Consider the following 110,046-nt stretch of genomic DNA (forward strand, 5'->3'; position numbering starts at 1 on the left):
ATGTGATTGCAAAGGGCAATAACTCTGTTAGTTATGAAATATCTACATGTATGATGTATCACCTCGTCTGATTAGCTACGAATCACAGGGATCTGGGAATGAGTTACAGATTATATAATTATGGACCCACCGGAGTGCCCTAAGAATATTTTTATACGTTTTAGTGGTCTACATAAAAAACCGGTAAAAATCATACTCTACATACACAAATGTATATAGTACTATATCATACATATTCATTTGTAGTACATGTACTATGTACATTATGATTTTTACCGGGTTTTTTTATCTTTTTATAATCATAATTTATAAATACATGTTCTATTTTCGTTGAGGTTGGACATGCAAGTTACATTTTAAGAACATTAAGTGGTTACATTTTAAGAATGTTAAGCAATACATTTTGTCTTTTGATTTTTTTCTGTATGTTTATTTTGCGACGTTAAAACATCTGGACAATGTTAATGTCAGTCAATCGATATCTAGATAAATATGTAATGTTTAGTTTGAACATTTCTCCACATTTTTGCTTCATACTATCGTAACAAAATCGATGAAAATGTACAAAATGAATATTGGCCATTGAAAATAATGATCTTGAATTTTGACATTCATTTTTTTTTCTCTATGTTAGATCGAGTCATTGGGAAAGTGTTTGTCGAGATCTTGTTTGTAGCGTTGGGTTACGTAATGATAAACGAGTTCGTATGTGTGAAACGTGCACTTAAAGTTAGTTTTCAATGGCATTTGGAGTTATTTTTCAATGTTGAAAAATGATCCGAGATCAGTTTTCAACGGGGTCCATTTTCAACTTTACACCTGTACCATTCGTGGTATTCTTTAATGGTCTACAGGTTTCTGTATAGTAGCCGTAGTCTTGGTAGTATTCTTATATCCGTGGCAAATATTGGAAAATTTGACTACGGTTCAAACAATCGTAGTATGTCCAAACTAAACCGTTTTAGAATGTATTAAGCCGTGTTACTACCTATCACAACCACAGGGATCTGAGAATTACTCATAGATTATATAATCATAGACCCACCAGAGTGCCCTAAGACCATTTTTAAACGTTTTAAAGTATATGGTACCATGTAAGTATATAGTAACATGTAGAGTATGATTTTGATCGTTTTTTATCTAGACCTCCAAAACGTTTAAAAATGGTCTTAGGGCAATCTGGTGGGTCCATTATTATATAATCTGTAACTTATTCTCAGATCCCTGTGACGGTGAATACAGTTTGGTGCAAAATAGTTGCGGCGCAACACGATGTAGTTGCGTTACTTTACGGATAGGTCAGAATCAACCAGGATTGTCAAGGATGATAACGGTAAACTACGTAAAATCACACAAAAATACGGGATATTAAGATCTTCCACGTTATGAATACTGTCTAAGATTGACAAGTACAAAACTAACATGATACATAATTAAAAGACCTCGTATTTGTAGGGCCCATCGTATTATGTGTCATGGCGAAGAGATGGTCAATATGGTGCTTGCCATTAAACATGTCTAATAGATGCAGCCAAAATGTTTGAGACTTGAAAGTGACTGGAAGCTGAAAATAGGGACTAACTAATGACTTATCTGAATACACTTCCACGACATTTGTGCTGAGATTAAAAAGTACAAGGTCTTGTGCCGAGTCTGCCGACAGTTTTCCTATCCGAAATAGCATTACATGGCTGCAGGAGATGGCTACCATGTAATGATGCATAATTTCCTGTTTGTATATAGTGATATTCATACTTTACTGAACCCGAACAGTTGCAATATGTACTTTGTAGTTAAATAACAAGTCTCGTTTTCGTTTGGTGCTCGAAATGGCAAACCTGTAGTCATAAGGTGCTCCAAGAACGGATACATAATATACCAACATTACAAAAGTGATCAAATCAACTTTACAAGAATACTATATCAAAATTCACTTTCAGTTCTAATCACATATGGAATTAATTTAGTCCTTGCTTCATTATTGGACATTTTAATGTTCTTTCCCTCGTTCAGATTTCAGTATTGTGATTACTAATAGAAACGATTTTACTTGACCAAAAGTTAGACGAGTCTTTGACTCATTTTTTTCATCAAGTATAATTAAAGACATATACAATCATTAGATTTTTAAATAGTCTTACATTAAACCCTCGCTTAGAACCATGTGCCCCTGTGACCCAGTCTTGCAATGTAACAAGCCCCTGTGGTCTCGGTCATGTACTATCATATAGCTATGCACGGACTCGCGCACGTGCTCCAAACTGGTTAGTATTCTGGTTACTAACCCATGCGCGTGCGTTGAAATGGGTAATACATTTAGTATTAATTCCAATCAAACAAAGATGTTACATGTAGCCTGATTTCGTACAAACGTTTACGAGTGGGGTTGTCCAGTTCAGGAGTTGGTGTACATACAGGTATGTGGTTTTTTGAGATGTTATTCTTTATTTAACATAATTATGTACAACCGATATGAATCACTGGTTCGATATCCGTTAATGCACAATGTTACACATACTTATTCTGAGTTATATGGAATATATATACATATTCTGTATGAGTTTCCTAAACGATATATGGTGACGTAAGCAATATATAATCATAAAATCTATACTGTATCAGTATTAATTCTAAATGGATGTGGATTACACGGCAGTACCGCAGTCTATGGTAGCTACATAACGATAGGATGTGTACACGGCAGTACCGGATCTATGGTCCAACATAATCAGTATTAATTCTAATGTATACACGGCAGTAAGCTACATCATAATCAGTATTAATTCTAAAATGATGTGGATACACGGCAGTACCGGCAGTCTATGGTAGCTACATAATCAGTATTAATTCTAAAATGATGTGGATACACGGCAGTACCGCAGTCTATGGTAGCTACATAATCAGTATTAATTCTAAAATGATGTGGATACACGGCAGTACCGGAGTCTATGGTAGCTACATAATCAGTATTAATTCTAAAATGATGTGGATTACACGGCAGTACCGGAGTCTATGGTAGCTACATAATCAGTATTAATTCTAAAATGATGTGATACACGGCAGTACCGGAGTCTATGGTAGCTACATAATCAGTATTAATTCAAAAATGATGTGATACACGGCAGTACCGAGTCTATGGTAGCTACATAATCAGTATTAATTCTAAAATGATGTGGATACACACGAGCAGCTACATATCAGTATTAATTCTAAAATGATGTGGATACACGGAGTACCGGAGTCTATGGTAGCTACATAATCAGTATTAATTCTAAAATGATGTGGATACACGGCAGTACCGGAGTCTATGGTATGGCTACATAATCAGTATTAATTCTAAAATGATGTGGATACACGGCAGTACCGGAGTCTATGGTAGCTACATAATCAGTATTAATTAAAAATGATGTGGAACACGGCATGATGTAGCTACATAATCAGATATGTGATACACGGCAGTACCGGAGTCTATGGTAGCTACATAATCAGTATATTAATTCTAAAATGATGTGGATACACGGCAGTACCGGAGTCTATGGTAGCTACATAATCAGTATTAATTACTAAAATGATGTGGATACACGGCAGTACCGGAGTCTATGGTAGCTACATAATCAGTATATAATACTAAAATGATGTGGATACACGGCAGTACCGGAGTCTATGGTGGCTACATAATCAGTATTAATTCTAAAATGATGTGGATACACGGCAGTACCGGAGTCTATGGTAGCTACATAATCAGTATTAATTCTAAAATGATGTGGATACACGGCAGTACCGGAGTCTATGGTAGCTACATAATCAGTATTAATACTAAAATGATGTGGATACACGGCAGTACCGGAGTCTATGGTGGCTACATAATCAGTATTAATTCTAAAATGATGTGGATACACGGCAGTACCGGAGTCTATGGTAGCTACATAATCAGTATTAATTCTAAAATGATGTGGATACACGGCAGTACCGGAGTCTATGGTGGCTACATAATCAGTATTAATTCTAAAATGATGTGGATACACGGCAGTACCGGAGTCTATGGTAGGCTACATAATCAGTATTAATTCTAAAATGATGTGGATACACGGGCAGTACCGGAGTCTATGGTGGCTACATAATCAGTATTAATTACTAAAATGATGTGGATACACGGCAGTACCGGAGTCTATGGTAGCTACATAATCAGTATTAATTCTAAAATGATGTGGATACACGGCAGTACCGGAGTCTATGTAGCTACATAATCAGTATTAATTCTAAAATGATGTGGATACATGCAGTACCGGAGTCTATGGTAGCTACATAATCAGTATTAATTCTAAAATGATGTGGATACACGGCAGTACCGGAGTCTATGGTAGCTATACATAATCAGTATTAATTCTAAAATGATGTGGATACACACGGCAGTACCGGAGTCTATGGGCTACATAATCAGTATTAATCTAAAAAGATGTGGATACACGGCATAAGTCTAGCTACATAATCAGTAATAATTCTAAAATGATGTGGATACACGGCAGTACCGAGAGTCTATGGTGGCTACATAATCAGTATTAATTCTAAAATGATGTGGATACACGGCAGTACCGGAGTCTATGGTAGCTACATAATCAGTATTAATTCTAAAATGATGTGGATACACGGCAGTACCGGAGTCTATGGTAGCTACATAATCAGTATTAATTCTAAAATGATGTGGATACACGGCAGTACCGGAGTCTATGGTAGCTACATAATCAGTATTAATTCTAAAATGATGTGGATACACGGCAGTACCGGAGTCTATGGTAGCTACATAATCAGTATTAATTCTAAAATGATGTGGATACACGGCAGTACCGGAGTCTATGGTAGCTACATAATCAGTATTAATTCTAAAATGATGTGGATACACGGCAGTACCGGAGTCTATGGTAGCTACATAATCAGTATTAATTCTAAAATGATGTGGATACACGGCAGTACCGGAGTCTATGGGTAGCTACATAATCAGTATTAATTCTAAAATGATGTGGATACACGGCAGTACCGAGTCTATGGTAGCTACATAATCAGTATTAATTCTAAAATGATGTGGATACACGGCAGTACCGGAGTCTATGGTAGCTACATAATCAGTATTAATTCTAAAATGATGTGGATATCACGGCAGTATCGGAGTCTATGGTAGCTACATAATCAGTATTAATTCTAAAATGATGTGGATACACGGCAGTACCGGAGTCTATTGGTAGCTACATAATCAGTATTAATACTAAAATGATGTGGATACACGGCAGTACCGGAGTCTATGTAGCTACATATATCAGTATTAATTCTAAAATGATGTGGTACACGGCAGTACCGGAGTCTATGGTAGCTACATAATCAGTATTAATTCTAAAATGATGTGGATACACGGCAGTACCGGAGTCTATGGTAGCTACATAATCAGTATTAATTCTAAAATGATGTGATACACGGCAGTACCGGAGTCTATGGTAGCTACATAATCAGTATTAATTCTAAAATGATGTGGATACACGGCAGTACCGGAGTCTATGGTAGCTACATAATCAGTATTAATTCTAAAATGATGTGGATACACGGCAGTACCGGAGTCTATGGTAGCTACATAATCAGTATTAATTCTAAAATGATGTGGATTACACGGCAGTACCGGAGTCTATGGTAGCTACATAATCAGTATTAATTCTAAAATGATGTGGATACACGGCAGTACGGAGTCTATGGTAGCTACATAATCAGTATTTAATTCTGAGAACAGTCTATGGTCAGCTACATAATCAGTATTAATTCTAAAATGATGTGGATACACGGCAGTACCGGAGTCTATGGTAGCTACATAATCAGTATTAATTCTAAAATGATGTGGATACACGGCAGTACCGGAGTCTATGGTAGCTACATAATCAGTATTAATTCTAAAATGATGTGGATACACGGCAGTAACGGAGTCTATGGTGGCTACATAATCAGTATTAATTCTAAAATGATGTGGATACACGGCAGTACCGGAGTCTATGGTGGCTACATAATCAGTATTAATTCTAAAATGATGTGGATACACGGCAGTACCGGAGTCTATGGTGGCTACATAATCAGTATTAATTCTAAAATGATGTGGATACACGGCAGTACCGGAGTCTATGGTGGCTACATAATCAGTATTAATTCTAAAATGATGTGGATACACGGCAGTACCGGAGTCTATGGTGGCTACATAATCAGTATTAATTCTAAAATGATGTGGATACACGGCAGTACCGGAGTCTATGGTAGCTACATAATCAGTATTAATTCTAAAATGATGTGGATACACGGCAGTACCGGAGTCTATGGTAGCTACATAATCAGTATTAATTCTAAAATGATGTGGATACACGGCAGTACCGGAGTCTATGGTAGCTACATAATCAGTATTAATTCTAAAATGATGTGGATACACGGCAGTACCGGAGTCTATGGTAGCTACATAATCAGTATTAATTCTAAAATGATGTGGATACACGGCAGTACCGGAGTCTATGGTAGCTACATAATCAGTATTAATTCTAAAATGATGTGGATACACGGCAGTACCGGAGTCTATGGTAGCTACATAATCAGTATTAATTCTAAAATGATGTGGATACACGGCAGTACCGGAGTCTATGGTAGCTACATAATCAGTATTAATTCTAAAATGATGTGGATACACGGCAGTACCGGAGTCTATGGTAGCTACATAATCAGTATTAATTCTAAAATGATGTGGATACACGGCAGTACCGGAGTCTATGGTAGCTACATAATCAGTATTAATTCTAAAATGATGTGGATACACGGCAGTACCGGAGTCTATGGTAGCTACATAATCAGTATTAATTCTAAAATGATGTGGATACACGGCAGTACCGGAGTCTATGGTGGCTACATAATCAGTATTAATTCTAAAATGATGTGGATACACGGCAGTACCGGAGTCTATGGTGGCTACATAATCAGTATTAATTCTAAAATGATGTGGATACACGGCAGTACCGGAGTCTATGGTGGCTACATAATCAGTATTAATTCTAAAATGATGTGGATACACGGCAGTAGTACCGGAGTCTATGGTGGCTACATAATCAGTATTAATTCTAAAATGATGTGGATACACGGCAGTACCGGAGTCTATGGTGGCTACATAATCAGTATTAATTCTAAAATGATGTGGATACACGGCAGTACCGGAGTCTATGGTGGCTACATAATCAGTATTAATTCTAAAATGATGTGGATACACGGCAGTACCGGAGTCTATGGTGGCTACATAATCAGTATTAATTCTAAAATGATGTGGATACACGGCAGTACCGGAGTCTATGGTGGCTACATAATCAGTATTAATTCTAAAATGATGTGGATACACGGCAGTACCGGAGTCTATGGTGGCTACATAATCAGTATTAATTCTAAAATGATGTGGATACACGGCAGTACCGGAGTCTATGGTGGCTACATAAACAGTATTAATTCTAAAATGATGTGGATACACGGCAGTACCGGAGTCTATGGTGGCTACATAATCAGTATTAATTCTAAAATGATGTGGATACACGGCAGTACCGGAGTCTATGGTGGCTACATAATCAGTATTAATTCTAAAATGATGTGGATACACGGCAGTACCGGAGTCTATGGTGGCTACATAATCAGTATTAATTCTAAAATGATGTGGATACACGGCAGTACCGGAGTCTATGGTGGCTACATAATCAGTATTAATTCTAAAATGATGTGGATACACGGCAGTACCGGAGTCTATGGTGGCTACATAATCAGTATTAATTCTAAAATGATGTGGATACACGGCAGTACCGGAGTCTATGGTGGCTACATAATCAGTATTAATTCTAAAATGATGTGGATACACGGCAGTACCGGAGTCTATGGTGGCTACATAATCAGTATTAATTCTAAAATGATGTGGATACACGGCAGTACCGGAGTCTATGGTGGCTACATAATCAGTATTAATTCTAAAATGATGTGGATACACGGCAGTACCGGAGTCTATGGTAGCTACATAATCAGTATTAATTCTAAAATGATGTGGATACACGGCAGTACCGGAGTCTATGGTGGCTACATAATCAGTATTAATTCTAAAATGATGTGGATACACGGCAGTACCGGAGTCTATGGTAGCTACATAATCAGTATTAATTCTAAAATGATGTGGATACACGGCAGTACCGGAGTCTATGGTGGCTACATAATCAGTATTAATTCTAAAATGATGTGGATACACGGCAGTACCGGAGTCTATGGTAGCTACAGAATCAGTATTAATTCTAAAATGAGCATGAAAATGATGTGGATGCACGAGATTACCGGAGTTTATGATAGCTACATCATAATGTTGTATGAATTATGATTAACTTGACATAAATTGTCCCTGACACATTATATCTTAACATAGACACAAATGTTTGAAGTTTTATGTTTGAATCTTTTAATACTAAAGCCGTTCTCGGTGTTTATATCTTGAAATATTTGACCAAACTGTCAGTAAGCGGCATGGTAGTCACTTTCAGAGATATACATAGTAATAATATCTAAATTTCTGCTTTAATAAATAAACATTGTTTAAAGATGCTCCACCGCCGACAGAGCATAAATGATATACATCATTTGAACAATAATTGGTGTTTAATCGTGCATATATATGTCTAATTAACACAAAAAATAATTTTAAGATAATTTATTTAGCCTTTGGTGCATGCGCAATCAGTACTTATTCCATATAGGATATAGTGACACGGAATTTTTTCGGGATGCAATTAATTATTTTTCAAATTTTTAACTTGAAGTAAAATTAGAAGTTGAAACTTTTCAATGTTGGTAATGGTGTAAAGTAAGTAACTTTTGTAACTGAAGAGAAATACTAAATCGTCTTCTCCTGTTTTGATAGTGAAAATTTACTGCTTTAATAAATAAACATTGTTTAAGCAAGGTTCGATCAGAAATTATAATATAAACCTTCCTATCAAGGAGAACTTTCCGTTGCAATCAATAATCAATTCTTTCATTCCTCAAAGATGATATTTACACAACAAAATTGATTAAAGTTCTGTTTGAAAAGGTTTTATTTTTTGTTCTTCTACATTATATTCGTTGAACGTTGTAAATATGTTTCTCTATACAATGTTCTTTGTAAAGAGATAGAATTAATTTTGAAGTTTTAAGGCAATTGCATGATACATGAAATTTTATTTTTACGCTTTAGTGCTATTTCTGCGACATACAGTTGTAAAATTAATAAAAAAAAAAGAGGCAAGTAAACAAGACAGTGAAAGGAAGTATATAAGCAACAATACATATATCACAGACGCATACATAATTAATTGAGTTAGACTTAGCTCAAGTTATATTAGTTATAACATGAGCAAAATATTAGAAACCACAACGTACCCTCCATGAGCCCCATATTTGATGATAATCTAAATAATCGTTTGTTTGACGGATAGTTACCGACAGTTTATGTATACATTTGTATTTGGATATATCCTAGTGACCTCCATCCTCAATACTTCAGGGGTTACTATATATAGCTAGCTTTCATTGGTGTGAATATATATTATAACGACTGTGATAGTAACCCCTGGAATATCGAGGATGTATGTATATAAATGTAAGTAGGTTTATTAGTGGTGTAGTGCGGAGTTGATTACTTTTCACCTAGTTGGAAGTTGCCCCTATTGGCTGACACGACTATGCTGGTCACATGACAGAAACGAAGACTATTATTGGTTCAGAAAATTTTCTTCAGCTCTCGGCCCAGATCTCAGAAACCTTCTCAGCCATACGCACGCTTTTGCATCGATCCAAGAATGGAATCCTTTCTCCGTTTTGTCATTGCCATGGAACTTGTGTTTCATTGCTTAAGCGAGGCTATTGCTCGCGGACAGGTATGTAACCTAAAGTTTGTTCCTAGTCCAGAGTAATTAACTCAGTTAATTTAAGTTACTATTGACTTTAAACATAATTTATTATCTTTGAAAAAATCACTGGATTAGCCACAAGTTATTACAACTGATGAGGTTTTCCCCAATCAATATGTTAATTAATAATAACTGGGATTGAGAAAAATATCTTTCTGGGGTGAAATTCCCAGAATTTGAGGTTTAATACTCTTTGAATCAGTCGGAACAATACTTAGTAAACGAGGCCGCGATGCCATGGACAGACGATTAAATAAGATTAATTGGTAGCATGTTTGTATGAAGGACTCCCTCAAACTATCAAATGAATGACCTTAATATTCACTGAAGGTCACAAGGGTAAAATAGAAAACCCTTTAGCATAGTCCGCTAAACCTGCCTATATTATTAGGCTTTTTTTTTTAATTTTTTTTTTGCCTAATATATATTAGGCAAAAAAAAAATTAAAAAAAAAAAAAAAAGCCTAATAATATGGGCAGGTTTAGCGGACTACCTTTAGCATACCTCTATAGACGCCACATTTTCCGAAAATGGCGGGAAAACTAGGACGTCACTCATAAAATGTAGAAAATTTATTAATGCACAGTGACTAGATCTCTAAAAGTCTATCGATAAAGTTCCAATTTCATTACTCTAAAAGTCTATCGATAAAGTTCCAATTTTGATTTATAGTAATTTGTTTTTTATTTGAATAAGCATGTAACCTACACATTTCTACATTTCTATAATGAAAAATATGTGTTTTCCAATCTCTAATTGTTGGGATTTTCTTTTTCAATTTATACATGGTGATATTTTGTTCTTAAAAGGTATAAAAAAAAACAGATGATAAAAATGATTGTACATGACAGCATTCCCAAAACAGGTGAAGTTTCTCTTCCCTCTTCGCAAAACGTGCACCTTTTCGTCTCTCTCATTTTAATTTGCATTAATTTGGTATTTGTATATACTATTCTATGAAGAAGTTTAAATTGAAAATTTTGCAACATTGTGTCATCTGTAATATATCTTGGAATGAAGTAAAACTTAGACCAAGACTCTTTGGGAATATTGACATGTAACATGTCCTGCCAGGAATCTTGACTCTTAGTTGGTACTCCTGTAACTTTAGTCAGTAAACATTTACTGTATTAAAAAAATTGTACCCTTTTCATGACAGTATTGATTATGTTTACATGGTTTCATGTCCAGTGGTGTATTATTTTGGTTCAAAATAATTGTTTCCAAGATCTAGGTATTGCATTCAAAATTCCATAAAATTCATACAAAAGTTATCGTATGAAACAAATTCATTATTTTCAACAAGGTCTCCAATAAAATATACACCTTTTTCACACCATTGTTTATATAATATTATATTGTTTTTGGTTTTTATGTAATTACTATACTAGATTGGCTGAGATACAACTTTGCAAGGGATTTTTTGGATTTCATCACCAGACAGATCTGCCCAAATGTTTATAAGCTCTTTCCAGAAAATATTTAGGGAATTTGAAATTCTTGAAAGACCTTCTCTCTTCATTTTGAAAATTTTATATCCACCATAAGTTTCAATTTTATCCAAAAACAGCGTTTTCCAAGCAAGGGGAGGAATTCAACAGATTTATTTGATCCAACACGTTTTTAAAGCATGACAAAAAGAAACAATATGTGGTACTCAAAGACCTCCTTCATCATAACCGCCATACATAACAGTAGGTTAGTTTGAATTGACTATCACTGCGCCAGATGACAAAACAGCGAAATGAATCGTCACTGTTAACAAAGATTACAGAGGGAATCATTTACATTTTGTATCAGCTCACCGGCCGGCCGCTAAGCTTATGTCATGGGTGCGTCTGTCAACATTTTCCTTTAAATCGCTACTAGTCATAGAGTTCTGCATGGAATGTAACAAAATTTAGTCAGAAACATTCTTGGGGTAAGGGGAACAGAGTTTGTATAAATTTTGGCTCTGACCATAAATTTTGGCTCTGACTCCCCAGAGGCAGAAGGGGCGGGGCCCAATTTGGGAAATAGAGGCAAATCCTTTATATCGCTACTAGCCATAGAGTTCTACATGTAATGTAATCAAATTTGGCCAGAAACATCCTTTGGGGAAGGGGAACAGAGTTTGTATAAATCTTAGCTCTGAACCCCAGGGGTCAGGAGGGATGGGGCCCAATATGGGGATGGGGCCCAATATGGGGAAATAGAGGTAAATCTTTAAATCGCTACTTGTCCTAGAGTTCTGCATAGAATGTAACCAAATTTGGCCAGAAACATCCTTGGGGGAAGGGGAACAGAGTTTGTATAAATTTTGGTTCTGACACCCCCCACATCCCCTGGGGGCAGGAGGGGCGGGGCCAAATAGGGGGAAAAGAGGTAAATCGCTACTTGTCATAGAGTTCTGCATTGAATGTAACCAAATTTGGCCAGAAACATCCTTGGAAAAAGGGGAACAGAGTTTGTATAAATTTTGGCTCTGATCCCCGGGGACAGGAGGGGCGGGGCCCAATAGGAGAAATAGAGATAAATTCTTTAAATCATTACTAGTCATAGAGTTCTGCATAGAATGTAACCAAATTTCGCCAGAAACATCCTTAAAGTGAACAGTCGGGCAAGGATGGCTAAAGTCGGTAAAAATGGTGTGAATGTATCCAGTATAATTTCTTATGGAATAGAAAAATAAACTTTCTCGTCAAAATCTGTCTGCGGAAGTAGAAATTAATTTAAAGTATAGGAATCCTAAAACGTCCTCCCGGCTGACTATGTCCGTGGTTACATTTCCACGCAGCCTCGCTTTCAATGCATTCAACTTTTCTTTATTTCAATGGTCAGAACTGGGAAAGCAGAACTTGACCGTCGTATTAGTATGTGAGAACTTTTGGGAGGCCAATGAACGCATTAGACTGGTTTTCTTTGCCCGACTATTCACTTTAAGGGAAGAGAACATAGTTTGTATAAATTTTGGCTCTGACCCCCTTGGAGCAGAAAGAATGGGTCCCAATAGGGAAATTAGAGGTAAATCTTTATATTCCTTCAGAAAAGAAACAATGATCTTGTAATCAGAACATTACTTAGCATTAAAATAACCAGGTGAGCGATACAGGCCCTCTGGGCCTCTTGTTTATCACTTTGCCAAAAATTGTGTCATATTAATCATCTTTAGCGGTCATTAGTATCAGACCGCAAGCGTTCGGTTTAATGGCTCAATAGATATGTTAAGGTCATCTGACCCAACGGATATATAGTCATCATGCTTCATTGCCTGCCATCAGTAAACTTTTCACATTTTGAACATAAGTTCTGTCAGTGCGATTTGGCTGAAACTTGCCTGAAAAGATACTGACATGGTTCTGACAAAATGTTGTTATTTTTTGTGTTGATCTGAAATCCAAGATGGCTGCCACAGCCACCATGTTGAAGACACATTTTGAACTTCTCAAGTTCTATCAGTGTATGTGGTTTGGCTGATATGTATTGTTACTAATCGACCATGGACACCATATCTAATAATTTCCTTTATGACTATTGCCAAGGTAGTCAGATGACCTTTAAGGTCCTTGGGCCTCTTGTTTTCTCTCTATCTTTCTATATCTATATATATGTAATATTTTATTACATATATATATACATAGTTATATAAAATTGGAAGAAAATAAAAATAATTATAGCATGTCAGTGTCTGTACTGTTTATCGAGGTACAGAATAAGAGAAAACTACTATTTTATCATCCCCGATAGTCCAGGGGTTACAATCACTTACGATCTCAACACCCGTGGACTATCTTATAGTGAAACTGAATAACCACTGAGAGGAAAAAATCTGAACAAATCACAGGCTAACACATATTTCCTTTGAGGACTACAGAGAGACTACCAGGAGTGTAGAGATCATAAGTGATTGGAACCCCTGGAGTATCAAGGGTGCTATATAATATAGGGAGAGGAAGAATTATAGGATACTATCACCGTGTATATGAATGATAGAGACATTCTACCCTCTGGGTCACAAACACAATGTATTATTATATACACATTTAAAATATGATCCTAAGGTAGATTATCCCCGACTTCTCTATCACCTTAAAAAAGAGTCTTATTTTACTGATATCAACTAATTTTATTCAAGTAAACATACCAGATCAGTTCGTTTGACAAGATTTTTACTTGAATATCTGCAGAATATTGTGTATTATGTAACTTTATTTGTCTATTGAAATTTTGTCACTCTTGATCTTGTAGGCTGTGTCCTTCCGTGGCCTTAGCCTGGTTAGCCGGGTGGCAACCTCGATTGCTGTTGCGGCTAGCCAGCGTCTGTCTCTGTCGGAGGCCGTGGTAAGATGTTACATTTTAACGCTAAGTGTAGAATACATTATATTCTCCTGTGAAAAATTGTGTCTTTAAGCTGTAATATTGTAGCTAGAAAGATTTCTAGACAGATAATGTTGTCTTTAAAGCATAGTCAGGCTGGGTACGTACATGTACATATACATAACAGTTTTCACACTATAATTGAACTCTCCTTATTACCGTATTCAACCCAATAAGGGCCCATGTCCCTATAAGCGCCCTCCCTCTTTTTAAAGCCTCCATTTCAATTGCCCAGGCATAAAAAAGACCAGAACTATACAAAACTGTTTAGATTTTCAATAATATTGTCTTATTATTAGTACCTTTTATTTTTTTTTTTTAAAATTTTTGAACGCCTTATTGGGTTGAATACTGTACATGTATCACTCTGTTTGATAAAGGATCTGGCAACAATCCATTAGGGGTGACCTTCTGGTGACCATCAGAATTGTCCAAATGTCCAGCTTCTAGAAACTGACAAGTGACTTTTCAGTTTTCATTTATGTAACAGAGTGATTTTAAGAATCTGTGTTTTAATTAGATTGACTTGGCACCAATGTAATTTGATATTATTGTAAAGTAGGCGAAGAGTTGGACTCTTGTTTAAAACATATTATAAAAAATAGTTCATTAGACTGTCAGAGACATATAGGTAGTATATACACTATCTAAATCTCTGGCACTGTACTGTATCAGGAAGAATTATGGATATTCTGCACTCTAGATCACAAAATATATATATAACAGTAATACAATGCGATATACAAATAAGTAAATAATATTTTTGGCCGTCGGGTAGATTATTCCTATCCTTCATATCCACTAAATAATCATAAATAAATATATAAGGGATATCTCTGATCATTGGTTAGGCCAGATTCTAACTTGAATATCTACCAAATACTGTGCATTATGCACTTTTATTTGTTTACTGAAATGTAGCTTGTGTTTTTGCAGGTTGTGTACTTTGCTGCTACGCTCGACTGCCGAGGGGAGGATAGCCTTAGCCTTGCAGATGTCGATGATGAGCCAGCCACACTACCCGCTCCGGCCCCTGTGTCTGTCCGTAGGTCTGGCCGTGTGAGGAGGGCACCAGCCTGGCACAAGGATTACATCATGTGATGTACTGTAATATCCTTGTAAAGTCCATGGACTGATGTTGCTTGAGGAAGTGGTAACCCCTCAACAATCGTCCCAATCCCAATCCCTCACCCAAAAATCTATACACTGTTAATTAAATCACACGCACTGACACAAGTGTGGGGTTGTTTGAGGTACATAAGGGTTTTGAGAAACTTGACGGACATACTCGTGGGAGTGTGCATAAAGGGTTTTTCGGGATAGAAATTCCAAGATGGCTTCCAGGGTCCACTTTCTGTTCTTAGATTTGGGTCTCCGATTTTGGTCTACATTGGTAAATGGGGGTTTAAAGGGATGCGGAACAGCATTCCTATGTTTTTGGATACTGTGATAAACGAAGGCCTCTGACTGGTCAAAATTTATGAGTTGCTAGAAAAAGATAAAAATTGGTACTTAAAGGTTTTGAGGGACAATGAATACATGCAGTGATAAGACTGTGTAGTTGTTTGAGGTAGATGTGTAATGGTTCCCATTACAATCAGTACTTGTGTACAATGTTGGATTTGACTCAACTGAAGTGTACAGAAAGTAGTTAATAGGTTTTTTTTTGTCCCTGGCCCTAACAATACTCACTTTACCCAACCCACCTACCCCAGCACAAACACAGCACACATTTAGTATTTAACATTCTAACCACTACTTTCTACATGTACACTCTCAGTTGACCTGTTCAAAAAATTGTAAATAATTGATTTGATTTGTTTTATGTCTTATTAACAGCCAAGGTCATTTATGTACATGCCAGGGTCAAAGGTGGATTGAGAGAAAACCCTAGCCAGCGGCTAGTACCTGGCAATCACCCCACATGGGATTTGAATTTTTTTGCCAAAAAAAAAAAAAAAAATGAATGTCCCTAATTAATGGTCATCGGACAATCTTGGCACCAGAGAACTAGGAAAAGATTTGAATAAAAGACTTTCAAGATGATGACTTTTGTGCCCATCCTTGAAGTTTAAAATGTGTTTATAAAAAACATTTGGTTAGGACCATTTCAGGATCATTAGCTTAATTGCATTGATAGAACTTGAAAAGAAGTTCAAAGTTTGCTTATAAGATGGGGGTCAAAGCAGGCATCTTTGGTTTTTTGGTTTAATTCCCAAAATAACAACATATGTTCCAAACCATGTCAGGATCATTTCATGCAAGTTTCAGCTAAATTGCACCAGTGTAACTTGAGAAGTAGTTTAAAATATTTTAGATATGGATGCTGTAGTGGCCATCTTGGATTTCTGATTGACCCGCAAAATAACAATACTTGGTCGGGACCATTTAGGGATCCTTTCACACAATTTTCAGCTAAATTGCTCTTGTAGAACTTGAGAAGTTCAAAATCCGTTTTCAACATGACGGAATTGGTGGCCATTTTGGGTCTCGGATAAAATTGAAGAATAATAACTCTTGATAAGGACCATGTCAGATGATATCAGACACGTTTTTAGCTAATTACATTGGTAGAAGTTCAAAATGTGTTCAAAATTTAGTTTACGAACAGGTTATGACAAACAACGGATAAAGCATGATCTTTATCCTGACCATTGGGGTCAACCTAATAAATCATTATGTTAAATTATAGTAAATATTTTCCATTTGCCCTCCTACCCCCTCTCCCCCCTCCCCCCTCCCAACCTCCCAACCTCCCAACCTTCCCCCTCCCCTCCCATGACAAACAACAGATAAAGCATGATCTTTATCCTGACCATTGGGGTCAACCTAATAAATTATCATGTTAAATTATAGTAAATATTTTCCATTTGCCCTCCTACCCCCTCTCCCCCCTCCCCCCTCCCAACCTCCCAACCTCCCAACCTCCCCCCTCCCCTCCCATGACAAATAACGGATAAAGCATGATCTTTATCCTGACCATTGGGGTCAACCTAATAAATTATCATGTTAAATTATAGTAAATATTTTCCATTTGCCCTCCAACCCCATCCCCCCCTGTTCCCCCCTCCATCCCTCCATCCTCCCCCCCCCAATATCGCCACTGGTAATCCCACTCTCACCCATAGCCATCTAAATCTTGGACGACAGGAAGAGACATAGTAATAAATTGTATGTAAAACAAAGGAATGAAAGGGAGTATAAAAGTGCCACATGTATTTAAATACATGAAGAAAGAAAGAAAGAAGGAGAGAGAGAGAGAAAGCGAGAGAGAGTGAAAGAAAGAGAAAGAAAGAGAAAGAAAGAGAGAGAAAGAGAGAGAGAGAAAGAGGGAAAAGAAGAGAGAGAGAGAGAGAGAGAGAGTGAAAGAAAGACAGAGAAAGAAAGCATTGTGCGTTGAATGAAAGCCCCCCTGCGAGGGGACACCTGTTTATATTTAAAAGGCTGACCCCAAGGCCCCAACCTTGGCAGCCTTCAAATGTTCTGGGGTATTAAAATATGTTTTTATGAAAAAAGAAAAAAAAAAAAAAAAAAAAAAACAAAAAAACCAACAAAAAAAAAAAAAAAAAAAAAAAAAAAAAAAAAAAAAAAAAAAAAAAAAAGTTTGTAAATAAAAAAAATAGTTTGTAAATAAAAAAACCAGTTTGTAAATAAAAAAACCTAGTTTGTAAATAAAAAAAAAAAGACCATGTGTCAAGATGTCATAGTTATTTCAAATATTGCATATTTTCAGGATACCATGAAGATAGTGACAACCATAAGGACAGTGACACCCGAGAGCAGACATTCCTGGATAGTGTGATTAGCAGAGCTTCATCAAAAATTAATGATGGGTGACCAGACTTGAAAACTCCATTTAACCTGGACAGTGGCAAACGTTAACATTGTCGTCTATGGGAAATCATTTGGTTCTGCGGTCTCTATAGGATGAAAATTTTCTTCATTCAGGGTCACTGGACACCGTTTGCCTGAACCCAATCTGCAAATTTTTGACTTGAAATCAAATCTTGAAGGTATTTTGCATGTACTTATACATATTTGGTAGTTGTTTTTCTTTAATACAGAGGCCATCCTGTCTTGGTAACGACAATGTAAATTTGGGGGATTTTGGTCAAATGGGTAGTGTTGTTTGGTATTGTAAGACATCCAGTACAGTCTTCTTTTTCAATCTTTAGTGTTTAAGACCGATCATGAATAGATTATAGGTTCAAGCTGTAGGTCGGTGGTTTTTATTGGGTACTCTGGGTTCCCACAAGTAATTGATACATCCTTTAATGACCATGAAAACCTAATCAATCTCTATAAAACACTTTCTGTTTTTTTGTGATCATTAATCAGCTACTTTCACAAATTCATTTTAGTCATTTAATCATTCATTTCTTCTTTTTCAGCTGTGCTTTGAAAATAGTATCTTTTGGGCTGACAAGTTTTAACAGCCTATTCCCAACTTGGAGACACTGCCAAGGGAAGTTATCTCATTTCATGAAAATACTAGACAGAGTTGCCTTTCCATAAATGACCTGAGCATTAATTTGTGAGTATAATTTGTCTTTTATATATATATACCATATTACTCCTATATACTTCTTTGGTTTAATTATCAGTGGTATTAATTTTTTCAAGTGAATAGTTGAGTGAAATTGGAGTTATCTCCCTTCACTGTCTGTAGGTCTTGGGTGAAGGGGCTGATTTAGAAGTCAGATGGTGTAAATTTAGAGGTGATTATTGTTATATGTTTTTATGAAAAAAAATTAAAAAAAAAAAAAAAAAAAAAAAAAAAAATAAAAAAAACAAAAAACAAACCCCCCCCCCCCAAAAAAAAAAAAAAAAGAAAAAAAAAAAGTTTGTAAATAAAAAAACCAGTTTGTAAATAAAAAAAAGACCATGTGTCAAGATGTCATAGTTATTTCAAATATTGCATATTTTCAGGATACCATGAAGATAGTGACAACCATAAGGACAGTGACACCCGAGAGCAGACATTCCTGGAAAGTGTGATTAGCAGAGCTTCATCAAAAATTAATGATGGGTGACCAGACTTGAAAACTCCATTTAACCTGGACAGTGGCAAACGTTAACATTGTCGTCTATGGGAAATCATTTGGTTCTGCGGTCTCTATAGGATGAAAACCGGATATGATGTTTTCTTCATTCAGGGTCACTGGACACCATTTGCCTGAACCCAATCTGCAAATTTTTGACTCGAAATTGAATGTTGAAGGTATTTTGCATGTACTTATACATATTTGAAGTTATTTTTTTTAATACAGAGGCCTTCCTGTCTTGGTAACAACAATGTAAATTTAGGAGATTTTGGTCAAATTGGTAGTGTTGTTTGGTATTGTAAGACATCCAGTACAGTCTTCTTTTTCAATCTTTAGTGTTTAAGACCGGTCATGAATAGATTATAGGTTCAAGCTGTAGGTCGGTGGTTTTTATTGGGGTACTCTGGGTTCCCACAAGTAATTGATACATCCTTTAATGACCATGAAAACCTAATCAATCTCTATAAAACACTTTCTGTTTTTTGTGATCATTAATCAGCTACTTTCACAAATTCATTTTAGTCATTTAATCATTCATTTCTTCTTTTTCAGCTGTGCTTTGAAAATAGTATCTTTTGGGCTGACAAGTTTTAACAGCCTATTCCCAACTTGGAGACACCGCCAAGGGAAGTTATCTCATTTCATGAAAACACTAGACAGAGTTGCCTTTCCATAAATGACCTGAGCATTAATTTGTGAGTATAATTTGTCTTTTATATATATATATTATATTACTCTTATATAATTCTTTGGTTTAATTATCAGTTGTATTAATTTTTTCAAGTGAATAGTTGAGTGAAATTGGAGTTATCTCCCTTCACTGTCTGTAGGTCTTGGGTGAAGGGGCTGATTTAGAAGTCAGATGGTGTAAATTTAGAGGTGATTATTGTAATGCTTTCACTGTTAGATCATGTAATTGACTACTTTACATCAATATGTGGGTGTAAGATAAGTTTTATTTTATTTTTCTCTGTGTTATATCAGATATACATGACATAATATGTTATAATCATTTCTTTATGATTTTGTTTTGTTACTAAGTTATATATCCATGGTATTGAGCCAGATCTGGAACATTGCTTTGCTTAAATATTCAGTTCTAGATGGTTTTTGATAGAAATTCCAAAAATGTTGTGTGGGGATCGAGAATATGAGTTATCTTCTCCTGATCTTAAAGTTTATTTCAGTTGTTCACATTTCCGTGTAGTACACTACCTATAATGAAGTTTAAGTATTTAAACTTAGTTTATATCAGTAATATCTATATCTAGGTAATTTCTATATCTACTACTCTTGTCGCCCCTAGGTCAAGGCTCTCATGTATATCGTGTACCCGGTATATCATGTGTGAAGATCAGCTCCGTTTATTTATAGCTCAGTAATCTGGTTGGTCAATTTTCCTTGACCAGTCACGTGACCTTAGGTTCCAGGCACAGTAGCAACTACGTCAAGACGGTCAACACATCGACCACCGCCATCCCCTCCTGAACCTCACTTTTGATATTTTGTAATTACCATTTATTGTTAATTTGTGATGATTGCCATGGTAATGCCGAAGATTATCTCAGTTTGGGCATCTCATTATTATGATTTTTCCCCAATCAATATAAATTTATAGTTTTTTCTATTCCTATTGTTTCAGAGAGTTCCACGGCCCTCGTCGTGGCAGTATGTGGCTACATATTGAGTAACTTTTACCCTCGTAGATGTTACAACTCTTTGAATCATGATTTATCATTTTGTTAAGTTTATAGTATATTATAGACGCATCCGCTCAGAGAGCTCCACAGCCCTCATTGTGGCAATATGTCTTTCGCATATTGAGTAACTTTTACTCTCGTAGATGTTACAACTCTTTGAGATGGATATAATTGATGGTTTCTAAGATTCACTGAATTTCACAGCCTTCGTTGTGACAGCACTTACCTGTACTTATTGTCAGACAGTACTGAGATGTTTACCTTCGTAGACTTTCAAATCATTAAGAGTTCTTAGATAACTCTATATATATATGGCTACTATATCATAGCCTCTTGACTCAATCACTAGTCACTTTTGAGCAGCTGAGATAATCTTCAAGCCAAATAGTTTTAGGTATGTGTAGTATTATTTTAAGTTTTTATGTATAATGCATGTGAATTACTTTTTGTGCTTATCATGTATGCTGTTTGTTTTTTGATTAATACAATGTATGACTTTATGAATTCTTGTCTGTTTTTTACTGGTATAAACTATAGTTATAAGTAAAAGTCAAAAGTCTAGGTTTAAATTTTATTTGGATACTTAAATTTTCATTTCAAAATTGTTACAATTCTCTACTGTGACAACTGGAAGAGTTGTGGTAAAATCGAGAATTCCTTTTACAAGAAAAATATTCATTCATTCAGGTCTGGAATTTTGGAAGAGGAAAGATAGGTTTAAGTGAAGTATTTGAGGGAATAAAAAGATATGCATTTTAACATTTTAATAGAACATTAACTATAAAAATAGACAATGCATTGGCTGATTATATAAGCTCACTTCACTTAACTTCTTCTTCATAACAGCTGGTCGGAACTTCTCAAAATTTTACTGGTAGCATCCTCATCGTTAAATAATTCATATTCATATGTTCTTGATAGCATCTTTATATGGTGAAGATTCAATGTTAAACAAATTATGGGGTCAATTTTTTCTTCTACATTTGTGTATTACATGTAGTTAAAAAAACAACAGATGAGCAATGCAGGCCCTTTGGGCCTCTTGTTTATTATATCATATGTTTTCAACCATACTAATGATATCCCTATTTTAACCCTAATAACAGCTCTAGCATCTGGAAGTTTTTGATCCATCAGGATAGCCACAACCATCGGGATATCATCAGGATAGTGACAACCATCTAGGTAGTTTGACTGTTGACCGGTAAGGAATATTTGTATGTGCTTAGCTTAGTTCTTATCATAGTCATAATCAATTGTTGAAATCATAAACACTGGCGAGCTGGACCCAGGTATTCTTTCAACAAAAATCTTTCTCGTCAGAAGGTGTGATTAGTTTAAGATTGTGGATCAGGTAACAAAACATTTGTTTCGTGCCTTATCAGTCAACAGTCAAAACTATTTCCCCCTCGGTGTTGGGACCAACCTCTGGGGGGAAAAAGAGTTTTGACTGTTGACTGATATACTGTATACTGTTTACTCGAAGATCGTTGTGTTGTTTGTAAATTTTGGCAAAATAAACAAAAATATTGTACATATCAGTTTAGTAAGTCCACAGGGTATATGTCATTATCTTTACTGGTCAGTAGTTATGTTATCTTACTGTCAGTAGTGTTAATAGCATGTACTTACAATGACATACCACATCATCTTTACTAGTCAGTAGTGTTAATAGCTTGTATTACTAAATGACATATAATACATTATCACTTTACTAGTCAGTAGTGTTAATAGCTTGTACTTGCAATGACATACACAACATCTTTACTAGTCAGTAGTGTTAATAGCTTGTACTTACAATGATATACACATCATCTTTACTAGTCAGTAGTGTTAATAGCTTGTACTTACAATGATATGCACAACATCTTTACTAGTCATATAGTGTTAATAGCTTGTACTTACAATGATATACACAACATCTTTACTAGTCAGTAGTGTTTATAACTTTACTAGCTTTACTGTACTATGATATACACATCATCTTTACTAGTCAGTAGTGTTAATAGCTTGTACTTACAATGACATACACATTATCTTTACTAGTCAGTAGTGTTAATAGCTTGTACTTACAATGACATAACAACCATTATCTTTACTAGTCAGTAGTGTTAATAGCTTGTACTTACAATGACATACACATCATCTTTACTAGTCAGTAGTGTTAATAGCTTGTACTTACAATGACATACACATTATCTTTACTAGTCAGTAGTGTTAATAGCTTGTACTTACAATGACATACACATCTCTACTAGTCTGACATACACATTATCTTTACTAGTCAGTAGTGTTAATAGCTTGTACTTACAATGACATACACATCATCTTTACTAGTCAGTAGTGTTAATAGCTTGTACTTACAATGACATACACATCATCTTTACTAGTCAGTAGTGTTAATAGCTTGTACTTACAATGACATACACATCATCTTTACTAGTCAGTAGTGTTAATAGCTTGTACTTACAATGACATACACATTATCTTTACTAGTCAGTAGTGTTAATAGCTTGTACTTACAATGACATACACATTATCTTTACTAGTCAGTAGTGTTAATAGCTTGTACTTACAATGATATACACATCATCTTTACTAGTCAGTTAAGTGTTAATAGCATGTACTAGGAATGCTAGTTTGACCAGTTTCTACTTTACAATGACATACACATCAAGTCCTTTTTAACCAAAATTGGCCTTAAACATCCTTGGGGAAGGGGAGAGGTGAGGCAATTGGTAACTTCTTTTAAAATGCTACTAGTAATAGAGTTCTACAGATGGTTCTCCGAAGGACCAAGCTGAGCTTATGTGATACCCTGGTGTCCAGTGTCCAGCCATCAACAATCAACTTTTTCAAACCACGTTCTGGTAGGAATTTAACAAATGACTATGGTTTGGGCCCTGTTTGGCCCCCAAATCTGTCAGTTTTGCAAAACTGTTATTTAGTACATGCATTTCAAATTGTTGTAAGGCCCATTGCCTTTCTGAAACAAAATTTTTTTTTTCCTAAACAACAATAACATCAGAAAATGTATATTGATGGCCTAAGATGAGGTTACAAAGCCAAAAAATGCAAGATTCCTTCCGTAATCTATGTTAACAGTGAAGATTCATTTTGCTGGTTTGGCGTCTGGGGCAGTGATAGGTAACTAACACTCTGTAATTAGGATGATGGCGGGAAACATATAGACGACGACCGAGTTATGAAAATAAACATTTCTATTTTAAAAGTTAAAAGCCGTTTCAGAAAAGTATAAGTGGGCCTTTATTTGCAATGAAAGTTTTCTGGTCTTGCAAGTTAAGCTGCCATGGTTACCATCCAAAATATACATAAATAAGGAAAATGGGGAAATTTTGATAATTTTTTGTTATTTTTTTTGGCTAAGAAACCATAAAGTGCATCCTTGAGCAAAATTAATATTTTTACTGCCCCTTCTCCTTATTGAGGCTTTAAATTTCAATATAAATAAAGACCTAGACTACACATAACTATACTTTCATCTTATTAAGCACCTTTTCACTTTTTCAACTTTTTAAACGCCCTGTTGGCTTATTGGGTCCAATACAGTACATCTGATTGAAGATCTTTTTAAGTAATATTAAGTTTATTTAAACATTCATTTAGTAAGAGGGTTAAATACGAAAGGGTGGTGCTAATGTTGCTGTGTAAATTTATCATTGTTTTATGGCTGTCGCTGCTGGTGGTTGAATTTATCAATATTGTCTGCTGCAAAGCACGTAATTTGTCACTGTGTTAATGTTTGTGTCTTAAGATGTCACTTTAAGTCATAAGGCCACATGCATTCTCTCAAGCAAAGATGACATTGCTGCTTCTTCTGTTAGACAGGGGACCCCTCCTACCTTTTGATGCCTCTTCTTGTGAAGTATGAAATTCTCTCATCGAATATATGTTGTGTTGCCATATTTGCATCTTATTTTCCACTTAGATTGGCCATTAGGTTTGACTTGTGACTAAAGCTTTGGTCACAGGTGCCGCAATGATAATCCAGGCGGGCTCGGTGATTGCAGTTCAATTTTCTGAAGAAAGGAAGTTCAAAAATAATCACATAGTCAATTTCATTGTTTTTGTCATCAACAGTGGCGTACCACTCCGAAAGCGTCCACATGAACTAGGGTGTACCGATTTAGGGTGAGATTACTGTTCTAGACGGAAAGAAAGAAAATGAGTAATCTGTCCCCGCAATTATCGGCAACCTTTCCGACTTATAGTTCATGTGGACACTTTAAGGGTAGTGCTGCACTGTAGGTGATAACTGCATTGAATTCATTGTGCGATTGCAGAAGAACATTCGTCCTTCAATAAAAATTGAACTGCCATCACAAAAAGCCAACCTCGATCATCATTGTCACAACGATAATTCAGTCCGGCTAATTAATGATTATTTCATTTAATTGAAGAATGGTTTTATGACAATCGCAGGCAATTTCACCGCTTTTGTCACTAACAGCGATGCTCTACTCCAAAAGGATAAACAAAAACTAGAGTGTACCGGTTTAGGGCGGGGTTGCTTTTCTAGACGGAAAGACAGAAAATAAGTAATCCGTCCCCGTAATTATCGGCAACCTTTCCGACTTATAGTTAACGTGGACACTTAAATGGGTAGTGCTGTGCTGTTGGGGACAACTGCATTGATTTGACTGTGCGATTGCAGTAAAACCTTTGTCTTTCAATCAGAAAATGGAACTGTCATCACAAAAAGCCCGCCTGGATTACCAATGGGGCACCTGTGACCAAAGTCCACAAATCAAAGCTGGTAAGTTGGCATGAGTCAGCTTCCAGTGCTAAATGAAGCAGAAAATTCATATGCAAAAGTTGCAACAACACATACTCGATAAGATAAGTATCAACTGAACAAGAAGATGGTTATCGGATGGCGAAGAAGACAAGCCTGTAGCAATAGAGAACACATGCAGACTCGAGGAAAGAAAAAATAGCCAACAAGAATCCTTTGATACCAAAATCAGGTAGGCCAGATCTTGCTAAGGAGAAGGAATGGGTTAGGAAATATGAAAAAAAACTCCAGCACATCTTTTGGTGACCTGTGAGGCTCTTGACTAAGTTTTAGTTTGGTGACACGTACTTGAAGGCAATCCAAATAAATATCTTTTTTTTTTCAAAAACCAGAACAGATGCTTGTGGTGATAAGCAGACTTCATTCACTAAAAACTGCCATGAAAAGTTGTATTTGAATTTTTAAATTAAACTGCAGTTCTTTCCGGAAAACACCTTTCGGGTAAACCAACAAAATGACTAAAGAATCATGATGATGTTAAAATATTTTCCATTTGCAATTAGGTCTTGAATATTGGAAAGAGGAAGGATAGGTTTGAGTGAAGTATTTAAAAAACAAACCTTTTGACAAGATAAACTATATGAATAAACAATGGATTGGCTGTTTTTATTGATTTTGAATTATAATTATTGTGATGGCTATGGACAATCATGATTGGAGAAAAATGCTAGATTTTGAGAATTTCAAGCGGCCAAATGGGCCAAAAGTTATGTAATGGCATTGCTATATTTAATAAGGCTGGTTAATTACCAGGAACCTATTAAAAAACCACCAGATGTGAGCTCTTTTGTTAATACGTCTGTAATGATAATGATTAAAATTATCAAAATTTTAATTAATTTGTTTTATTAGATAGAGACACCCATCAGGATAGAGACAATCATCAGGATAGAGACAATCATCAGGATAGAGACACCCATCAGGATAGAGACAACCATCAGGATAGCGACAACCAACAGGATAGCGACACCCATCAGGATAGACAGGATAGAGACAACCAATGGCTGAAGTTCCATGATAGTGACCACTAGTGACCTACAGAGCTCCATTCAGGTAATGATAAAAGTCTTTATTTCCAAAAAACTGAATATTATTATATTAAAGATGCTCCACCGCCGACAGAGCATAAATGATATTCATCATTTGAACAATAATTGGTGTTTAATCGTTATATATATATATATAATTAACACAAAAATAATATAAAATAATTTACTTCGCCTTTGGTGCATGCGCAATCAATACTTCATTCCATATAGGTTATAGTGGCACGGAATTTTTTCGGGATGCAATTAATTATTTTTTTAAATATTTTAACGTGAAGTAAAATTAGAAGCTCAAACTTTTCAATGGTGGTAATGGTCTAAAGTAAGTAACTTTTGGAAATGAAGAAAAATACTAAATCGTCTGCTCCTGTTTTTGATAGTGAAAAAATACCATTTGTCAGCGGTGGAGCATCTTTAACATCTCATTATTATAATGTTTATATAATAAACACATAATATGCAAAATTAAAATCATGAGAAAAGTGTTTTGCAAAATATTTTGCAATTTTATTCAACATGTTGTTTTAAGTACATCTTTTTTTTATATTACATTCAGTCAGATTGTAGTTTTAATGACAAATGACTATTCAAGTACTTGGTGAATAAATAACTTTGTTAGTAGTATGTACAATCACAATCTATTAGGTTAGTTATTGTAGACAGAGAACATATTGTAAATATTTATAACACAGACAATTCTAAAATCTTCTAAATCTTTCTTCTGGAATCATTTACTGGAAAGCTCACATGAAAAGTTATATTGTAAAATTAAACTGCAGTTTTCATATAGGGATCTGAATTTTCTCTTCACTTGGTAAAGGGAGAAAACTAGATTTATGTGAAATAAAGAGACTTAATGGTTTTCCAGAGGTGGTGTCAATGTTTGTGTTACTTCAGATCTATTTTTCATTTTCTACACCTACATCAATTAGAAACAACATTTCGTTCCTGTAGATATGTATTTGTATGCACACATTTAGCTTGAAACTATCCAAATTTGATTGGCCAATTTAAAAATTATTTTCTTGTAGCTTTTTAGTCAAATCCTTCCTATTTACCATTATTTTGAATTTTTATTAATACTTTGTCAAGTAAGGAACAAGAGATCCAGAGTATCTGTATCACTGCATTTCAAAGATTTTAGTTGTTTGGTTGGCTGATAAGATCAATATCCTTCCCACAGCCAGTATCATCTGTGGACAGCCTCTCGTGTAAATAATCATTTATATTACTGCAGATAAAATTCTGAATTCTTTTCTCAGCTTTTATTTTCCAATTTTGAACTACATGTATTAGTATTTTTCAATTAATTTTGAATTTCAGATTATAATAACGTTTGTTAATGTTATGTTTTAGCCTAGAAGAGCCAGTAGGATCATTTTTAGCTCTTGCATTAACCAGTATATTTTTGAAAACAATTCTTATAATGAAAACTTTCCAAAGTCCCCTCATAATCTATGTTATGCAAAATTTAAAGATAGCCATTGGAGTAAACAAACTATCTGATATGCTGTTTTCAGTGTAGTTTCTTTTCCAAATTCGCTTTATAGTATTCAATTGAAGAATATAGAAAAGTAAAGTTCTTTAATCCTTATACTAACTCTACAAGACATTGACGAAAAACCTCCCAACTGACAGGACACAAACGACTAGACAGGACTGACATGGGAGGCGCGTACGAACTGACCCCATCATTAAAACTACTAATTCACATTCTCACTCAAAGGACTTCTTTCCTATATTCTTTAGGTAATAGTATTCCCATAAATTCAAAATTGTATATATATTCTTTAGTTGATAATATTACCATAATTCTAAATTGTATTATTAATGATTAATTTGTATGTTTTAATAAGATAAAGTAAGTTCATTGAAAGCAAATAAAATTAATTGAAAGTATTGGAAATAAGTGTTCAAATTTCATTCTTCTACAAATACTGGCTTGAGCTAGCTATTATGATCATCTGTCTTCTAGAATATAACTTTTTTTTTAAAAACAAAAATTAAATTTTTGACACAAGACCAAGTATTAGCAGGGATCATAACATTGTCATTGATAACGATTCAATTTTCAATTAAGGAGTTATCTTCCTTAATTTCTAAATATCACTTAAATGTCAATATCGTTAATCCTAAATTAAATAACATTATTTAATCTATATATTGTGAACAAAAATTCGCAGAGTTAGATTATGGAGGTTATAACTGTTATTTTGAAATAAATACATTGAATTTAGACAAGTTGTCTCCCTTATCATGAAGCTGCCATCTTAAGGACTCATCTTTATTTGTTTTTAATTTTCTTTAGAGGGAGACAGCATCAATGATGATCATGGTAGTTTAATGTATATGAGCAATGAGTGAGAATTTTGAGGCAGGTTCCATACAGTACTAGAACAGTATTTGTTTTAGGAAATTCAGTGGTACATATTCTCTGGGTCTCTTTGATAATTTAACTATTTTGTACAATTGGTACTGTCTCCACAATATTTTTATACAAAATCTCAATGATATAAATTACAAAATATTTTGTTGATCTACTGTCCCTAATTCCATAAAGCTTATTATTTTGTTTCAAAATTTCAACATTTTATTACTTGTTCCTTATTCTATCAAGTACAAATCGTTTCCAGTCACAGCGTTAATCAAAGAGTTTTTGTGATTTTTGTGTCTCTATTTGTAGCAAGTGGAATTATAACCTATTGGGATTTATTTTTTACATTTCAATGAAGTTAAAAGAAATGTTAATTTTTGGCAAGAAAAGCTGACAAAAAAAATAACAAATTTGGTATCTAGATAAAAATTAAGGCGCACTGACCGTGTATTTTTATGATTGTTTTAGAAACAGCGATTTGTTTTCTTTTGAACTGCAAATTTTTTTTGTGAAGCACTGAAGCACTGAAAATTGTCACCTTGCATATTATAGTGTAGAGGGAATCACAATTATGTAAATTTGAGGTCTTTTTGTTTTTGACTTTTCAAGTTCCAAAAAATTAAACATGCTTTATCTTCCATAATGATATTTCAGTATAGAATGAAATTAGTCTTAAATGCCACCACCATAGTTCACGACATGTAAGTATCCAGTTCATACAATGCAATAGCTCAAAATAAGCACACTACCATATTCTTTTTATTCCATTTCCAACTTTGATATGAACTCCTATTTCCAGAAGTTTATATTAGAAAAAAAATCACATTTTTCACCAGAGCATCCTTAAAAGCTGGTAGATATTATCAGATCATGGTAAGATTAGAATAGCAGTGGTCTGACGTCCGTGAGAAATCCGTTGTTGTTAAAAACATTCGGACACATGGTAAATTTGTGGACTTCTACAAATTCCAGATTGATATGTATATGTATGGTGTTATATTTAGTTCTTAGATATACAGTCAATAAATTTTGTTTCCTTATAATTTAATTATAATGAGTCTGGTAGATGTATGCATTAGGCACATGAAGTATGTGCATTTGTAGGGTTCATGCCATCAACCTATACAATTTATTATTTCTTTAGAATGTTTGTTTTATATTAATGTGCTAGTGTTCAAATTCAATTTCAAACAATTTATTGACAAATCTCGAAGTGATCAGACAGCAGGCATTTCCTATATAGGTCTATTCCCTATGCAGTTTCACTTTTGTTTATAAATAATTTGTGCAGGAACTAATGATGTTTTTTCTGTTGTAGAGTTTGGAATGGTTTCTGTGTATATAAGTTACAGCGTTCTAGTCTTTGTGTAGGATCCTGAAGGACCAGCATTAATTGGACCTAACGATACAGAGATGTTTTGGAGGTTACAGTGTATATACGTGCCACTGGATATTTCTTCGTTTTAAGACTGTTTAATTAAGACTTTAGTATCTCATTCGGTCACATTTTCATTTTCACGGCCTTCTTAAATCCAAAGACTGTTCAATAAAGACTTTAGTATCTCATTCGGTCACATTTTCATTTTCACGGCCTTCTTAAATCCAGTATTTGAAATCTTAAGCATTGAGTGCTGGTGCACCTCCTGCTAACCTGCACTGCAGGATTTTTCAGGTTGGGTGGCTCGCTTGGTTTCACAAAAGGCCTAAGGACTCAGATATGTACATTTTACGCGTCCACTTACACCAGTCCGGCAGCAAAATTAATACAGTCTTCAAAAGAATATCAGTCTTGTGTTATTATTTCAAATGAAATATTCAGAAATGAAATGATTTATAAACGGATAAGGTACGAAGCAGAACATACATATCTTGTCTACACTGTTGGAGTAACTACTTATCCCAGTATTTAATTCGTATCTGAAAGACAGTGCGTATAAGGATCCAGTGTAATATTGATACATCATCCTTTAAGTGAATAGTCTAAAGGCTAAAGTCGGTAGGAATAGTGTTAATATATCCAGTATAATTGCTTATGAGGAAATTTTTACACTGAGCTTTTCCACTGGACAACATAGCAGAACTTGTCTGCCGTTTTGATATACATGAACACATTTAGACCACAGGCATTTGCAGACTAAAAAGATAATCTGATAGCATATCTTGGTAATAAAATAACATAGTGTTGGCAACTTGGTCACGTGACCTACGGCACCCAACTTCACTTAAAGCGATTAAAATGCACATTTATTGGAATTAACATGTTACAAATTATACAAAACCGTATTTCAGTAATATTTATCTTTCATTCAACATATCATTCAATGTCTTATACATGCACAACTGGAGAAATCTGAGAAAACATTGTCAAATTCTATAATTTGTAACATGTTACCGTATTTTCCAGACAATAAACCGCACCTGTGTATAAGCCGCAGAGGCCTTTTTTACGATTTTTTCAGGTTTTGTACACGTATAAGACGCACCGTTATATTAGCCGCACCCAAAAGTTAGGCCCATGTACCAACGTAACCATCTGTGTACATACGATCGATCTCTATTGAAGTAGGGGTAATGCTTATCGATCGTTTATAATCACAAAAAAGTCGCGGCTTATACTCCGGAAAATACGGTAGTTGGAATAAATGTGCTTTTTAATCGTTTAAAGTGAAGTGGGGTGTTGTAGGTCATGTGACAGAGTTGCAAGCCTTGACTTCAGACAATATTACTCATTACTGAGACATCTACATTGTATAATAAAATCTTTATTAAAACAAAAATACATTATTATATAGATCTAGTCTCGTGCAAATATGCATTTAAAGATATGCTCTTAAAAAAAGTTTCGGTACACAATACATTTATTTGTACGGTAATCATGTGGAGAGGGCATATATAGGCTTTGTCTGCTGCCCGATCCAAAATTGAATCTTTGAATTTATAAAATATTTTGAAATGAAAAATATGTGCCCGACTATTCACTTTAAAGGTGGGGTTCATTCAAATATTGCAGTGTTAAAGGTATATTTCATCTTTATGCGAGATATTTTATTGGTTTTGCCTATTTAAAAAGGATTAAGAGCCTAAAATGATAACTTCTCACATTATTGTGGGTATCTGTCAAGGGGTCCCCTTGTATCCACCTATCGAACATATTTTTTGATTTTTTAAAAATATTTTTGCTAATGCAAATGGTTTTATTCTTTATCTTATATCCATTTTTAATGCATTTACTAATTAGCTTGACTACAAATTGTTTTTCAAGCAAAGCATTTCAAATTTTTGACAAGGGATAAATGTTATCGATTTTTGTCCACACTTTTAAATTATTAAAAAAAATGGCTATAAGAAAGATCTTTAAGCAGATACCTTTTCAAAAAAAAAAAAATTAAATCCGGGAAAGAAGCTTTTCAAATGCTGGAATGTAATGCAATGAGATTTTTTTTTAAAAAGTCAACATTTGCCCTAGGCGACATTAAATTCAAACTTGACCATAGATACCCTAATAAAACAACAATTAGTGATAAAAGTATGTAAACTAACATATTTATACACTGAAATTAGTGCATTTTTATTATTGTATTTTCTCTAACATTATAAAAAGCTTAACTAGATATGCTCTTTTTCAATGTCAGAAATCAAATAGTAATTAAGAAAACATGCATTTTGTCATCAGCTTTTTAAACTCATAAGATATTTTTCTCTGTTGATAAAACTTTTTCAAATTGAATTAAAAATATATAGATTAAAGAGCGGAAAAGAAAAAAGATTTTTAAATGAAATGTGTTACAATATGAATTTTAACCAATTAGGGACATTGATTTCTTTACCATGGCAGCAAAGTATTTCAAAACTGCTACGTATCTTATTTAGCATACCGTATTTGACTCAATAAGTGCCTATATAGGGCGCTTAAAAAAATTCAAAAAATGAAAAGTGTATAAGAAGAAATTATTGCAAATCTATACAGTTTTGTGTATTTTGGTCTTTATTTATCCCTGGGCAATATTGAAATGGAGGCCTCAAAAAGGGGGAGGGGCGCTTATAGGGACATGGATGCTTACTGGGTTGAATATGGTACTTCAAAACCCCATATACCAAATTTCACTTGCAATTGTAAATCTGATAACATCTAAATTGCAACCAAAATGGGGCCTCCATTTTGTTTCCATGGTAACCAATCTTTTTGAAAGTAATATGTTATTCAGCGTATCTCATAATCTCTTTATTATACCAATTTCTCTTAATGCTGACAAATTAAATTTCAAATTATCAGAGGACTTCTTTGCTACCCTGGCAACTAATATTTTTAAAGGTGTTACCATTGCATTTAGCATGTGAAATTATCACTATATTTTATTTTTAACTAAATTGAACTCTGGAATCAATTTTTAACAAAGAAGTGATCCGTAGCTAACTGCCCTCAATATTTTAGGTCACCCAAAAACTGTTTTCCCGCATTTTAATTTCGAAATTAGTTTACACATACAGATAGAAAATGTCCTGAGAGTAAAATTGTGGAGACACCCTTCTACAGGGTGAAATGAGAAGACAAAGAGCAATGTTTCATTTTCGCTTTTATCCCTCCCAAAAAGTGTAAATGTTTTGCAAAAATCATTACAAAAGTTTCAGTTTAAACAAGAGGCCCATGGGCCTTAACAGTCACCTGAGTTCATCTAGAATGAAACAAAGACATATAAACACTAATATACTGGCCCTTGAAGACGGTCATTGATTTTATAAATTTGACTTTTTAATCTATAAAGAGTATTTGTTTCCATCAAACCAGTGAACTCGGAAGAAGATTTTTTGGAATTTTGACCCTGTTTCGCCCAACCCCTCTGGTCCTCCAGGGGGTCAGCAGGAACTGATATGGATGTTAAAATGCTATATCTCAGGCTAATAATTCTAATATTGTTTGACTAATTTCCTATGAAAATTGAACAAATAATGTTCATAAATGTATTTTTCATATATAAACTTAAGTAAACTTGACCTCCTCCCCAGGGGGAAACATGAGACCCCAGAGTTATATAATTCACAATTTTTGTTCCATCTATAGTATTTGATTCTACCATTTCCAGAATTTCAGAAGGTTTTTGAAATTTAAGCCTATTTGACTCCTTTGACCTCCCACTATGGCCCTTGTGATTCCAATATATGGGAGTTACTGTTCTTCTTTCAGTTAATATATATTTTACGATAAAAGTGTTGAATTTTTCATTTTTGCAAGCCTTTAGCTGATTCTATCTATCATTAGAGTAAAACTGTTTTGAGGAGCCATTTAACTTATAATGCAGATGCATTAACAAAAGTACAAAAAAATAAATAAATAAAAAAATACTTAAATAAAAATAAAATAATTAAATTTTGAAAATAACACTATGAAATGATGTTCAACAAAGCGAATATGAGACATCGCATTCTCATAAAAAAAATTATTTCTCTCTTTGTTTCTGGCTTTCTGATTGGCCTATTCATTTTTTTCATTCCACGATGAAAAAAATATCCAAGAATGGTGCGGAAACCCGAAGTTTTTATGACATCACAATAGAAACATTGATGTTGTGTAACGATTTGAAAAAAAAAAATCCCTTGGAAAAAATCAATGGAATAGTACGTGTAAACGTATTTCATTTTATAAAGTAGCCTGGAAAATTAATTATAAGCAATGAAGTCACTATTTTTTAATTTCATCGTGTTATGGAATAAATTTTATTTGCAAACTTTTGTGAGAATCTGACACCCCCATCCCTTTTTACAAGCCTCCATGCACTAAATCTGTATGTGCTTCTAGTTTCTATACAGCTTCTGTTCTTTGATGTTGTGTGTCTCATCCTCTATCTACATCTACATATACATACAATTTCTTTAATATTATTCGTACCGTTACTTTTACCCCTTTTTGGACAAAGTGTGACATCAACTGGATCATAGAATAGTCATATCAATTGAGGGTTACCAAAGTGAAATTAACATAGTATGTGTAAAATATGTTTAGTAATAAAATTAACTATTTATATTCATAAGAGTAACAACATTAACAAGATATTTCTCCTGTAAACATTACCTTTGACCCTGTTGACCCTATTTTCTCTATTGACATCTGACTGGACTGAAATGATCATGTGATATTCCTAATTGAATGTCCATGTGATGATCCAGTTTATTTGTTTCAAGATCCCAATGAGAAAACCAATAACTGGAGTAATACTGCAGTATCTGATACCATTTTTATTGATTTTTTTTTCTAACAAATCCACAAGAAATGCACATTTTTTTATTTTGCGGTTAAAATTTTTTTTACTATACGAAGGAAACCATCTTTAAATATAACTGTGTAACAGCAAAAAGATCATTAAAAAGATATATGGATATCTTCTGTTTACAGGTGTAGCCACCAGCTACTACATTAAGATCTGATCTCAGTATAACACTGGGTGTCTGGGTAGTAAAGTCATCAATAATATTCAATATATATCACATAAATGTGTAATACATGTACATGTATATCAAATCTAAATTACATGTACAAATGTACATGATGTAAAAATCACTTTGTTTTTATTACATCAAAGTAAAATTATTCTCTATGAAGGTAATTAAAAATGCCTTATTATTCACTGGTGTAAATGTTGGTGTAAATATAAATGACAGTAAAACAATTAAATATAGCAACAAAAAAATTTAAAGTAGTGTAAGAATTAAAAGAAAATTGTAAAAGGTGGAAACTTATGTAATATTTCCCAAAAAATGACATAATATTCACACATGAAATCAGGACATCTATAACACAAATTGTATTAATCTTTTGAAATATATGAAAGTTTAGTTTTAGTATTGCTCCATAAATAAGATACATTTGAAATAATTTCCGAAGGTTTCACAAAAATTCAATGTCTTGATCTGATATTGAGTAATGTAAATTTTTCTGCATGCTTGAGTTTGAGTCCGAATTAGGTTGAAATGGTACAGACATATTATCACTGAAGATGTTTTTATGGTCTATGATATCGTGTAAGTCAGGTGACTTGTCTACGTCACTGTCCAGCTGCGATTGGTCAGTTTTATTTGTTGGAGTAACTTTGTTCCTCTCTGGACCGTCTCCATTAATTAAAAGTCTTTGTTGTGTTTTACGTTCTAATTTCTCCTTTAGTTCCTTTACTCTATCTTCCATCTGTAACAGGAAAACAGGTTATGTAAACAATACTGTCCTTTTTTGGTTTTGATCAGCAAAAGTCTTATAACACTTCAAATTTTCGGGTTTTGGCATAAGATATAAATTGTGTTTTTCCTGCAAAGCAGATTTTAGATTGTACTGATCTAATATCTTTGTAGGCTTAGCCTTAATCAATTCCTTCTCCGTCACCAGAATATTTTCTAAGCCTCTATTGTATTGGAACTCAACACGTCCACATAATTTTTGTTTTATCTTTCTTTCTTTTAGTTTGAGATGATGAAACATTTTATCACACGATAACTTTTTTAGCAAGACTTCCTTTTCAAGACTGTACCGTAAGTTAATTACCTCTGAAATCTGTTTTTTGAGGCCTTCATTTTCTATAAGCAGCCTCTGATGTCTTTCTTCTTCCTCCTTACTGGCCACAGATTCAGACATAGCCCGCACTTCCAGATGATTTTTCTTTGGATTGCGACTTATTTCAACAATCTATCACAGAATTCAATGGAAGATTAGTCAATTTAAAAAACCAACAAGAGCTGTTGGAGAACAGCAAAGCTCGCCTATTCAGAAGAAGATGATGTTCAAGTATTTACTATTTAAACATGGAAATATGACAAATTAACAGACTCAAAAAAACCCTAAAGGGCCCCAAATGGGTTGTATTATCACGTTCAGCATCCATACACATTAGGAAAATAAAATCATAATCGTTTATGACGACTTAAGCTTAAACAATAGACAAAATAGAAACTTGCTCAAAAACTTCAATGTGGAAATATGACAAATTAACAGACTCAAAAAAACACGCTGACGCCGACGCCAAATTGGTTGTATTATCACATTAGCTACCCCTAGTCTTCGAATAGGCGAGCTAAAAAAAGAATTTAAAGATATACAGAATGAAGGAAAAGATATGATATTCAGACAGGACATGTATGTAGAAATAGCTTTATCTGACATAAACAGAACCCTATAACTGGTTATTTTCTTGTCAAACAATATGAATAAGAAGAGCTAACATAAATAGATGAATATACCTTAGGTACAAATATGAGGCCCATAGACAGAAAACTGCATAAAAGAATGGCGAGGGCTACGAAGGCAAAGCTGGCATCTTGTTGGTTACTGATGATAAGAGTGATGGAAGCTGTTATCACACACAACACCTGTAATAGTTAATGGTGAGCCAGATCTATAATTACATGTACAGGTGAGTTAGTACTAATGATTTTTTGAAGCGTTACAAAATCAATTAGCTAACATAAATAGATGAATATACCTTAGGTACAAATATGAGGCCCATAGACAGAAAACTGCATAAAAGAATGGCGAGGGCTACGAAGGCAAAGCTGGCATCTTGTTGGTTACTGATGATAAGAGTGATGGGAGCTGTTATCACACACAACACCTGTAATAGTTAATGGTGAGCCAGATCTATAATGATTACATGTACAGGTGAGTTAGTACTATGATTTTTGAAGCGTTACAAAATCAGTTATATTACCCAAAGCTTTAATAGTAATCCATATATAAGTGAAGTTGATCTTCAATTCAGTCTTTATATCAACTTTGCATATAACAGTTATCTGCCCTTGAACAGTAAAATTGTCATTTTAAAATTTTTCAACTCCTCAAAAACACAAATGGCATCATAATCAATGTATTTAGTTAGCGAAGATCAACCACAATATAATTACATATGATAGAACTTACCACCACATTATAATCAATGTATTTAGTCAGAGAAGATCAACCACAATGTAATTACATATGATAGAACTTACCACCACATTATAATCAATGTATTTAGTCAGACAAGATCAACCACAATGTAATTACATATGATAGAACTTACCACCACATTATAATCAATGTATTTAGTTAGAGAAGATCAACCACAATGTAATTACATATGATAGAACTTACCACCACATTATAATCAATGTATTTAGTTAGAGAAGATCAACCACAATGTAATTACATATGATAGGAGAACTTACTACCACATTATAATCAATGTATTTAGTCAGAGAAGATCAACCACAATGTAATTACATATGATAGAACTTACCACCACATTATAATCAATGTATTTAGTCAGAGAAGATCTTTTAACCACAATGTAATTACATATGATAGGAGAACTTACCACCACATTATAAATACTCATTCCTACAAATCTAGAGTCATTCACTTGTTTCAGCTTAACGCTCCTCGTCTCATAGGCCAGGAATATACCAAACAGTAGCAGAATTCCTTTGTAGCCATATATCACACCTGTTAACAAACACAGGCATCAATTCTCATGTCACAACATTATACAATATCTACAATGATGTCCAGTGTATTAATGGAACATTTGCATTAACTCTGCTGGTACACCACAGCTATCGGGGAACAGCCTAGTTGACTTTTGTTGAAATTAGACCATTAATTGAACAAGAGATCCCAGAGGGATCTTGGCGCCCACCAAAGAATGATCTATATCTGACAAAGGAAAGATGGATCTTTTCTCTACTTTTTAAACTTTTTCAAACATACTACATATAAAATTTGAGACAGATCGCTTCAGTGCCTTTTGAGAAATAGCGGTAACAAACTTCAACTTTCAAAATCCAAGATGACTCCTTGGCGGCCATCTTGTTGATCAATCGGTCCCAAATCACAATATGCACAACTAGGGCCCTAGGGGAACCTACATGTGAAATTTGAGAAAGATCCATTCAATACTTTCTGAGAAATAGCGATAACAAACTTTGAATAACAAAATCCAAGATGGCTGCCTGGCGGCCATCTTGTTAACCGATCGGTCCCAAAATGCAATATACACAACTAGGTCCCTAGGGGAACCTACATATGAAATTTGAGACAGATCCCTTCAGTACAATCTGAGAAATAGCCATAACAAACTTTAACTATCAAAATCCAAGATGGCGGCCTGGCGGCCATCTTGTTCACCGTTTGGTCCAAAAATGCAATATGCACAACAAGGGCCCTAGGGGAACCTACATATTAAATTTGAGAAAGATCCCTTCAGCACTTTATGAGAAATGGGGATATCAAACCTTAACTATCAAAATCCAAGATGGCCGCCTGGCGGCCATCTTGTTTTTCCTATCAGCCTCAAAATCTGTATGGCACAAATAGGGACCAAGGGTAACCTTCATGTTAAGTTTGAACAAAATTCCTTCAGTAGTTCTCAAGAAATATCGATAACAAACTTCAACTGCCAAAATCAAAGATGGCTGCCTGGCGGCCATCTTGTTTTTCCGATCAGCCTCAAAATCTGTATGGCACAACTAGGGACCAAGGGTAACCTCCATGTGAAGTTTGAACAAAATCCCTTCAGTAGTTCTCAAGAAATATCGATAACAAACTTCAACTGCCAAAATCAAAGATGGCTGCCTGGCGGCCATCTTGTTTTTCCGATTAGCCTCAAAATCTGTATGGCACAACTAGGGACCAAGGGTAACCTCCATGTGAAGTTTGAACAAAATCCCTTTAGTAGTTCTCAAGAAATATCGATAACAAACTTCAACTGCCAAAATCAAAGATGGCTGCCTGGCGGCCATCTTGTTTTTCCTATCAGCCTCAAAATCTGTATGGCACAAATATGGACCAAAGGGACCCTCCATTTGAAGTTTGAACAAAATCCCTGCAGCAGTTTTTAAGAAATAGTGATAACAAGCATTGTTTACGGACGGACGACGGACGACGGACGGCGGACCACGGACGCAGGGCGATTTGAATAGCCCACCATCTGATGATGGTGGGCTAAAAATGGCTTGGTCTTGGGAGGGGGGGTCAGTTCCATAATTTGTACATAAGGATGCTACCATTGCATTATGAGTGCTCTCCCATGCTTAGTTGCAGAGAAGTCTTTTAAATGGAAAGAACAAAATAAATTTACCCCTTTGACCCCACCCCCACAGGCCCCTGGGGGGTCTGTCCCATCATTTGCACAATTTTGAATCCCCACCCTATAAGGATGCTACCATTGCATTATAAGCGTAATCCCATGTTTAGTTGCAAAGAAGAAGTCGTTTATATGGAAATCATAAAATTGAGCCCTTTTGGCCCTACCCCTCAGGCCCCCGGAGGGTCAGCCCCATCATTTGTATAATTTTGAATCCCCACACTATAAGGATACTACCATTGCATTATGAGTGCTATCCCATGCTTAGTTTCAGAGAAGTCATTTATATGGAAATAGCCAAATTGAACCCTTTTGACCCCACCCCTCAGGCCCCTGGAGGGTCAGCCCCATCATTTGTACAATTTTGAGTCCCCACCCTATAAGGATGCAATCATTGCATTATGAGTGCTATCCCATGCTTAGTTTCAGAGAAGAAGCCATTTATATGAAAATAGCCAAATTGACCCCTTTTGGCCCCGACCCTCAGGCCCCTGGGGAGTCAGGGAGAGAGCTAATAATTATAGGACATAAAACTAAAATTAACCAAAAGAAACTTTGCAACAAGTAACACCTCATCACTCATCAGTAATTGTATAATGTCTCCCCTTAGCCCAATGAGATATTGTCTCCCCTTAGCCCAATGGGATATTGTCTCCCCTTAGCCCAATGGGATATTGTCTCCCCTTAGCCCAATGGGATATTGTCTCCCCTTAGCCCAATGGGATATGGTCTCCCCTTAGCCCAATGGGATATTGTCTCCCCTTAGCCCAATGAGATATTGTCTCCCCTTAGCCCAATGGGATATTGTCTCCCCTTAGCCCAATGAGATATTGTCTCCCCTTAGCCCAATGAGATATTGTCTCCCCTTAGCCCAATGAGATATTGTCTCCTCTTAGCCCAATGAGAATTTTTTGTGTGCATAGCATTTAAAGTTCAAGAAATTGAACAAGACCTAAAGAAGAGTGGAATGTCGTACCTACCTAGCCAGATTGAGATATTTTTTGAAGTACAGTGTTCTAACTCTGGTTGTAGTTTGATGTCTTCATCTGTATCAACAGGATCTTCTTTCTCAAATATTTCAACTTCTCTGTACAGTGGGTCCAGCACCTGCCATGTGGTCAATACCGCTATATCTATGGTCAGTATAACACTGAGGACAGTAAACAGTTCACACCACCTCACCACCTGTTAACAGAGACAAGAGGCACAAAGGGCCAGTAATACAGCTACATCTATGGTCAGTATAACACTGAGGACAGTAAACAGTTCACACTGCCTCACCACCTGTTAACAGAGAACAAGAGGCATAAAGGGCCAGTAATACAGCTATATATATGGTCAGTGTTAATAAAATATTCGTTTCGTGTTTCTATGATACTTTGGTGTTAGGTTTTAATTAAACAACGCAGTTGAAGAAGTTGTTTCTATGGAAATAGCGAAATAAAATTGAGCCCTTTTGATCCCGCCCCTCAGGCCTCCAGGGAGTCAGCCCCATCATTTGTACAATTTTGAATCCCCACCCTATAAGGAAGCTACCATTGCATCATGAGTGCTAGCTACCATTGCATTATGAGTGCTATCCCATGCTTAGTTTCAGAGAAGAAGTCGTTTATATGGAAATAGCCAAATTGAACCCTTTTGACCCCATCCCTCAGGCCCCTGGAGGGTCAGCCCCATCATTTGTGCCTTTAATACAGCTACATCTATGGTCAGTATAACACTGAGGACAGTAAACAGTTCACACCACCTCACCACCTGTTAACAGAGACAAGAGGCACAAAGGGCCTGTAATACAGCTACATCTATGGTCAGTATATCACTGAGGACAGTAAACAGTTCACACCACCTCACCAACTGTTAACAGAGACAAGAGGCACAAAGGGCCTGTAATACAGCTACATCTATGGTCAGTATATCACTGAGGACAGTAAACAGTTCACACCACCTCACCACCTGTTAACAGAGACAAGAGGTACAAAGGGCCTGTAATACAGCTACATCTATGGTTAGTATATCACTGAGGACAGTAAACAGTTCACACCACCTCACCAACTGTTAACAGAGACAAGAGGCACAAAGGGCCTGTAATACAGCTATATCTATGGTCAGTATAACACTGAGGACAGGAAACAGTTCACACTGCCTCACCACCTGTTAACAGAGACAAGAGGCACAAAGGGCCTGTAATACAGCTACATCTATGGTCAGTATAACACTGAGGACAGTAAACAGTTCACACTGCCTCACCACCTGTTAACAGAGACAAGAGGCACAAAGGGCCTGTAATACAGCTACATCTATGGTCAGTATAACACTGAGGACAGTAAACAGTTCACACTGCCTCACCACCTGTTAACAGAGACAAGAGGCACAAAGGGCCTGTAATACAGCTATATCTATGGTCAGTATAACACTGAGGACAGTAAACAGTTCACACAGCCTCACCACCTGTTAACAGAGACAAGAGGCACAAAGGGCCTGTAATACAGCTATATCTATGGTCAGTAAACAGTAAACAGTTCACATCGCCTCACCACCTGTTAACAGAGACAAGAGGCACAAAGGGCCTGTAATACAGCTACATCTATGGTCAGTATATCACTGAGGACAGTAAACAGTTCACACTGCCTCACCACCTGTTAACAGAGACAAGAGGCACAAAGGGCCTGTAATACAGCTATATCTATGGTCAGTATACTGAGGACAGTAAACAGTTCACACTGCCTCACCACCTGTTAACAGAGACAAGAGGCACAAAGGGCCTGTAATACAGCTACATCTATGGTCAGTATAACACTGAGGACAGTAAACAGTTCACACCGCCTCACCACCTGTTAACAGAGACAAGAGGCACAAAGGGCCTGTAATACAGCTACATCTATGGTCAGTATAACACTGAACAGTAAACAGTTCACACTGCCTCACCACCTGTTAACAGAGACAAGAGGCACAAAGGGCCTGTAATACAGCTATATATATGGTCAGTATAACACTGAGGACAGTAAACAGTTCACACCACCTCACCACCTGTTAACAGAGACAAGAGGTACAAAGGGCCTGTAATACAGCTATATCTATGGTCAGTATAACACTGAGGACAGTAAACAGTTCACACCACCTCACCACCTGTTAACAGAGACAAGAGGCACAAAGGGCCAGTAATACAGCTACATCTATGGTCAGTATAACACTGAGGACAGTAAACAGTTCACACACCTCACCACCTGTTAACAGAGACAAGAGGCACAAAGGGCCTGTAATACAGCTACATCTATGGTCAGTATATCACTGAGGACAGTAAACAGTTCACACCACCTCACCACCTGTTAACAGAGACAAGAGGTACAAAGGGGCTGTAATACAGCTACATCTATGGTCAGTATAAAACTGAGGACAGTAAACAGTTCACATCGTCGCCTCACCACCTGTTAACAGAGACAAGGGGCACAAAGGGCCTGTAATACAGCTACATCTATGGTCAGTATAACACTGAGGACAGTAAACAGTTCACACCGCCTCACCACCTGTTAACAGAGACAAGAGGCACAAAGGGCCTGTAATACAGCTATATCTATGGTCAGTATAACACTGAGGACAGTAAACAGTTCACACTGCCTCACCACCTGTTAACAGAGACAAGAGGAACAAAGGGCCTGTAATACAGATATATCTATGGTCAGTATAACACTGAGGACAGTAAACAGTTCACACCACCTCACCAATGTTAACAGAGACAAGAGGCATAAAGGGCCAGTAAGACCTGCATGCTACTAAAGCAACTCAAAAGTGCATGAATGTAATATGATGATTACCCCTTTTTATAAATAACTGGTTAATAATTTAAATAGGTCTTGAAACAGTAAATACCATCATTACAATTTTGGTGATTACAAATTGGACTGGCATCTCCACACAAGTGATCCAAGTAACATTGAAACTAGATTTTATGCATCAATCCAAACATTCCAATTGCTCATATCCCTAATTAACGTGGACAGTTTATGATTTTGATTTTAAGGAAAAGTGTATGGATAAACAATGAGCACTTCTCAGATTGAATTTTCATCAGTTCTTTCCCCTTGTAATAAATGGTCATTATTTTAAGTGATTACGTAAGATAACACACATTTTAATTAGCCCATCTCTTGCTTTAACTCCATGGTTACCCCTTAGTTACCTTTCTGTCTTTTTTGTTGGCTGTGGTGAGTCTGTGAACCGTCCAAATCTTGGAAAACATGCCTCCGTATGCAAATGTAAATCCAAGAGACAGCATCCATGCTCTCAACTGTCAAAAGAAATCAAACGTTAGTGTAAAGTTCTAAATATATGGTAAGGTTACAATAAATTGTTGCTTATGATATTCATGCAGTTTACATTTTCTTGCATTTAATTAAATGCAATTTCATTAATTTGTTGCGTTTGCCTGCTCTTCTGTAATCTAAAGAATACAATCTTCAATAGATGTCAACCAAAATAATGGAAAATGATCTCTTTGCTTATCAAATTTTAATGAACCCTACCGATGCATATCCTTGATCTAATTATTCTGTATGCTTGTGTTTACAACCTATGAACTTCTATGACCCTCTGCTGTTGGAAAAAAAGGTTAGTACTTTTCTCAACAGCACTTGACTCTCACAATCATAAGATGTACAAGTCTACTAATGGGTAGTTTTAGTAAGTTAGTGCTGAATATCTCTGACCTGACAGATGAGGGGGTAGAGTTCCGGGGAGATGAACTGGTTGTCAAGGCCCAACAGTAGGATACACATGAGACAGAGGATACACCCAAACACTGTCACATTGTTTACACTTGGCTGGGAGTATGCAATACACCTGTATAAACATATCAAAGTGAAAGAAAATGATCAAATATGGTGATTAATTTATAGACATTATATCTTTAAAATCATTGTTTAGATATTAACCAACTTATAAAAGCTTTGTAGCTGTATCTGGGAGATAAAAAGGCTAATATGGTGATGAATATATCTAATCAAAACCAGAACAAAGATTATAATTCTTTATCTAATTAATTGTGAAATAAGCAACTCCACAACTAACATTTTAAGATATCATTTGCATTAGAAATGTAAATATACCAACTACTGCATGGTTGGTTATTTTTGTAGGCCAAAATCTTAGTGATTTGGATCAATTTTAAATATTTTGTAACCAAGGCAACATAAAATGGTCATGAAAATATCAACCCCGAAGAACTGGCCAGCTATAAAGATAGTTGGTATGTTTATCAATAGATTACAACCAGGGAATGGTCTTGTCAGAGTAAGCCTTACATACCTACGCTGTCTGTTCAGGAAGTTGAACATTATACAAAATATTCCAAAAGCAATTCCAAACGCAGCAAAGAAACACATAGCAAAGAACAGTCCATGGGAGACAACTCTTGGTGCTGACTTGATGAGAGTATGATCGGGTGGTACTTTCCCTCCTGTAGAAACAATAACTGATACAATTAGTGTCGTAAAAAATGATAATATTTACAGTATAGTTAGTCTATATATCAAAGTTTTAATAGGCACTTTATTTTTTTCAGCTCAACAAATTTTCCTACCAAATCATTCTTAAACAAGTCAATTATGCAATGATGAATTTATGATAAATTCACAGAAATGCAATCTTTGCTAACAAGCCGATATATCTAGTGCAAAAAGTACTGAAAATCACATCACCACAAAAAATAGTACCCCCAAAATACATAGTATAGCTAGGTTGTACAAAACCTGACGGTCAACCTAAAGTAAATCAATATCTCAATTTAGATTTTAAAATACTCTAATAAAGGTGACAATAAATAGGCGTGTCAAGTATCTGTCTTACCTATCCACTTCTCTTTCTTTATCCATGTCAGGTTGTCTGTATTATAATCATAAAACCCAAGCTTCTGGTACGTCCCATCTACAACACATGGTTCAGACATCTTACTTAAAATTAAACACTTCCTACATGTAGGTAAAAGTCTACACCTAGTTGTATCAGAGTTGCACAAAAATGTACACTATCAAGAACAGAACTACTAATACGCATGTTGGTCAAAACTGAGGTCAAAAACTTACCTTTGATTTCTCAGAATATCATAAACCTCTAGTACATAACTTCATACCAAGGGCTATCAACATTTACAATTTTAATTGCATTGTAGAAAATCTAATTGCACTGTAATTACTGTAGGACCTCTGCACCAAAAAATGTGGGTTCTGAAAAGTTAGACTTTAATACTTTCAGCACAGAGATAAGATGGAGAAGGAAATTCTCTGACTTTAGAATTAGAACTTTGAGGCCTTACTCGACATTTGTTCTATCTGGGTCCAGGCTATTCTGTCTCCTTCCGAGGAAAACGCTACATTTCCCTGAAAACAAATTACAAACATAGATCAATACCTCAAAGTTGTATATGAACTGAAGTGTGATTAATAAAGACATGCTGAGACAATCTGGAGAGGCAGATTACATACGACTCTCAACTTTACATGACACAATCTTGTGAATGCTTCATGAGCTTTATTCACAGACATTTCTCTAGACAGGATGTGTCTGTTTCCATGTAAAGCGTTTAAAGTTCACTGAACAAATCACACTATTTTTCACTAAGAAGTCTCTTTTTGTACAAAAAAAATCGTCCAGGCTTTCTTACTGAGACACCAAGAAAACTTGTGTCGTTCATGGCGGAATAAATCTCACGACGGATATCTTCACTGTAGTAGTTAAAGTCCTCCAACTTCTTGTTGTATTTACTCAATCTGTAATACAGCAAATATGAAATCTTCATAAACAACTGACTGTGTTTTACAATAAACAGATTTTACAAACAATATCCATACAAAGTCATATATGTTTTACTTTTTAAATCATTTTTAAATTGATTGTACTAATAACATGCATGGTTGTTGGAGACCAAGAATTAAGTTTCTATTTTTAAAGTGCGAGTCAAATCATAATTTGTTTTTGTTATTGATTTTTTTTTAACTGTGGCTCAAACTCGGGACCTCCAAACAATAGTTTTATGCCTTTCTGATTCATAAACATAGCGTCTCCTTTCTCAAAGTCTTTGTTCTCTGACACACAAAACCTGATACCACCCCAATGAGTTGTTAATCATGTAACAGGAGAGAAAATGTGGCCGCCAGCCCGGGGTTCGAACCCAAGACCTTTGCACATCTAACAAGACTGCTGTACCCAATGGGCTAACTGAGGAAGATTGATCCAGTCTGACATACACAGGTGTAAAGCTAAATTGAAATCATTTATATTGTGGATACCATAGTGAACATTGACCGTAGATTGTTTTGTATATTTCTCATCAATATAATACATACTTCATGCTGGTCCTGTTGAGAGCAAGCGCTAACGCCCAGACAGCGTCATAAGCAAATGGTGCCTCTGGATAACCGTCCACCTGGGACATGTCGGTGAAGTTATAACGCTCCTTCAGATTCAGGTCAAGTCGATCTTTAAACTCCTGAGAGGTCTGCAATAACAATAAATATGTTTAAGTGATCCTTAAAAGCTACAAACACTTAATGATTTCAGAATCAAAGATGGCCATCATCCACTTACTGACCTCATATTCTAAATAATTTCTATACGAGAGTCCAATTTAGGTCTAGGATTATCTGTTTGACACATAGCAATAAAATATAAACTTTAATGAAGACAGTTACAACCTACATTTTAAAGAATTTCAACATCAAATTCCGTAAATAGTTGAGGCTGCCATTTTGTCACGATGTCTTTGAAATTTTACGTCACTGCATTGTTAACTAACATCACAATTCATTTCCAGCCAATGAAAAAGCTTTTAATTTATATAACACTAGTGACATATGAATAAATATCACATGGCCGAAGTCACTGGATATCAGGCTAATTATGTGATAAAATCAAAACATTTGAATTCTATGAATCGTACATGACAGACGAATTAAGGACAAAGCGTGGTTTGGATTAGGCCAGAATATGATCTGATGATGGTGGTGCCTCGATAGTCTACGTCACCATAGGGATTGGACTGCTCTAACAGGATCCCAGTAACGACAAGGATGAACATTTGTAACTTTATATCCCGTCCATTTGTGTATAGCTAGGTAAGGAATTCAGACAGCTATTAATCTAGTGTATAGAACCAATAGGCCCTGGTGGTGGTGAACAGTCTGATCCAGTCTATACAGCTAAGTATAACGACTCCGGTGTTCCAACTATGTTGACACAATAGTATCATAAAACTTGCCTAACCAACTTCCTCTGTATATAAGACCACCTGTTTAACACGTCCATTTTCCTTGGGTCCCACATGGTCAATTTAAACATTATCTGACCTGTGTATGAAGACCACTTGGCTTTATAGACCATTTTAGGGCGATGGCATGCATAGGCATGTTGCCTGTTGCCCAATATTCCCATTGTCTTTAATATCTGACAATAAAATCATATGGAATGAAAATAAAATCATTTTAAGTTTTTTCATTGGTGGTCTTTATAAACAGGTTTGAACTGTATTACACTTGGGTGGTCTTTATTGGGAGGTTTGATTGTATTGTCCCTTAGGGTGGTCTTTATTGAGAGGTTTGAACTGTATTACACTTGGGTTGGGTGGTATTTGTCCCTTAGGGTGGTCCTTTTATTAAACATTGGGACACTTGGGTGGCTTTTATTGTATTTGTCCCTTAGGGTGGTCTTTATTAACAGGTTTGAACTGTATTACACTTGGGTGGTCTATATTGGGAGGTTTGATTGTATTTGTCCCTTAGGGTGGTCTTTATAAACAGGTTTGAACTGTATTACACTTGGGTGGTCTTTATTGGGAGGTTTGATTGTATTTGTCCCTTAGGGTGGTCTTTATTAACAGGTTTGAACTGTATTACACTTGGGTGGTCTTTATTGGGAGGTTTGATTGTATTTGTCCCTTAGGGTGGTCTTTATTAACAGGTTTGAACTGTATTACACTTGGGTGGTCTTTATTGTGAAGTTTGATTGTATTTGTCCCTTAGGGTGGTCTTTATTAACAGGTTTGAACTGTATTACACTTGGTGGTCTTTATTGGGAAGTTTGATTGTATTTGTCCTTTAGGGTGGTCTTTATTAACAGGTTTGAACTGTATTACACTTGGGTGGTCTTTTATTGGGAGTTTGATTGTATTTGTCTTAGGTGGCTTTATTAACAGGTTTGAACTGTATTACACTTGGGTGGTCTTATTGGAGGTTTGATTGTATTTGCCTTAGGGCGCCTTTATTTAACAGGTTTGAACTGTATTACACTTGGGTGGTCTTTATTGTGATACACTTGGGGGTCTTTTTGTGAAGTTGATTGTATTTGTCCCTTAGGGTGGTCTTATTAACTGGTTTGAACTGTATTACACTTGGGTGGTCTTTATTGGAAGTTTGATTGTATTTGTCCTAAGGTGTCTAAGGAATGTATTACACTTGGGTGGTCTTTATTGAACAGGTTTGAACTGTATTACACTTGGGTGGTCTTTATTGGGAAGTTTGATTGTATTTGTCCCTTAGGGTGGTCTTTATAAACAGGTTTGAACTGTATTACACTTGGGTGGTCTTTATTGGGAGGTTTGATTGTATTTGTCCTTTAAGGTGGTCTTTATTAACAGGTTTGAACTGTATTACACTTGGGTGGTCTATATTGGGAGGTTTGATTGTATTTGTCCCTTAGGGTGGTCTTTATAAACAGGTTTGAACTGTATTACACTTGGGTGGTCTTTATAAACAGGTTTGAACTGTATTACACTTGGGTGGTCTTTACTAACAGGTTTGAACTGTATTACACTTGGGTGGTCTTTATTGTGAAGTTTGATTGTATTTGTCCCTAAGGGTGGTCTTTATAAACAGGTTTGAACTGTATTACACTTGGGTGGTCTTTATTGGGATTGTTATGGATTGTATTTACAGGTTTGAACTGTATTACACTTGGGTGGTCTTTATTGGGAAGTTTGATTGTATTTGTCCCTTAGGGTGGTCTTTATAAACAGGTTTGAACTGTATTACACTTGGGTGGTCTTTATTGGGAGGTTTGATTGTATTTGTCCCTAAGGGTGGTCTTTATTAACAGGTTTGAACTGTATTACACTTGGGTGGTCTTTATGGAGTTTGATTGTATAAACAGGTTTGAACTGTATTACACTTGGGTGGTCTTTATTGGGAGGTTTGATTGTATTTGTCCCTTAGGGCGGTCTTTATTAACAGGTTTGAACTGTATTACACTTGGGTGGTCTTTATTGGGAAGTTTGATTGTATTTGTCCTTTAAGGTGGTCTTTTATAAACAGGTTTGAACTGTATTGTACACTTGGGTATTACACTTGGGTGGTCTTTATTGGGAGGTTTGATTGTATTTGTCCTTTAGGGTGGTCTTTATAAACAGGTTTGAACTGTATTACACTTGGGTGGTCTTTATTGGGAGGTTTGATTGTATTTGTCCCTTAGGGTGGTCTTTATAAACAGGTTTGAACTGTATTACACTTGGGTGGTCTTTATTGGGAGGTTTGATTGTATTTGTCCCTTAGGGTGGTCTTTATTAACAGGTTTGAACTGTATTACACTTGGGTGGTCTTTATTGGGAGGTTTGATTGTATTTGTCCTTTAAGGTGGTCTTTATAAACAGGTTTGAACTGTATTACACTTGGGTGGTCTTTATTGGGAGGTTTGATTGTATTTGTCCTTTAGGGTGGTCTTTATTGGGAGGTTTGAACTGTATTACACTTGGGTGGTCTTTATTAACAGGTTTGAACTGTATTACACTTGGGTGGTCTTTATTGTGAAGTTTGATTGTATTTGTCCTTTAAGGTGGTCTTTATAAACAGGTTTGAACTGTATTACACTTGGGTGGTCTATATTTGATTGTATTGTCCTAGGGGGTCTTATTAACAGGTTTGAACTGTATCACATGGGTGGTCTTTATTGTAAGTTTGATTGTATTTGTCCCTTAGGGTGGTCTTATTAACAGGTTTGACTGTATTACACTTGGGTGGTCTTTATTTGTCCAGTGAGTTAGTCCTGTGGTCTTTATTAACAGGTTTGAACTGTATTACACTTGGGTGGTCTTTATTGGAGGTTTGATTGTATTTATTTGTCCCTTAGGGTGGTCTTTATTAACAGGTTTGAACTGTATTACACTTGGGTGGTCTTTATTGGGAGGTTTGGTATTACAGGCTTTTTGATTGTATTTGTCCCTTAGGGTGGTCTTTATTAACAGGTTTGAACTGTATTACACTTGGGTGGTCTTTATTGGGAGGTTTGATTGTATTTGTCCCTTAGGGTGGTCTTTATTAACAGGTTTGAACTGTATTACACTTGGGTGGTCTTTATTGGGAGGTTTGATTGTATTTGTCCCTTAGGGTGGTCTTTATAAACAGGTTTGAACTGTATTACACTTGGGTGGTCTATATTGGGAGGTTTGATTGTATTTGTCCCTTAGGGCGGTCTTTATTAACAGGTTTGAACTGTATTACACTTGGGTGGTCTTTATTGAGAAGTTTGATTGTATTTGTCCCTTAGGGCAGTCTTTATTAACAGGTTTGAACTGTATTACACTTGGGTGGTCTATATTGTGAAGTTTGATTGTATTGTCCCTTAGGGTGGTCTTTATAAACAGGTTTGAACTGTATTACACTTGGGTGGTCTTTATTGGGAGGTTTGATTGTATTTGTCCCTTAGGGTGGTCTTTATTAACAGGTTTGAACTGTATTACACTTGGGTGGTCTTTATTGGGAGGTTTGATTGTATTTGTCCCTTAAGGTGGCCTTTATTAACAGGTTTGAACTGTATTACACTTGGGTGGTCTTATTGGGAGGTTTGATTGTATTTGTCCCTTAGGGTGGCCTTTATTTAACAGGTTTGAACTGTATTACACTTGGGTGGTCTTTATTGGGAGGTTTGATTGTATTTGTCCCTTAGGGTGGTCTTTATTAACAGGTTTGAACTGTATTACACTTAGGGTGGTCTTTATTAACAGGTTTGAACTGTATTACACTTGGGTGGTCTATATTGGGAGGTTTGATTGTATTTGTCCCTTAGGGTGGTCTTTATTAACAGGTTTGAACTGTATTACACTTGGGTGGTCTTTATTGTGAAGTTTGATTGTATTTGTCCCTTAGGGTGGTCTTTATTGTGAAGTTTGATTGTATTTGTCCTTTATGGTGGTCTTTATAAACAGGTTCTATTACCATATGTGATAGTGTGGCGGTGTTCTCCTGGTGTAGAACCACAGCCTCAGTGGCGAAGTGCCCCTCTAGAGCCTCCTTCAGCTGGTCCGCTGTACAGTTGATCTTAGGGTCATACTTCTTGTACCAGTTATCTGGGTACCAACCAATGATAAACCATACATACTTCTTCCCATACAGCTTCTCTTTATAGGCCTACAGATCAAAAACAGATTTTTATTTAACAGACACAGATTAATTTGAAGTGTATCCAGCATTTCATCAAGCATACAGCTTCATTTTTTTGAGTAAGGGGGTGGGGTGAAGCTATGTGTAAGGGGGAAAGAAAGGGGAGGGGAGCTCTGTGACCAAATGTCTTCAACATTCTACTACCCGGGTAATAGCTCTCCATTTCTGACAAGCAGGAATGGATGGGAACCTCTATGTGGCAGTTGTCTGCTTAATGATTGAAGTTTTTTTGAGGGGGTGTTGGGTAATGGTTATAAGTAAGGAGGATAAAGAAGAAGAGAGAGGAGCTCTGAGACCAAATGTCTTTGACATTTCACTACTAGCATGGACCATCTTGGAGAAGCAGGATGGAAACCTCTGTGCAGCAGTTGCCAGGATACTAAAGTGAAAAATAATACCTATATGTCAGGTGACACAAAGATGAGGTCACTTTAAGGGGAAGCAAAATACAGAAGAATTGAAGTATAACAATTGAGAGAGATGGTATCAAAGCAGCAGCGTGCAGGTGCTTCATAATATTGAGTTGGTTTAATCATCCTTCAGCCCCTGATGGTCTGTAATCAGATGATACTCGTCCAGTATTTCCATGGCTATCATCTCAATACACCTCTCATTGTACACATGGTCTCCACGGATTGGACACCTGTCATCATCTCTTGGTCATATTCACTGATATTATGACAGAACTTAGAACAAACTCATCAATATTTCTTAATGTAAAACGTCAAAAATTTAATCAAAATTCTCTAAAAGAAAAATCACTTTGATGGCATCTTCCACAAATCTGTGGCTGTTAGACAGTTGAAGTATTGATAATCATATTTTTGTGTAATTCAAAATATCTGCTTTTCATCAATTAACACTCAACACCAAAGTTACTGGGTTACCAATGGCTTAATCAACGGTGTCAAATACCACAAACATTTTTATGTTCAATGCTGATCTCATCATACTTCCCGGGTTTCATTTCAGCAACAGTGATGAATTTGTTTGAGGCCTTTACAGATGCAAGGAAACACAGTGTCCGAGTACTGTTAAGATGTTGAAAGATTCTAAAATTAGCAGTTACCTCTATGAATGTGTTTATTTCTAAAATTGTTTATAGATATATTTACAAAGCAATACATATTTGTTGACTGTCAATGAAGTCCTTTCATAATTGTTCTGACCAGGGCAAAACAAAATCAACATGGCCAAAACTCATGAAAAGATAGAGCAGAAGACCTATACTGGTGTACAGGCAATGCTTGATGTCCACATTGATAAAAAAAAAAAAAAAAAAATATTTGAAATTGAAAACTCATTTGGAAGTGCATGAATTAGTTGTGAAAAATAAAACAGTATCAAAATTTGAAGTTGCTATACAATCAGCATGTTTTCAAAACTGTCAGTGGTTGTGCTGGCTGAGTGGTGAGGATGTCCTTCTGTCATCAACACCAGCCCTTCAATGACCCAGACTGTTAAGAGGATGTAAAATAGAAGTAATCCAAACCCAGTTAAAACAATCCATCACTCTATTATGCATGAGTGAAATCAATGAAATAGGATTTATATGTCAACGCAAGTTGTTTACTGGACAACTTCTACAGAAGAGAAGACATTCATAAATGTATCAGACTCTAGTATATCGTTCTACATGACAATCTCCAGGGTAGGGTTGTTTCACATAGAAACGATACATGTGTTGATTAAATTAAAGAAATCCACAGTGTCACAGTGGTCATTCACCCACAATTGGCCTGGCCAGAGGTTATGACTGCCATCATTCCTATATAGGTCGATAGTGTACCAAATATATTACTGGTAGAGTAGCATTAACCAAATGACCGATATACGTCAACATCCCAATACAAATCTGCTGTGGACAGTAGACTGACTAGACATCAGCAGTAGTTTAACTTATGTCTCTCACTCCAATGGAAAGCGAGATAAGTTTGGCAGGTATAGATGGAACTGGGCGGACACTGCCCTGGTTTTAGATCATGCCCTCCCCTTTTCATTGCAAGGGGAAGAATACATATTTCCAGAAGCAGGGATTTCATAAACGAAGAGGTGGAAGTACTTGGAATACTCATTTTGCTTTAAATAGTCTTTCAAGAGATCACAGGATAGTGATATTAATTCCATTAGTCCCATCTTCTGGTGATTGTGACATCACAAAATCAAAACATGACATAACAATCACTAAAAGGTGGAACTCATTGATGGTAAATTGCACTTCACCCACATTGTTTTGGTATCATAAAACCAATGTATCACCTAGCTATAAGAATGCTTTCTTTCTGAAGGTCAACAGACATTATCACCTCCAGGACCATACAACAAATCTATAAGAATGCTTTCTTTCTGAAGGTCAACAGACATTATCACCTCCAGGACCATACAACAAATCTATAAGAATGCTTTCTTTCTGAAGGCCAACAGACATTATCACCTCCAGGACCATACAACAAATCTATAAGAATGCTTTCTTTCTGAAGGTCAACAGACATTATCACCTCCAGGACCATACAACAAATCTATAAGAATGCTTTCTTTCTGAAGGTCAACAGACATTATCACCTCCAGGACCATACAACAAATCTATAAGAATGCTTTCTTTCTGAAGGTCAACAGACATTATCACCTCCAGGACCATACAACAAATCTATAAGAATGCTTTCTTTCTGAAGGTCAACAGACATTATCACCTCCAGGACCATACAACAAATCTATAAGAATGCTTTCTTTCTGAAGGTCAACAGACATTATCACCTCCAGGACCATACAACAAATCTATAAGAATGCTTTCTTTCTGAAGGTCAACAGACATTATCACCTCCAGGACCATACAACAAATCTATAAGAATGCTTTCTTTCTGAAGGTCAACAGACATTATCACCTCCAGGACCATACAACAAATCTATAAGAATGCTTTCTTTCTGAAGGTCAACAGACATTATCACCTCCAGGACCATACAACAAATCTATAAGAATGCTTTCTTTCTGAAGGTCAACAGACATTATCACCTCCAGGACCATACAACAAATCTATAAGAATGCTTTCTTTCTGAAGGTCAACAGACATTATCACCTCCAGGACCATACAACAAATCTATAAGAATGCTTTCTTTCTGAAGGTCAACAGACATTATCACCTCCAGGACCATACAACAAATCTATAAGAATGCTTTCTTTCTGAAGGTCAACAGACATTATCACCTCCAGGACCATACAACAAATCTATAAGAATGCTTTCTTTCTGAAGGTCAACAGACATTTATCACCTCCAGGACCATACAACAAATCTATAAGAATGCTTTCTTTCTGAAGGTCAACAGACATTATCACCTCCAGGACCATACAACAAATCTATAAGAATGCTTTCTTTCTGAAGGTCAACAGACATTATCACCTCCAGGACCATACAACAAATCTATAAGAATGCTTTCTTTCTGAAGGTCAACAGACATTATCACCTCCAGGACCATACAACAAATCTATAAGAATGCTTTCTTTCTGAAGGTCAACAGACATTATCACCTCCAGGACCATACAACAAATCTATAAAGAATGCTTTCTTTCTGAAGGTCAACAGACATTATCACCTCCAGGACCATACAACAAATCTATAAGAATGCTTTCTTTCTGAAGGTCAACAGACATTATCACCTCCAGGACCATACAACAAATCTATAAGAATGCTTTCTTTCTGAAGGTCAACAGACATTATCACCTCCAGGACCATACAACAAATCTATAAGAATGCTTTCTTTTGAAAGGTCAACAGACATAAACACATCAACAGAAATCACCTCCAGGACCATACAACAAATCTATAAGAATGCTTTCTTTCTGAAGGTCAACAGACATTATCACCTCCAGGACCATACAACAAATCTATAAGAATGCTTTCTTTCTGAAGGTCAACAGACATTATCACCTCCAGGACCATACAACAAATCTATAAGAATGCTTTCTTTCTGAAGGTCAACAGACATTATCACCTCCAGGACCATACAACAAATCTATAAGAATGCTTTCTTTCTGAAGGTCAACAGACATCACCTCCAGGACCATACAACAAATCTATAAGAATGCTTTCTTTCTGAAGGTCAACAGACATTATCACCTCCAGGACCATACAACAAATCTATAAGAATGCTTTCTTTCTGAAGGTCAACAGACATTATCACCTCCAGGACCATACAACAAATCTATAAGAATGCTTTCTTTCTGAAGGTCAACAGACATTATCACCTCCAGGACCATACAACAAATCTATAAGAATGCTTTCTTTCTGAAGGTCAACAGACATTATCACCTCCAGGACCATACAACAAATCTATAAGAATGCTTTCTTTCTGAAGGTCAACAGACATTATCACCTCCAGGACCATACAACAAATCTATAAGAATGCTTTCTTTCTGAAGGTCAACAGACATTATCACCTCCAGGACCATACAACAAATCTATAAGAATGCTTTCTTTCTGAAGGTCAACAGACATTATCACCTCCAGGACCATACAACAAATCTATAAGAATGCTTTCTTTCTGAAGGTCAACAGACATTATCACCTCCAGGACCATACAACAAATCTATAAGAATGCTTTCTTTCTGAAGGTCAACAGACATTATCACCTCCAGGACCATACAACAAATCTATAAGAATGCTTTCTTTCTGAAGGTCAACAGACATTATCACCTCCAGAACCATACAACAAATCTATAAGAATGCTTTCTTTCTGAAGGTCAACAGACATCACCTCCAGGACCATACAACAAATCTATAAGAATGCTTTCTTTCTGAAGGTCAACAGACATTATCACCTCCAGGACCATACAACAAATCTATAAGAATGCTTTCTTTCTGAAGGTCAACAGACATTATCACCTCCAGGACCATACAACAAATCTATAAGAATGCTTTCTTTCTGAAGGTCAACAGACATTATCACCTCCAGAACCATACAACAAATCTATAAGAATGCTTTCTTTCTGAAGGTCAACAGACATTATCACCTCCAGGACCATACAACAAATCTATAAGAATGCTTTCTTTCTGAAGGTCAACAGACATCACCTCCAGGACCATACAACAAATCTATAAGAATGCTTTCTTTCTGAAGGTCAACAGACATTATCACCTCCAGGACCATACAACAAATCTATAAGAATGCTTTCTTTCTGAAGGTCAACAGACATTATCACCTCCAGGACCATACAACAAATCTATAAGAATGCTTTCTTTCTGAAGGTCAACAGACATTATCACCTCCAGGACCATACAACAAATCTATAAGAATGCTTTCTTTCTGAAGGTCAACAGACATTATCACCTCCAGGACCATACAACAAATCTATAAGAATGCTTTCTTTCTGAAGGTCAACAGACATTATCACCTCCAGGACCATACAACAAATCTATAAGAATGCTTTCTTTCTGAAGGTCAACAAACATTATCACCTCCAGGACCATACAACAAATCTATAAGAATGCTTTCTTTCTGAAGGTCAACAGACATTATCACCTCCAGGACCATACAACAAATCTATAAGAATGCTTTCTTTCTGAAGGTCAACAGACATTATCACCTCCAGGACCATACAACAAATCTATAAGAATGCTTTCTTTCTGAAGGTCAACAGACATTATCACCTCCAGGACCATACAACAAATCTATAAGAATGCTTTCTTTCTGAAGGTCAACAGACATTATCACCTCCAGGACCATACAACAAATCTATAAGAATGCTTTCTTTCTGAAGGTCAACAGACATTATCACCTCCAGGACCATACAACAAATCTATAAGAATGCTTTCTTTCTGAAGGTCAACAGACATTATCACCTCCAGGACCATACAACAAATCTATAAGAATGCTTTCTTTCTGAAGGTCAACAGACATTATCACCTCCAGGACCATACAACAAATCTATAAGAATGCTTTCTTTCTGAAGGTCAACAGACATTATCACCTCCAGGACCATACAACAAATCTATAAGAATGCTTTCTTTCTGAAGGTCAACAGACATTATCACCTCCAGGACCATACAACAAATCTATAAGAATGCTTTCTTTCTGAAGGTCAACAGACATTATCACCTCCAGGACCATACAACAAATCTATAAGAATGCTTTCTTTCTGAAGGTCAACAGACATTATCACCTCCAGGACCATACAACAAATCTATAAGAATGCTTTCTTTCTGAAGGTCAACAGACATTATCACCTCCAGGACCATACAACAAATCTATAAGAATGCTTTCTTTCTGAAGGTCAACAGACATTATCACCTCCAGGACCATACAACAAATCTATAAGAATGCTTTCTTTCTGAAGGTCAACAGACATTATCACCTCCAGGACCATACAACAAATCTATAAGAATGCTTTCTTTCTGAAGGTCAACAGACATTATCACCTCCAGGACCATACAACAAATCTATAAGAATGCTTTCTTTCTGAAGGTCAACAGACATTATCACCTCCAGGACCATACAACAAATCTATAAGAATGCTTTCTTTCTGAAGGTCAACAGACATTATCACCTCCAGGACCATACAACAAATCTATAAGAATGCTTTCTTTCTGAAGGTCAACAGACATTATCACCTCCAGGACCATACAACAAATCTATAAGAATGCTTTCTTTCTGAAGGTCAACAGACATTATCACCTCCAGGACCATACAACAAATCTATAAGAATGCTTTCTTTCTGAAGGTCAACAGACATTATCACCTCCAGGACCATACAACAAATCTATAAGAATGCTTTCTTTCTGAAGGTCAACAGACATTATCACCTCCAGGACCATACAACAAATCTATAAGAATGCTTTCTTTCTGAAGGTCAACAGACATTATCACCTCCAGGACCATACAACAAATCTATAAGAATGCTTTCTTTCTGAAGGTCAACAGACATTATCACCTCCAGGACCATACAACAAATCTATAAGAATGCTTTCTTTCTGAAGGTCAACAGACATTATCACCTCCAGGACCATACAACAAATCTATAAGAATGCTTTCTTTCTGAAGGTCAACAGACATTATCACCTCCAGGACCATACAACAAATCTATAAGAATGCTTTCTTTCTGAAGGTCAACAGACATTATCACCTCCAGGACCATACAACAAATCTATAAGAATGCTTTCTTTCTGAAGGTCAACAGACATTATCACCTCCAGGACCATACAACAAATCTATAAGAATGCTTTCTTTCTGAAGGTCAACAGACATTATCACCTCCAGGACCATACAACAAATCTATAAGAATGCTTTCTTTCTGAAGGTCAACAGACATTATCACCTCCAGGACCATACAACAAATCTATAAGAATGCTTTCTTTCTGAAGGTCAACAGACATTATCACCTCCAGGACCATACAACAAATCTATAAGAATGCTTTCTTTCTGAAGGTCAACAGACATTATCACCTCCAGGACCATACAACAAATCTATAAGAAAGCTTTCTTTCTGAAGGTCAACAGACATTATCACCTCCAGGACCATACAACAAATCTATAAGAATGCTTTCTTTCTGAAGGTCAACAGACATCACCTCCAGGACCATACAATAAAATCTATAAGAATGCTTTCTTTCTGAAGGTCAACAGACATTATCACCTCCAGGACCATACAACAAATCATCACCTCCACCATACCAAATCTATAAGAATAGCTTCTTTCTGAAGGTCAACAACAATTATCACCTCCAGGACCATACAACAAATCTATAAGAATGCTTTTCTTTCTGAAGGTCAACAGACATTATCACCTCCAGGACCATACAACAAATCAAATGCTTTCTTTCTGAAGGTCAACAGACATGCTTTCTTTCTGACCATAGGTCAATCAGAATGCTTTCATTCACCTCCGAGGACGCATACAACAAATCATATAATAACTTTCTTATTCAGGACATTAACACCCTCCAGGACCATACAACAAATCTATAAGAATGCTTTTTCTTTCTGAAGGTGTCAACAGATACATTATCACCTCCAGGAACCATACAACAAATCTATAAGAATGCTTTCTATCTGAAACCATTTATCATCATGAATCTACATCAAATCTTTTTTTCTTTTGAAGGTCAACAGAATCACAAGACATACAACAAATCTCTTAAAATTTGAAGTGGTCAACTGACATTATCACCTCAGAAAAGTCTCATACAACAAAGACCATGCTTACTTTCTAAAGGTCTGACATTAACCTCCAGGGACATACTGATTCAAAGATGCATCTTTCTGAGTCAACAGACATTACACCTCCAAATACCATACATCTAAAGAACACTAGTCAATGCTTTCTTTCACAGACAAAGTCACCTCCAATTTGAGACAATCTATAAGAATCACTTTCCTGAAGTCAAAGACATCACTGAGACCATAAAAGACTATCAAGAATGCTTTCTTTCTGAAGGTCAACAGACATTATCACAGACCATCAAACAAACATAAACTGAAATGCACATTAGAATTTCTGAAATGAAAAGACATTATCAGACATCAACAAATCTGTAAGAATGCTATCTTTCTGAAAGTCAACAAGTCAACTGAGTTCAATCAAGGGACATAACTGATTCAAAGAGACATAACTAAGTTAAAGGGATTTTTACTGAGTCAAAGAGACATAACTGAGGTCACTTCCAAGGGACATCACTACATTAGTCACTGAAGGGAACTTCACTGATTCAAAGAGACATAACTGAGTTAAAGGGACATTACTGAGTCAAAGAGACATAAACAAACTGAGTTAAAGGGATTATTCACTGAGTCAAAGAGACATAACTGAGTCAAAGGGACATACACTGAGTCAAAGAGACATCACTAAGTCAGGACATGATTCAATGCACTAAGTTAAAGGGACATAACCACTAACTTGATACCGATCAAAGAGACACAACTGATGTTTAAAGGGACATTACTGAGTCAAAGGACATCAACTGAGTTAAAGGGACATTACTGAGTCAAAGGACATAACTGAGTTAAAGGGACATTCACTGAGTCAAAGAGACATAACTGAGTAAAAGGGACATCACTGATTCAAAGAGACATAACTGAGTTAAAGGGACATTACTGAGTCAAAAGAGACATAACTGAGTCAAAGGGACATCACTGATTCAAAGAGACATAACTGAGTTAAAGGGACATTACTGAGTCAAAGAGACATAACTGAGTTAAAAGGGACATTACTGAGTCAAAGAGACATAAACTGAGTTAAAGGGACATTACTGAGTCAAAGAGACATAACTGAGTCAAAGGGACATCACTGAGTCAAAGAGACATCACTAAGTCAAAGGGAATCACTGATTCAAAGAGACATAACTGAGTTAAAGGGACATTACTGAGTCAAAGAGACATAACTGAGTCAAAGGGACATCACTGAGTCAAAAGAGACATAACTGAGTTAAAGGGACATTCACTGAGTCAAGAGACATAACTAAGTCAAAGGGACATCACTGATTCAAAGAGACATAACTGAGTTAAAGGGACATACTGAGTTAAAGGGACATAACTGATTCAAAGAGACATAACTGAGTTAAAGGGACATTACTGAGTCAAAGAGACATAACTGAGTTAAAGGGACATCACTGAGTCAAAGAGACATCACTGAGTTAAAGGGACATCACTGAGTCAAAGAGACATAACTGAGTTAAAGGGACATTACTGAGTCAAAGAGACATAACTGAGTTAAAGGGACATTACTGAGTCAAAGAGACATCACTGAGTTAAAGGGACATACTGAGTCAAAGAGACATAACTGAGACATACTGAGTCAAAGAGACATCACTGAGTTAAAGAGACTAGAGACATCACTGAGTCAAAGAGACATAACTGAGTTAAAGGGACATTACTGAGTCAAAGAGACATAACTGAGTTAAAGGGATATTACTAAGTCAAAGAGACATCACTGAGTTAAAGGGATATTACTAAGTCAAAGAGACATCACTGAGTTAAAGGGAATCACTGAGTCAAAGAGACATCACTGAGTTAAAGGGACAGTACTGAGTCAAAGATACATCACTAAGTCAAAGGGAATCACTGATTCAAAGAGACATAACTGAGTCAAAGGGACATCACTGAGTCAAAGAGACATAACTGAGTTAAAGGGACATCACTGAGTCAAAGATACATCACTAAGTCAAAGGGAATCACTGATTCAAAGAGACATAACTGAGTTAAAGGGACATTACTGATTCAAAGAGACATAACTGAGTCAAAGGGACATCACTGAGTCAAAGAGACATCACTAAGTCAAAGGGAATCACTGATTCAAAGAGACATAACTGAGTTAAAGGGACATTACTGATTCAAAGAGACATAACTGAGTCAAAGGGACATCACTGAGTCAAAGATACATCACTAAGTCAAAGGGAATCACTGATTCAAAGAGACATAACTGAGTTAAAGGGACATTACTGATTCAAAGAGACATAACTGAGTCAAAGGGACATCACTGAGTCAAAGAGACATCACTAAGTCAAAGGGAATCACTGATTCAAAGAGACATAACTGAGTTAAAGGGATTTTACTGATTCAAAGAGACATAACTGAGTTAAAGGGACATCACTGAGTAAAAGGGACATCACTGATTCAATGACACATAACTGAGTTAAAGGGACATCACTGAGTCAAAGGAACATCACTGAGTCAAAGGGACATCACTGAGTCAAAGGGAATCACTGATTCAAAGAGACATAACTGAGTTAAAGGGACATTACTGAGTCAAAGAGACATAACTGAGTTAAAGGGACATTACTGAGTCAAAGAGACATAACTGAGTTAAAGGGACATTACTGAGTCAAAGAGACATAACTGAGTTAAAGGGACATTACTGAGTCAAAGAGACATAACTGAGTTAAAGGGACATTACTGAGTTAAAGGGACATTACTGAGTCAAAGGGACATTACTGAGTCAAAGAGACATAACTGAGTAAAAGGGACATTACTGAGTCAAAGAGACATAACTGAGTAAAAGGGACATTACTGAGTCAAAGAGACATAACTGAGTAAAAGGGACATTACTGAGTCAAAGAGACATTACTGAGTTAAAGGGACATCACTGAGTCAAAGATACATCACTGAGTTAAAGGGACATTACTGAGTCAAAGAGACATAACTGAGTTAAAGGGATTTTACTGAGTCAAAGAGACATAACTGAGTAAAAGGGACATTACTGAGTCAAAGAGACATAACTGAGTTAAAGGGACATTACTGAGTCAAAGAGACATAACTGAGTAAAAGGGACATTACTGAGTCAAAGAGACATAACTGAGTTAAAGGGACATCACTGAGTCAAAGATACATCACTGAGTTAAAGGGACATTACTGAGTTAAAGGGACATTACTGAGTCAAAGGGACATCACTAAGTCAAGGGACACCACTATGTTGAGGGACACCACTGAGTTTAAAGGGAATCAATGAGTCAAAGGGACATCACTGAGTCAAAGAAACTTGACTGAGTTAAAAGAAAATCACTAAGTTAAAGGGACATCACTGAGTCAAAGGGACATCATTGAGTCAAAAAAACATCACTGAGTTAAAGAGACATCACTGAGTCAAAGGGACATCATTGAGTCAGGAGGCCATTCCTAAATCAATTGGACATTAGTCAGTTAAGATGCCACCAGTGAGTTCAAGGATTACTGCTCCTTTCTGATACTCTGTACACTGGTAAACACCAGTGTTGGGAATAAAGTATTGAGATATAGAGCTTTAACTAATTCAATAGATGCCTAACTGCATGCAAATAATTCTTGTTACATGAATAATTTGAATTTGCTCTACGTAATTAATGCCGAAAGGCTTACAAAAATGAAACAAAGCGGACTAATACAGGATGAAGGACAAGGTCACTAATCAAAGTCATACTTGATAAAGGACAAGGTCACTAATCAAAGTCAAACATTTGAAACATTTTTGAGGACAAACATTTGTTAATCAATCCAGCATGTTCCCCTTTCGTGTATCTTTTGAAAAATTGACAAATCCAGATATAACTTGCTTTACATGGTGCCAAACTTAATTATGGAAAACAAAGGAAATCACTTGTCACTTAAGAAATGAACTTTTAAAAAGTGAATTTCTGCAGAGAGAAAGTAAACATGAATTGAAATATTACATTGTGAAAGTGTGATCTCAGCCTCAGGTGAATTGTAACAAGTTAGTAAATAGTAACAGGTAAAGAGGTATGAAAACAAAGGTTTTACAATTTCTTTTTTCTACACCAAGTTGAAATACATAATGGGATTGAAAAGGAAGAGATACATATATCAAAAGGCCTTGAATGTGTGGGGTAAGGAGTGCTGAGTGATGTGAAGATGAGGAAGACACAAGTAGCACTGGCCTTGAGAATGGGAATCGGAGAGCGTGATACATGGGCTAGAGGAACATCTAGTGTACAGGACCGTTAGGATACACGTTAAACATGCTTATAGAGTAGGATAATGGCCTTAAAATGGAAATAAAACACTCATCTTCTACAACATTACATCTGTTGTGTGTTACCATTTTAATATTACAGGATTTATACAGTTATCTTATAGATCTTTTTCTTTGTTGGGCTGATACAGATAATGCTGTATTATCACAGATAACGAAGATGATATATAGATAAAATATCAACATAAATAATCTTCTGAGTGTTACTTACCTGGCAAAAAACTTTTCTAGCCATATTCTCATAGAACACACCAACTATTATCCTGGCATCTTGTCGCTGAAATAATAAAAAACAAATTATGAATGTAACTGACAACAAAGTCAAAAATCATGAATTATAAAAACATTGGTAATTACATTTAATTCTCTAAAATTCTCATGAATTATAAAAACATTGGTAATTACATTTAATTCTCTAAAATTCTCATGAATTATAAAAACATTGGTAATTACATTTAATTCTCTAAAATTCTCATGAATTATAAAAACATTGGTAATTACATTTAATTCTCTAAAATTCTCATGAATTATAAAAACATTGGTAATTACATTTAATTCTCTAAAATTCTCATGAATTATAAAAACATTGGTAATTACATTTAATTCTCTAAAATTCTCATGAATTATAAAAACATTGGTAATTACATTTAATTCTCTAAAATTCTCATGAATTATAAAAACATTGGTAATTACATTTAATTCTCTAAAATTCTCATGAATTATAAAAACATTGGTAATTACATTTAATTCTCTAAAATTCTCATGAATTATAAAAACATTGGTAATTACATTTAATTCTCATTGGTAATTACATTTAATTCTCTAAAATTCTCATGAATTATAAAAACATTGGTAATTACATTTAATTCTCTAAAATTCTCATGAATTATAAAAACATTGGTAATTACATTTAATTCTCTAAAATTCTCATGAATTATAAAAACATTGGTAATTACATTTAATTCTCTAAAATTCTCATGAATTATAAAAACATTGGTAATTACATTTAATTCTCTAAAATTCTCAAAGAAATTATAGCTATGATATTATATTAGAAAGTGCATGGCATTGATAAAATTTCCAAATGTTATAGATTTCAGAATTAATGGGAAAATCAAAACTAGAAAGTCATTAGTGTCTTCACTGAGTTTGTTTTGAAATGGAATATTAGTCAACGTTAGTCGGTCAGCAACAGCATGAACTTGACCGAGGTATACTAATATCTCCTGACTACTTGAGGGAATATGAGGTTTTAATACTGCATATGTCATTTGTGGGTAACACATTATATTGATCATTACAAAGACCTAATGGCATAGGTGATAAAGAAGATGGGGAGAAAATCAGCCCATCAGTAGGGGGTTACCATGGTAATGTCGACCATGACCTTCAATAACAGGCAATGTTTGGCCTATTTGTTAATGTCACCTTGGCAAACAAGTGCCAATCATTGACCAAAAAATAATAACCATCAACACACCAAAAGTTCAAATGACCAAAGAGGACAACATAGAAGTAACTAGCCATTTCTTAGAAACGACCATTCATATTACTTTTATCAACACAGTTCCTTTACTTAGACACGACCATTCATATTACTTTTATCAACACAGTTCCTTTACTTAGAAACGACCAATCATATTACTTTTATCAACAAAGTTCCTTTACTTAGACACGACCTTTACTTAGACACGACCATTCATATTAATTTTATCAACACAGTTCCTTTACTTAGAAACGACCATTCATATTACTTTTATCAACACAGTTCCTTTATTTCACAAATAAAACAAAAGATGACCAAGAACATGTGTTTGATATACACACCATGGAGAAGAGATTGTGGCCAAAAAAAGGACAGTACTTAAAAATGACTATATTTGAACAAATGACATCATTTGACACACTAAGCCACAACTACATATGCACAGCGGATAGCTAGGATATACAGTAACATATAAACGGTCCTTTTCCAGTTACGCAGCAAACAGGAATCAAGGATTTTTTTTCTTATACATAAAATACAGGTATATACATTTACTAAAACCAAGACAGGAAAATTATGCTACTTTAAAATCTAAAACATTTATCTGCATTCACTATTTGAAGCTTTGACTTAAAGTGTTTTAGAAAGCAGACATGTGAGTTATCTAACTCCAACCAAATAAATAATGAAGACAGCCTTAGAACAGGAAATGCACAGAACTGGTGTCCTGATTTCAGAATGCAAGACAGATTATCCATCTGACAATGAGCTACATATAATGGTTCTTCTATCATCGATACAGAAAATTGGGCAAGAGGAAATGAATGCATCAGCTATGCATTAATACTTTCACTCTAAGTTTTAGTGCAGAACATTAAATGTACATGACAATGCAAGCTTCGATTACTTCAGTGTCATTAGCTAGAAATGTAAGCATCTAAGGAAGCAGTATATATTCAGCCTAAAACTATACGTTACAAATAGTTTCCTGGCTCAAGAGATATAGCTTCCATAAGAATAGCATTCATGTACATCAGAGTGAAACAAGAAGGCATAGGTTTTTCCTGGACATTTATACACTAGCACAGCAGTGACAGCTAACCATTAAGCCAAAAAATAATATAGGATAAATATGATTTTCCAAAATGTTCATCTTATTCTTTTTATCAAATACCAACATTTTTTCGCTCTTAGCCATTAATAGTGCTTACATGGTTGGACTGGTCATCATGATTTCCATGACAGATAATACCAATAAATTAACAAAAATATAGCAGAACATGTTCGTTTCGTCTTGATACGATTTTTATGTATCACCTGTTTATATTGGTTAAAGTCCTGATGTCATCTCTTGTTTTGGGAAACCATTACTAATTTGTACTTTTCACTATCTTTATGACAAGTTCTGTCGAAGAAATATAATAGAACTAGAGTATCAAAGCACCTGATCTTTATTTCTTCCATTGTTTCAATATCTCCATACCTGAATTATATATTATGTTTATACATTGTACAGAGTTGGTGCTTTTTCTTTTTTCATCATGTCTTTTTTTTCTTGATGTGTTGCCCTGATCTTGACCTCCAATAAAAATAATCCTATCCTTACTGACGAAAGTATCAATGGCGGTTTGTCAACATCAGTCTGGGAACTGAACTCTGTCAGATCATTGTGATGTTTAGTCACCACTCTATCCTATCTTACACTTCAGTCTTGATACGAAGGCTGGGCGAAATACTTAAGAAAAAACCTGATTCCATAACTTAACATATGAAGTTTATTTAATGACAATGAAACAAAGTCAAGAACTGAAACAAACAGAAAGAATTACTCTTTCTGATGGAACGATGCGGGCGAACATCAGATATAACAACAACACTATACTTTAATGTAACAAATATTACGAAATGACTGTGTTAACGCTGACCTTAATTTGACACAATTTACTTTACTGTGTTGACTGTATATATATATATCCTTTTCATAGTAACTAGTGGTCGATAACATAATATATAATATGAATGAAAGTACATTTAGTCTAAATGAGTATAAACTTCTATAAACTTACATTTTTAGACGACCCAAATTAAGTGTGCAAGGCCCTCCTATAGCATATCTTGTGAAAATAGCGAACCAAAGGGGAATAACTCTAATGTAATTTTAGTTATAAAGCGGCGATGTACCGAATGTATGACACATAACATAACCAAATCTATGACACATAACATAATACAAAATAATGTAACTATTTGTTACAGAATAACTTCTTTGTCACTATAAATGGTTCAGTGTTCTCCTTATATTGTAATCTTTGATATTAGAATCATCCTAAAGCCTTGAAGTAACCATTGACGTAACACAAAAATAGATGGTTAGGTTTGTCCTATAAACAGCAAGGGTTATTTAGGATAGACCAGGTTAAGGAGGTCAAGGAAAGCTAGTTAGTACCTGGCAACTGTACCACATGGGATTCGAACCTGTGACCCAGAGGCGGAGAGCTTATGTTAATGTCAATGACATCTTGAGCACTGGCCACTGAGGCCCTCAAAATAGATGGGTTATGAAAATAAGCAGGCTACCCAGCACTTGTTTCTCTATGTACACCTTGACTTAAAGTTGATCAACAGCAAATGTTAGCATTAAGTTCTCTATCATCATTCTTTGTCAAATTCTATGGATAGCATGTAGTTATTTTTAGGACCAAATATGTTTCAGTTTGAAATTTCAATATGCAAAAATAAATAAATATATAGATGCAATTTGTGGAAAAAAAGAAAAACAAAACAAAACTTCCAATAGCATTAAAAGGAATAATAATTACTTTATAACACTTAAGGTGAGTACATAATATAATTGATCTCATCATTATAGACAGTGAAGCCTTGACAATCTAACATGACCTACCCTATACGAAGGACTCAGGTGTTTTTCATTACCTGATATGTCCTCTCTACAATCCATTCATACGTCTACTCTCTATACATAACTCATTTACTCACTAATGATAATCGTGTCTGTCTTGCTCTCAAACCTTTCCATTGTCTGTCCGTCTGGGCAGGATATCTTCCCCAATCATACTATGCATAGTTAAGGATCGCTACATTTCCTAAACTGGTTTACACAAATTGTCATCAGCCTGATGTCCAAAGCTAATAAAAATGTAATTTAATTCTGTACATTATGGGTAATATCAGATGTTTGTTTCTTATATTTCTGGAATGAATGACTCAATGTTTAGTTTGTGTAAAGACTTCAAAATCATGTTTTTGCATTAAAAAGTACAAATATCTGTAGACAAGAACTTAATTCACTTTGTATTTTTGATAATCAATATACACACCATGGAGAAGAGATTGTGGCCAAAAAAAGGACAGTACTTAAAAATGACTATATTTGAACAAATGACATCATTTGACACACTAAGCCACAACTACATATGCACAGCGGATAGCTAGGATATACAGTAACATATAAACGGTCCTTTTCCAGTTACGCAGCAAACAGGAATCAAGGACTTTTTTCTTATACATAAAATACAGGTATATACATTTACTAAAACCAAGACAGGAAAATTATGCTACTTTAAAATCTAAAACATTTATCTGCATTCACTATTTGAAGCTTTGACTTAAAGTGTTTTAGAAAGCAGACATGTGAGTTATCTAACTCCAACCAAATAAATAATGAAGACAGCCTTAGAACAGGAAATGCACAGAACTGGTGTCCTGATTTCAGAATGCAAGACAGATTATCCATCTGACAATGAGCTACATATAATGGTTCTTCTATCATCGATACAGAAAATTGGGCAAGAGGAAATGAATGCATCAGCTATGCATTAATACTTTCACTCTAAGTTTTAGTGCAGAACATTAAATGTACATGACAATGCAAGCTTCGATTACCTTCAGTGTGTCATTAGCTAGAAATGTAAGCATCTAAGGAAGTAGTATATATTCAGCCTAAAACTATATGTTACAAATAATTTCCTGGCTCAAGAGATAGCTTCCATAAGAATATCATTCATGTACATCAGAGTGAAACAAGAAGGCATAGGTTTTTCCTGGACATTTTTACACTAGCACAGCAGTGACAGCTAACCATTAAGCCAAAAAATAATATATGATAAATATGATTTTCCAAAATGTTCATCTTATTCTTTTTATCAAATACCAACATTTTTTCGCTCTTAGCCATTAATAGTGCTTACATGGTTGGACTGGTCATCATGATTTCTATGACAGATAATACCAATAAATTAACAAAAATATAGCAGAACATGTTCGTTTCGTCTTGATACGATTTGTATGTATCACCTGTTTATATTGGTTAAAGTCCTGATGTCATCTCTTGTTTTGAGAAACCATTACTAATTTGTACTTTTCACTATCTTTATGACAAGTTCTGTCGAAGAAATATAATAGAACTAGAGTATCAAAGCACCTGATCTTTATTTCTTCCATTGTTTCAATATCTCCATACCTGAATTATATATTATGTTTATACATTGTACAGAGTTGGTGCTTATTCTTTTTTCATCATGTCTTTTTTTTTCTTGATGTGTTGCCCTGATCTTGACCTCCAATAAAAATAATCCTATCCTTACTAACGAGAGTATCAATGGTGGTTTGTCAACATCAGTCTGGGAACTGAACTCTGTCAGATCATTGTGATGTTTAGTCACCACTCTATCCTATCTTACACTTCAGTCTTGATACAAAGGCTGGGCGAAATACTTAAGAAAAAACCTGATTCCATAACTTAACATATGAAGTTTATTTAATGACAATGAAACAAAGTCAAGAACTGAAACAAACAGAAAGAATTACTCTTTCTGATGGAACGATGCGGGCGAACATCAGATATAACAACAACACTATACTTTAATGTAACAAATATTACGAAATGACTGTGTTAACGCTGACCTTAATTTGACACAATTTACTTTACTGTGTTGACTGTATATATATATATCCTTTTCATAGTAACTAGTGGTCGATAACATATTATACAATATGAATGAATGTACATTTAGTCTAAATGAGTATAAACTTCTATAAACTTACATTTTTAGACGACCCAAATTAAGTGTGCAAGGCCCTCCTATAGCATATCTTGTGAAAATAGCGAACCAAAGGGGAATAACTCTAATGTAATTTTAGTTATAAAGCGGCGATGTACCGAATGTATGACACATAACATAACCAAATCTATGACACATAACATAATACAAAATAATGTAACTATTTGTTACAGAATAACTTCTTTGTCACTATAAATGGTTCAGTGTTCTCCTTATATTGTACACATAAGAATCATCCTAAAGCCTTGAAGTAACCATTGACGTAACACAAAAATAGATGGTTAGGTTTGTCCTATAAACAGCAAGGGTTATTTAGGATGGGCCAGGTTAAGGAGGTCAAGGAAAGCTAGTCAGTACCTGGCAATGTACCACATGGGATTCTAATCTGTGACCCAGAGGCAGAGAGCTTATGTTAATGTCAATGACATCTTGACCACTTGCCACTGAGGCCCCCCAAATAGATGGGTTATGAAAATAAGCAGGCTACCCAGCACTTGTTTCTCTATGTACACCTTGACTTAAAGTTGATCAACAGCAAATGTTAGCATTAAGTTCTCTATCATCATTCTTTGTCAAATTCTATGGATAGCATGTAGTTATTTTTAGGACCAAATATGTTTCAGTTTGAAATTTCAATATGCAAAAATAAATAAATATATAGATGCAATTTGTGGAAAAAAAGAAAAACAAAACAAAACTTCCAATAGCATTAAAAGGAATAATAATTACTTTATAACACTTAAGGTGAGTACATAATATAATTGATCTCATCATTATAGACAGTGAAGCCTTGACAATCTAACATGACCTACCCTATACGAAGGACTCAGGTGTTTTTCATTACCTGATATGTCCTCTCTACAATCCATTCATACGTCTACTCTCTATACATAACTCATTTACTCACTAATGATAATCGTGTCTGTCTTGCTCTCAAACCTTTCCATTGTCTGTCCGTCTGGGCAGGATATCTTCCCCAATCATACTATGCATAGTTAAGGATCGCTACATTTCCTAAACTGGTTTACACAAATTGTCATCAGCTGATGTCCAAAGCTTATAAATGTGTAATTTAATTCTGTACATTATGGGTAATATCAGATGTTTGTTTCTTATATTTCTGGAATGAATGACTCAATGTTTAGTTTGTGTAAAGACTTCAAAAGACAAGTTTTTGCATTAAAAGGTACAAATATCTGTAGACAAGAACTTAATTCACTTTGTATTTTTGATAATCAACATTCAATGCCTTTTCTTCTTTGCTTTAATTCAGATATCACTAAAGCATGATGGCATATGCTGTTTTATTTAGGTATGTGTCCTCTGAAACCATGTTGTCTATTCTTCACTTTATCATGTTATAGCGTTCTATAAATTCCTGCTCAACATCCTTTTTGTTAAGCTATTCTCTGAATTAAGAATTTTTCTCTTTGAAATCCTTCTATGCTTGCAATATGAGTTTATCATTTCAAGCAAATATAGATTTCTTGAAGGAATGTTTGGCCCTAACATAAAATAAGGGGAGTTTTTAATTATTTCTTTGCTTTTACCTTTATTTACAACTAGATTATAACTGACATGATGTCATTGCCTTTCCTTTTATTTCTAGATGTACTTGTACTAATTCAATAGAACATTAATTGTGCAATATCAATTTAAAATTCAAACATTTCAGATGTAAAATTGAGAAAACATATGCATAGTTTGATCAGAATCTGTCATATCACAAAGAGTATGAGAACAGCCATGTGTGACTTCTCTGTCAGAAAGACAACATCGTAGAAGTGCTAGGGAATGTACCCAGGGGAAGATGTTACATGGGTATTTATCATCATGTAGGCACAAAACTTGTTTTTCTTATATATCAAATGTCCATAGACAAAGCCGTCCATCTTATTGTTAGAAATGTAGATTCACTGTCTAGAGACCAACACTGGACAAATCATGTTGTTTTGAACCTACAATTAGTGTTATTTTCCTACTGGTAACACACACTCCTTTTAAATAAGATAAATGGGTCCTGGAGGAATACATAACACAATGGTATCTATCAATTTATGACAAGAAAAGTTGCTATTCTATAGCAATACTTCAGCCTTCTATAGGGGACGTCCCTAGGGGTTGGCAGCATTTGTGCAGTTTTCATTACCCTCTTAGATATCAGTTTATATTTGGTTATAATACTCACATAAATAAAATGAGAGCACTTTAATCTATACTAATCTATACCATAATTTCATACAAATTTTCTCTTTAGGACAGGACTTTTGTCCCCAGAGGTAAAACCAGCAAAATATATGTCATTGCGAAAATAATGTCAAATAAAGCAAAATTCAAACAATTTTGAAGGATCAATATTTAGAGAATAAATGGACATAACAGAATTCATCGGCATCAGAAAAAAGCTAAAATAAATAGAACAAGAGGTCCAATGATCTTAATGGTCATCTGACAATGCTATTTTGGCTCAATTTGAATAAAAAAATAAATTCTAGAAAGGTTCAAAGCTGACTTTGGCTTCCATTTTGGTATCTTGGAAAGTCAGTGCAATGTGTATATAGAGGTCGAGAATAACAACGCTTCTTAGGCTGCCCTAGCACTGAAGCTGAAGAAGAACTTTATGAATGTGTTTTTCACCATAACAACTGTGTTGCCATTTTGGAATTTGTATTGAAAGAAAAAATATCAGTTAGTTGGGACCATATCAGAAATGTTTTATCTACATTGAACTGGTAGAATTTAAGAAGCTCATAATGAGTTTTTAAGATGGCCGTTTTCATGGCCATCTTTGATTTTAGATAAATCCGATAAAAACCCACATTTGGTCGGGACCATGTAAAAATCACTTCAGTCAATTTTCAGCTAAATCATGCTGGTAGAACTTGAGAAGATGTTCAAAATATGTTCTCAAGATGGCAGTTGTGACCAGAAAAATAACTTTGTCAGGACTATGTCATGATTTCTTACAGGCAATTTTTCAGCTAAATCACAGAAGTAGAACTTGAGAAGTACAAAATATGTTTTCAAGAAGGTTGATGTGGCTGCCATCTTTGATTTCTGATCGACATGAAAATTAGTAACTCAGTTGGGACCATGTTAGGATCATTACAGGGAATTTTTAACTTAACCCCAAAAGTAAAACTTGAGAATTATTTGTTCAAAATATGTTCTCAAGATGGTGGCCGTGCCATCTTGGACTTTAGTCACTGTTGAGTCACTAGTTTTAACAACTCTGGCTGTTTGATACCTGAAGTACCATGAAACAGACAGGCTCATTGTATGATATGTCATATCATTTGAAGTCAGCTCAAGGGACCGGCCTGTGTAATGTTAACCATAAGGAAGAAGTGTAAGGCAGACATCAACAGGCCGCTACACTGCACAACCACCTTGATTAAATCGGAAAGTCCCTGGCTGTTACGGTCCAACATTGTCAGGCGTCATACACAACATGTTTACAAAGAGATGTCAGGTCATATCACAGATCAGTCCTAACACCACACGTCCAGATTGATCCACACTACACTCCAAACATTACTATCACATCAAAACTCTTTAAACTAAAACTGATATTATCGAAGAGAAGTTATAAAAGGACATTTTTGAAAGTCCATCATGACTTCATAAAAACAACAGATGTAATGCAAGACATGTCCTGAAATTTCATAATGTAATATGATAATGGAGTTCAAATGAAATATTGTTACTATTGAATTCAAATATTAATCATTCATAAATGAACTTACCTTTTAACAATGAGATTATTTAGTGTAATTTTGTCAATGTCAATATGACATGGCCGAAATCATCCAAATCTTACATTAAATGTTTGTATATTATACAAAATACATCATGAATAAATAAATTAATGGATTTAAACGTTAACAGTAAAAGTGTTAAAGGTACAGATAGGCTCTTGGAAAGACTTATATTCGCATAAGGAAGACAAAATTCATTAAAACTATAATCTAAACCTCAATTTTAAATTGCATTGATTACCAACATCAAACATGGGATGTGTATTATCTCCATGGATACCATATTGAAGTTTGAATTTGTTCCCAACTGAATTAAACTTAAGTTCGGTGGTAATAGCCTCTGTCACGTGTTTAACCTTGATACAAACACAATAAAACAGAGCTTGCTGTGGAGAATTAAATCGTCTTTGAATCTTATGATTGGACCGTCCTATAAACTCGAGAAAAGATAATAGGCTTTTGAATGTATTAATGTAATTGCTATTGCCATTCTCAATCCATCACAGTTGATTTGCTCCTCTGCATGTGAACCAAATCTCTGCTGCCCTACCTTATTTCAACGAGAATCCACACAAAAGCATATCATAATTATGTTACAGCTGAAAAATGTTCTATCAATAAGTTAAATACATTAAAGTTCTGCCAACTTTAATATTATTAGGGTTACGTTCAATCTTTGATATAAACTGACAGTTTTCAAGTTTTCAGAGGATATTTTGGTATAAAGATCACGATCAATGGCTTGGGTTACTTGGTACTCTTCCCACACATTTCTGATGGTTTTAAATATCATCAATATTGGATGCTTTATTGAAAGAATACATATGATAAAAGCTGGAGTACAAATTCTGAAATATTAGGCATTTCAGAATGATAATGACAGTAATTTAGCAAATCTGTAAATAGGCAAGATGGAGACTGAGCACATCAAAATATTTCAAACTATCTTAGGGTTGGATTATAAACTCTGTTTGAATTAGTTTCTTTTAAAGTAAAGCAAAATGTTTTCCTTTATCTGGTTTACTTAAGTAAGCTTGCTAACTAAGCCATAAAATTGCTTTTTGCCAGCATTCTCAAGAAAATAGCATTTCTAACAAGACTGAGTTTTATATTGTTTAGCAATGCTGACTCGGGTCAGCCTTTAACCACACCACTTGGTAATCCACATATAAGAATTGATCATGACAGTGTCTCTTGCTATCCTTGTAACTGCAGTGACCTTGGCCATTCGTTTTAAAGATGTCCTTGATCTTTTCACAGTTGCTTGGCAACCCTTGTAGAATTTTACTTTGACCCTATTTCATGGTAATTTCTGCTAGAGGTAATCTGGTCAATGCTGCGTTGTAATTCTTTCAAGAACTAAACAAGATATCTTGAGTTTTTGCTTTTGAGTTTTGGTCCCCCTTACACTCAGTTCCTTTGCAGTTCTTGTTAGAATTCCCCTGAACTTTATTGTTAAATTTATCTTTCTCTTGACTGGTTATCTTTGTTACATAGTAAATCTGTAGCTTGCAACCTTTCTATGGGTTCAATTGCTTGATCATTTTTTAGTTAAATTGATTTATGTAAGGATTTTGGTAGCTTTTAAAGAAAGCTATAACTCAAGACTGGACCAGACTGGACCAGTGACCAATGACCAGTACCTACCAACAAGTCCAAATGTGTCTAAGAACTCTTTTTGTTGTAATTTTTTATTTTTCAAAAGAAATGTTCATATAATAATGTGATATTACATCATCATTGCCATCTTCTTCATCATCATCACATCATCATTGTCATCACAAGAACCACCACCGTCAACATCATAGTCATTAAACTAATCATTTCCCTCATCTTAATCATCATCATCATCATCATCAACATTCATCATCGTCTAAGACCTCTTGACTAAGAGCTGATAAACTAGTCTGGTATATGATAAACACTCAGCTACCATTATATCATCTATTTAGTAAAATGATGGTTGCTGCTAGCTGTAGGTGAGATCTTTGTTGTACTTTTCCTTTAACACTGTGATGTATCCATGTTGTTTGAGTACAGATATGTCCTATCATAAACTTTCTCAAACACTTTGTATAAGACACAGTGTGAGCTGTACACATTTTAAAATCCTTTGTGTTACATACAAACAGAACTTCTCAACTCTAGGTGTTACCGTGTATGAAATATGACTTAACACATTATACAACACAGTAACAGTACAGTGGATTTCTATTGCACTGCATAAGAACAGCATTCTATCTTTCTAGGATTTACTTTATATAGATAAATGCTTAGTCAGTAGTACACGACAACTAGACAATATGTGTCTATATACTGCAGATGGCACAATGAAAGTTGTCTTTTTAAGGCTTCTAATGCACTTCCAACAGAAGCAATATAAGCTACTTGTTTCTCCTTTGTTGTGAAACAACTACCGTGTACAATGTGATAAAATGTAAACCAGTAATAGAGGGGTAAATGAGAGGTAAGTACCGCTGGAATAGGTACAAACTTTTAGCCCCCACTCCAATAAGCTTAATTATTACAATGCTTTGCTTGAAACAGACTTACAGATGGTAAACTTATCACCTCATCGTAGTACTAACAAAACATTTGCAGTATAATCAGGCCTTTATTTGGACTTACCTTGAGATTTCGGACAGCATTGGCTGGATCAGTGAGAAAGTTCTGTCTAACGGACACTGCAATGTTGGCTTGTTTTACTCTTTCTTCCAAGTCTTCTACTGTCTGTTTGTAGGAAAACATGGAGCAGTTTAGCTAAGATTAGCTAAGAAAAAATTAAAAAGTCTATGTAGAAATGTTTTATATATGCACAGTATACCAATTCAGTTATCAGAAATCTTAATGACAGAGGAAATTCACTGAATGATATGTGGAGGTGCAATAAGCATCAGCTTCTGATTTTTTCAGTACCTAAACTTTGAGCTTAAAAGGACAGCAGTTGATCTTGGGTCAGTGCTTTTGTTTCCAGAAATCAGGGCCATCTTTCTCTTTGTTTTATTTATAAATACTAAGTTTAAGTTTCATAATTACAAAGAAAAGGGCAGTAGTTTTAATTTCTAAGCATGAGGATATTGATTCAAGAAGTTCTGTGTGATATCGCATACAAGAAACACGATAAACACTTCAGTGCTACTCTTGTGACAAGAAGTTCTTTTATCGTATGACAAATGAGCAGAAACCCAAAGAATATTGGTTGTAAAAGATCAAGTTTCAATGTTTCAATATGGATCATGCATCCATATCTCTGAAATGTCCTTGAGTTGCATCAAGCCTCGGATGATAAATTGCACATAGCAAAATGTCATACAAAAGGTTCTCAAGCATGTAAAGAAAATATATACAAAAAATGTTAAGAAGAATCACGACTTAAAGAAGTGGCTGCAAGTGCTATTCTTTTGCTTCTGTGGATATAAATACAAATTTGGTTATTTGTAGTTTATATTTATCAGCAGCTTTTCAAATGTCTGTTACAAAAACACACCATCCATTGCATGATCAGCATTTGCAGATGAATATCACAAAAATGTCAGAATTCGATCAGAGTTTCACTAAAAGGGAGTAGACCTACTATATGGCTCTAACAGCAAGGACACTGCATCACTTGTGGACAGGACAGACATGTAGAACTGTGACTTATTCATGATTCTTTTTGAAATTGCCTGATGATTGAAACACAACACCAAGGCAAAAATCTCATTAGACTTTTTTTTTTAGAAAAGGAAAGGTCAAAGTGGTCCTGGAGCCAGGAGACTTTTCTGTTCATTGCGACACTTTCTGACAAAGCAGACATGTTGACCATCAAAGATCACATGTCCACATCGTGATTTCAAGCCTTACAAATTTCCCTGGTAAAACATTAATGCTCAACATGCCATGAAGTTCTGTAATTATAGTCTTCTCCACCAAAATCTATAAGACTTCCAATAAAACACAACCTTTAAACACACGTACTGTACTTCAGGACAGGATTGACAACAAATGCTATATCCTCTTGGATAGTTTTAAGGACAGACTTGAGTCAATGAATCACTATCCTGATAACTATTTCTATTTCTCATGAGAAATATTTAACTGCTTGAATCATAACATGTAAAAGTTCTAACTCAGTTTATTTGCCAATACCTTCACATAGCTTGTTTTGATAGAGTTATCTGTCCTTACTCAATTTTAATTGAGTATCTGCTCTCACCAAATTTATTACCTAATATTAAATCAAAGTGCCAAGGCCATGGCACTCATAGATGCTGTGAATAAAGGACTCAAACAAAGGAATAAAGGAATTGGTTCATCATTTATATTAAATTTAGTAAACATGTTGTAGAACATTGTATTAATATAATGTACAAAGTTGAATTTTGGAGTTCAACAAAAGATATTTATTATTTCATTATAATTAAAGTTGATTCAAACACCATAAGTTAAATAGGTTAATGACTGAAATTTATTTTATACATTCAAATTTCTTATTTCTGAAATAAGTAGATTTATTAAACCAATAAATCTGATAAAAATCTGAGTGCCATTTTCGTTTAATATGTGATCTATATACACATATCAATTACTGAAATTATCAATTTCATCAAAGTCTCTTTAAAAGAAAAGAAAATAACATCAGAAATATTGCGATTTCTGGATTATGTAGTGATTTCCTTGCAAGCGTATCACCTTGCTTTGCCAAATTTTGACTTATAAATCATGGCCAGATACTTATGTCAAATAAAAAAAAAATCATAATTTGGTTGCCTATTACAACAATCCTTTGATGTTATGAAAAATTATTGCAAATATGTTGTGTATGTTTGTTTAAACACATCTTCGCTAGCTAAGACTTCTACTGCCTTGACCTAGTTTTGATTGATTATTATAATGTATCTTCCCTGGCCTAGTTTTGATGTTCTAATAAAATAAACTACTTCTAAAGTTTTTATTTGCCTTGACCTAGTTTTGATTGAGTTATCTGTTCTTTATGTTCTTACCGATGTGAAGACCTCCTGTGTTTCCTGTATGGTGGCAATTTGTGTCCATCCAAATTTTTTGAACAGTTTGACACGGGTAGGATTGTGGAGTGTTGCAGATGGATGTGTGCGGAAAAATGTCGGAAATCTTTCTCTGTTTGACAAGGCAGGTGAGCTGGAACCATATCCAAGCTGCGGAGACAAAAAAATACATGATATTAATATAAAAAAAGTTTACTATTTTAGTAAAAATATATTCATAGCTTTAATTACTGATGCTTCACCAAGACAGTAAAATTATCCTGAATTTGCGCTTTCATTGAGTTTAGCATTGTCTAGATGTCTATTTCTATATGTCCCCTGGGAGACATGACATCAAGCAGACAAATTATTAATATATCTCCCATTAATAGACACTAGTCTGGGCAGTCTGTAATAAGGTGATCAGCTATATCCCCCAGGAATCTAACTGTATTACCTAGGTCCACTAAATGTCATCTCCAAAGTCGGCCATTTTACTGGATACACACCGAGCCTAGTCTTTTCAAGGTCACAGGTTTGTTTTACTTTTCCTATTCATGGTGTTTGTACCAAACAATTCTTAAAAGTATATGCACATCTAGCAATGGGTTAAAAAGATGTTGTCGATTTAGGGTTTCAAAACCATTGATCACTCAAAAGTTTCAAAACACTCATCTCAAAGGTTTCAATATGCTCAACTTAAAAAAAAATGTTAAAAAAAATCCACTCAAAGATTTCAAAATACTCAAAACGCTCATCTCAAAGGTTAACAATCATCATTATGGGTGCAAAATTTTTAACTTTGAGGTTTCAAAAAGCTCATCACAAATGTTGAAAATTAGTGCTGCAACGATATGCTTACTCCATGTATGATACATATCACAATACTTGTCCCACAATACCATAAGTATCACAATATAATTAATCAATCAGTCAAAAGTGAAATTTTTTACAAAATATTGCGTGCCAAATTTCCCAACCTTTACAGGACATTCGGTCTGGGAAAATATAAATGTTTAGAAACATTTAAGCATTGAATTCTCTATTTTTTAATTTCATTTGGGTATGAAAGAAATTTTGTTTCCAAACTGTGTGAATCTGCGTAATGGATTCTCACAAAAGTTTGCAAACAAAATGAATTTCATAACCTGATGAAATTGAAAAATAGTTACATCAATGCATACAATAAATTTTCCAGGCTACTTTATAAAATGAAATACGTTTACACGTACGATTCCATTGATTTTCTCCAAGGGATTATTTTTTCCAAATCAATACGCAACGTCAATGTTTCTATTGTGACGTTATGATAACGTCGGGTTTTCCGCACCTTTCTTGGATTTTTTTCATCGTGGAATGAAAAAAATGAATAGGCCAATCAGAAAGTCAGCTTTAGCTTAGCAAAAGTTGTGAAAGTGATTTTTTCTCTTTAGCAAATAAGAATTTCATTTAGCAAATTGTGCATTTGCAGCATTTCTTAATGAAGAACATTAAGTTGCTTAGAAGAAGTAAATAATGTATTTGATATATCTATTAAAAAGCACATACTCCATCGTTCCAATTGTTACTTTACATCCTTTCAACATTAAAACATATATGATACCATTACAAGTTATTAACTTATCAACTGTTTTAGACTTTCCATGAAAACACCGCAACTGAAAAAGAGGGTATACCTCAAAAGCATCTCAGGAACATACTGTATGTTATATAGGAAAAAAATACCGTGAACTGAACTGTGTAGTTTTATACCGTGATATATCATCCAATGGTGTATCATTGCAGCACTATTTAAAACCGGAACTCAATCTTTTTTTTATTGGTACAAATATTTTGTTCCTCCAGCTTGAAAGAGAGATGTGGATATATATACATTTATGGCATTGCAACTCTTTTGTTAATGCTCATTTCAAAAATTTAAAAACACTAGGTTTCAAAACGCTGATCTTAAAGGTTTCAAAGAACAAATCAGAAGGTAATCAGATCTTTTAAGGACAGAAGAATATAAAAGATGATCTCTATACTCATAAGTCACTGTCTATGGTCATTCAATGTGTCCAGCAGATACCATCTTACACCCACCTGCCTGACACAAGGACAGACAGACAGACAGACGATTTTTTTAAAGATTCTACAGTGATTGGTTGGGGAGATACACTTATAATAATAATATTTATTCAAGATATAATGTTAATTAATGTTTAAATAATTTGTTGATAATTGTACCATATCAGATTTGTTTAGAGGTGGCTAATACAGGCTTTGCCTGATGCCAAATCCATTTGCATCTTGTTTACAATACAATTTGTTGAAATTCAAACATCTATGGCAATGAAAATATACACCCAATATATTATAAACCTTTATTTAGTATAAAGCTTTTAAGGAAGAATTCAATATCCTCATTACTTGAAGTCATTGAGTATCAAGGTTTTTAAATTCATACAACGACCACCATATCAACATTTATAGTGTACTGGTCTGCGGAAATTATAAGTTACACTCAAAAGGTCATATAAACTTTGAAAAATCCATCAGGAATTAAATTGCGCTTTCTTTTATAAACTTTGATGTTCAACTGCAATAAAAACTGGAACAAATGCATGAAATCATGTGGAAAATATCAGAAGACACATATGATTTAATCTACAAAGCTTGCATCAAGAAAGTTTCAAGCAGTCAAATTAGATTGGATTTTCTGTTTGAACCATTAAGTATCAATTCAAAATGTAGAGAAGATCACAGAAGTATCTAGGTAGGCCATCATCCAAAGAATGGGCCATGGAGTCAGCTGACTAAACACAGAAGTATCTATAGGTAGGCCGTCATCCAAAGAATGGGCCATGGAGTCACCTGACTAAACACAGAAGTATCTAGGTAGGCTGTCATCCAAAGAATGGGCCATGGAGTCAGCTGACTAAACACAGAAGTATCTAGGTAGGCCGTCATCCAAAGAATGGGCCATGGAGTCAGCTGACTAAACACAGAAGTATCTAGGTAGGCCGTCATCCAAAGAATGGGCCATGGAGTCAGCTGACTAAACACAGAAGTGATATCAACATGGCGCTGACACTGAAGAATCACCCTATTTCTGCTGTAGACACATTTTTACATCTTTAAAGTTTGACGATTGATACAACTTCAAGATGCAGTGAAATTTTACGATGGGCGCTTTCAAAAATCATCCTTCATCCTTCAAAACTCCATAAACACTATGCAGTTTTTCTGCTCAAGGACAAGCATCGATACACACATAGAGCCATTGTCAGATTTGTATTTTCTAACTTGAGATATCTTATTGCCATACAGATTTGTATTTTCTAACTCAAGATATCTTATCGCCATACAGATTTGTATTTTCTAACTTGAGATATCTTATTGCCATACAGATTTGTATTTTCTAACTTGAGATATCTTATTGCTATACAGATTTGTATTTTCTCACTTGAGATATTTTATCGCTATACAGATTTGTATTTTCTAACTTGAGATATCTTATTGCCATACAGATTTGTATTTTCTAACTTGAGATATCTTGTTGCTATACAGATTTGTATTTTCTCACTTAAGATATCTTTAATTATTGCCATACAGATTTGTATTTTCTAACTTGAGATATCTTATTGCCATACAGATTTGTATTTTCTCACCTGAGATATCTTATTGCTATACAGATTTGTATTTTCTCACTTGAGATATCTTTAATTATTGCCATACAGATCTGTATTTTCCAACTTGAGATATCTTATTACCATACAGACTTGTATTTTCCCACTTGAGATATCTTATTGCTATACAGATTTGTATTTTGCATTATTCAGGCTTAATGACACATTGTATTTTTGATCCTCGTCTGTTACAGACTAATAAAAAATCTAAATATGTCTATAATTTGAGATTTCATATAATATGTAGAAAAATACTTATATGGCAATATAAAAACTTGTCCGCTGCATCACCACAAATATGACAAGCCGACATGGCAAGGATTGGAATCCAGTGAACGTTATTAACCGCTCTGCCCCTTTGGGAAAAACTACACGATGAATGATTGTATGGATATCTACAATAAAAAGATATTCCTGGGCAAAGGAAGCAGATTCTGCACTATAAGGATTTGTAATGGAACTCATTCACCTAAGGTAATGGACTCCATGTAATATGTCGCGTCAGGAGGCTGTCTACACATCACGGAGACGATCGTACTCTAACAAAAAAACAAATCTACTAATGTGATGGGGTAAGCTGCTGTTAACCCCGAGTTCCTGCCAGTCTCCAGTTATGTCTCGTATCTGGCTGTGCAGTTCAAAAGTTTAATACTGGAAGGTACATTATACAAATTGTCCTGTATCTGAAACAACATGAAATCTATTGTTTATCATTATTTAAATTTTTCTTTGAATAAGTGAAATCAAATTTTGTATTTTAATTCTAATGTATACATGCATATAATGATTTTCACAACTGATCATTATTTCACAATTGAACATTAACTTTTTTTCTCTAACAGATGATGCTTTACTTGGACCTAGAGATTGAGAGCTAAAATGTTTCCAGTTTTAAGCTGTTTTGTTGTACTTTCAGGGTACATACTTACACGTTTATTGAAACATTTACAAACTGTTGTCCATTAGGCAAATGGAGGATTAAAACCAGCAGTTTCCTATGAAATGTTTTTGAATAGGAATAAGGGCTATATTGTTATAGCTTCAACGTTTGCTTAAATGATGACTTTCATTTTCACATTAACTTCAAAAACAAATTTAGAAAAATTTTGAATTTGTTTTATCATGGTATTCCCAGTAGATATTGATTCCATAAAACTCTGTTTGTTAACCCAATAAAATAAGGGTATTAGAGTGGTGATTTAAGATTATAAGGTTGTAAAACACATATAAGGTTGTACTTTACAGACCGACGGACCATTAGTTTCACACAAATGGACTGATGGGTGTCAGGTAATTAACCTGGGTCTGTCGGTACAACACTCCTACATGTTTAAAGATTGATCTAATACCAAACAAGGCAGTGTCCATTAGGGATGGAACGTTCATCCCTACCACACTATTTGTAACCTAAAGCACAGGCACTGGTTTTATACATTACATATCCCATTAGAGAGAACAAAATATATAATACATGAGGGAAATACATTTTTAAACGGCTTATGCCTAAATTCAAAATAAAAATAATTTAATCACTGTCAAAAGCGACAAATATCCAAAATTTTATTGGATGTTTAGAAAATAGTTTGTTGTTTTCAGTTATGATCACAATGACCTTTGATTGACAATGAATTGTGTCCAAGCACTATATGACCATATAGTTTTAAGTACATCAGCGAGTTCAAAATCCACATCTGATGTCATTTTCAGGAAAAAAGCTTTCTCTAATAGGGACCTGTTTGGTAACTCCCAACATAAAATAAGAGTAGTTTTTTTATTTAACATCAACACAACTTGTTTGAGTACAGCAAAGTTCAACTCAGACAGAAATTCTTACCAAATGTTTACTAAGTACATTTTATTCCATGGTACATGCCTCTTAAAACTCTTGAAATCCTGCATTTCAATATTTGCAACAAAATCTTAGCTAACGCTGACGTGGAGTGAATCCATAAGCCCATCTTCCTCCAAAAGGTAAGCAAAATAGCAATTTTAATGAATATAGAGTAGAGATTACATAAAAGGTAATCCTAAGGAAGCTGCAGGTGAATGTATTGTGAAGCGACTTTGACCATCAAAATTATCCTAAGGAAGCTGTAATGGTAGAGATATGACCTTGGCCTTGATCATCAAAAGTAATCCAAAGGAAGCTATGATGGTAGAGATATGACCTTGGACTTGACTACCAACAGTAATCCTAAGGAAGCTATGATGGTAAAGATATGACCTTGGCCTTGATCATCAAAATAGTCCCAAGAAAGCTGTGATGGTAGTGTTCACTTTTGATGTTCAAGGTCAAGGTCATATCGATATGACCTTGGCCTTGAACATCAAAAAGTGTCCCAAGCTATGATGGTATGGATAAGAACTTTTTAATGGACATTCCTGTAAGATTGTTCTGACTGAATTCCAGTCATTGTTCATAACTACCTGTATAATTCATTGGTCGGAATGAATGTTTACTAAGTGATCATCTATAAATATCTGCCAGAACTTTACCATTGAATCATTCCAAGCTACAGTAGATCTTGTGAAGTACATGGGGGAGAATCGATTATGTTAGAGTGCACATAACAACAGTTCTACCATGACCCCAGCTGGTCAGCTTTTAACACCCTACATCAAAATCAGACCATTTTTTAGAGTCTACAGAAGTGGTTTCTAGGAAAAGATAATATCAACAATCCTCGTTTCACCATTCCTTGTCTGTGTACATACACTAGGGAGTTGTTTTTGTGATCTGTAAAAACTAAAAATCAATTAACACATTACTTTTGTTCTATGTATCATTAGTAGTGCTGCCACGATACGGCAAGATCGTACCACGATATATTGCGATATAGAGTCACTGTATTGCAATATGTACCACAATATATTGTGTTTTATTTGTGAGCTTAAAATATCAAATATCATATATGTCCTTAACCAAATGTATTATTTGTATAATCATTATGCTAATCTGAACCCTATTTTTTAAGAATAAAAGCAACACTCTTGCCTATTTTTCTAAATTTATTGCATACAATGTATTTGTAAAAAAAAAGTTAAAAAAAAAAGCAAAAAATAGAATTGACAAACTGGAACAAGAATAATTAAATGATATGGCAAATTTTAAACTTCACAATTGAGTTTAAAGTAAGTATGTAAATTATCAAATTAAGTAACAATTGATTGTGTTATGTCCACGTTTCGTTCATTTTATACTTCGCCCCTAAGACATGTTGTAGCGTAACTTGACGAGGGGCTGAGTTTACATTCATAGATGTTGCTTTCTTATCACCATTATTCTGGTCATCGATAAGATTCTTAATGTTTTTGGTGTCATGTCTAACCTTTCCGGGGTGATGCCGTTTTGATCAGATATATCCTGTTTCATAATACCGTTATATAAGTTATTTAAGATAATGATGTAATAGATGATTTTATTTATTTCTAATTATTATGTGTACCATTCCATATTTACTTTATTTAACAATGTATTTTAAAAAAAGAAATTAGTTTATATGAAATACAATACATTGAAATTTAATTGTCAAGTTTGTAATTTTTCAGAAGTAAGAGCTATTCCAGTAAAAGATCTTTCACAAACCTCTGGACTCCAGTTTTGCTTAGAGATTCAAACAATAGTTGTTACAGCAGTTTAATTTAATTTTGATTTAAGAAAGGAATCCAGAAGTTACTAAAGATACTTTTGATGGAATATTAGCTCTTGATTTTTTGACACTTCAAATCCCCTTAGAGGGACTACTTAAACTCCATTAGTTTCCTCATTTACATAACTTAGACGCTTAAAATCCCATTAGCAGGACCACTATAATCCCCTTATCAGGACCACTTCTAATCCCCTTAACGGAGTTAGTGGGACCACTTCAAATCCCCTTAGAGGGACCACTTCAAATCCACTGGTTTCCTCATTTACATATTTTGGACGCTTAAAATCCCCTTACCAGGACCACTTTTAATCCCCTTAGTGGGACCACTTCAAATCCCCTTAGCATAACCACTTCAAATCCCCTTAGCGGGACCACTTCAAATCCCCTTAGCGGGACCACTTCTAATCCCCTTAGTGGGACCACTTCAAATCCACTGGTAAGCTCATTTACATATTTTAGACGCTTAAAATCCCCTTAGTGGGACCACTTCAAATCCCCTTAGCATGACCACTTCAAATCCCCTTATTAGGACCACTTCAAATCCCCTTAGCGGGACCACTTCTAATCCCCTTAGTGGGACCACTTCAAATCCCCTTAGTGGGACCACTTCAAATCCACTGGATAGCTCATTTACATATTTTAGACGCTTAAAATCCCCTTACAGCTACATTTCATAATTGTGTTTTAAAACAAACCCACTTAAAATGCACTTATTTCCTATTGATTTTGGACTTGGAACATACTTATACTTTTAAACATTATCCACTTAAAATACGCTTGAGGTGGACTTAGTTTCCCCTTTAAAATGTTCTGGGCGTACCATGTGCGTAGTTAAATTCGTCGTTCCCCGCTATACTTCACGCATGCATGGCAGATATTACATACCGCCACCCCGGCTGTTATCTGTTTATCTTCTTTTAAACAAAAGATTTCCCACACGGCACACTTTTGCCTTTTTGTTTGGGACACCTTTCCAGTTTTTAATGTTTGTGTCATCCATGTTAGGTTTTATCTGTGTGTATGACACGCTTGTTTAAGTGAGCGTTTAATTTAAACGCATTACTGATACTGAATACGTGAAGTAAGAGTTCCACCAAAGGGAGGTAAACTGAATATTGTTATATCGTGATAAACTGGTACATGATTCCTGTATCACAGTACGATATATTTTCACAGCATATTGCAATTTGGCAGCACTAATCATTACTTCAAAACTTTCAGTTAGGAATTTCACCTTAACATATCACAAAAGTATAAGTGTAATAACCATCAAGGCTTTGATACCAACAAAAGGTCCACAGGGCCGGTCAACATGAAAGAAGTTCTCACCATTGAGTAGCATACAGATGTTCTAGAATTTATAACTGATGTAACTTTCAAGATCTCTATCAAAAAAGGCCAACATGACATTGTTCCACTCACCTGGAACTTTCTACAAAAGATGAAGGATTTCAAAGAATCTGACATCTTTATTAATTCTTTCATTTTCTCTATAATCTGACGGTCCCAGAGGGGATGGGAGTTACATGAACATCATTTTCAGTATGGAAGTCAGTAAATGCTTTTGGTTTAACAATAAGTTCAACTTTTAATGTCCAAAATCTTTTTGCATCTTCCATTTTAATGAAACAGCAAGTACTGAAAGAGATTTACCGCAGGTACCACTTATTGGGTCTCAAATTGATAAGTGTTGTTATTGTAGCCTTTTAAGGCAGTGTAATGCTCTGTCTGATGGTGAGATTCAAAGTTTTCAATTGATCTCTGAAATCTTTTGTACTAAAGATCAGCCTTGAGAAAGTAACAATTGAATACTTCACAGAAATTCTTTTAACTTGGTCTTAAACTACAGGGCCCAGAAATGTAATTTGAATTTGCAGACAGCAAGAATGTGTGATGTGGTATAATTTGATGTCCTTTTATACATATGTTGGAGGAAATAAGGACAAAACCCGAGACTCACAGCGGTGTATATCCTATTCCACTGCATAAACTGCAATTTAAAACAGCTATAGATCAAAGACAACACTAGTCAAAGATACACTTTGTTACTCTACATGGATGCATAACCATAAATTCTCAACGCTGCATCCAAACACCAGTGTTTTAGGCATTCGTAAATTCACATACAAATTGGAAATATGTTGCAGAAAAAATGTAGCGATAGGCTTATTTTGTACTAGCACTTCACTGTCAGGATGAATCATAGCAAATTAGACCTATTGGTGTTGGGAGAAACAAGGAGCGCTTTGACATGATGTTATTGAATGTTGTTTTCCATGAAACAACCAAAATTATTCTGCTATGTCTTTGGAGTAACTTCACCACCCATGTCTTTGGGAGCTAGTTGCTGTATTGTATTGAAGTGTGTTGTTGACGATACTGGTGACTGTATTGTCTTGTCCAGCACCCTACTACCACTGTCTTTGATTGCGGCCTTATAGTCTGGTAGAGTGTCACCTATGCTATGAATACTATAAATTATTAACTTATCCCTAATCATAATCCTTTTTTTTATCCCAAAAACACAACAGTTTATCACTTTTTATTATTATTACAAGCTAACCGATATTTACATAATTATTATTTCTTCTGGTATAACTATTTATATGACAGTGAAAATTATTTGTGTGTTTGTTTGGTTTTTTTTTTTTATATATAAATGGTTATGTTTATGGGATAAATGTGATCATTATAATACATGTATGTAAGTGGTGTGGTGAATGAGAGGCCCCTGTGTGGGGACATTGGTTTATAGTTTTGAAGGCTGACTCCAAGGCCCTAACCTTGATAGCCTTTATATGTATAACATGTCTGGGGTATTAAATGTTTTTATAAACTTATCCATTTTTGCATATTTCATATCTCTGACAAAAAGATATTAAATCTACCCTCAGTGAAAATATAAAATTATCACAGTCAATGTTTTTCTTGTTTTAAATTTCAGTTAGGAATATAAATATCTTAGATTCAAACTTAACTAGCACAAATCAAAAAGGTATGTAAAAATTATGAGGATGTGGGTTAATATACATGTACAGCTTCTCAATATAAATCAAACATGATGAAAATATCTGCCTTCAATCTGCGCAAAATAACCTGCATTCTGCACTAGATATTATCCAATACATCTTGTACAACCTAGTAAAATGACATCAATCATAAAATTTTGTTATTTTTTATTTATCTATTTTTATTACCTTGTTATCCCTTATCTTTAAACTTTCTATTTCATTTTCAGAATGACAGAAAAAATATTGAAACATATAGATTCATCAAACATGAGATGGTTACAAATTATCTTTAAAGAAACATATAAGCAATACTTGTACTCCTTTTGTTCTGCTGGTATCAGCAAGGGTTTAATCCTTGTAAGAACTGACACCCTTATATCATCTCCGCTCTTCCACATTGGTGATTACCTCAGTGTTTAGGTGAGCACAAGCTGTTTAATAATATGGATATTTCAATAAATGTTCTACTTTGGCTTTTGTCTTTGCATGCTAGTGCATTAACATGGCCAATATGAATTCTCTGGTTTTTGAGAGAATGTTGTTGAAACAGTTTAGTAATTATATTAGACCTTTGTGAACTTTGATGAAGGTCAGGGTCATTCATTTGTACTTTATATTACTTCATTCCTGTAACTTACATATCTTAAATACAAGTCCTCTGAGAGCTGTTTTATGTAGATTCCTCTTACTTGAGCATAGTGTTGGACCGATTCTCGATTTTAATCGATGATCGATCGATTATGATTTTTCCAAAGACTATCGATTATGAAAGGTAATAATCGATTATTAAAATGGGAGATAACTCATGCTTATCTTATACTGTTCTGAACCTTTATTATGATATATATATCAGGGCAAAAATCACATCAAAATATTTGAAACATCATAGATACTCAAGAATTTGAATTAAAAAAAATACTTCTTCATGACTGTTCGTTCAGTGGATATCTTTTTAAAATTCTTCAGAAAAACTAAAAGGTGAAATATATATAAATATAGGAGAGCTTTCTATAAATAGTATCCGATTATAAAATCGATAATTAGTAAATTGTCCTAAACCGATGATCGATTACCATTTTACAACCGATTCCTCTTACTTGAGCAGTCTTCAGACTGGGTCAGCTGTAGTAGGGAAATCAATGCTAAGCGATGTCTTTATATTACTTCATACAGCAGATATTTTCAATAGTATGCATTTTTTCAAATTTATATCCTGCAACTTTTTTTGACAGATTTTAGCCAGGGACATGAAAAGATGTGTCAGGTTGAGATGAAGGAGGAAATCTGGAATACCCAGAGAAAAATCACCAGCGCACCACCGTCACAGGACAAATACGTTTCGATTATTTGAATCTATGACTTATGCAAAATCAAAATTTAGGAGAATGAAAACTTCAAATTTTTATGCAGTTTTCCATTTTCCTTTAATTAAGCAACATTCCTTTTTTCTGTATGAAATAGTTTTTTATTTTTATTTTTGGAAAACCATCAGCCTGTTCCTTGTTGTGATGTTAAAGAATTCTCTGTACATGCAACAACACACTTCAATAGCTTTATTTTGTCTATATCTTTTGTCTTAAACTACAGAAGAGCAATAACATTCTTTAAACATAAACAAAAATATTTTGGAGCAGATGAAAACAACCAATGAGACTTTGTTACAGTAGCTAGATCTGATCGTCAATATGATGCAATGTCGGTTTTTAATCCTCACCATTACTGCTAAATCATGAATGTCAACTACATCTGCCTGGCTCCGGGTCATGACATTCACTGACGTGTTTTCATGTAATTTCAACAAAAATTCAATTTAATAGTAAATGCCCACTGGGTTCTGCTGGTGCTTAAGTTGAAGGGATATGTCTCCAACAGTAGTATTAACAACAGACAGTGAATAATCACCAATACAGGATCATCCAAGCTACAAACCTCCCTACAGAACAATTGTAAGTCTGTCAAATGTTACATAGGTCAGGGTAAACATAAGTCAGATATACAGGACTTTGTTTTATCTAGCACTAAACCTAGCACTAAACCAAGGAGTCACTTGTATATATGCCTGCATGTGGGTTCCTTATTAACCAATCATACCCATGTTTTATCTTGACTTTGCCAAAATGTTCAGTTCTTGAGAATTGGGAGATAAATCAAGGTATACCTTCACATAAAAGTGAATTGTCTAGACTGATTGCTTGTTTTCTGTTCATTTTTAACAGCTGAAGTCATTTGAGTAAAACCTTTAAGTTTAATTTTGTTGGAGGCCTGTATGGTTTGTGATGTCTCTTTTGCACTACTTTACAGTGCTATCATATTGTTGAAGGAGAGCAAACAATATCCTCCTCCATAGACTCTTGATACTGACAACAGACAAACATACTGACAACAGACAAACATACTGACAACAGACATACATACTTACAACAGACAAACATACTGACAACACACATACATACTGACAACAGACATACATACTGACAACAGACAAACATACTGACAACAGACAAACATACTGACAACAGACAAACATACTGACAACAGACAAACATACTGACAACAGACAAACATACTGACAACACACATACATACTGACAACACACATACATACTGACAACACACATACATACTGACAACAGACAAACATACTGACAACAGACATACATACTGACAACAGACAAACATACTGACAACAGACAAACATACTGACAACAGACAAACATACTGACAACAGACAAACATACTGACAACAGACAAACATACTGACAACAGACAAACATACTGACAACAGACAAACATACTGACAACAGACAAACATACTGACAACAGACAAACATACTGACAACAGACAAACATATGACAACAGACATACATACTGACAACAGACATACATACTGACAACAGACAAACATACTGACAACAGACATACATACTGACAACAGACAAACATACTGACAACAGACAAACATACTGACAACAGACAAACATACTGACAACAGACAAACATACTGACAACAGACAAACATACTGACAACAGACAAACATACTGACAACAGACAAACATACTGACAACAGACAAACATACTGACAACAGACAAACATACTGACAACAAAAACATACTGACAACAGACAAACATACTGACAACAGACATACATACTGACAACAGACAAACATACTGACAACAGACAAACATACTGACAACAGACAAACATACTGACAACAGACATACATACTGACAACAGACAAACATACTGACAACAGACAAACATACTGACAACAACAAACATACTGACAACAGACAAACATACTGACACAACAACATAAACATACTGACAACAACTACAACATACGACAAACATACGACAACAACAAACATACTGACAACAGACAAACATACTGACATACATACTGACAACAGACAAACATACTGACAACAGACAAAACATACTGACAAACAGACAAACATACTGACAACAGACAAACATACTGACAACAGACAAACATACTGACAACAGACAAACAAACATACTGACAACAGACATACATACTGACAACAGACAAACATACTGACAACAGACAAACATACTGACAACAGACAAACATACTGACAACAGACAAACATACTGACAACAGACAAACATACTGACAACAGACAAACATACTGACAACAGACAAACATACTGACAACAGACAAACATACTGACAACAGACAAACATACTGACAACAGACAAACATACTGACAAACAGACAAACATACTGCAACAACAAACATACGACAACAGACAAACATACTGACAACACACATACATACTGACAACAGACAAACATACTGAAACAGACAAACATACTGACAACAGACAAACATACTGACAACAGACAAACATACTGACAACAGACAAACATACTGACAACAGACAAACATACTGACAACAGACAAACATACTGACAACAGACACATCAACAACAACATACTGACAACACAATACATACTGACAACAGACAAACATACTGACAACAGACAAACATACTGACAACAACATACATACTGACAACAGACAAACATACTGACAACAGACAACAGACGAAACATACTGACAACAGACAAACATACTGACAACAGACAAACATACTGACAACAGACAAACATACTGACAACACACACATACATACTGACAACAGACAAACATACTGACAACAGACAAACATACTGACAACAGACAAACATACTGACAACAGACAAACATACTGACAACAGACAAACATACTGACAACAGACAAACATACTGACAACAGACAAACATACTGACAACAGACAAACATACTGACAAACATACAGACAACTGACAACAACAAACATACAGACAACAGACAAACATACTGACAACAGACAAACATACTGACAACAGACATACATACTGACAACAGACATACATACTTACAACAGACAAACATACTGACAACACACATACATACTGACAACAGACATACATACTGACAACAGACAAACATACTGACAACAACATACATACTGACAACACACAAACATACTGACAACAGACAAACATATGACAACATACAGACAACAGACAAACATATGACAACAGACAAACATACTGACAACAGACAAACATATACAGACAACAGACAACAGACAAACATACTGACAACAGACAAACATACTGACAACAGACAAACATACTGACAACAGACAAACATACTGACAACAGACAAACATACTGACAACAGACACATACATACTGACAACAGACAAACATACTGACAACAGACAAACATACTGACAAAACAAACATACTGACAACAGACATACATACTGACAACAGACAAACATACTGACAACAGACAAACATACTGACAACAGACAAACATACTGACAACAGACAAACATACTGACAACAGACATACATACTGACAACAGACAAACATACTGACAACAGACATACATACTGACAACAGACAAACATACTGACAACAGACATACATACTGACAACAGACAAACATACTGACAACAGACATACATACTGACAACAGACAAACATACTGACAACAGACAAACATACTGACAACAGACATACATACTGACAACAGACAAACATACTGACAACAGACATACATACTGACAACAGACAAACATACTGACAACAGACAAACATACTGACAACACACATACATACTGACAACAGACAAACATACTGACAACAGACATACATACTGACAACAGACAAACATACTGACAACACACAACATACATACTGACAACAGACAAACATACAGACAACAGACAAACATACTGACAACAGACAAACATACTGACAACAGACAAACATACTGACAACAGACAAACATACTGACAACACACATACATACCGACAACAGACAAACATACTGACAACAGACATACATACTGACAACAGAAAAACATACTGACAACAGACAAACATACTGATAACACACATACATACTGACAACAGACAAACATACTGACAACAGACATACATACTGACAACAGACAAACTTACAGACTACAGACAATCATACTGGTGAAGGAGAGCAAGGTGAATATCCTTCATGGACTCATGATACTGACAACAGACAAACTTTAAATCTCTGTAGAAAAGCCAGCCTTTAATTAAATTGTGAAGTAGAGATTTACATTTTCAAGAGTTTTTGGAACGGTGCACTCTGGAAGTTGTAAAGAGACACTTGTGCCAGGTAGGAGGTGCTTATATACATACTAGTGACATGTAATGGAACTTTAATGCAGATGATTCTACATTTCAGCTGCACCGCACAAGTCATTACACTTTTTACAGTCAATCAATTTTTCTCTGTAAGTATCCAATTTTCTACCAAGAAGATACCTCAGCTAAATAAGAACCAATAAAAAGAATCAAGGCTGAGGTAATTGGTGTCAAGTCGTTAGAAAATGTGTGATGATATATGCATGTCTGTCACATGGGTGGGGGGATAGGCTGGGGACCAATCAGTGCCAACACCAAGTCTCTTTGGTAATGTCACCATGATATTGCTGGTTAGCTCATTCAAATGATAATTTAATGTGTAAGATTAAATTTTTGTTTACACATAACGTTTGTTTAGTTCTATCATCTAAAATATATAATCTTTTAAGTACATGTGCATGTATCAATGTATGAAGAGCAATCAGCGCTTTGTTTTGGTTTATATATATGCTAATGAGTCGAGAGTATTTATGGTGACCAATCAGCATTAGGCTCTAGAGGGGGATGTGTGTAATAGATGACGTCATTCAAATTTTTGCCTCCAGCTCTTGTGGTCAGTCTGATCTATTGTCGTACCCACCCTCCGTCCCCAGCTACACCTGTTGTTTTTATTTGTACTAGTTTATTAATTTGTTTGTCTTAGTTTAATCTGTATATATGTTGCTTTAATCTTGTGTTAATTGCTATAATTGTTTTCTTTTCAGTCTAATTGGGCTACTCACTTACTAAGGTATATTCATTACTAGGCTTAATTGCTTTAAATTTTCTTTTAATTTAAGGGGAATTTCCCCCCAATATAATATTTATTTCCTTATATGTACTTGTTTACATGATTTATACAAAAAAACAAACATTTTATAGTTTGTTTTGTATATATATGTAGCTTTAGCGGCTATTGTATGTCGTTCTGCTTCTCTTTTCCTACAGAGTCAAGCAGTTCTTGTATATACTTAGTTGTGAGTGAGTAGCCCCTGTTACACCAAAGATTTGTTTTATGGTTTCTGATAATCATTAAATTCGGTTTCTGATAATCATTCAATCCATCAATAAACAGTCAACATCCTTTCCTGTTTTGAGTTATGTATAAAATCCCGATGTAAAAATTTAAAGTTCACACAACAATGAATTGCAGGTTTTACTTTCCATTTGCTTTACTCTTACGATTTGAATGTTTAAGTTTCAAGGTACATTTAGAAGGGCAAATTTTTTTAGTTTTTCTCAATCCATAAGGTTACAGATTGTACTGCCAGTAATATGATGTAGCTACAAGCTGTTAGCATTGTCTTTCACTCAAGACTATACTCATGATCCAGCCTTTGGTCTTGATTTCAGTTCAGAGAATCCGTCTCATCCATGTTATCCATCAGGAATAGTCGAATGCAAGGAGATATTCAAGGACTTGGACCCTGATTGTGACATTTTGATATAAACTTTAAAATCCAAGCTACCGAAAAGCAATCTGAACATCTGAAGATTGTTTACTTTCAGACTAAGCTAAATTAGAATAGATAAACAATAACAACATGTAGTAAATGTCTACATGTATCAGTCTAACACTGTAGATATAACGAGAAAATTGTAAAGCTGTTGAAGACAATATTCTTCAATAATGATTCCTCAGGCCAGATTCTAGTATTTTAATTTAGCTGTCAGTGCCATCAACCAAAACACAATTTTCATCTCTTCAGTCTGAAGGCATTGTCAACAAATATTACAAAAATCATGTAAGGTAATTACAATTTGTTAAAAATTCCATTAGGGTTAACATGTTGGGAGGCAATTTTCCAATCAAACCCATGCTAACAGGCCACAGGTAGGTCATTAGTAGAGGTGTAATTAGTCAGTAACACCAAGGACGTCATATGTCTCTGGAGTAACGTAAAACAGCTGAAACACGGTCTTAAATCTCTCCCATTACATAATCAGGACTTAATGCCAGCTGGGAGTCAGCATGCAGATACATTACTTCATGTTCTGATTATCAAAAAACCCTGTGACCATGATTGTAATGCAACATTGAGTGCAATTACTAAAAATATGAGAAAGTATGCTTCTGTCTGTTACAGTGTTGATCAGCTATTATTGTAACATCAATGATCTCACTTTGTAGGACAATCAACATTCTCAGAATCAAATGCTTAATTTTTTAATTTCTTTCTTGACTTTTAAGATCCTTGATTATCGAATGAAGGAAGTTATTGTTTTATCTATTTTTTTTCAATTTTTCATTAAAAATACAAAGTTTTTCCATTAAATTTTTTTTTTATCTCATGCAAAGTTATTGGTGACATTTTAAGTAGGAATGCATGCATTTAATTGATTTTTCTGTCAGGTATTGAAGACATTATAAAGTCATACAATATTTGATATCTGTTGTTTTCCATTAAGCATTTAACACAATTATATATTTATCACATCAATGATCGCTCAAATGTCAATGATCATAAAACTCTTTAACATTAAAGTATCACACAAACACATTCTTGATTGTATGAAATTCAATGGATTTTGATCAAAACTAAAATCTCTATGGGTTCAAACGTTTTCTGTTACTTTTAAGACATTAAAGGCACATTATATGTAACGTTAATTTTTTTTTTGTAATCACAAACATTTACAAGAAAATTACCACATTCTCTCTGGATAAAATGTTAACTAAAGCCAGGTAAGATGTTACTGAGACCAACAGTGAAGTTTGATGGTGGGCTAAAAATATACAAATATTAAAAAGTAATTAATGTGGCCCGAAACTATACGAAGAAGTTCACAGGAACTCTTGATTACAATAAAATATTGTGTGACGTGATCGATTACGAAAAGCTTTGGTAATTGTCGTGATCGGATCCTCTTCACACAGGAAAAACAGAAACAAACATGTTAACGATGGTTAAAAAAGTGTAGGCCTATACACAGGGATCTGATACGCTTCTAATTAATACTATATACATGTTTTATACATTGTAGTATAAATTATTTCTCTTGAAGGAAATATCATTGATATGTAGAGCCTGTATATTAAAAAATTAAACCTTGGATTTAAAAAATATCTACGTTTTTCTCTACCATACCCTTGATATTATAATACATATATATATTACTGTTGGTTAAATATTTGTTCCATATGTCCCTGTGAGCCTATATACGAAACGCTTCGGAAATTATCGGTTATGTAAATGCAACTGTTTCAAGATGGCAGGTATGTTTATAAGCCGATTTATGACCGTTAAATACTATGGATTTATCTCCATGGAAAAATGTTATAATACATGTGTTTTCATCTTAATTCTAGGTCATTGGTACAATATATGTACAATCATTGTATATGTTTGTGATTACAAAAAAAAATAAAACAAGAGATCCCAGAGGGATCTTGGCGCCCACCAAAGAATGATCTATGTCTGACAAACGAAAGAGGGATCTTTTCTCTGCTTTTCAAACTTTTACTACATATTACTACAAATGAAATTTGAGAATGATCCTTTGAGAACTATCTGAGATATATATAACGGTAACAAATATCAATTATCAAATTCCAAGATGGCGGCCTGTTGGCCATCTTGTTCACTGATCGGTCCAAAAATGTGATATGCACAGCTAGACCCCAAGGGGAACCTGCACATGCAATTTGACACAGCTACCTTCAGTACTTTCTGAGAAAATTGTGGTAACAAACTTCAATTGTCAAAATCCAAGATGGCGGCCTGTCGGCCATCTTGTTCATCGATCGGTCCAAAAATGCAATATGCACAACTAGGGCCCTAGTGGGACCTACATGTGAAATTTGAGAACAATCCCTTTAGTACTTTCTGAGAAATAGCGGTAGCAAACTTTATCAATCAAAATTCAAGATGGCGGCCTGTCGGCCATCTTGTTAACCGATTGGTCCCAAAATGCAATATGCACAATAAGGGCCCTAGGGGAACCTACATGTGAAATTTGAGAAGAATCCCTTCAGTACTTTCTGAGAAATAGCGGTAACAATTTTATCTATCAAAATCCAAGATGGCGGCCTGTCGGCCATCTTGTTAACCGATTGGTCCCAATGCAAAAAAATGCACAATTAGGACCCTAGGGGAACCTACATGTGAAATTTTGAGAAGAATCCCTTCAGTACTTTCTGAGAAATAGCGGTAACAAACTTTATTATCAAAATCCAAGATGGCGGCCTGTCGGCCATCTTGTTCATCGATCGGGTCCCAAAATGCAAATGGCACAACTAGGGCCCTAGGGGAACCTACATGTGAAATTTGAGAGAGATCCCTTTAGTACTTTCTGAGAAATAGCGGTACAAACTTTATCATCAAAATCAAGATGGCGGCCTGTCGGCCATCTTGTTGACAGATTGGTCCCAAAATGCAAAAAGCACAACTAGACCCCTAGGGGAACCTACATTTCAAATTTGAGAAAGTCCCTTAAATTTCCTTAACAAGAGTTGTTAACTGGGAGCGGTAAAAGAATTGTTAACGGACGGAAGGACAGACGGACGGACGGACGACGGAAGCAAAAAGACGACCACCACATCATAGGACCACGAACAAAAAGCGAATTTAACGGAAGGAAGACGGAACCATCATCAGAGGTTTGAATAGCCCACATCATGGTGGGCTAAAAATATAAATTGGGCCTTTAAGCTAATTACCTAATAGTGTGTATGAAAAGGTAACAGGTTAATGTAACAGGTAAAGGTAATAGGTAAAGGAAATGGGTAAAGTTAACAGGTAAAGGTATCAGGTAAAGTAACAGGTAAAGGTAAAGGTAAGGAAACAGGGTAAAGGTAAGTAAAGTTAACAGGTAAAGGTATCAGGTAAAGTAACAGGTAAAGGTAACAGGTAAAGGGAAAGGGAGTAAAGTTAACAGGTAAAGATATCAGGTAAAGTAAACAGGTAAAGCTATCAGGTAAAGTAAACAGGTAAAGCTATCAGGTTAAGGAAACAGGTAAAGGTAATGGGTAAAGTTAACAGGTAAAGGTAACAGGTAACGGTAACAGATAAAGGTAAAAGTAATGGGTAAATGTAACAGGTAAAGTTAAAAGGTAAAGGTAACAGGTAAAGATAAAAGTTACAGGTAAAGGTAACAGGTAAAGGTAATGGGTAAAGGTTACAGGTAAAGGTAACAGGTAAGGGTAAAAGTAACAGTTAAAGATTACAGGTAAAAGGTAATGGGTAAAGGTAACAGGTAAGGGTAAGGTAAAGATATAAGTAACAGGTAAATGTAACAGTAAAGGTAACAGTAACAGGTAAAGGTAATAGGTAAAGGTAACAGGTAAAGGTAAAGGTAAAAGTTACAGGTAAAGGTTACAGGTAAAAGTTACAGGTAAAAGTAACAGATAAAAGTAAAAGGTAAAGGTAACAGGTAAAGGTAAAATGTAAAGGTAATAGGTAAAGGTAACAGGTAAACAAAAACGTAAAAGGTAAAGGTAACAGGTAAAGGTAAAAGGTAGCATGCAAATGAAACACGTAACGGTAACAGGTAAAGGGAAAAGGGTAAAGGTAACAGGTAAAGGTAAGGGTAAAGGTAACAGGTAAAGGTAATGGGTAAAGGTAACAGGAGGTAAAGGTAAAGGAGGTAAAGGTAACAGGTAAAGGTAACAGGTAAAGGTAACAGGTTAAGGTAATGGGTAAAGGTAACAGGTAAAGGTAACAGGTAAAGGTAACAGGTAAAGGTAACAGGTAAAGGTAACAGGTAAAGGTAACAGGTAAAAGGTAAAGGGTAAAGGTAACAGGTAAAGGGAAAAGGATAAAGTTAACAGGTAAAGGGAAAAAGGTAAAGGTAACAGGTAAAAGTAACAGGTAAAGGGAAAAGGGTAAAGGTAACAGGTTAAGGTAAAAGGTAAAGGTAACAGGTAAAGGTAACAGGTTAAGGTAAAAGGTAAAGGTAACAGGTAAAGGTAACAGGTTAAGGTAAAAGGTAAAGGTAACAGGTAAAGGTAACAGGTTAAGGTAAAAGGTAAAGGTAACAGGTTAAGGTAATGGGTAAAGGTAACAGTTAAAACGTAAAGGTAACAGGTAAAGGTGACAGGTAAAGGTGACAATTAAAGGTAACAGGTATATTATGATTAAACAAGAGGCCCAGAGGGCCTGAATTGCGACACACAAGATAAGCACCAGTAACATTCCAATGAACTATCATAAGTTACACATTGACAAAGTTAGTCAATGAGTTCATATAATGGTTTTTTGAGATTATTTTCCTCTACGAATGTCTTTGTCACATAGCAATGCTATTCTACATAGATGTTCTAGTCTACTAATTCATTGGGAGCTCGATAGTTGAAAACAACGAGTGAAGTTCCTTACTGATACAGCAGTCGATGTCCTCAGGTTTGGAGATTTTTTTAACCATTCTTATAAAATGTTATTGTGCCTATTTTAGAATGACCAGTTGCTATGCCAACCCAAGTTGCAGACCACTTGACAACTAATTAGTGATCTAATCCACTAGCCTATATTCGCCCACGATGATGGACCGACTTGGGTGTAGATTGGTAGAGGCGAATTATTGCCTGTTTCATCCCTCATCAATTCAATTAATCTTCCTTTTTCACAATGGTTACTGAATACAGTAAGTCATGAAAAATTCAGTTTTACCATGAACTATTAAAAAGTACACAAATTACATCACATAATCATTGATATTAAAAAAAAAAAAATTTTTTTTAAAGATTTTTTTAGATATCTGGAATGATTATTTTTTTAAAGAAAATATCCTTAATGTACATGAATGAAACATTAAAAGAAAAGACACTCAAAGTTTGCATCCTATTCTAATTTACTTCTCAAGCGTTTGATGGCCGACCACCACCGTGTAACAACACGAGACCTGTTCTGCATGATAATGAGCTCGTCTTCAAGAACGATTATGTGATTGGAATTGACCTTGTCTAATGGCAGTGCAAATCTAATTACATCACAAATTTAAAATCTTAAAATTGTATACATGACACGGAGGCCTCGTTACACAATTAGGCAGATATTATGTCCACTGAAATTGGCCTTTAATGATACCATATATAGTCCTTAGGGTGATGAATAAGATTAGAACATGAGATACCCCGAACCTTTTAGAGCAAGGATCGAGTAAAACTTGCTAGCTCATTTTGTGTTTCACTCAATCTACTGGTAGTTAAAAGTGAGCAACCATTAAAGCCTGGCCATTGACAGACACTTTATTAGATGTGTTCTTGTAGTCTGAAGCATGAACAAGATATTTAGTTTATTTTATAAGATTTAACATCCTAAATTAACAGTCAGGGCCATCTAAAGACAGTCTCCTGTGTGTTGAATGTGAATTTGTGTGTCTTTTGGGAGGCTGTTATATATTTATGTTGTGTATTTTTGTAATAGAAGAAACTCTCTTGTCCTTTTGATAGTGCTGTCTAACTAAGGCATCGCCCTGAAGACATCCTACAAGCACATCCAAACAAGTCACATTATCCAACCAAGTTCTGATAAAAGGTGGTTTTTTTAATTAACCATCTTATCAACAAGTATAGTGCTCAATAATTTTGTTATATAGTAGTTGAGGAGAGGGCTTTCATAAGTTGTTCTAAATATGTTCTCATCATATGTTCAAATCATAGTGGTCCTCTATTTGGTCACTCATTGGACAAAAGTACATGCATGAGTTGTGTGTGCCAAATTATACACATACATGTAGTACAAATCAATATCTTCATAATGTACACTACAGAGATTTTAAGTCACTGGATTCTGAGTGAAAACAACTATAATGATTGAAGCATGAAATGTGATTTCCTACATAACATTTTTTTCAGTCATAGAGATCGAATTCTGATGGCTAACCTGACAAAATTCCTGGTAAAAGGACACCCAAAATGGTGTATTCATTTTCAGCAATTGTATCGCCCAATCAGATATTCAGAGCTCATCACGTATATATATACACGTTATCCAACTTTTACATCAATGGTCCGATGAAAGCAAATTCTACTAACATTTTCATAGGTCGCTAATCAACTCATAATGGATTTTGGTTCCTCTTCTTTCAACTGCTAACTGCTCTATAGTTTTCATGAAATGGGCTGTCAACCAAAAATAAATATAGGAAGATGGAAATCCATTTTCATATCCATCCTATGGCACAAGCTCAAAAGGCATTCCAGCCAGATAAACTGAAAATTAGAATGTAAATCTAGTTTTTGTTTCAGTCGGTAAGCTTCCTTAGCTTTAGTATCTCGCAAGGGTGAATCAATTCACGGGGGCTGTTCCTGTATATGTATACTTTAATAGACATTTTTTTTCTTCATTCAAATCAAGTCATTATTAAATCATACAAGTCATTTTTAAACTATACAAGTCCTTATTAAATAATACAAGTCATTATTAAATCATACAAACTATTAGGTATATTGCTGCTAATAATTGTTTTCTGTAGCATAGAGAAATTATTAATGTTAAATTATATGTACTTCAGGCCAGTCTCCCCCTAATCTGTCACCATGGAGAGTTCAATAAGTTACTACTCCCTTGATAGAACCCTGATGTAATATCGTATGACACTAAAGCCACAGAGGGTATAACAATGCCACAACAATAACAGTTCTAACATTTCACTATAATGTATTGGTGTGACAACAAATCCACTTTTTTGGACTAAAGCTTCTCTGTCAGGACTTACCCTGATAGCTATAACACTAATCCTGAGGCCGAAAAGCTTAAAACAATGTAATTCCTTCAGTCACATCAATTCTTCACCTTAAACTACACTAAATAATATTAGTTTTATTCTAAACCTCCAAATGGTCAAATGGTGATTAACTGCCGTAAACTGGAGTTATTCCACACTGACAATATTTTTCTAACTACAGTATCAGGATTTATTAGTTTTGTGCCTTTTAACAGCCAGGGTAATGTATGGACATAAAGATTTGTTGGTGGAGAAAAACTAGAGAACCCAAAGAAAAACCACCAACCAGTGGTCAGTACCTAGCAATTGCACCACAGGGGATTCAAACTCTTGACCCAGAGGTGGAGGGCTTTGTGGTAATATGTCCAGACATATTGATCACTCAGCTACCACAGCCCCCTTCTACAGTACCAGTGACCTTGACCTTTATCCATTGAACCAAACAATCCAAAGCAAGACCCTTACAAGGGTCAAAACCGAACGTAGATGGTTGTAAAGTGCCATTGGTTTTTTTTTTATTTCCTCAGATACTCCAGCTTTCCCCTATATGACAGTGGCTGTAATCAGGAAAAACAAAATCAAAAGAGCCTAAATTTATGGAGAAGTTAAGCTTCTTATCTCATGAATTTGCTTTTGTTCAGTTGGTATTCATGTAAGCCCAGAAATGCCAAACAAAAGCATTTCAATACTGACTGCAGTCTGATTACAGTTACAATGATTTAAATTCATGCAAAATATGGGAAAGAAATTAAAATCAAATACTGGACATAGGAACATAAAGAATAAAGTGTAAAGTACACAAAAGATCCCAGAGGGATCTTGGCGCCCACCAAAGAATGATCTATATCTGACAAAGGAAAGATGGATCTTTTCTCTACTTTTTAAACTTTTTCAAACATACTACATATAAAATTTGAGACAGATCGCTTCAGTACCTTTTGAGAAATAGCGGTAACAAACTTCAACTATCAAAATCAAAGATGACTCCTTGGCGGCCATCTTGTTGATCAATCAGTCCCGAATCACACTATGCACAACTAGGGCCCTAGGGGAACCTACATGTGAAATTGGAGACAGATCCATTCAGTACTTTCTGAGAAATAGCGATAACAAACTTTGAATAACAAAATCCAAGATGGCTGCCTGGCGGCCATCTTGTTCACCGATCGGTCCCAAATCACAATATGCACAATTAGGGCCCTAGGGGAACCTACATATGAATTTTGAGACAGATCCCTTCAGTACTTTCTGAGAAATAGCAATAACAAACTTTGAATAACAAAATCCAAGATGGCTGCCTGGCAGCCATCTTGTTGACTGATCGGTCCCAAAATGCAATATGCACAACAAGGTCCCTAGGGGAACCTACATATGAAATTTGAGACAGATCCCTTCAGTACTATCTGAGAAATAGCGATAACAAACTTTAACTATCAAAATCCAAGATGGCGGCCTGGCGGCCATCTTGTTCACCGATTGGTCCAAAAATGCAATATGCACAACTAGGGCCCTAGGGGAACCTACATATTAAATTTGAGAAAGATCCCTTCAGCACTTTTTGAGAAATAGGGATATCAAACCTTAACTATCAAAATCCAAGATGGCGGCCATCTTAATTTTCCTATCAGCCTCAAATTCTGTATGGCACAACTAGGGACCAAGGGTAACCTCCATGTGAAGTTTGAACAAAATTCCTTTAGTAGTTCTCAAGAAATATCGATAACAAACATCAACTGCCAAAATCAAAGATGGCTGCCTGGCGGCCATCTTGTTTTTCCGATCAGCCTCAAAATCTGTATGGCTCAACTAGGGACCAAGGGTACCCTTCATGTGAAGTTTGAACAAAATCCCTTCAGTAGTTCTCAAGAAATATTGATAACAAACTTCAACTGCCAAAATCAAAGATGGCTGCCTGACGGCCATCTTGTTTTTCCGATCAGCCTCAAAATCTGTATGGCACAACTAGAGACCAAGGGTAACCTCCATGTGAATTTTGAACAAAATCCCTTTAGTAGTTCTCAAGAAATATTGATAACAAACTTCAACTGCCAAAAACAAAGATGGCTGCCTGGCGGCCATCTTGTTTTTTCGATCAGCCACAAAATCTGTATGGCACAAATATGGACCAAGGAGACCCTCCATGTGAAGTTTGAACAAAATCCCTGCAGTAGTTTGTGTTTCCTAGTTAAAAGTAAAACATATTAAGACATTTATCCACACACCCCACCCTGCAGAAACTGTCAAACAACAATCACATTAGGCAAAAAGTAATGGAATTTATTAGAATATAATGTTTATTCAGCTGCAATCTCATCTAGACTATAATGGGAAGCGGTGACCGTCACTGACGTGGTGAAGAGTGCTCCTCCACACATGTTCTTATTTACGTACATCGATACATGCCACGTCTGGTGTCCACTGCAGTAAGACATCAAACTAAACCAATTCAATTACGTTTGTCTTCAACATGGACAAAGGCCACCTGATTCCATTACACTGGATCAACACCTCGTCTAAATGTGGAGAAACTCGACAAATTGGACATTCAGTTGGTCTGTCTAAGAATGCTGATGTTTGTCCAACTATTGTTTAGCCAATATCTATGGCCATCATTATAATGCTTACAGAATTTGGATTGATCAAATGTTTCTCCTATTGTTTTTTTATTCCCTTCGAAATACAATTACAAAACATCCTTACATCAATAAGTGTTACTTTACAATAAAACACCTTTGTAATAAGCCTCTTGGGACTAACAAAAATATTTTGTTATAAGCAAATATAGTTCATTATACACATATGACAATCATCTTAAAGAACCTTGATGGTGAATGGAAATAGTTATAACCAAAAATTTGTTTTAAACATGTTCTTCTTAAACATGTTTTACTGCATTATCTGCATTTCTACAAATTTCTTGGATAGAAGACCTGTTGATTCAGTTTACAAAATCAGAAGATATATAAGGAGACCCTTACACTTTGTTTTGAAATCCTTTTTTAATGTTCGTGATAAGTACATGACCTAAGAGTTCCACAGCTTCTCCTCTCGTATAAACTAGAACATTAATCTCCTGTGGAAATAGAATTGGGAGTGATATGTGACCGTTTCACTGGAACCCTTGGGTCTTGTTACGCCAATCACTCCTGTCATTCTGAAGAAATTGGAGAGAATTATTGGTACCTTTTACCTCACTGGCAACTAAGCATCTCTAATTGTTACCTAACTGTACTTATCCACTGTTAACCCACAACAATCCAACATTAATGACTTCCGGTACAACTGGTATTGGCCACCAGGGAATCAGTAAATGGAAGGGGTGCTGATTTATGAAGTCTAATGTGTGGTGTAAAATTCACCACCGGAAGATTCTGTGTTGTAAGGATGACTTTATCCTTTGTAACATGGCTAATGGTACCACAGAGTGAAATAGTTTGTACTCACCACCAAACCAGAGCCATCAACAAAACCCATTCTTTACAGTAGCACTAAAAAGCTAATAGGTACTGCTCTCTAACCAAATTTTCTTTTCCACAAAGCCTCAATGAAGAAGTTGGGGCATAAAACCCAGATAAGCACTGAATACATTGATTGAACCACAACTTAGACATTTAAGTATGTTTTTACTTTTATTTTTCTCTTAAGTTAGTATGACCTTTCAAGTAATCTGCAGCTTTCATTGATTTTATAAGAATCATTGACGACTGCAAAATGGGCATTATATATAGACTGTATCGAGGTTAATAGATTAAGCTTTCTGATATATAAACCTTAAACAATGGAAAGAAAGAACATATATTTTTTATATAGAACCAAATGTAATAAGTCTCATGTGGCAATATCTACCAAATTATGTTAAATTCTAACATAGGAGAAGTCTGTCAGGATACTGACAGGACATTTGTAATGATTTTTTATCTATAAATTGATTGTAACCTGAAGTCAACATTTGTTCCTTAACAGAAACCCTGTATATACATGGTATAATGACAAATGTGTTATGTTGAAATTCAACAGCTGTTCAGAGTAAACATTAACTGGAAATTGAAAAAAAAATCTCAAGCAACAAATATTGATCTGCTGAGAATTTTGTTTTGGATGCTGCAACTCCAAGTCTTCTTAAACAAAAATTGGCATGCCCAGGGTGATTCCCATTTTGTAGCTTCGACGAGATCTTTTAATACTGCGTAGATTTGGCAAAACAAAGTAATGCTTTGGTTTGATAATGCTACAGCTGACCCAAACGACAACAGGCTGATGACCTTCATAATCATCCCAGTCTTGTGAGACACAAATTCACCTTTTCTGCTTCAACCTACGGAAGGATATATTGACCCTTTAAAGTATTATATATTAATATTAAAATATTTATTCAACTGTTCTATCCTCATTTTATAATGGTCAAACATTGGATGCCACGCCACATCATACACTCGCCTAGCTGCTCGAAGGTGAAGTCCTGATATGGGCCTGTAGTATGCTTAGACAGGTGGGTGAGCTGAAAATGTTATAGAAATAGTCATTTTAGTCACAGTTTCTATCATGCTATTTGTTAGAATCATTCCAATTGCACAAAAAATTGATCATTGGTTGATATAACATTGTCACAGATTTGGCAATAACAACTCCAGCTTAGCACAGTATTGGTATTATATGGCAGCATGGCAAAATTGATAAAGTACTAATAAGTCAAAGCACACATATTTGAATCTAAGTAACAGAAACTGATAGTA

At 35.1% G+C, this 110,046-nt stretch overlaps 2 protein-coding genes across 5 annotated transcripts; one reads left to right on the forward strand and one right to left on the reverse strand.

Annotated features, from left to right (window-relative positions):
- The first annotated feature begins 2,277 nt into the window (after window positions 1-2,277).
- LOC138320532 (uncharacterized) lies at window positions 2,278-31,095 on the forward strand. 2 transcript variants are annotated; one of them, XR_011208207.1, is made up of 10 exons: window positions 2,278-2,417; window positions 14,205-14,297; window positions 15,270-18,346; window positions 18,725-18,867; window positions 19,263-19,554; window positions 19,931-20,073; window positions 22,185-22,282; window positions 24,924-26,066; window positions 26,747-26,947; window positions 30,633-31,095. XR_011208207.1 is itself a non-coding variant. In XM_069263555.1 (3 exons), exons 1-3 carry the CDS (start codon window positions 9,867-9,869, stop codon window positions 15,432-15,434), a joined length of 336 nt encoding a protein of 111 aa, XP_069119656.1. In that variant the 5' UTR covers window positions 9,507-9,866; the 3' UTR covers window positions 15,435-16,018. The 2 variants fall into 2 exon arrangements, 1 of the variants encoding a protein (XP_069119656.1); XM_069263555.1 differs by lacking the exons at window positions 2,278-2,417; window positions 18,725-18,867; window positions 19,263-19,554; ... (3 more) ...; window positions 26,747-26,947; window positions 30,633-31,095 and adding an exon at window positions 9,507-9,944 and having other exon boundaries at window positions 15,270-16,018.
- LOC138320531 (gamma-aminobutyric acid type B receptor subunit 1-like) lies at window positions 29,832-88,905 on the reverse strand. 3 transcript variants are annotated; one of them, XM_069263554.1, is made up of 17 exons: window positions 88,785-88,905; window positions 80,582-80,752; window positions 78,228-78,329; window positions 65,486-65,551; window positions 52,602-52,793; window positions 47,748-47,899; window positions 47,066-47,171; window positions 46,718-46,781; window positions 46,252-46,329; window positions 45,712-45,862; window positions 45,114-45,246; window positions 44,588-44,695; window positions 41,391-41,595; window positions 38,644-38,771; window positions 37,774-37,902; window positions 36,840-36,980; window positions 29,832-36,488 (listed from the first exon to the last, which is right to left on the reverse strand). In XM_069263554.1, the coding sequence occupies exons 1-17, from the start codon at window positions 88,893-88,895 to the stop codon at window positions 36,195-36,197; spliced, it is 2,331 nt and encodes a 776-aa protein (XP_069119655.1). In that variant the 5' UTR covers window positions 88,896-88,905; the 3' UTR covers window positions 29,832-36,194. The 3 variants fall into 3 exon arrangements, with proteins under 3 accessions (XP_069119655.1, XP_069119653.1, XP_069119654.1); XM_069263552.1 differs by lacking the exon at window positions 37,774-37,902; XM_069263553.1 differs by lacking the exon at window positions 37,774-37,902 and having other exon boundaries at window positions 88,720-88,905.
- Window positions 88,906-110,046: the final 21,141 nt, after the last annotated feature.

The sequence above is a fragment of the Argopecten irradians genome, chromosome 4 (assembly GCF_041381155.1).
Source record: "Argopecten irradians isolate NY chromosome 4, Ai_NY, whole genome shotgun sequence".
Lineage (NCBI taxonomy): Eukaryota > Metazoa > Mollusca > Bivalvia > Pectinida > Pectinidae > Argopecten > Argopecten irradians.

Excerpts from the sequence above, each read along its gene's own strand:
- LOC138320532 (XM_069263555.1), top strand. The coding sequence starts at position 9,867 with ATGGAATCCTTTCTCCGTTTTGTCATTGCCATGGAACTTGTGTTTCAT. Across the intron at positions 9,945-14,204 it reads AGGCTATTGCTCGCGGACAG|GCTGTGTCCTTCCGTGGCCT; the intron begins GTATGTAACCTA and ends TTGATCTTGTAG. Across the intron at positions 14,298-15,269 it reads TGTCTCTGTCGGAGGCCGTG|GTTGTGTACTTTGCTGCTAC; the intron begins GTAAGATGTTAC and ends GTGTTTTTGCAG.
- LOC138320531 (XM_069263554.1), bottom strand. The coding sequence starts at position 88,895 with ATGACACAAACATTAAAAACTGGAAAGGTGTCCCAAACAAAAAGGCAA. Across the intron at positions 45,863-46,251 it reads AAAGAAAGAGAAGTGGATAG|GAGGGAAAGTACCACCCGAT; the intron begins GTAAGACAGATA and ends TTGTTTCTACAG. Across the intron at positions 37,903-38,643 it reads TGAGTATTTATAATGTGGTG|GTGTTGTGTGTGATAACAGC; the intron begins GTAAGTTCTCCT and ends TAACTATTACAG.